This window comes from Taudactylus pleione, unplaced genomic scaffold (genome assembly GCF_031769625.1).
Source record: "Taudactylus pleione unplaced genomic scaffold, aTauple2 ptg000479l, whole genome shotgun sequence".
Lineage (NCBI taxonomy): Eukaryota > Metazoa > Chordata > Amphibia > Anura > Myobatrachidae > Taudactylus > Taudactylus pleione.
Genome location: NW_028284881.1, coordinates 2,713,668 through 2,819,903, shown reverse-complemented (window position 1 = coordinate 2,819,903; position 106,236 = coordinate 2,713,668). Strand labels below are relative to the sequence as shown.

The window sequence follows — 106,236 nt, the reverse complement described above, 5'->3', positions numbered from 1 at the left end:
CTTCCACATAACCAGCGGGTAGTGTACCAGTCTATATTACTAGTGTGAATATGCTGAAGTCACACGGCTCTGCTCCTTATTGCTAGCCAGCTCCAGTTTATTTCCTACCTTGTAGTGCTGGAACCTTGTAGTGTTTTAACCTTGTCCTGTGCGTTTTTGGTATCAAATTCCTGTCTTGGGAATAATCATTGCCTTCCACATTATAAGCAGAGACTGCTGGGAATTGTCTACCTAAGTAATGACATGTCAGAAGTAATACCTCACATAGGGCCTGATTCAGCAAGGATCGCAACTGCGATTACGCACGCTATCGGACGATTGTTGCGTTATGCGCATGCATCGCAGTGTGCGAAGTAGCCACTCCGATCGGGTCTGCAGACCCATCGCAGTGTGATTGACAGGAAGTACTGTTTGGGGGTGGTGACGGGGGTGGTCAGCGAAACGCAGGCGTGCCAGTGTGTTTGAACGCTATTGCAAGGGCCTGCATAAATTGTCCACTGCGATGCCTTACACAGCTCGAGTACACAGTGCGTGCAATGAGTTTAGCAATTCCTGAGCAAAGTCAGACCTTGTGCAAGTGTGCGTGAGGCTGCGATTGTATGCAATGTAACCGATGGTTTCGCAGTCTTGCTAAACATTACGGATGTGTGTAAGGTAAAGTGGGTGTCCTTATGTGGTGCTGCAACGGCATAGCGGTCGCAATGGATTAGCATAGCATCGCAGTGAGATTGCATGCGTAACCGCAGCCGCGATCCTTAGTAAATCAGGCCCATAGTGGGGTATTACAGCAGGGGCGTTTCTACAGATGAGGGGCCCTGTGTGCAGTCTCCAACATGGGTCCCCTCCTCTCCACCCAGCAGTGCACTAAGCTGTCCCCGGCCAGCGCCGGAGTTATAGACTCTGGGCACTAGAGTGTGCCTAGAGTCTATAGTGTATGCATAGGCCACCGGGAAAATGGGCGCGGTGGCCATTTTCCTTGTACTGCGCATTCGCAAACGATGGGAAAATGGCAGGCAAAGCTATTTTCCAGTCGTTTTACAGCGCTGGCCCCCCGCGCCGACGTGGGACTCCGGAGAGGTAAGTAATATTATGTGTACAGGGGGTGTGGGGTGGGGCAGGGCCCCCCAGGACCCAGAGGCCCGTGTTCCCCGCACACCCTGCACCCATTATAGATAAGCCCCTGTATTACACATATTCTGTAAAAAAGCATATATTTAATTAAGCCCTTCACATATTATAATAATCACATATTAAACTTAAACAAAAAAAAACATTAAGGAAAGGAATAATGGGCCTGATTCAGACCCGTTCGCTAAGCTGCGAACGCACACTATGGGCGATTATCACACATTTGCTCATGTGTGTGTCAAAGTACACATGCACAAACCAGTCACTGCGGCCGGGAATCGTGCCCTCTTAGTACACAGACTGGCCGCTACTTTGAGTGACAGATAGCGCCGTTTGTGGGTGGTAACAAGGGAAGGTGCTTGTGAACGGGGGAGTGGTGCTGCGAATGCAGGCATGTCTGGCCGTCAAAACTAAGTTTTATGGGTGTGCATAATTAGCAATGAAGTGTCATTGTACACGTCACCTGGTTGTATTTCAGTCTGCAGTGATCGCAGTGCTTGCGGCGGGGTATGGTCTACCTCAAGCGTTGCGTGCAACTCCGATGCCTCTCGATGTCACCGATTAATCACACACTTCCTGGAGATGACGTGTGGTATGAAAGAAAAGTGAGCGTCTTTTATACTCCGGCGTGCACTCACTGCCATCGCTCTCTGAGGCATAGAGGGCGTCCTTACACCAGACAGTGCGATCGCGGCATTTGCATACCCGGCACCTTTTAGCTGCGTGAGAGCGCATTTTAGCATCCGGGTCTGAATGAGCTCGAATGTTCAATAATGAAATAGATGGTCTAAAAATGTTTTCATTTTGCAGACATATTAATATGGATATGGTGACCTAATTGAGATGTTAACCAGACTATTTTTATTTTGATTATTATAGAGTAAGCCAGCTTGCCAATAATTAATTCAAAAACTCATTGCATAATAGAATATATTAAACCTTTATGTTTACTGTGGATTCTGAAACATCAGTGCGACACCGCCAAGCTAAGCTTTCCCTGACACATTGCATCTGATGCAACCTTATCAGAAACACCCACCGTAGGCTGCTGGACTCAGAAGACTGTGTAGGCCCCTCCGCTTCCTCCCCAGTATCCTTGTCCGTCCCCAGCCACAGTAAAGTGGCAATCACCCAGTCACAGCTGCAACCAGACCTAGGCTCTTAGGTGTATATGTGGGTGTGGGTTTTTAGAAGTGGAGTTGTTGCCCATAGCAACCAATCAGATTCTAGCTATTATCTTCTAGAAGGTGTTCAATCGAACGGCTTCAGTGGGTGTGTAGCCCCTATATGTCTGAACGATATCTGCATATATATCGGTCATAGGCACCAGAACAGGAGGGGCAAGGGGGCAGCTTGCTCCCCCAAGCATTTGAGGATCCAGTGGAGCAGCAGCCGCAAACAGTCAGGGGCGGTTTATTATAGCAATAGGTTGCACAGCCCCTTCACTGAACAGAGGAGGGGGAGATGTAATGTGCAGTTCTTAAGTTAAAGAGAGGAGGGGGGCCCATGTGCAGTCTCTGTCCGGGGCCCCCTCATCTCTACCTGGTGGCCGGCAACGCACTGAGCAAAGCAGTAGTCTTTGGGTTCTAGTCTCTGGGCACCCGGTGGAGTGGCAGCCATTTTCCCAGGGATTTCCCTACGGCACATGTGCAAAACGTCGGGAAAGTGGCCGTGGTGGTGAATTGGCCATTTTCCAGGTGAATTGTACAGCGATGCTACCAGGGCCGGTGCAAGATTTCTTGGCACCCTAGGCATTTCATCAGCCTTACGCCCCCACCCCACCCTTGATAGCTACACAAGCCCTTATACAGTGCCCCCAGTAGTAGACCCCCACCTATGCAGTGCCCCTTATATAGTGCCCCCAGTAGTAACCCTCCCTATGCAGTGCCCCCAGTAGTAGTCCCCCACCTATGCAGTGCCCCTTATATAGTGCACCCAGTAGTAACCCTCCCTATGCAGTGGCCCCAGTAGTAATCCCCCCCCCAGAAGTGCCCGTAGTAGTAGTAGTCCCCCTCCCTCCCCCCCGGCCAGACACACACAAACGAAAAAACCCTCCACTTACCTTAATCCCCGCTCCAGCATCTGCTCCTCCATCCTGCGTCCTCTCGGTCTGGCCCGCTCTGCATGATGAGAGAGACGCAGTGGCCAGCGCTCCTAGAAGCAGGGGCTAAAAGGGTAGCCGCGCTCACTATTCAGTGATGACCGCACCGGGTGTCACCCAGTGCAGGAAAGCCACTGGAGTAAGAGTTTTTTTTTTTGGGGGGGGGGGGCACTGCATAAGACATTACTATATTTTCATCTTTACAATTATAGAGATGAAAATATTGTAATGTCTTATGTTATAATTATCTACTAGCAACCATTCGGATAATCTAATGTGAAAACATAATTGGTTAGAATAGACCATGTGGCTTAACAATAGGTCACGTGATTGAGATAACTTGGTGACATGCTACTTTCTTATCGGCGATTACTTAGTAACCATATAAACAAAATCGAAGCTGAACTGGGATTGGTTACCCACGACCATGTGACTGGACTAGAGGTTTATGATCTTGTATTCAACTGCTATACAATTAGAGTGATCAGGTATGTCAAAGTTTTCTTTCTGGGTAAAATTAATTAAATAGGATTGCCTTCTTGCTATTTATTGTTCTTAATATTATTAGAGTGAGAAACGGATGTTCTTTTAATGTATATTCTAAGTATTAGTATTAACGATTGAAACGCAGATTGCGATTCCCCAATGAAGGTGTATAAGAAGGGATCTCTCTGGGACTTTGACACATGCTTCTGAAGAAGCTGGAGGAGTATGCTCCAGCAAAACGCGTTAAGTGAATTTTATCTTAATCTCTCTGCACTTGTGGATGAGACTCCTGTACAATGACTTGTCGATGACCCTTTTCTTGATAGGCAGCCACCCCCTGATCCCCTAATACTTCTTGGAGACAAGTTAAGTCTCTTAAATCCACTCTCCAGCTCACAGATGTTTGGCGTCTTTTGAACCCCACAGATGACTTGCTTTTTTTTCTGGAGTACATCATTCCTGCTCACATATAGATCCTATTTTAATCAATGATTCGTTGGTTGCCCAGGTCCAAAAGGCAGATATTCATAATATATTGGTCTCAGACCATGCCCCGGGAAACGACCACATATTAGCCTATTTAAATTAAAACAATCTAAGGCGAATGGTGGTATTAATTCCCCAAATGTACAATGGTATTCTCAGGCTGCCACCTTACGTTACCTTAAAGATTGGTTGCATATTCAGGAAAATTACACTAATATATCCTTGGAGAGAGAGTTTTTGACAGAGGGAGACCTGGTCTCCTTTCTGCATCTTCATGACCAGGAAGTCCTGAATCATATTAGAGAGAATCCACGGCTTTGGCCTGCCAGGAAACTATGGCGCACACTACGTCAGAGACATAATTTAAATTCACATAAATCTTTATAACCTTCCTTTTATGTTGAACCCGGACTTCCAGGAAGGCCAGGCTGTATATCCTTTTAATTTGTGGAGGTAACCACTGTTGGCTGTCTGGTTAATGTAACTGATAGGAGGCCTCTCACGTTCCAGGAGTGGCGTATCCTGTAGCATTTGTTTTGACCCAACATTATGTAAGCTTGATTATTCTGCATTTTTCTCCAGCTGATTGAAAGAACCCAGTGTATACTCTGCTTCAGAGGCAGCAAGCAAATTGGGGGGTGATTTCCATGGCCTATAAGCATCTACAGGTCCTTCTTGATCACTCCATGTCCTGTGGGGGGGAGGGGGTCTTGCCACCTGGATCTCACAACTTCTGGGTTTGCAGACACTAGATCCTGTCAGTTGCTTTCATCTTCTATGTACACAGAAATGTTTCTTAAGACATTACATAGAGAATATTTGTCACTACATAGATTTCTTATTGGGCTTTCGGCCAATCATAACTGCTTCAAGTGTGGTCTGCCTGAGGCTGATCTGCTCCATCGTCTGTGGTCCTGTCCATAAAATCGCAGATTTGGGTTACAAATCCGCAATTATGCCCAAGAACATTTAGTAAATTATCTGCCCCTGACTCCAGAATGGGCATTGTTTGATATTCTCCCAAGTACTCAAGAGGAAGCAGACGATTGTTGGTGGCAGTTAGCGCAGCTGCTCGCAAATCGATTTTACAAGTATTGATATATCCCGAGCCTCCAACTATGGGCCGTATTCAGTCCGGAGCGAAAAGCAGTTTTCGCGTGTTTTTTTGCGAAAATTTTCCTGTTTTTTTTCTCTTTATTTAATTCCATTCCGTTTTCGCCTATGCGAAAAGTCAAGGCACTGAAATAGGCGATACTATATATATATATAAAATTATATTTTGGGGTGCAGTTGTTGTGAAACCACCCAAAACCCTTGATAACCCCCCCCCCCCCCCCCCAATGGATAATTCACCCAAATAAAGAATTTTAAAAATTCCAGGGACACCCCAAAAAATGCCTTTGAAATTTGGGGCGAAAATTACAACAGTGGGGGGATAACTTCAAAAACTAGCAAAATAAGCTTCTGGGGGTGCTCTAAGGAGGGGCCAAGTGTTTTTGGGATTGCAGGTGCTTGTATGACGGAGGAATTTTACTTTTCAAAAACTTCACTTGAGACATTAAAATATGCTAGTACCCATTTTTAAGTACTCCAAATTTGACATGACTTATTTTCACCAAAAAATACGGTTTAATGCCATTCTTCACCACTTTTGCAAGGACGCTAATATCAAGGATTTTAAACAACTTCAGTACCCCCAAAAAGTTTTAGAAGGGCTATTGGAACACTTCTACATTGATCCCCAATGTTAGTGCATCTTTTTTGGAGGGTAAGGCTGATTCCCCAAGTCTGACAGCACTTTCCGCCTGTTCTGCATTCGCCGCTTGTCTTTTTCGCCTGTTTAGGAATTGAATACGGTGGAAAGTGGTGATGCGCACGATAAGTTTTCGCATCCAAAACACGCAATGTAGGTGAAAGGTTGGGCAGGCGGAAACGTTTTGTGAATGCAAAACTAATTGAATACGGCCCTATGTCTCTTTAAAAAAAAAAAAAAAAGATCTTATATCTTTTACGCATGGAGTGGGTGGCGGTTACACTAGAAAAGGAAGCCAAAACTGAGAGGTTATTTTAAATGTGGGAGAGCTTCTTAGCAACTCTGTCATCTGCCATACAATCACAGATTCACAATTGTATGTGTAATACCTCATATGGTATCTTATGCGTATGGTGGAGGGTGATCCCCCTGTCTCTGTGGGTTGCCAAGGGGGAAGGGGGGGAGCACGTTTGATTTGATATGTTTAATATTGTTTCATTATCATTGTGTCCCATGATATTACAAGCTATTGTGAGAATCTTATTCTATGTATTTAATTGTATATGTATAATTTATTTGATGCTGATCTATTTGTATAAGACCCAGGGCCGGCCCTAGCCCAAATTTTTTGGTAAGCGAGTATATTTTTTGGCACCCCCAGGCATATTGTTAGGCGTGCCCAAACAAATTAAGGGGCCATGGTCTCATGGAAAGAGCCATAGCCATGACACACACCCCTTTCTCATCACTCTGGGAACAGTCCTTTCTATCCCATATACACCTTAATGCAGTCCCCACAGTAGTGCCCTTTATACAGTACCCCCAGAATGCAATGCCCCCCAGTAGTGGTCCCTCTTATGCAGGCCCCAAGTAGTGCCCCTTATACATTGCCCCCAGTAGTGATCCCCCCTATGCAGTGGCCCTAGTAGTTGTCCCCCCCCTTTGCAGTACACCCTTGTGCGCCCCAGGAGTGGTCCCCCCCCAATAATGCCCCTTATATAGTGCCCCCAGTAGTAGTCCTCCTATACAGTGCCCACTGTAGTGGTCCCCCCTATGCCCCAGGAGAGGTCCCCCTTATGCAGGACTCCAGTAGTGCCCCCAGTAGTGATCCCCCTATGCAGTGCCCCCAGTAGTAGTACCCCCCTTGTAGTGCCCCTAGTAGTAGTCCCCCCCTTGTTGTGTCCCCAGTGGAGGTTCCCCCCCATGCAGTTACCCATTGCGGGAGTGAGCTCTAGTCTGGCTCCTGCAGTGGGCACAGCCAATGAGAGTCTGATAGACTCTCATTGGCTGCTAATAAAAACAATCACACAGCTGCCGGCGGTTGTTTGTTTGTCACTGTGTAGTGCTGACTGAACTCCGTCCGGTCAGCGCTATACGCGTGGTGCAGCTGTGTCACAGAGGCACAGTCTGGCCATGGGCCCGCATGGTCGCAGCTGAGGTGCCCTCCACTATGTGGCGCCCTACTCAGCTGCGTACCATGCGTATGGGTAGAACCGGCCCTGATAAGACAATAATGGAGATGTTCTATTTTTCTCAAAATGTGATACACTATTGTGTTCCAAATATTGTGTTTGAACTAGGGATGAGCGGGTTCGGTTCCCTGAGAACCGAACCCACCCGAACTTCGGGGATCCGGGGCGATCCAAGCCAAAGCTCGGATCTCCCTGTCTGCCCCGAATCCCTCTCCCGAGGCAAAACCTCGAGATCTGCTGTCGGATCTCGAGGTTTTGCCTCGAGCGGCCATTTTAAAAAAAATGCCTTTGCCTTTAATGGGCAAAGTGCTGATTGGCTGACAGAGCCGTCTGTCACGGCTCTCAGCCAATCAGCATTATGGTGCTCATTTGCATGTAGCACGGACTCGTGAGATCCGTGCTACATGCATCTGTGTGATTGACAGTGACACAGAGCACAGATGGGTCAGTGAGACCCGTCTGTGCTGCTGTGTATTTTAATGACACAGATGCACGCACGGACCAGGAGATCCGTGCTACTTGCATCTGTGTCATTGACACAGAGCACTAACGGGTCCGTGAGACCCGTCTGTGCTGCTGTGGTAAAAAAAAAAAAAAAAAAAAACCTGTGTAAAAAGAGAAAAAAATGGCGTGCCCCCCCCCAAAAAAAGAGCAACCAGCCCCGGGCATTAGTGACCCAGTGCTGGGTGTGCTTAAATACAGGGGACAAACGACATAGGGGTCCCCTGTACTTAAACACAACCGGCACTGGGCTAGTCAGAACCAGAGCTGGTTGCCAAAATACGGGGGACAAACGACGTAGGGGTCCCCCGTATTCTGCGCAACCAGCTCTGGGCTCTGATCCGGTCCTGGTTCTGGAAATACAGGGGAAAAAAATGAGTAGGGTTCCCCTGTATGTTCCAGAACCAGCACTGGACTTTTTCTAGCGGGGGGCTGATGCCACAGCCAGGGGAGCCCTTTCACCGGGCCCCCCAGCCGCAGCATCAGCCCTGACCGCTAGTCAGCCCAGGCCGGGGATCCCTGGAGACCCCCCCAATAAAGGGGTCACCCTCTCCAGGGCTCCCCAGGCCCATGCTGATAGCCCGGGGCTATCCCCGCCACCCCTGGTGGCGGTGGGTGGCGGGTTGATTGTGTGGTGTGGTGTAAATAAAGAATATCAAACATTGTCTTTACAAGTAGAACTGCAAGTCCCAGCAAGCCTGCCCCGCATGCTGGTACTTGGAGAACCACAAGTACCAGCATGCAGGGCATTAAGGGCCCACTAGTACCTGTAGTTCACCTGTAAAAAAATGTTTAAAAAAAACACAGGACACACACACCGTGACAGTATAAGTTTATTAAACATACATACACACACACACACACATGTACACATACTCACCTATGTAACCCTGTAGCATCGGTCCACTTGTCCGGTAAAGTATCCATAGGGGACCTGTGAAAAAAAACATACTCACCATCTCCTATGCGAGGTTCTGTCCTCTTCGTTCCAAAGTAGGCATCCCCGGACTTGGCAAAAAAAAAAAAACGAAAACGCGATCCACGAACTTAGTACCGTTCTATAGAACGGTACTTCCCGAATGAGAGCTTAGCGGCGGGGTATCACCATGGAAACCCCGCTGCTAAGCGTTCATTGGCTGAGAGAGGCCATCTCCCGTCTCTCTCAGCCAATGAACGGCTCCCTCCATTGTAGTCAATGCTGGGAGCCGCAAGGTTATTAAAGTTTACCCTGCGGTTCCACCATTGACTACAATGGAGGGAGCCGTTCATTGGCTGAGAGACGGGAGATGACCTCTCTCAGCCAATGAACGCTTAGCAGCGGGGTTTCCATGGTGATACCCCGCCGCTAAGCTCTCATTCGGGAAGTACCGTTCTATAGAACGGTACTAAGTTCGTGGATCGCGTTTTCGTTTTTTTTTTTGCCAAGTCCGGGGATGCCTACTTTGGAACGAAGAGGACAGAACCTCGCATAGGAGATGGTGAGTATGTTTTTTTTCACAGGTCCCCTAGGGATACTTTACCGGACAAGTGGACCGATGCTACAGGTTACATAGGTGAGTATGTGTACATGTGTGTGTGTGTGTGTGTGTGTGTGTGTGTGTATGTATGTATGTTTAATAAACTTATACTGTCACGGTGTGTGTGTCCTGTGTTTTTTTAAACATTTTTTTTACAGGTGAACTACAGGTACTAGTGGGCCCTTAATGCCCTGCATGCTGGTACTTGTGGTTCTCCAAGTACCAGCATGCGGGGCAGGCTAGCTGGGACTTGCAGTTCTACTTGTAAAGACAATGTTTGATATTCTTTATTTACACCACACCACACAATCAACCCGCCACCCACCACCACCAGGGGTGGCGGGGATAGCCCCGGGCTATCAGCCTGGGCCTGGGGTGCCCTGGAGAGGGTGACCCCTTTATTGGGGGGGTCCCCAGCTCTCCAGGGATCCCCGGCCTGGGCTGACTAGCGGTCAGGGTTGATGCTGCGGCTGGGGGGCCCGGTGAAAGGGCTCCCCTGGCTGTGGCATCAGCCCCCCGCTAGAAAAAGTCCAGTGCTGGTTCTGGAACATACAGGGGAACCCTACTCATTTTTTGTCCCCTATATTTCCAGAACCAGGACCGGATCAGAGCCCAGAGCTGGTTGCGCAGAATACAGGGGACCCCTACGTCGTTTGTCCCCCGTATTTTGGCAACCAGCGCTGGTTCTGACTAGCCCGGTGCTGGTTGTGCTTAAGTACAGGGGACCCCTACGTCGTTTGTCCCCTGTATTTAAGCACACCCAGCACTGGGTTACTAATGCCCGGGGCTGGTTGCTCTTTTTTGGGGGGGTGCACGCCATTTTTTTCTTTTTTTACACAGGTTTTTTTTTTTTTTTTTTACCACAGCAGCACAGACGGGTCTCACGGACCTGTCATTGCTCTGTGCCAATCACACAGATGCATGTAGCACGGATCTCCCGGGTTCGTGCTACATGCAAATGGGCACCATAACGCTGATTGGCTTCCTGTCTGCCACTGCAGTGCCACTCCTAGATGGGCCACGTGTTTGTGCCACCCCCTTGTGTCGCTTAGCATAGTCATCCAGCTTCCTCGGTACAACCTTTTGGCCTAAAAACAATATTGTGAGGTGTGAGGTGTTCAGAATAGAGTGGAAATGAGTGGAAATTAATGTTATTGGGGTTATTAATAGCGTAGGAACAAAAAAAGGCCCATTTATGTGATTTTAGCGTTTTTTTTTATTTTTTAAGAAAAAATCCAGATCCAAAACACAAAACCCAGAACCCAAAACACGGAAGGGTGGTTTTGGCAAAACCAATCCAGATCCAAAACACGAAGAAAGATCCAGATCCAAAACCAAAACACAAAACACGAAAAGTGTCCGGTGCACACCCCTAGTTTGAACGCATGTTGTTTTAATAAAAATATTAAAACAAAAAAAGGAAAAAGTGCATGTAGTTTACAGCACAATAAATAAATCCAATTGAATAATTCCACTGCCACTAAAATCCAGGTCATTGCCGTGTCAACCTAAGTCGCTGCTCTTAGAAAAAAATCCACGGTAGACTGATCCAGCATTCCTTCTAGGGTCTCGAGTAGGGTTTTACAAGGGAAAGATCTGGGTAAGGCTCAGTGGAAACGAGCATCTTGGGTCATCCGACCTGGGACCCGTTCACAACAAAGGGAGAGCCACATTCCCGGCAGAGGTAAGCCCCAGCAATATCCCGGGTCGAGCCTGTGGTGTAAATGGGGTTCAAGCCGCTTTGACAGCTTGAAACCCCTGTTGGTCCTGGGATTTTGATGGAAAAGTGGTATTACTTATCCAATTTGATACATCTTATCTGGCCACACACAAAACCTTCAATAGATCATGCTGGCAGCAATAGCCTTGGAAGCAAATTGACCACAGAACAGCATTTAGAGGATGTCAAATATTTATTGCTTTATTTTTTGCTGGTAAACATTAAACCCATGCACAGACAATAAAGGCCATCAGCAAATCGAATTATTATATTATATAAAACCAAAGAATTACTGCTGTTGGGCGATAACGCAATTTGCATAGATAATATGGGGGAAATGTACTAAACGTCGGCTATACAAACCAACAATTTCTGTCGATTTTGTGGTAGGATTTAAGGTGGCAATTTGTTTATTAAAGGCAATATACAGTCATGTAAAACTGCCGTGTAATAAATAAGCCCAAGTGTATTTTGCTGCAGTCATTGAGAAGCACTGCAAAACCATTTGATAAGGAGGTGGCAAAAACACAAATGGGCACTCTTGGGGAATGAGAAACAATCATAGAATCAGAATAAACTTCTTGAACCAATAAGGGGGGGGGGGGGCTCTATCAATACTTATTAAAAGGATCTAAAACTTTGATTAATAAACTGAACCCATTTCCCCTTTTTAAAATCCCATTTTAGTGCCAATTTTCAATGAATTTAAACATATCTGCAATGTTTTGAAGTATTTAACAACTGGTTGGGCAGGTATAAACTATTTTAATCACCTATATCAATTTTGTCTACAAAGTTTGTATTGATTAAAAAATAAAATAGAAAGGATACCCTGGAACAGATTTATTGCCTTTCCAGAAATTAGCACCCATGCCACCATTACCCGGTCTCTTAAAATACTGAATGTAGAAAGAAAAAAAAAAAAAAAACACACTTTTTCTACTATTAAATGAATGCGTGTGTGTATGTATATATGTATATATGTATATATATATATATATATATATATATATATATATATATATATATATATATATATATATACACACATACACACACATATATATATATATACATACATACATACATACGCATATATACACACACAATTTTATATACACATACATAGACAAATACATGTATTGACCAATTTATTGTCTCTTCGAACACTTATCGTTTTCGAACACTAAATCCCTGTTTATAACTCATGCAAAGCTCGAAGGGGACATGGACATAACATTTCAAAGAGCCTGAGCACCGTGGACTAACACAGCTTTATATTACAAGTTACTATTTTTACATTGTGCCTGGCAGTAAGCAATACATGCTTACAGAACAAATAGACAGATTACAGGGCAAATTTAAGTAAAATACAAGTTATTGTGAGACAAAGCAAACATTCTGCGATGTGCTTCTGAATTTAAAGGTTTTCAGGACCTGTAGTAAAAACAATTTTGTCGGTATTAAGACAGGCTGTTTGTACACCAGCTTGCTGTGTACATCAGTATCTTTTTACAAAACAGATCATTGTATGGAACTAGCATTTCAATTGTAGATTCAAAATGAACCATGTAAAAGACCAGTGTAGTAGGATAGTTTAATTGGATCTAAAAGCCAGATGTACTGGAATCCAAGCTCTGCCCCCCATCGGCCTGTTTAGCAGAGGCATATTTGCCAATATACAAATTAAATAGGGTTAATAGCTAAAAAGAAACAAGTTATCCATGTGATGCATTTTATTTTTAGACCATTTTAACAATAAAAGCAATGGCACTTTTTACTTGAGAAGTATGGCAGCACAAAAAGTCCATTACTATTCCAACTTAGCTTTGCAACAGTCAATAAGAAGGTTCTGTGTAACAAAACATTGATATATATCCCCATATACATACACACACACACATATATATATATATATATATATATATATATATATATATATATTCATACATACATACACAGATCTAGATACACACACTTTGTTAGTGCCAGCAGAAAAACGTGGGGATAGCAACATCACAACCTGCAGTGCTACTTCCTGCCATTGTACAGTGCTACTTCCTGCCATTGTACAGTGCTACTTCCTGCCATTGTACAGTGCTACTTCCTGCCATTGTACAGGAGCTTATATAAATGAAGCAGTTACAAATGGCAACAACGTAACCCCTGGGATGATACATCAATGTAGCATTGGGTCTGTTAAATAAATTAAAGGGTGAATTGATTATCATTATACAGAGCAATTTTCATCTATGGGTTTAAAATGCCTTTATATGGTTGCTACAAGGCTCATAAAATGCCTACAGAAGTTGGGTAAAAACACTTAAAATAAAGAGGCTGCATTTGCTGCCAACAAATAATAATAGATTACATCACAGAAATGTATTTCCCTTTGACTCTTCATTTCTTTAGGTCTGGAACCAGCTATAGCTTTTTTGTTGTTGAAATGAACAGTGCAGAAAATCTCCGGTAATTTCTGCTCTTCACTGTAGCGACACCCTGGACATTCGCCAAGATGGAGATTCCCTGATAGCCATGGACGCAAGTGATGGCCAGTCATGGATTGCTTCAGCACAGAAACTCAGGTGGAGTGTAGAATCATGGCTCACAGAGCAATGCAAGGTAACAGCACAAGCTTTCCACTCATGGACAAGTTCATCATTTATGTTCCTCCACCACTCTTACTGTTCTTATTGACAGCCCGTCTGGCTTGCTCTGGCAGGCTTGATGGATCAGACAAGATGGATGTTGTCGTGCTCAGATAGCGGAGTGTGCTCAGCACCACTAAGGGGAAAATGGTTTGGATAAATGAAATGAATGTGTCAGCAATACGAGCAGTTTGTATAAAATGCAAACTATGGGGGGAATGCAATTAGCAGTGATCATGCAGTAACTTTTCATGCGCTAAGTTTTGACACCCTTCGCGTGTGAATTATGCTTATCGCGTCTATGTGCGCACCTGTTTTTCACACAATTCAATCACAAAAGTCATGTAGCGACAATCGCCTGAAAATTCTTCCTGCTTTTACCGGCGATAAGTATTACTGATAATGGGGAAGTCTGCCTGTAACCCAACAAACGCAAAGTGATATAGGATAACAAAATAGAAGTGTATTAGTGGCCCTAATAACAGTATTTGGGGGTCTTTAAATTGTGTCAATTGGCTGTTTGCATTTTTCTAGAACTGTCTAATAATGATAGATAGCAAGTGTTTTATTGCAAAATAAATGTTCTATTTAAATTGGGGGTGCATAAAAGTGCCTATAAGTATATATTTGTCTCATTTAAAGACACTTTAAAAAAAAAAACCTTCAAAATACACCTAAAACACCCACCTGCAATCTTAAAAACACCTGTCCCATTCATACGGCACCCCCATATACCTGTCCCATGTCAATTAACCCATTTTCCTTCACTTTTCACAATTTCACCCCAATAATTACATTACTGTGCAAATTAAGCTATTTAAAAAATTATTGTTGCCTAATTAGTCAGTAAGGAGGGTATCCTAGTGGTTCTGAACATTTTTAGTAAAAAATAGGGGTTTTGCACAACCTTCACCTACTCAGGAGGTGGTGAAAACTTTGCCGCAAATGGTATGGAAAATTGGCACCCACAAAAAGGTCGCAGCTAATAGGATAGGCCAAGTACAAATTGATACGATAAGACTTTTTCACGAAAAAGTGGCTTATTGCATCTAACTGAATTACCCCCTATAGAAACAGTAAAGCAACTAATACAAGTGTATATCTCATTTGTACATGTGCAGAAATATTGGCTTGTGTGTGTACGCGTGTGTCTGTGTAAGTACTTACTAGGCCTCAGAGTGGGGAGAGAGCAGTGCTGATCTAGCCATTCTAGAGTGGTTCTGTATAACTCATCGATGCTGCTTGTTGATACCATGTCATTGAAAGAGTCAAACAATGGTTTAATGATGATGCTGAACTGAGTTTACAAATTAAGTTAAGGAATTAAAAGAAAAAAAAAAAAGGGGAAAAAAAAAAAAAAAGTTGAACAAGTCACTTGGAGATTGAATACAACTTATTTTGGTACTGGGAGAAATATTGTACTTGTACCAGAGAGCAAAGAGAATGATTGAATTCTGGGCTGACTCAGCAAAGGAGAGAACGCATGCACTTGGCCGATGTTTTTGCACTGCGCATGCATCGCACTGCTCATGCGCCAACTAGTCAGTGCGATCAAGTTATGGTACGCAGACTGCATTCAGCGTGTACGCAGACCAATCCGATATTGATTGACAGGTAGTGCCATTTGTGGGTGGTGGTCAGGCGAATGCAGGTGTTACAAAGCCGTTATAGGGGCATACATAATTAAAGCACTGAGGCGGCATACGCAGCCATACCGTAAGCTGTACACAGGAAGCTGCCAAAATCCTGCGGCAGGTCAGGTCAACCACTATTATGCTACGGGTCCGATGGTTCTCGATGTTTAGGCTATCTTGCGTGCTGATCAGGCTGTGAGTAAAGGGAGATGGGCGGCTTAATATGGGGCAGGGCGTCTGCAGTCTCTGTGCGTGTGCATTGATTAGCATATTCTCGCAGCGGACAGGTGCGTGCGTCTGCATCCGAGCATTCCTTGCTGAATCAGGCCCTCTGCGTTATATGCAACAGGGCTGTGTGTATGAAGACACAGTTGTACACAAAAGTATAAGCACCCCCCTGGTCAAATTGCATGCATCAATGGGAAGTTAACACAGGGAACTAACTAACAATACATATTCTACATAATTAATATTTGCTGAAGTTACTAAATCAAGATAAATGAGGAATCATTTAAAAAGAGCATCTTGAGCACTGTTAAGCATGGAGTGGAATCATTCAGCAACAATACAGTGCAAGGAAAAGTAGAACCGGCTATAAGAAACGTTTACGCTGTGAGGCCTTACTAAGTACTGACTAATGCAGTGCCCAGCTTTTGGATGTCACTTTCAGGGTTTTTTATTTTTTTTTTATTTTCAAGCTGTTAAATTTATCAGACAGCAATTGCTCATAAAAACGTGCAAAAATATACCATGTTTAGGTCTATACCCTGCAGAGATTGTGGACACTTTGTTTCACTTAGAAATTCAGTGAAACATTCAATTCAACCGGGGGTATACTACAACGTGTGTTATACGTGTGTGTCCTATACCAGTGTTTTCCAACTTGGGGCACACTACGCAAGATTTTTAAATCACCAAGGCACACCATACGGCGATGTGGCGTGCGCAACCTATGAAAAAACATACATAATAGCTCCAACATAAAAAACAAAACAAAAACCAACACACACATTGGCCTCCACAAGAACACACCCTACATTGGCCTCCACAGGAATAAACACGCTGCATTGGCCTCCACAGGAATAAAACACACTGCATTGGCCTCCACAGGAATAAATACCTTTTTGAACTCCAGGGTCTTGTCCTGATTGGACTGAAGACCCGTGGTGAAAAACCAGCTAGGTGGCCTCCACCGGAAGGAGAGGGCGTACCCCTGAGAAACTACTTCTTTTACAAAGTGTCTGAGGTGGTCAGACACCAACACTGGGCAAGTTGAAGAAGTCGGCCTCCCACAGTCAGGCTGAAGGCTTGTCGTCAGACTTGGGAGCAAGACGTCTGGTACTCCAGGCCTGCTTCTTCGGCTTCGTAGGTTTCTTGGCACCTGCCCGCCTCGGAAAGGCCTGTACCCTGGACTTACCCTGAGTTCTATAAGGCCGAAAGGACAAAGAACCCGACCCTGATGGGACCGTAGCCAATGGCAGACACGCAGACTTAGCTGCCACCAGAGTAGCCACAATTTTGTCCAGATCAGGGCCAAAGAGGACTTGTCCATTAAAGGGCAAACCTTCCAAACCCTTCTTGGAATCTGCATCCGCTTTCCAAGAACGCAACCACAAGGTGCGGCAACCTGCCACTGCTGCCTAGGAGATCCTGGAAGCAAGGAGACCTATATCAAAGGCTGCCTCATTAATGTATGCGGCTGAGTCTCTGAGATTACCCACTAACTCCACCTGGTCAGGTGACGAGTCAGTGTCCAGAGACACCTCCAAGCTATCAGCCCAGCGCTCCATGGCCCTGGCCACCCAGCACACGGCCATAGCAGGTCTGGACGCCCCCCAGCAAGAGAATAAATGGATTTTAGACACATTTCAACCTTGCGATCCATAGGATCCTTTAAAGGAGGACATGGAGAGCATGGGCAATGTAGCACTCTTCACTAGACGTGTGACATGAGAATCTACTTGTGGAGGAGGAGTTTTCCACTTTGAGAAATAATTATCCGCAAAAGGGCTTTTGAGGCTGGTAACGCTTACCTGGATACTTCCACGCCTCCTCAAGATGATTCACTAGCTGACCAGATAGGGGAAATACAGTGGCATCACCCTTAATATCCTTAAAGAAGGCATATTTTGATTTGGCCACGGGGGGGATCGTCATCCTCGATAACCAATACTGTACGGAGTGCACGTATAAGGCCCGGTATATAGACCTTAGACTTAGACTCCGTATCTTTTGTACGGAAAGGCTCCTGGTCAGAAAGGTCAAAAATGTCACTGTCATCAGACGACACATCGTCCTGATCATACTGATCAGTCTGAGACTGCAAAGGTTGCTTATGCGGCCGCAATGATGATTCCCCCTGTAACACGTCCGACAGGTGTTGCACGGTAGCGGACAAGGAACTAACCCACGCAGGCTCTTGTGTGACCTGATGGGGCGACAGAGGGAGACTCTGAGGTACCACTAACTGTCTGGGGAACCCCTGTATGGGAGACGACACTAATGACTGCTGTGAAAACCCCATCTGGGGAAACGCAGGGGGCGTCGCTAGCTGGCCCACCAGGGTTGTAAGTGCCTTAGCAAAACAAGCCCAGGGAGATTCCTGCACAGGCGCAGAGACAGCAATAGGACGTAGGAGTAGAAAACACACCTTACATAACCCCTCAGAGTGCCCATTACCCTCCACCAACAGTACATGACATATGGTACATTTTGGATGTAGGGGAAATTCACGTTCACGGTCAGACATGATGAATGACACGGAACTGTATGTGACACACCTCACAGACAATACTTGTATAGTGAGGTAATAAACACCCTGCAACACGGCACCGCAAGGGCTTTATCAGAGAAGAACAGGGATAGGTAAAATGGCTACCTATATAGTCAGAAATAAAGTACAGTCAGCAGCGCTAGCATGAAGTCAGAATAAACCCTGCACTACAGCGCTGAGCTCAACTACACAGACTGGTAGGAAACAGCGCCGAATACTCTGACCTTGCACCGGAGGAGAGGTATGCACCACGATGCCAGCATTTTCAGCATCCAGCAGCGCTTGCCACACTTGAAAAAGATGGCCGCCGAGGAGCAGAGAGGAGGCGGGTCCGGGGGAGGAGCAGCTACACACACATGGCTCAGACCGCTGTGGAGAGGCCGTGTGCAGCGGGGGAGGTGCACTCCCCTGGCCTGTATTTAACCCCCAGGACGCTGGGCGTGTCCGCACCGCCGTGGGCCGCTGTCTCAGGGGGTAGTGGAAGCGCAGGTTAGCACCTGGCTCCACGCTACAGCCAGTCCCCAGGGAGCCCCCTGCCTGAGGACTTAGGACTGTGTTCCCTGCCACTTACCTTGTTCCCCGTACATCCGGCCACAGTCCAGGTAACTGGGGTCACCGCTAGCTGTGACCCCAGTTATCTACCAGAATCCCCGGATCGGTACGGGCGTTCTGGTACCAGCGGGGTGGAGGAGTGACAACATGGATGTCAGTACTGACTGTTCATGTTGTACACTCAAATATGCAGCCACAGCTTCAGGGGCCTTAACAGACCCCCCGCTGTACAGGTGCATCTGACTCCAAGCCGGGCACCGACGAAAACTGAGTGCCTGAGGCTCGTGAGCGGGGTATAGGAGAGGGACCCCAGTGCATCCTGGGAGGCTGAAAACTTTAACTCTGTGGTGCCCAATGCCTGATGTCATCACCTATACCCCAAGGTATCCTGTGGATACCCTATGGACCCTGAAGTAGAAAACCCACATACAAAGGCCCCCACAGGAATAAAACCGACATACATTGAGCCCCCACAGGAATAAAACCCACATACATTGAGCCCCCCCACAGGAATAAAACGCACATATATTGTTCCCCACAGAAACAAAAAAAAAAACCACATTGCTCCGGACAGGAAAAACAATCACACTGGCTGGCCACACAGAAAAAATAAAAACCACATTGCTCCCCACAAAAAAATAAAAACCATTGGCTGACCCCAAAAGAAAAAAAACACTTTGTTCCCCCCACCCCAAAAAAACACAAAAACAACAACAACAAATCAGTGTATCCGACATAAATAATAAATTAAAATTTTTCTGCCCCTACCTGTGCCTCATTGGCTGGGGGTACACACAGAGCTGTCAGCAGCGGGCTGGCAACAGGGCATGTGTTACCTGTGATGTCACGCCACCGCCTCTAAATAGACCACGGCCCAGGAGCACCTGAGCCTCCCAGAATAGCTCAGCGTTACCCGGTCCGTAGTACAGTAAATATGATTGGCAGCTCTGACCCCGCGACACACTTGACAACCACTCTGTTAAAAAGCACTGTCCTATACTAAAATTGGATTGAATGTTATGCTATTCAATTACCATTTTGCAAACCACATATCACACCTGAATTACCCGATTACCTCCAGACAGGTGCTCCCAGCTGTATCAATCAACAGCAGCATTGATGGAGTCAGCCATCATTCCTTGGGTGGCAGTAAAGCATTTAATAACTGGATGAGAGCCTTTTATTTTGCATAAGTGAAATATAAGTGTTATTTAGAATGTGTACTTAGAAGCTGAAGTACTTGACAAAGCAGATCACAAAATAAAATTATAAAAATCAAACTACTTGATTCAAAAAGGATACGATCCAGAATCTCCAGTTTTGAATTGTTCTGGTTTTCACATACTTGTCGAAAAGTTCCTGCATGTGACTGACCCTTTGAGGCGTTATTGGTACCCCTGTGGCTGGAAGTTGCTGTTGACAAGAACTGAAAATAACAGCATGTTAATTTCATTACCAGCTTTCCTGCTGCAGAACGGCTGAACAATCAGGTGTTACACACAAGGCATAATTCATCGTTTCTCTCTACTGGAGAAGTTGTAGCCTCATTTATGGGAGAGAGACCTGGATAATACGTACTTGATAGCAATGTTCAACTCTTCCACCTCTTCCCTGAGTCGCTTCATTTCTTCCAATACATGAGCCCTTTCTTGTTGCAGTTTCGCAATATGCTCCACTGTCTTCTGTAGTGTGATGGCATGGCTGATCTGATTCAGGAGACATTAAATACATAAGTTGCTAAACCATCCCTCGAACATTACTGTATATTGCATCCAATGGATAGCTGCACTGACTCCTGTGTGTCAGACTGTAGAGGTCATGTGCTGTTCAGTATACAACCGCGACACTGCAAACATCCTGGCCGCAGGTAATGTGTTGGAGACTATCATCACCACATTGAGAACACAATCTATGAATAATATACATATGCCTTACCAATATTACCACTAGTCACGTATGCCTTACCACTAGTAACATCTAGTGATACAGCACAACATTCTAGAATATTGGAGAGACCAGTTGATTTAGTTACCGGTTTGGTGCTTGAGGATACAAAACTGTTCAGTGTGCTGAAGGCAATTTTTATATTAAACCTCCTCTTCTGTTCTGCAGAAATATGCTTCAATCTCTGATTCTGCAAAATAAGGACATTGTGTTAATGTACACCTTTTATCTCCAATGGGCAAATTGCTTTTTTGCTCCGTTAAGGGAATAAACAATAGAAATTATTATTATTACAATACAGTTTACAGCAGGGTGCCAGATTCCACATTATTAAGTTTCTATACCAATAACAGTATTTTGATGGGTGCTCCTCCCTTTGGACCACCACCATCCAGTGTATTAAGCATGGTTCAGGCATGGCTGTCCCATACCACGAATGGGCACTTGCTTAGTCCAGTATGAATTGTAAACCTCAGCCAAGCCTCAGCTTATTCCCCATGACCACCAATCATAGTATTCTTTGTGGAGTATACTGTATATGTATTTCATCATTGCCCTGCTCTCAAGCAGTAGATATCTGACACAGCAGCTCACTGAAAGCCTTAGAGCTGATGTGTTGGACCTCACTGTTATGTATTGCAAGTGACAAGTAATGACAAAAATAAATCAGCTATGGTCACAGTTCTATGTTAGTGCAGGACTCCTGCCAACAATATTATATGGTAGAATTGGAGTAATGGGACCCTCCTCCCAAAAAATAATTACAAGTCGAGTCTCCCATATCCAAAATGCTTGGGACCAGGGGTATTTTGGATATCAGAATATTCCGTATTTTGGAATATTTGCAAACATCAGGAAACATTAGAGCATTTACAATCATAATGGATAAAATGGCAACTAATTTGCATATATGTCATGATTGTAAATGATCTAACCTTTGCACTATTTGATATATAGGATTAAATTACGCTGATTAGCATATAGTAAGATTAATTTACGAAAATAAAACAAATATATCTCATATATATATATATATATATATATATATCTCCCTAATGCTATTTGTTTATGTTATAATGTGCTGTTAAAGGAGGCTATGATTCACTAACAAACCAGCCAGTGACTCAGGGGAGGGTCGGAGGCTGCCTGGGCCCCGTAGTAACCGCGTAGTCTGCACCTACTGTAGCTACGCCGCTTGTTTGAGAGATCCCCCCATATATAGCAAAATAGTTGGCATAGGAATATGAAAGAGGTGTGGATTGTCCAAAATTGGGCAACATAAAAATTTGGTAGAACATGAAATTGGCTGTACTATGTAAGAATTTGGTATATGTTGATACTGTTTAATTTAATCCATGTATTTTGTATTTTGAGGCAGCAGCTTTCTACAAGAACAACTCCGCTAAATTGATGCCAATTCAGATTCTCTAAGGAGTAAATGTATATCTCAATGCTAAGATTTCCCATCATGGTTACATATTAGAATGCTGCATGCAATACACAGAAGTATTTGTTACGGTTTACTGAATAATCAACACAAACATTCAATATTGAGAGACAAGTAATTCATATGAGTTAGTGGTTATTGTTCTTTCCTTGTAATGCTCAGGCTGACATTGTACCTTGGTAACACAACTATGAGTATCCACTGTGGTTTTTCCTGAGGTACGTGGGGGGCTGAGGCTGTGTTCAGATGCACACGGCGATCCCTGCCTTGAATTCTGGCAATCCCGGCCTTAAACACATAATATATACAATGACAATGTTGAAACACCAAGAAATATATTCAGGGGTGTATATATAATCATGTGCAGGTGAATACATATTATAACAAATTAGGATAACTAAAACATTTAAAAAAGTAGTGTGTTATCAAAAATAGTTTGGAAACGCAAGTAAAATTTACATGAACAAGTACCTCTTTAAAATAAATGTATATCTAAGAAAAATACCCATGTGAACCAGTTCTGATATCATAAGTATTCATTAGGAAAACATGTTATACAGAATAAAGGCATCACTTATCGCAGGTCTGGCCAACCTACGGCTCTCCAGCTGTTGTGAAACTACAAGTCCCAGCAAGCTTTACCAGCTGCTCGGTGGGAGAGTATGCTGAGACTTGTAGTTTCAAAACAGCTGGAGAGCCACAGGTTGGCCAGGCCTGATTTTGCAAAATTACTCCAGATATTAGAAGTCATCTGGAGTAGGTCTTCTGAATAAAAGCAATGCCCACAGTTGTCATCTGTCACTGAATTCCTGGCTTACAATGTTTGTGTTATTCATTCGAAATCCCCCCCCCCACCCACCCACCCACAAGCTATGGAGTGCATTATGACAGATACACCAATGAGCCAAAAAAACATTATGGGGACCTGCCTTATATGCTGTTACTGCTACATGTGCCTCCAAAACAGGACTGACCCGCCAAGGCATGGACTCTACAAGACTTCATGTAATTGCAAGGTGGTGCCGCTGCTGATCGGACTTGTTGTTCTAACACATACCACAGATCTGGCAAATTTGGAGGCCAGAACACCTTGACCTCATCATGTTCCTGACTATTCTTAAACAATTTGTGCAGTATCGCAGGTGCATTATATCGCTGAAAGAGGCCATCTCCATTGGAGAATACTCTTGGCATGAAAGTAAGTACAAGGATGTTTATGTAGGTGGTATGCATCAAATTCACATCCATGTAAATGACCAGACCCAGGGTTTATCAGCAGAACATTTCTCAAAGCATCTCTCTCCCTCCACCAGCTTGTTTTCTTCCCACAATGTATTCTGGTGCCATCTCTACTTACATAATCAATGCACACCTACCAGACTGTCTACAAAAGATGAGATTGATCGAATCAGGCAATCTTCTTCCATTGATCCAAGGTCCTGGATTTTCAAATGCCCACTGTAGGAGTAGGTTAGAATGGGCACTCTAACTGACCTACAGACCCATACATAACAGGGTTCGATGTACTGTGAATCGTGCAACAATAAATCCTGTCACCATCATTGCATTTTGTGCCCTTTTGTTGGATCATACCAGATGGGACAGTCTTCATTGACCTCTCGCATTGATGATTTTTGACCGTCCAACACCCTGTTGGCAGTTTTGGGTTTTTTCCTCCTCATGCTACCGTCAGAATCTCACCAAGGCTGACCTTGAGCACACCCATAAGTTTTGCTGTTCCGGATATGCTCGGACACAGTAGTCTGGCCATAACGATTTGGCACTGATCAAAGTCACTCATGTCTTTACACCTGCCAATATCTTCTAATATTCAACAGATCGACTACAAGCACCTAATATGTCACCTTACAGTTTAATACAGAGGTTCCCAATTCCCTGCCATTACAGTCCAGGTTTTAGGGATATCCATGCTTGAGTCCAGATGGTTAAATCAAATTGACTGAGGTACTAATTAAGTCACCTGTACTCTATCATGGATATCCTTAAAACGTGGTCTGTAATGGCAGAGTATGGGCACCTCTGGACTAATATAGATCTCATCTTGAATTGCGCTGTTTGTAAGAGAGAGTCCACAGCATTCACTTCATATGGGAGTGGTCATAATGTTTTGGCTCATGGGTGTATAATAAAAAATGTCCTGCTCGTCTATTGTGTTAGCCTTTCCTTTACTTCTACATTACTGCTGTTGATTGGGAAAACGAAACAAACAATATACGGATTTAGGTTAAATTTCATTGCCCAGCAATGTGAAATATGTTGGCACTAGATTATAATATCAAAGTGTGAGTCACAAATCAATATGTAAAAATTTCAGGATCAATTGACAAATGAAGATACTGTATCTTGAGCCAATATGAGCTCTTTGTATTTTAATGCAAACCACAGCATACTAAATCACTCAGAACAAAGCTGGTCTGAGAACTTACACAGATCTTTGTGAATTTGATAAAAAAATATCTATTATATTAGACAATCATGCAGTGCCACCTAGTTTTCAGGATTTGCCACAATAGCCAATAGAGCACACATTATGAATTGCATACAAAAATGTATAGATTTGCCAATTATTTCTCAAGTGCTGTAGAAGAACAGTAAAACCAGTGAACAATGGACAAACCATAAAACACAGGAATAACTAATATGCTGCAATGAAATACATCAAAGCATGGTGTATTCTCCCTCTGAGCTCACAGGATGAAGGAGAAGGCACAGTACTGCAATTCTGTGAGGGGGTCATTTCTCTCTTCACCAAATTCTCTTCTGCTGGGTTAGGATAGATTCGCGACACAGCAGACTGGGACTTCTGGCTGCCCTGAGATTGCTGAGCTGTTCCAACAAGGATACTGCCATGAAACTCTCCAGAGGTCTGTTAGAGAAGGAAAACTAATAATCAATGGAATGCACAGAAATCGGTCAACTGTCAATGATTGGATATACTTTATATATGGTCATGTAAACTGGATTGGTTGACATTGAGAGAGGTACACATACAATGATGTGATGACAGCAATAGTTACCAAGTTCTACAAAAAAATAAAAATAAATTGTAGAGACTCTACATGACCTGTAGTATTGAAACCTACAAAGCTTTATATCGAGAAATTACAAGGTAATGAATTGGATCATCTGAATTCAAAAGTAAAATTTGATCAGCTTCTTACTCCTGCAAGTCCAGCTGGTGCAATGACAACGTTGGGTTGAGTAATTCTTGGTGCCAGCATAGTATTTGTCTTACGTGAGGCAGGAGCTACGATCACAGCTTGAGTCTGACCTGAAAAGGGTGCTGAAACAGATAATCGGGTGCCCTGTCAGAAACATGTTTAAAGAATATAAACAAATACATATAAAAAAACAACAACATAGGCTGCAATTACTCTACATTTCAAGGTGCATCGTGACAAAAACAAAAAAGACCCATAAAATTACACACCCTAAAAATGTAAACATGAAGGCTGTATGGAATGCACATATAGAGTCCTTCAAAATCCATCTATAACTTTTTCCAAGTTATGGGAACCTTGCACTTCCCCTTTTCAACCATTATTTATTTGTTTATTCTCTCTACATTAGACTTCAATGTGAGCCCATTTGGATCGGTCCTTTACCCTTGCCAGATTCCTTATTCTTTTCCGTCTGACTCTCCCTTTACTCCTTGTAGATTGTCACTCTGCTTCCACTTACTTCAATCTTGCTTGACGTGACAATGATTTTCTATATAGTGCTACCAATTTACCTGGCACTGTACAGATAAAGTCATGCATACAAGTCCCTCCCCAACAGACAAGCACACAGTAGCACCATTTCTCTTTTGCTGGTATGGTTATCAGACTTATTAAGTTTGGTGTCTTTCCATTTATACATGCATGCCTGCCTAATGTTTCGCGTTTGATCCACTCTTTAAAAAGCCTTAAAAAAAAAAAAAAAAAAAAAAAAAAAAAAGTATGGTAGCAGATTTCTTATAGAAGCTATACAGGGTGCTCAGAGATCATTCCACACTTACTACATAAATTTAACTGCTGTACTAATCGGGATAAAATGAATGGCAGATGTGGTAATTGGGCAGGTGTTAGCGTGATTACTAACCACTTAAGTCACAGATACCAACCTCATTAGAAACACTGACATTTTACCCAGAGGTCTATCACCTAATGCTACAGCGATTAACAGCACTGGGTGGAGAAACACACAAGGCATGCCTGATGGCTAGAACCCAGCAATACAATACATGTACAGAGGTGTCCTCATACATCAAGCTTAAATACGCCACGCTGTGACTTGCCTGGTGTGAGTTAGCTACAAGGTCCTGTTCTTCTCTGCTAGTATTGGGCATCTTTTTTTGCCACAAACGTGTCGAAGTTACAATGCAATGAGACTAGGACGCACAAGCAGACTGTGCTGATTAATTTGATATGTGACACTTGTATGTTTGTGTGTCTGTATATGAAGCACAACGGAACTTGAAATGAAAAAAGCTGCGGCCGCTACATTGTAGCACTTCGTATACAGATTCACAGACTCAGTCGCACACATATATACAATAATACACGCATATCAAATTAATCAGCAGTCTCATGGTGCGTCCTAGACACAACGCTATTTATACGCATTTTCAGCAAAAAAACTAAATAAATACATTTTTAAAAACGCCCGGCGCTAGCAGAGATTCATGAGACCTGACGCGCCGAGAGGGGCTTGTTGGCGTGACAGCAGCAAACATGTGTAAGGACACATCTGTAGCATTTCTAAGACTTGGTTTCATAGGTCAGTGCTGCATACAGTAGCATATAAAATGATTTCAGCACCATTTACCTACTTATTTTACAAATTGATAGAATACACAATGCTTCCCATATAGGATGAGGATTTATCTGGAATTCTTTACCAGAACGAAAACACATAAGATAAAGCAACCTCCCATTCAGTTATATATGCATGAGGGGAGAGCCTGTAATTGTGAAAATGAAAATAAAGATAAACAAAGAAATAGAAACCCAATGTAAACCTTTCATTTCTATAAAACAAAAGGAACAAACTGCATTAGAATTATTAACAGCAACACACTGCAGTTGTAAAAGCCTCAATTCTATGCTAGAATACAATTACCTGTGCAGTGTAATCAGCCGCCGATAATTATTCTATATAGACACATCATCATTGTCTCATGCAGAAATGACAGCTCTCTTTTTATGATGAACCAATTAAAATTTTAGTAAACAACGGAGACTTCAGTGATTGAAAACTTTCTAGAGTATTCTAAAACACACACACAGTGTGACCTCGGACATTTTTCGCCATCAAACTGACTACCCCCCTTAGTCTCACTGGACATTTATTTATAATCAACCTAATTTTTCAGGTCTAACTCCAGGTGGCAATTGATGTTCAAAAATCACACCACCTCAACATTAATTTCAGTCATCATTATAGAGTTGTGGAGATCCCAAAATTATTTTTTGTTTCTTTAATGGGCATGATCCAATTGATTTAAGAGAAAAGAAAAGAGAACGTTGTACACAGCTAAATACAATGTTCATCAGTCATGACTGTGGGAAAAAAAAAAAAAACACACACACACAGAAAAGTATATAACTAACTCTCAAAACACTGCAGGTTTAAAAAAAACACAAAAAAACCAAAGAACAAAACACAAAAACATAAAGGAAAGCAAAACCTGGAAAATTATGGAATTAATAACGGAATATAAGAACAAAATACACAAAAATATATGTAAAGACACCTAAAAGGAATATTTCCCTTCTGGATAACACTTCAAACATTTTAAATAAGCTTCAAGTAACAATTTGCCGCGGCGCTGAACCAGTACATTTAAGCACTTTGCATGCAATACCGGAACCGAGAATCTGCCACGGATATCACACTCACTAGATTTGATTATAGAAATTGTATATTTCAAAAGTTCACTGCTCTCACTCATTTAATTAGGCAGAAATATAAATTGCCCATTAAGCAGCTTCTGTGCATACTATAGTAGGCATTATCAAGTTTACAACTCTTTTTTTAAATCATCAAAAAGAATTACTAGTATTGTAAACATTATTGTTTGCGCTTATCACAAACTATACATAACTGTTCACAGTCATATAAGCTACCAGACATCAAACTGTTGGAAATCAGCACAGCCCTTGCAAAACAATGACGGTTATGCTTTTAACAGTGTTTTAGTGTTTAAATTGTGCAGTTATATGGACAACATTTATCCACTTTGATTATGTTACAAAGCTGGAGCTATTTTACATTGCAACATAAGTGCAGATTCCAGAAATCTCTTCTTGCGTGTTAACAATAAAAGCTTACCAGGTGTAAAAAGCAAAGACAGTGTCTCTGGCTGGGGACCAGGCACAATTTTTTTAGGCTGTTTTTTCTGCTTGGCTCCAGAGAGTGCAAAGTATGTCCGGGGCCGAGGGGTATTTTGTTGAGTGACCCCAGCAGTTTGCAGTGAAATGTTGCAAGGCACTTGTTGCTGCGTAGTGAGAATGAGGTTCTGGCTCTGGCTGAAGGTAGTTGCAGAAGGATTATGGGTAAGGGTGGCAGAGGCTGTGTGTGTGATAACAGAGGCATTACAAATTGGGAATTTATCAGTGTCCATGCTAACAAAGGAAGTTTGGGGTGCCAGTCTGGCATTTGGAGGCACGGGTGGTGGAACAGAAGGTGTTTGGAAGATCGTCACTGGAGGGGGGAGAATGGTGCCAAAACCATGCTGGCTGGTTATAGAAGTTTCTGAGTTAAACTTGACTGGCCCATGAGCAGCAGAGATGCTGCCCACACTGGAAGCTCTCTCTCTCCTCACTTCTGGTACTCGAGGGAGGATGGAGGGAGGACCTGGGGACGGGATCAACTCTTCATCAAGATTCACAGGTGCAAGGTTGCTTGTTGGCAAAACAGAAGGCTGGAAAAAAAAGAAACCAGTGATGTGGGTGAGGCAGCAACATTGAGCACATGCGTTCTACTCAGAGCTATATGGCAATATCGTATGAGCTAAAAGATTTGGCAAAATACATATTATATCTATATGCAAGGCTGATGAAACCCAGAGCCGTGTGATGCTTCAAAGGTGGGTGTAACTGGTCCTCATGGTCACACCCCCATTCTGCTGCTATTTGAACACGGCAAATAAAAATTTTTTTTTAGCTACTGGAAAACACAGCACGTAACTGCCTGCTGAGGTATTTGGCTGCTGAAGCCAGAATAAAACTAAGCAGTCCTCATTTAAATAAATATATCAGTTTACTAACAGAAAAGCCACAATAAAAAAGCATTACTACCCATTTGGTATACATACTAAAACACACCACACAGAAATGCTTTCCTACATATATAAAATAAATTGACAAATATCTCTACATTTATTATCACATGGTTAGAGACCATCTCTAACTAAAACATATATTGGTAGGCAGTCTTTATCCTCTAACCAGATTCATTGGTTGTGGCCCCAGACTTTCACGCTGACGGTTTGTGTTTTATGTATTAGTCAATTCTCAATCATCAGTGTGCTGGGTGATTCCTCATTCATGGACAATGAGCCACACTTTCACAAAACCAGAAATTATCAAGCTTGAAGACCCATAAAACCAGAAATGATCAAGCTTGAAGACCCATAAAACCAGAAATTATCAAACTTGAAGACCCATAAAACATTGTATCTTACCGCCAATGTTTGATTACAGGAACGCAAAGCAGGGTCAGCCAATGGGACGGCAGATACAGTAGAGGCAGAACTAAATAAAGTAGATGACAAACTTTTTGAAGAGAATATATCTGTAAAAAAAAATAAAAAAAAAAATGTAAAATGATTTAGTGCTGCATACAGGATTAGAAGAGAGCGTCCCATCTATATTACGTTGTGAATTACATTTCAAGCATTAAAGATAATTTACGCAAAACATATCCGAATTACAAAGGTTAATTCCCCTCAAAACTAAAAATATATTGTTGGCTACAGTTCAAATACCTAAATATCAAGTACAAAGCCATACATCGGTTATATACAGTTCTCAGACTGAATGCCTGTAACAGTGACTGGTTGCTCCGCTGCAACAGATCTTGCCAAGCTAAACAGATGTCAATACCCCTCGAAATGGGAACGTTAGGGGAGAGGCATTAACCCCGGCTTGACTGCTTTTTAATTTTTTTTTTTTATATTGAAGCATTGTATGCATGGAATACTGCTTTTTACTACACAGATAGTAAAGATTTTGAATGGTAGAAAGTGGATTTGGATTTATATAATTTCAGTTTAGACAATGCTGTTAATTTAATAGTTAAGAAAAAAGACCACATATAAGATATTAACCATGAACACTTTCCCTTGCTCTTTCTTTCAGAAAGGTAGAAGACCTAAAAGTCAATATAAATAATACATTAAGCACTTACAGTTGTTGGGGTACAATATTTAGCATCATCACCTCCCGATACTTATAATGTTACAATAAAACACTATCATTCTGCTATCACACAAACCACTACTGTGATACTCAAGTCCATTTTTAGTGAAGAATAGATGCACTAGTCATTGGTAAACAAACAGGTTTTATATTTAGGCATAGTCCTGATTTCACTTTATAGAAACCTATGTAACAAGCCGCTCAGCCTCATTTCTGCTACCTGTCCACAACTTGTACTTTTTGCAACTATCTTTCTGCATTTTTTTTATACCTAGAACTAAAAAACAAATGTGGTGATATAGAACATTAAAGACTCTTCTTGTGATGCAGAATCGTTTAAGGCTTGAGTGCGACTAGCAATGTTGAGTGGAAAACCATAGCAGTCACCAGATTAATGGTGCGTACAGACGGGACAATCGACAACTATATCGTTGCTCGATCTCCCGGGTGGGCTGGACGATCGATCATCCAGCACACCAGCAATACACCGACTATAAGGACCCACGATCAATAATCAGGGGTACCTATAGTAACCTGGTCGATATCGACCAGGTTGGGCTGCGTGCACGGGCGATGGTCGATATCGACCATACGTTCCCACGCATTTCAGGTTGTTTGTGGGCGAAAAATGCACGACATTAACGCTAACGATATGATCGATATCGTTAATATCGGCCATTTTAATCGGACCGTGTGTACACACCATTAGGCCTCATTACATTCCACCGAGTAAATCGCTCCTAATTTTATATCGGATTGCCATACAACTAGTATAGTTAATTACACACAGACAATACCCCAGACATTTGTATTGTCCTTACTCACAGGACTACTCACCTGGAAAGGATTCAAAAGTGTCCATTAAATCCAGGTTGGGCTGCAGAGGAAAAAGCTCTGGTTGGATCATATCTGCATTCCCGACATGTGCTGTAATAAGCAGGACAGACATTCAGGTGTTCAAAAGGGACGTTATATTAAAAGATTGATTTATTCTAAAAACCATCATCATCAATTCCTCTCCCTCATCATAGAAAGGTTATTACTTGGGAACATCTCAAAAGTATTAACATTTTTCCATATTTTCCTATTCTTGATCATTTTTCATTGGTGTGTATGCCTTATTGTATATTTAGATTTGCTATAGATTGTAAGCTAGCGAGCAGGGCCCTCTTACCTCTGTGTCTGTCTGTTATTACCCTGTCTTCTTTTTTACTGTTGTTTCCAATTGTAAAATGCAAAGAAATATGCTGGCACTATATAAGTAACTTATAATAAATTTGCTGGTTCTTTACTACAAAAAAAAATAAATAAAAAATCAAAAGAAAAAGCCCATTTGAGCGTTAGGAAAATCAGCAGCATGTAGCAGGGTATGTTGCCCCGGCAGAGGATGGCACCATAGTAATCTAACCACATGCAGTAAACTATAAAAACTACACTTCATATACCCAAACCAACCACTCCCCAGCCAGCTGAGACTGGAGAATATTAAAGTCGGATGATGGGCTCATTGTGTCAGATCTTAGAGGAGACCCAACATATAAGTGAGATAAAAGAGATGGTGCATAGTGCTTAAAATGGTGGCAAATAGGAATCATATTGATCAAAAGTATCACAATTTCCAATAACAATTTAATTTAAAAAATAAATAAATAAATTAATAAGTAGAATTACAACAATTTGAAAAGGCAATTTAACTCTATGTTCTGCTTTCTCCACTTTGAAGAGTTAATGTGTATGGGATGACTGGAGAATTGGCAGTTAGCATAGATACAACACACAGGGTGGTTCCACAGCTCAGCTCAGAGGCGGATTTGCCACAAGGCAACATAAGCAGCCGCCTAGGGCCCGGTGGTTCCAAAGGGCCCCGTGGCCGGGCCCCACAAAAGTAGATGGCAGGAATCCATACCTTCATAAACATTTCCTGGAGAAGCACAGTGCGCACCACGTGATGTCATGATGTCACCAACCCCGCACTCCCACAGTGATTGCAATGCATTGGAGGGAGAGGGAGGGAAGAGAGGGGAGTGGCTGCCCAGCTTCAGCCGGGCCCAGCCAGCCCCACTGGAGGGACCAGCACACACCTGCCGCCAGAGCCGAATTTTGGGGGGCATAGGGGTGAGTACCCCCGGGCCCCCCCTCACAGAGGGCTCCTCTGCCCAGAGCTGCACCGACCAAACTCTGTCAGGATCTCTCACTGCAGCAGTGCCAGCGCAGGACTCTGGGTCAGTTGATGGGCAGCGCTGCTGAAGGGAACAAATGTCCCCCTTATACACCGCTTCCTTGGCCCCCACAGCTCAGCCATCCTACTCTTCCTCACAGATCATAGTAGTCATAGGCACCACCCGCCCTGCGGCAGGGGCAGAGTAGGAGGAAGTGGAAGTCAGAGGAGGCGGGACTAGTCAGGAGAGCAGGAGGTCCCAGCCCTGCTGCTGAGGGGAGCCAGTAAGAGAACAGAGGCTGCCTACACATGGTGACAATCCCCACCAGCGCACTGCCAGGCTGAGGAGCAGACAGGTGAGCACACATACATAGTAGACATCCCGCTGGAGGGGGAGGCGCAGGTTGGTTGATGTTTCCAGCACCCACCTGCTATAGTCCGCACAGGGGGGGGGGGGGGGGGGGAGGGGGGTGTTGTGTATCTTCTCGTGCTATGTGACTGTATAATAAATGAATAAGCTTGTATCAGTAAGTGCGGATTTCAGTAAGTGTGTGTGTCAGTAAGGGGTATCGATCAGTAAGTGGTGCCTGTCAGTAAGTTGTATCTGTGTCAGTAAGTGTGATTGTCTCAGTAAGTTGTATCTGTGTAGGTAAATGTGTCTGTTAGAAAGTGGTGTCTGTGTCAGTAAGGTGTGTCAGTAATTGTGTCTGTGTCTGAATCAGTGTCAGTAAGGGGTCTGTGTTAGAATTGGAATCTGTCAGTAAGGGGTGTCCATGTCAGTAAGGCAGTGTGTGTGTGTGTGTGTGTGTGTGTGTGTATGCGTGCGTGCAGCTAGTGTGTGGGGGCAGTGTGTGTTGACTATGGGGAAGTGTTTGTGTGCGGCTATGGGGAAGTGTGTGTGTGTTGCTATGAGGACTGTGGGCCTGATTCAGACCCGGATGCTAAGGCGCGATCGCTCGCTGCCAAAAGGGGCCGGATATGCAACTATCGCGATCACACTGTGTGGCGTACGGATGCCCTCTAAGTCTTAGAGAGCGACGACAGTGAGCGAATGCAGGTGTATAAAGATGCACCCACTTTCCTTTCTTAACACACGTCATCTCCTGTAAGGGTATGATTAATCGGTAACATCGAACCTACCCCGCCGCAAAACCTGCGATCACTGCAGGCTGAAATACAACCAAATGACGTGTACAATGACGCATATTTGCTAAATATGCACACCCATAAAATGCTGTTTAGACGCCCAGACACGCCTGCGTTTGCACCACCACTCCCCGTTCACAAGCACCTTCCCCTGTTATCACCCACAAAAGGCACTGTCTGTCACTCAAGGTAGCGCTCAGTCTTTGTGCTACGAGCACACAATTCCCGATCGCAGTGACTGGCTCGCGCACGCGCACTGCATATGCAAATGGATGACAATCGGCCATAGCGAGCGATCGCAGCTTAGCGTCTGGATCTGAATCAGGCCCTGAGTGTGTATGTGTGGTTATGGGGCAGTGTGTGTGCGCACAGTTATGGGGGCAATGTGTGTGTAAAATTGAGTGCAGTTTAGGAAGTGGGGCCCCAATCTGATATCTTGCTTAGGGCCCCATGAGGTCTAAATCCGGCTCTGGCTCAGCTGTACTGGGAGCCTCAGTAATCTGCCTGTATGGAGACTCTTCCAGTCAGTACAGATCATTTCTATTATTATACCATAGCAGCAGATGTTGATGTATTATATCACTACAACAAATTCAACCTTACAAAAAAGGGTCTGAAAACGCATTTAAAAACTTAATATCTCACCGATATATGTTTGTCTTATTTATCTTTTTAAAATGTGCCTTAATTTCCTTTAGCCACATACATCGCTTAATGCGAGAAGGAACCGACCAATATCCCTGCATACATCCTTCTATCTAGACCATAGGTTCTCAAACTCTGTCCTCATGACCCAAACAGTGCATGTTTTCCATGTCTCCACACTGAATCAAGTGAAATAATTAGCTCCACCTTTTAAAATGTGTCAGTGAGTAATAATTACACCTGTGCACCTGCTGGGTGACCTGCAAAACGTGAACTGTGTGGGGGTCCTGAGGACAGAGTTTGAGAACCACTGATCTAGACTCCTGAAAATCCACTAACTACAAATGTATGTACGTTTGGATACAAATGATAAAATACCTCTGGCCTTTAAACAAATATAGCACTGTACAATAAATTATTTTCTTTAAGTCCATTGGGGGACACTGGGAATACTTTGGGGTAGAGTGTGGACACTTTAAATCTAAATACTTCTCAGTGCTCCTCCCCCTCTATACCCCATGCCTGCTAGGATCACATCAGTTCTGTTTATCATACAAAAGAGCATACAGAGGAACAAGGAATGAGGAGGAAAATCTACTTGCAAAACATCAAAATGTACATAAACAAAAAGGAACTATAGGGCTGTGGGCAGATGCCCCCTAGCAGGGCTGGCTCCAGGGGTCAGAGCACCCTGTGCTGGCCCATCATACGGTGTCCTCTCATCGTGCGCGGCGAAGCCGCGTGCGCCCAAATTTGGGGGCATGGCCTAATTACCATAGGACACACCCCCTATGTGACGTTATTTGGAGGCGTGCCCGCATGGCATGCCTCCAAATAACGTCAGGCTGGGGGTAAAGCCCAGCAATCCGTCACTGGCTGGGCTTCCCCCAGCCCTCTCCCGTCAGTGAATGGAGGCCGCGCGCATGCGCTCGGCATCCATTCACACTCCGGGGGTCCGGCACCGCCGCACCCGTGGGCCACTTCGGCCCGCGGATGGAGCAGCGGGACAGTACTGTCCCGCTGAAATCGGGATGCTGGGGAAGGGTGCCGCCCTTGTGCGACCGCACTGGTCGAACACCCCTAGAGCCGGCCCTGCCCCCTAGCTACTTAGGATTTATTTGTACTTGAGTTAAATCCTTTAAATCCATCTTTTCTTAGTCCTCCAATTGGAGGACATTTATAACACTTTGGGGATGAAGCGACAACTGCCTAGGATAAACATTCTGATGACTAAGGAAAACTGCTTCTAACATGTCTATCCCCAAAAATGAACACTGCCATAATGATGGGAAAATATCCCTCCAGCCATCAATAGTAAAATCTGGCAGATCTTTCTCATGGCCACAAGACTACTGGTGCCCCCCGATTGAGGTACGCCACTGCAATGGCATTGTCGGACTACTATTAATGCCTTTCCGCAAAAGATGCACGTCACTAAAAGCAAGCCTGTAGCATTTTGATTTCTGGTTATTGACAATCCAAAAAAATGGTATGCTAGAATCTGCAGTCCGGTACATGAGTTTGGTGCAAAGATGGGTAACTGGTCTAGATTAAATGATTGGCCAGATAGGGAATGATTATCACCGTCCTGCATCATAAAAGAACTGCCATCACAGCCAAACACAAGTGCCCTGAACTCGTAAATCTTGTTCTGAAACGCAGTGGAGAAGAGACTGATGTCCCTTCAATTTGGGGATGTGTAAATAGGCATTTGTGCTATCCATAGACATCATGAACTCTCCATTCTCCATGTTATTAATGACAGGCCTCAGATATTACATGAAACTGTTCCCTGAGCTGTGTTCAATTACTTCAAATCACAATAGGATAGAAAGACCCATCTGGTTTCTACACCAGAAAGAGATTAGCGTAAAACACTAAACTAATACATCCATGAAGAACTGGATAGACAATCCCAAACGAGAGTAAAGACTGAATAATTTCCAGGTAAGCAAAACGCTTTGCCCAGCAGAACTTTAACCAGCTAGTGATGCCTCTAACCCAATCATCTGTAGTGGAATAGAACCACTGCTCCTGGAAAGCTGGTATATCAACACAAGAGAGCCTTGTCAGGACTGTTACCCATCATGCCGACTGTTTGTCAGACTTCTGGAAAGCGAAGTGTTGCCCAAACCGATTTGCCTCTCTGCTGACCCCCTCATAGGATGGGGGACTGACATCACTAGGACTAACCCCTCGAGCTACCTGAGTAGCGAAACAAAAATCTGCAACACCTAGGTCTAGGGGCATTAACCTGCAAGAGAACTGCCGACCTGCGTGACCTGTAAAACAGTCATAACCAGAAAGTTTACCTGGATGCTTCACCATACGCCTTACCCAAGAAACACTGCAAACCTATGGAATTCCTGACTGATATATCCTTGCGCTTAAATGTACTATTGAGACAGTGTATACAATATTGTACGTTCTCCCACTCTTGCTGCTAATCCCACTTGCCAGTACCAGCTGGCTTAAATTAACCACAGACTCCACATAAACAAAAGAAATGGATTGTGCTACTCATTGGGTTTTATGCAAATAAAATGCTATAGTAAATCAGTATCACTTGACTTCACTACATTTTTATCAACACGGCTTCTCTCAAATAAAAATAATATATTTTTAATGTACATAGACACTTGTTATAATTGAACTATGAGATTACCATCATCTAAAAGCTCGAAGGCAAGCGATTGCGGAGTGAAAGACCCGGTGGAATTGGTACTTCTACACCACAGCGGCCGCTGGGATACATGCGTTGTGGTTTCCCCTAACGCTGAAAGAAAAACATTGAGCAACGGTGTGCTGCCCCTACCATCCACAAGCCTGCGCATGGTAAGACGAGTACGGTGTACATAAGGATTGACATAACACACCGCAACAAAAATACTGTGATCTGATCCCCTGCATACAGACTGACTAAAGAAACAAAGTATTTATTTCAATCTGCCGGTGAGCACCTTATACATTGTATATCACAATTACACAGGATACTTTATTTAACCCCACTGATCAGTGAGAAGGCAGACTTGGACTTATATGGGTAACCATTATCTGAAAATATATCGCAGCCACAAGTGGTATTATTTCAAGTTTTTTATATATATACATTTTTGTATGTACACATATAATTTATGTGTGTTTTAGTCCTGTCAAGTGTCTATGTATATAAGATATGTTATTTTTATTTGAGAGAAACCTTGTTGATATTATTTCAAGTCAAGTGATACTGATTTACTATAGCATTTTATTTGCATAAAACCCACTGACTAGCACAATCCATTTCTTTTATGTGGAGTACAAATCTGAATTTCCTACTTCACCCCCCTCATGGGATGAAGTATCAGATCCTGACTAATCCAAGAGATATACACAACAATCCAAAGAAATGGAGAAAGAAATGTCCTGTAATGGCGCACAAGGAAAAATAATGGATTCTAAATAAAAGACAACTTTTATTGTAGTTTATTAAAACCTTGTTTAGTGAAATATTAATATTGGATAGATTTAAGAATGTTGAGAGAAAGTTAGAAAAGTGAAATAAAATTGACATTGACATACTGGATGCTGCAATCCAACAAATAAAGTAATTATATATTATTCTGAGTATCTATGACTCTTATTTATTGTGATGTATATAAATCCTTTTACTTAACAGTGCGTTGGAATTAGATACAAGGTCTATATGTCCCTTTGAGTGTCCATATTGAATTAAATGGAGGGGCAATGAGTATTCTTATCCAGACAATAGGATATTGATATCTTAATAATTGGACCAATATTTAGTAGTTTTTATTATGTTAGATTTAAAATATATAATATATTCAGTATTGGTATATTATTTGTTTCATGTAACAAGTAGGTGTTTTGACCATAATGATCGAATATCGAACTAACAACATATTGGCTGCACATGTGAAGTTATACATGATTATGGCATAGGACACACAATATAGTATTGGAAATAAATGTTTCAACATGGTGTAACATTTAGACATAATGTATCCTGCTGTTAATTGATGACACAGTATGGATGTGTATATATGGAAATCTTGCAGCCAGAAAAACTTGAAATGTGCTTCTCCCTTTTAAAATGAATAATCTGTAGATCAGGAGTCAGGGAACATTTTTACCTTTTACCCTAAAATATATTTAGATACGCTGACGTTACCCCCTTGATTTGAAAGGAAGGAAATAATATAGTAGTGCCCCCATATAATGCCCCTGTAGTAGTGCCCCCCTAGTTATGCTCCTATAGTAGTGCCCCTATTATAATGCCCCTGTAGTTCCGCTTGTACAAATAACCCCACTTACCTTAATCCCCGCTCCTGCATCCGCCGCCGTACTGTCCGCCCGGCTGCTGCTCGGACCTATGGAAGAGACGTCATGACATCTCTCCCATAGTGCGCATGGAGAGAGCCGGAAGCTGGAGTTCAGAAGAGAACTCCAGCCTCTGGCTAACGCGGCACTGCAGGGAAGGAGCCGGGCACCCGCTGGTAATAACATCTCAGCGGGCGTCCGGCTTAGAGCCTCCCTGTGGCACAGCTGGGCATGCATATGAATCATTCTATATTATAGAATGATTCATATGCATGCCCTGCTGTCCGTCCATTACCCCCAGGAATTTAATTTTTACCCCATGTGGGGTAATTTACCCCTGTTCCCCGACCACTGCTGCAGATCAATAAGACTATTCAACCTAGAGAAAGATTATCCATTTAATGTGACCAGGTCAAAACACCTACTTGTTACATGAAACCAATACTGAATATATTCTATATTTTAAAATCGAACATAATAAGAACTACTGAATATTTGGGCAATTATTAAGATATCAATATCTATTGTCTGGATAAGAATACTCATTGCCCATTCCATTTAATTGTATCTGGACACTCAAAAGGGACATGCAAGAGAGGAACTACGGTAACAAGTAATTCAGAAGCGGGCGCTGCAGAGGATAGCTTTTCTGAAGCAGCTGTATGAGAGACAGGCTAGTCAACCTCAAAATATAGAAATAGATACAAGGTATGTAGATACAGCACTAGATATATAATAATGTATGATATAGAAAGTATTGTGGAACGGATTGTGATTTGGTGAAAATGCACATTTATTAAAACACAGCTGATATAAACATCATGCGGCAATTGTAAAATAATATGGAATCAAATTCTGAGTTAATCTCTATAGCATAATATGTAACACAGATAAGTTGTGCTCTATAATATTAAGCATCTGGGAAGTGCACTGTTTAATCAACATACACCTTTTCCTAGTTAAAGCCTCATTTGCATGGCAAGTGATAGGACTGCAGCACATGAATGTAGTAGATGATGTCACAGTCTCGTATAATTACCACTGCGGTCCAACTATCCGGGGTTATTAGCAGAGACAGTCCTGGAAGGTGGTAGCCCCTTAGTGTGGATGAGCCTGGTGGACGAGCTTGCTGTGTTCAAAAAGAATGTTAGTTCACTGCAGATGAAGCATAATAGCCAGAGGAGTTTTGGAGGCTTGGTCCAGGTATGTAAAGATATCAAAAGTCCCAGTGCAGATGAAGAACTTCAGTACAGAAAGGTTCTGACGCGTTTCCCTATGTGTCCCACAGCTTTATCAAAGGGTAATGGTCTGTACTGTTGTAGGGGTTTATATACCCTATCTAAATTGGCTGCTAATCACAAACACCTGTAATGCACAATCCGTTCCATTTAATATCAGTAAATATCCTAATATATTTAATTCAGATGGCTCATAAACTTATCTATAGAAGACAGACCCATCTAGTGTTACTTAAAATATATTAATTGTCATTATTTGACTAAACAAGCAAATGATTTACCTTGCTGTTCTGATATGGAACAGCTTTCTCATCAGAAGTAAACATTAGGTCACGTGACCGGGTGATGGCTCACGTGGAGCTTAGCTGGAAATAGAACAATCCCATTTCACTGCGTCATCAATGATCGGTCACGTGACCCGCCTTATCAGTAGCACATTTTGTCACGTGACCGCACACTTGGTCACATGACCACATCTGTCAAAGTTGCAGAGGGAGTTTATTTAACTCCAGTCCACATGCAGACTATCCACTACCTGTGAGTTAACGCTATCTCGTTCTCACAATGTACATTTCAGAAGGATGAAGAGTCTGGATACAGCGGCAATCTGAATCAGTCCCAACCCACGGACATCCAACATGACATGATCATATGGGTCCAACTGGGTTCCCAGACCGCCCACACACCTAAGCATCAGATAACAATGGTCATGTGACAGCAAACTTCATTGTTAATGGCAATATTAGTTGTTAATAAACTTAGCTAGTTGTTTTCATGATATCTAAACCATTATGACATATACATAATAAAAATTTGTAGCACCTGATAAATACACAGAGTGCAATAAAAGTAAATACACATTCTTCAAAATATATATTGATAATATTGTTATTTAATTAGCATCTTGTGGATGCAGTCTATTTAATTATAAGTGAGAAGTGCCCATCACAAGCTTTTCTCATCTTGCAATCTTGTTATTCATGATAGGTTATTATGATATGTATTCCTAAGAGAGTAGAATTTTCAAGCAATTCTTATAACACCTTAGTTTGGTATTCCAACAATATACAAAAAAATCACCAAGGTGACAAGCCAATAAGATGAAAACATTGGATATAATTAACCATACATATCAATATGTTTGTCAGGATATAGGTAGAAACGAATAACATGATCATGAAAAATAATATAAATATATTCTATCCAACATCAGGTTGGATTGAGGTTATCCACTTTTTAACTAGGGGAAAATATCTCGTAATAAAAACCAGGAGGTTTTGGTCGGAACGTGTATAAAGTTTGCTAGTGGATAGTCGGCAAGGACCAGCGATGCACGTGCACGCTGGGTCCTTGCCGACCCAGACTATCTCTCCAACATGCCGGTCAACCTGACGACAGTCGTCAGGTTTGGCATGTTAGGAGATAGGAAGCCGGACGTGCAGCAGCGGCAGCACCGAAAATTACGTTCAGTGAACGTCTTTCAGTGCCGCTCAGCACCCGGCGACTTGAAGGTCTGAACGCTAGTCGTTCCCACCTTCAAAGTCTATAAATGGATGGGCCCCTTTAAATATTAGCTAATGATGAGATAGGACATGGTAGACAAGAGATGATCTAGAAGGAGGAACCTAGTAACTGGACACTGACTCAAAGGGACATATAGACCTTATATCTAATTTCAATGCACTGTTAATTAAAAGGATTTATATACATCACAATAAATAAGAGTCATAGATACTCAGAATAATATAGAATTACTTTATTTGTTGGATTGTAGCATCCAGTGCGTCAACATCAATTTTATTATTTCACTTTTCTAACCTCTCACCATTCTTAAATCTATCCAATATTAATATTTCTCTAAACAAGGTTTTAATAAACTACAATAAAAGTTATATTTTATTTAGAATCCATTATTTTTCCTTGTGCGCCATTACAGGACATTTTTCTCCTTTTCTTTGGATTGTTGTGTATAGGATCCTCCATATTGTCCGTGGCAGCACCCCCATTGAGTGATTTTTGTTCTATATATTAATTGAGGTTCAATCTAATAGTGCAGTGGTCCTTATTTCCCCCTTCCCCTCAATTCGATACCTAATTCCAAAAGATACCAGAAGCCACAAAGTAGCCGAGACATTCAAATATACTTGCAGAGAGTCATCAATAAGCCCCAGCACAGACAAGGCCTCTCTAACCCAAGCCAGTTCCTCCAGAATCCAAAGTCTCCTGACCAAACAAACTTGGGGATTACAAATTGACCTGTAAACCTTCTCAGAGCAGCTGGAGGATAGCTACCCTAGGATGCGACAGACCCATATTCTCCAGTGCGCAGTGCTTGTAGTGATTGCTGCAGGCAGCTGCTACATTGGAAACCCCAGCAGTGACCATGCTCCCTGGAGTCTACAGCACCTGGAGTAGGGGGACGAATAGAGACCACGAGCACTGTGTGGGACTTCTACTCATTAAGCTCTCCGCCCAGTGCAGTATGAAAGGCCAAAAATAAAGTTAAAGTAAAAAATAAAACTAAAGACTGCTCCGCAGCCCAGAGAAGCATACGGACTGCCAAGGCACTAAGTAAATGAACATGCTGCTGGCAGGCATGGGTTACAGAAGTATCCCCAATTGGAGGGCTAAGAGACTTACCAATTTCTTTTGGGTTGTGCTGATGTGAATAAATAGTAGAAAATAAAGTGTCGCTGAACTCCGCCATAAGCATCTCCATGTCCACGAAAGGCTCTTCCTCCTCCTCCATCGGCACCGGGGTCTCCCTGCCGTCCATACTGGTATACCAGGGGATAACATCATCATCCTGCAAGACAACCAGAAATAGGACATCATATTTATATTCTACAGCGTTTGTGCTTACTACACAGTGCCTGTAAAATATATAGGGATGTTCCTGGCATGGAGACATTGTACTGTAAAACAGTCTGGGCTCACAATCCCGTGCACTGGTTACATACATTACATTCATCATGAATGGAGGTACGGATCATCAGCAAATCAGATTACATCATTTATACTCCCTAATGCTGGGCATACACGCTACAATTATCTGTCAGATATCTGTCCAATCTGGCTGGTTGGAATGAAAACCTGGTAATGTATGGGAGAAAACAATAGAAATTTGCTCCCAAACACTAGAAAAGGGACCAGATTTTCCTTCCCACCAGACAGATTGGACAGATATCTGACAGATAATTGTAGAGTGTATGCCCAGAATAACATGTAAATGGTGATAATCACTGCACTCTGTATAAGCTGATGAGTTTAATTAGTTAATAAAAAACTAAATAAAACTATTAGACATGAAACATTTGGAGGCTTTATTATATTAATAAATGTAATAATGTATAATAAATATATACGACATAAAACAAAATGTACACATGTATTGCTTTATTAATATATACTCTACAACCAAAAAAGATGCGGCACATGGAGGGTTAATGATAATTGAGACTTTCGGGTTGGGTATGAAATACCGACGGCTTAAAAGCCATTGCTTCAAATCCCGACCCTGGAAGCCCGACAGATCAAAATCCCGACGTCGGCTGGTAAGTATATTTAACCCTCCCCTCTCCCCCCTAACCCTGCCTTGTAAGTGCCGAACCCTAAGACTCTGGGGGTGGTGTCTAACCCCCACCCCCCTCCCATAAACTAACCCTCCCGGGGGGGGGTGTGTGCCTAACTCTAACCCCTCCCCTTTCCGCTAGCCTGAACCTAAACCCCCCCCACGGCTAACAGTTCACGACGCCTGGCTTACCTACATTAGGTATGTCGGGCGTCGGGATTTCGGTGTGGGGCTAGTAATAGGCTTCGGTATTTAGACACCTATCTTCAGTCCCATGCCAGTCTTTCAGTGTCGGGATTCTGGCAATCGGCATTTCGACCGCCGGCATCCTGACTACATCCCGAATATTCCGTATATAAACTCTGCCCAGTGTAACCCCCACTGCATAGGAGCGAGATGCATCGACCTGACATCACATCCGTATTTCTGAATCCTGTAAATGACACTTCGTAGGCAGTCAGCCACTAGCAAGCGGAACCTGTGTACTCTTCCAGCGTTTCAAGGAGCAGATAATCCAGTATGAATTGCCTCCCATGCTGGTTCAACTGAGCTCGTTTTACAACTGGACCTGGAAATTTCAGGCAAGTTATTACTTGGAACTTTCTACAGCTCTTTGGAGGGTTGCTGGGCATACACTGGCAGACCGACAAACATATTATCTGGCTTTCTGACACCCATCAGATATCATGGGCATACACTCTAAAGCTGGCCACACACATGGCGATTTTTTTTACCCGATTTCGACGAATCAGGACAAATCGTGTAAAATATGGCCACATCGTGACGTTCTACTCCTGATCACGATCCCGATGTGCGTCCCCACTCGTCGCACCTCGCATCTTCATATCTGGCGTGCTGTAGGCCAGATTTGCCAATCTGGGACACGATTTGATCCAAATCGTGAGGTTTTTTTACGCACGATATATCTCACGATTCATCGTACTTTGGGGAATTTGACTGAGAGGACCCTGTACACGCCCAATCGCCATCTTCTGTAGCATTGTGGCTACAAGAAGGAAGCAAGAGAGCCTGCACAGTGAAGTGTGGATTACAGCAGTTTGGTGAGTATTGGTAATGTATTTTAATGCAACCTCACTGACCACCCATGTGTGCCAGCCACTTCTAAATGCATGGCCCAGCCACCGCCCGCCGGAATGAGGCGGGCGGTGGCTGTGCCATACATTTACCTTCCACTGCCCACCAATGTGTGCCACCCACCTACCCACCAATGTGTGCCACCCATTTATAAATGCATGGCTCAGCCACCACCCGCCGGAATGAGGCGGGCGGTGGCTGGGCCATGCATTTACCTCCCACTGCCCACCAATGTGTGCCTCCCATTTATAAATGCATGGCCCAGCCACCGCCCGCCGGAATGAGTCCAAAACTTCCGGGGCTGGCAGCGGCGACGTGTACCACCCAACACTCTTGTACTATGACCTTATAAGTTTTATAAGTGAACAAGAGCCACAACGCCAGTCAGTGGTCCTGATGGCCGAGCGAGAAGGAGACCAGGAGGCTGCAGAAGTGATTGCGCCATCTCAGGATTTGTTGGTAAGTAGAGACACAGTTCATAAGTTTTTTTTGTTGCTCAATCACAGTTGTCCACTGTAGTCATTTATCTCACCGCACCTGGTCCGTTGAAATAGGCCATATACTCCTCCCTCACTTCTTTAGCACATGCTGTTGATGTTGTTGCATTTGTCGGTGCAGACACTGATGTAAATTGGGCAATCTCCTCCGGAGGTCCTACATCTTCTGGTCTAGCTGGGACTGGTCCTCGTTGTGTAGTTTTCCTTCACAGAAAGTTATGTAGCACACAGCAAGCCAACACGACCCAATCTATCTTCTCCACACGTAGAATTATGGTGGTGTGGAAAATGCGGAACCGGTTGCTAAGTATTCCAAATGCATTTTCCACAATGGGCCGTGCCCGGGATAGACGATAGTTGTAGATCCTCTTCTCTCTGGTCAGGCCCCTCTGTGCAAATGGCTTCATCACATGTTCATGTAATGCAAAAGCCTCATCTGCGACGAAAACTTAATTTAGGCCGTGCTTTACCTCGTCCATTGAGGGAAAGTGGAGGCTTTTGTTGGTGAGTTTCTGGTAGAAAGCAGTCTGTTTGAAGGACCCACCATCCGAAGCACGGCCATTCTTGCCGATATCCACAAACAAAATTCATAGTAGGCATTCACCACTGCCATGAGAAAGATGCTGAAGAAGCCTTTATAGTTGTAGTAATATGATCCAGTGTTGGCAGGTGGGTTGATGCAGATGTGTTTTCCATCGATGGCTCCTCCGCAGTTAGGGAAATTCCAATGTTGTTCAAATTCTTCAGCAATGCTCTTCCACGGTGTTTGGAAACTACAAAAATAGAAAAATAATTTTTTAGATAAACATAACTTTAATAATTTTATTTTTATTTTTTTCCTAAATAGACTCCCACCCAAGATCCTGATTTGTCCATGACGCCGGACCTAACTTTGATCGGGGACATCGAAGAAGCAAACACACACACAGGAGGAGTTGTTCCTACAAAAAGCGGAAAGCATCCTTCAAAAAGCCCCTCATGCTATTGATGACTTTACTGCTCATATATATAGCCAGATGAGAAAAATGGATGCGGTAACTTCCAAAAATTTCCATAGGCTCGTCTATGAGCTTCTCATTCAATCCCTCAGCAGTAATTTGCACCACTCCACCTATATTACTGACCCTATGCTTTATTCCCCTGCTCCAAATGCCTATGTCAGGCACCCCCCTGCCCGGTTGGAGATGACTCCCCCAACCACAAGAAGCACCGTTTACAATGCTATGCTGGAATCGGAGGAGGATTTGCCGCAGGATTGATAAAATTTGGTGATAATGCTGTTTTGTACTGTTTATACACGTTTATGTAATATATTTACAATTACATACTGTTGTGTTCTTGCCACACAAATATTCATGCACAGTTTTGTTAATGCAGCCTTATTGGCTGTCACAGTTCTATAAAGAGTTAAATTGAACAAAAAAAAACACTTTTTTTTCTTTGACAAGAAACAAATGTCTAGTGTGTTTTTTTTCTTACCTTGCAATACTGGAACTGCAGCACTTTAACGATGGCTTTGCAGGTCTCCGAAATGATGACGCCCAATGACTGAGGTGAGATGAATGTCCCAAACTTCAGGTCTTCATATGACCTCCCTGTAGCCAGGTACCTCAGGGTAGCCACCAGCCTCTCTTCAGCAGGAATTGCCGCAACCTTGTATCTTGCCTCCGGATGTGGGGGGTCACCATAGTCAACAATTCTTGGAAGGTGGAGTCATCGATGCGTAGGTAGTTGCGATAGTCCGGGTTATTGTCCTTGATCTCCATCAGCAGGGACATGTGAGAGCTGGTATCCCTTTGCTAAAGCCACTCTTTGGTCCAGCATGTTCTTCTCCTTCGCTGGGCCCTCTCCTGGATCAACTGGACCCCAGCTTGGGCGACCAACACTTTATACTGATAGGGATGCATCAGCACAGAATTCAGGAACAGGATAGAATGCACACACTTGCAGGTAGATAACACACTTTGTAAAAGGTAAAAGCCAAATATAAAGCAGAGCACAGTAGCAATGTACAGGTTTCAGCTAGTATAAACCAAGCCTCACTAGTATCAGAGCAGAATGTGAACAGGGTTAAAATGGTGGCTGCTTTTTATACACCCTGGCTAGCCCCTCCCTTTGTTATTATTTAAATTTCCCACCAATCATGAAGAGCATCTTCTCTTGTTTTGGGAAAGTCAAGATGAAACTCACGATTCGTACGATCCGTTGGATTGTGAGATTGGAAGTGAAATTTGCAGGTTTTTGGACCAAATCGTGCTCACGACTGCCGGGGAGCTCCCGTGGAGAGTTCACAGCAAATCGTACACGATGTCGGATCGTGAGCACATCGCTATGTCTGGCCAGCTTAAGATAGGGGTAGCCAACCCTGGTCCTCGAGAGCTACCAACAGTGCATGTTTTCCAGGTCTCCTCACAGAATCACAAGTGAAATAATTAGCTCCACCTGTAGATCTTATGAAATGTGTTAGTGAATAATGAATACACCTGTGCACCTGCTAGGTGGTCTGGAAAACGTGAGGACCAAGGTTGGCTATCCCTGCTCTAAGATATGTCACAGTGTGCAGCACATGATATCTGGGTTCCTCCTCTGGGAGGAGACACTTCCCCATTCTTTCCCTGTGACTTACTGTAACTTACAAAAACTTTGCATTGGACAAAAATGCTGGACGATCGATATTTTCATGTCAGTCGTGCACATACTCAGTACATTTATCAGGGCGATCCGCCGATATTAGGTATTAGTGTAATGTATGCCCATTATAATTAATACCACAAATGTTTCATTTTTCAACAGTTTTAACAGCCTACATACTTTATACGAGTCCTAGTAACCTGGTTTAACCACGTTTGGCTAGTCCACTAAACTGTTGCCATGGACACAACTAACATTTATTACCACCAGTTCAATTATATGTTTGTGGTAAAATTACTTAATACCAGTGTCTACAGGTATTTTATATATCTGCAAATTTTATGTTTTATGTCATATATTGTATGCTTATTATGCATTATTAATGTTTTTATTTAAATAGGAGACTCTGAATTTCTCAAACAGCAGACAGATTTATTTATGCTATATTAACTTATTCAATTCATCAGCTTATACCAAACCCAGCGATTGTCATTTGTATTTTGTCGTTTTATGTCATTTCAGGGTATAACAATAACCCCAATATCGCTTGCAGCAGCTTTTAAAGTACATGATTTGTTCCAATTAAGCGCTTAGAGTAATTGTGGTATTGTAATTCCACTACTCTCATCAATTACTCCAACTAAACTGAAACCAAAGACAAAATAAATAAACAGAATAAAATGTAATACTCAAATCTAAAAAAACTATAACTTAATAGAAAGTTATTGGGGCAATAGTCTTATTGGTTACCCAATCTATTACCTGATGAAAAGGTTGTATAGACATCATGGTATTCTCAATATCTCTTCTTTACTGTAAAGTGCTGAAGCCGATGATGGTACTTTATAAATAAGAGACTATAGCCATCAGCGGGGCACAAGTTGAACACCACATTTAATTCTGCAGCCCACAGAACCTGCCAGCTATTCAGCTAAACTCAACAGACTTGAAAACAGACAGTTTTGGCGTCTGCCTTAAAAAGGAGGATTGTTGTGGCAATATGTTCCTGGCTCTGTGCATAGTCAGGCATCAGTACATCCTTCCCACATTCTGCTACAACCAGCTTGTTTTCATGGAGTATTACAGGAAAGGAACTCACTTTAACCAGACTGGAGAGATCTTCATCTTTGTGCTTCTGTAACTGTTGAAAGAGATTCACAAATGTTATCAAATGGTTTCAATCCCTTCAGCATCTTCCATGGCTTGGAAACTTTCTTGGCACCAAAACAGCTAACTTATTGTGAAGAACGGACTACAATTTCTGCCAGGGCACCCAGGTAATTAATGGAAGCACTGTCAGACGCATTCAGAGTTCATTATCTTTTAACATGCTTTACTGGCATCCATTATTAATGCCACCACCATAATAGTCCTAATGATCCTATTCTTTTGGGCAAGTCATTAGAACATTGCTGGCAAATTCAAATTGACAAATACCGAACAATAAAATATCCTGATCTTAAGTTGGAAATGGACACAAGGATAATATTTCAAAGCAATCATCACTATGCAATTGAGCTACACGTATTATATCCAACTTATTCAGGCAACGTGAGATAAAACAAGTTATTGCTGTTCATATTTTAGATTTGAGACAGAAAAAAAGACAAATCACATTTGTGCAAATGTAGGATTATTGTAGAATTGTTATACTGTACTTCACATTTCAGCTTCAATACATCCAGGAGTAGATTATTGCCAAGGCAACACAGGCAGCTGCCTAGGGCAAGGGTGTTCCATAGGGGGCACATCAGCCACCCAAATGACAAAATGTTTTTTCTTTCTTATTAAGAAAAAGGAACTGAGTGCCTGGACTGTGAGTGCTTGCTCAGAGAGTTATGCTGGGCCAACACTTCATCAAAAGGTTACTGGCAGCGCAGGCTGCAAGCCCAACAGCTCTGCTGAAAATCACAGTATAGTTGGGACAGAGCTTCCTGCACATGATTGATTGTATGCTCATCCAATCACAGGGGTTACAGGAACACGTGCTAAGCTCCTCCAAGCAGGGCACAGTAGTCAGCACAATGTCCTATGATCCCTCCTACTCAGCAGCATGGGACACAGGAGGAGATGCATCAAACCTTCAAAAGAAAGATAAAGTGGAGAAAATGCTGATAACAACCAATCAGCTTCTAATTGTCATTTTATAGACTGTGCTAGATAATTGATAGCTAGTAGCCAATTGGTATCATTCTCAAAGGTTTGATGCATCCCCCCTTGAGGCTGGGAGACACTGACAGAGCTGTGCAGGAATGGAACGCACTATGCAGCAGTAAGCTAGAAACATGCAGCACACAGATTAGAATATATATAGAATATATATATATATATATATATATATATATATATATATATATATATATATAGAATATATATATATATATATATATATATATACACACACCATAATATATATATTACACATACACACAGTACCAGTCAAAACGTTGGACACACCTTCTCATTCCATAGTTTTTGTTTATTTATTAATACTGAAGACATCAAAACTATTAAAGAACACATATGGAATTATGTTGTAAACAAAAAAGTGTTAAACAAATCAAAATATGTTTTATATTTTAGATTCCTCAAAGTAGCCCCCTTTTCTTGAATGACAGCTTTGCACACTCTTGGCATTCTCTCAATCAGCTTCTTGAGGTAGTCTCCTGGAATGGTTTTGACTTAACAGGTGTGCCTTGTCAAGAGTCAATCTATAGAATTATTTGCCTTCTTAAATCTCAACATCAACTGTTCAGAGGAGACTGCGTGAATCAGGCCTTCATGGTCGTATTGCTGCGAAGAAGCCACTATTGAGGATGAACAAGAAGAAGAAGAAGAGAATTGTTTGGGCCAAGAAACACAAGGAATGGACATTACACCAGTGGATACCTGTACTTTGGTCCAATGAGTCCAAATTTTAGATTTTTGGTTCCAACCGCCGTGTGTTTGTGAGACGCAGAGAAGGTGAGCGGATGGTTTCTGCATGTGTGGTTCCCTCTGTGAAGCATGAAGGAGGAGGTGTAATGGTGTGGGGGTGCTTTGCGGGTGACACTGTTGGTAATTTATTCAAAATTCAAGGCACACTTATCCAGCATGGCTACCACAGCATTTTGCAGCGCCATGCCATTCCATGTGGTTTGCGCTTACTGGGACCATCATTTGTTTTTCAACAAGACAATGACCCCAAACACACCTCCAGGCTATGTAAGGGCTACTTGACCAAGAAGGAAAGTGATGGAGTGCTGCGTCAGATGACCTGGCCTCCACAATCACCCGACCTAAACCCAATTGAGCTGGTTTGGGATGAGTTGGAACTCCTTCAAAACTGTTGGAAAACCATTCCAGGAGACTACCTCATGAAGCTGATTGCGAGAATGCCAAGAGAGTGCAAAGGTGTCATCCAAGCAAATGAGGGCTACTTTGAGGAATCTACGATATAAAACATATTTTGATTTGTTTAACACTTTATTGTTTACAACATAATTTCATATGTGTTCTTTCATAGTTTTGATGTCTTCAGTATTAAGCTATGTTGAAAATATTTAAATAAACAAAAACCCCATTGAATGAGGTGTGTCCAAACTTTGACTGGTAGTGTGTGTGAGTGTGAGCGTGAGTGTTATAGATATATATACATATTATATATACACACACATACATACATCTTGCCATCCTTATTTACAGATCATATGTTCTTGAATTAATTAGTGACAGCTGAATTCTAAAAAAAAAAAAAAAAAAAAAGAAAAGGATGTATAGCAGTTGCAGGATGATGCTTGGACTAATGCCATTGATATGACCTATGTATAGTGCTCAGTGGGGGCGATTCAATTATTGTGTGGGCCGCGATAATTAATGAGCGCCCAGTTTTGCAGTTCAATTGTTCTGGGCGCTCATAAGTATAAACCGGCTAAACCCGTCTAATGTTCTTGATATAGGGCACCCTAACCACAGGTTTCTTGCACATTTTTGCTTGTACCCTCCTGGGGGTGCAAGCAGAAATGCCGGTGCCTATCGTACTCAGACAGAGCAACAATTGAATTGCTCCGTCGGGCACCTTAAAAAAATATCTGCCGGCTAAACAATTGAATCGCTCTCATTGTCTATCAGATGTGTGATATCAGTATGAGCTGTATGTATCAGACGCGAGATGTCACTGACTTGTGTATAGTCATCCGTGTGTATAGGGTAAATAGAGTGGTACAAATGGATTGGATGAGGGAGGGCCCAAACTAGTATTTTGCCTAGAGTCCCATGGAGTCTTAATCTGGCTCTAAATACTTCCATTCAGGTAGTTTAAATATTCATTCTCGCTATTAAATAACCCAGAGGAAAAACAGTATTTCAGGTTTTTGCAATAAAGTAAAAAAGCGAAGCACTCACATATTTCCACTGATACAGATGTGTCCACCTATAATTAAATTGTGCCATATAGACTGCTTACCGTGCCACGGACTGTGTGACTTAGCCGTGCCATATCACTAACACTTCTCCGAAGTACACTATAAGCATACTAAGAAGCAAAACGGAGGACAAAGTATAGAATCTAGGATAAAAAGACAAATGACAAAAGGCAGGTCCCACACCAGTGACACGCACTATGCGTCGTCGTGCTTAATCTGTGACTTTTTACCAATGCCTTTGCTATAAAAATACTACATAGATTTATATTTCTTAATTACAAGGGAATATATGAAGCAAAATAAGAAAGGTCAAAATTAAAGACAACCTTACCCTTTTTTTAAAATATGTTCTCCACTTGTGGTATTCTCGCACCACTATCTCTATTCTCCTCTTCCAATATTTTCCTTCTGTGGCAATGGCCTACAGAGCAAGAGAGAATAGTTACACTGGTGAAACACGCAGATCACCAAAATGGTCAATTCCTAAAAATGGGCACCATTAGCCGTGTTTCGTATAGTGATTTATAAATAAATAAAAGTATATTCTGTTTTTGAACATTTGCAAAAACATCATCTTAAACAGTTTCTGTGGTCAATTCAGTTAGCAGACGCAATGCTGGCGATGAGGGGGTGCGATTGCCTTTGCCATATACGGTACCCTGATATAGCAGCAATATTACAGATTTGTGTGCGCACCTCTGTGAACGAAGAAAATCTGCGATATGGAATCCCGTTCCAGAACTCTATTCACATCTAATTGAAACCACCTCTAAAAATTATCTTAACCCAGAGGTTCCCAAATGAGGTCCTCAAGGTTCCCCAACAGTTCAGGTTTTAGAGAGATCTATGGTTGAGCACATCTTAATTAGTACCTTAGTCAATTTGATTTAACCATCTGTGCGCAACCATAGACATCTCTAAAACATGAACTGTTGGGGAGCCTTGAGGGGCGCGTTTGGGAACCACTGCCATAGCCTAAGATTATTTTGGCGAATGTTCAAAAGCTTTATGCCTTACATCAGCTAAGAATTAGCAGACAAGCTATCGAATTACAGCATACCAGATTAGTTCCCTTGCAGCTGACCACTTTATGGAATGAGAGGCAATTTAAATTTAAATTTTATAATGGATACATTTTTAATAATATTCAAAACAATGGTAAAAAGAGAAAAAAAAAAAAATAACCCTCTGAACTTGTATTGATCTTTAGTGAACCTTTATCATTTATTAGGAAACCGTGACATCACTGAGGCCCTCCATAAAACAGTGCATCAGCATCAACATATAAATTACCAAGTCTAAAGCTGGGTACACACTTAGTGATGTGTACCCAGACGACATGTCAGCCCGACAAATTGTACCGCAGGTACACATTGAGCGATTTACAGTAATGAAGGATGGAAGGATCCATCGTTCTGTCCTTCATAACCTTCAACAGCGCTGCGTGTGATATCATCTAGTTGGCGTGTAGCACGGAAGAAAGGACTATATCGTATGCGACCACGCGAGCACGCAGATAGTCCGTACACACATATCGTGCAGACATCATCCTAGTGTGTACCCAGTATAACGCAAAACCCCCAACATTGCAACATTTCAAATGCAATAATTTCCTCCAGTAGCTGTTGGACCTGAGACTTAACAGCTCTGGAAAATCAGCTCAATACGCCTTCAATGAACCTCCCTTGTTTGCACAAATATGCAGAAAGGAATGAGTGTTGGGGGTAATCTGGAGGTGAAATGGTCCAATACTTTAAACTCTCCTCCCTCCTGAAGCACCAGGCAGTATCCGATACTGAAAAAAGGATTTTACCTCATGGGCATAAAAATATTCTTTCCCTACTGAAAGAAATAAAAAAAAGATTGAGAGGGAATACTGATGCCCAGGAACAATCATTTGTAAGGAATTTACCAGATCTGCCAGAACAAAAAGGGCAGAGAAATAATCGAAAGTCAGGATGATCCCAAAGGACATCAAGCTCCCCCTGTAACTTCTCCTCAATAGTACTTTTCCATAACTTTTCCTGCAGCACCCAAAGCTGATCGCTGATTGAAAAAGCAATAACTGACTATTCCTCCCTTTGTAGGTTTTGTAATAGGAGTTCTGCATCTACTTAAGAGTGGGCAGTAGCAGATAATTACCTGGTGAGCCAAGCTTCCCCCATCCTAGCAAACCTACACTATTAATAAAGACAGGTACTAAACACTGATGAAAAAATATTTTACTGCAGGAACGACACAGGAAACACCCTACCTTCTTGGTGGGGACAGAAAAATGTGCAACACTTAGTTTATGTATTATTACCTTTGTTTTTGTGACAGAAACGTTACAGATCTGAACGAATTTTGTCCCCTTTACCGATTCAGAGTCTAGTGCTAGAATGTGGTGTTACTTCTACTGAGGTTCATAATTTTCCTCCATGGTTGCAAACAAAATATGTATTTTATAATTTAGCATATTTATCACACCACTGTTCATTCCAAGTTGCTCATCTAGGATCAACATATTCCCTACATTTAGGCAACCACTCCTCCCTCTGATTTTATCCTACAGTTAAGTCTCAGTATTCCAGAGGCAAAGACTGTCTCCCATCATAAAGCCCCCATACCCCTCACACTGCCTTCTAATCCCTTCACACCCATGTGACAGATTTTTAATAATCAACTATAAAACATTTAGACCACCTGGGTGGATATTGGGGCAAAGCTCCTAAACTAGCTTCTCATCTATATGGTGGCTCATTAAATTGCACAGGCTTCCTCAGCTCTCCTCTTTCCGGATGCGAAGATTCTCTATGAAAATTTGGGTAATTTAATTGACCACCCTTTGGGAGAATGCACATTTTACTCTGGTCTTATTCACAGCCCACTTCCATTACTGGATCCGAGCAGGTCGTCGCTACACCATGTACTTCACTTCCATTACTGGATCTGAGCAGGCCGTCGCTACACATTATACTTCACTTCCATAACTGGATCCGAGCAGGTCGTCGCTACACCATGTACTTCACTTCCATTACTGGATCAGAGCAGGGCGTCGCTACACCATGTACTTCACTTCCATTACCGGATCAAAGCAGGCGTCGCTACACCATGTACTTCACTTCCATTATCGGATCAAAGCAGGCCGTCGCTATGTGGTGTACTTCACTTCCAGAATGTCCTGTGCTCATTTAACATTTATTCAAATTAGGATTTTACCTTGCATCCTGACCTTTGGAGATGTGTCCTTTTTAAGTAATTGTGCTACTGCTCAACCACTCACAAGTGGAGGAGAGAAGTGTAGTAGCAATAAGATCAATTTCTACCCTGATTAACGAAGCTGCCTAATAAATATATTATAGATGGTTCTACACCCCAGATAGGCTGTGCAGGTTGTTTTCCCCCTCGGACTGTAGATATTAGAGGAACTACATATACGGGGATCGGTCCATCGTATATGTTGGGCATCCACAACTCTTCTTCCTGCCCTTCTAAATTCCAATTTGGAATCGCCTATCTGTGACAATCTCTGGCTTCTCTAACTGTGCTGCTTACACACAATCTCTGGAGGAACTCTAAAAAAAACTTTTTATCACTCATATCTTATCTGCTGTTAAATCTTCTATTGCTAAAGATTGAAAGAACCCCGTACATCTCTTAAAAGTGCATCTGCCACATTGTAGTCATGGAGAAATATATACTTTCACATTACATTATACCATTACTAACACAACATCCCGTCCATCACAATCATCCCATTCACTACAGCACATCAAATCTCCTCTGTACCAGATGCAAGAACTTCATTCACAGCGACCCATCAATTTCATATTTGTGTACTAACCTTCCTCCCCTTAGCCCACAGTAGCTAAAGGTTATCAACTGTTAACATCTTTATATGATAATTATTTGTATGCTAGGACACAGTTCACACCATGCTGTGTGAACTGTAAAATGTGGCCTCTTCCAGTTTTCTTTTGCATAATAAAATAAAGATGGAAAAAAGTAAAAATAAAGCCACAAAACACACTTCTTATAAAGACTATTTGTCACATTGCATTGTGTTTCAGGTACCCTAATGTCACACCCCATACCTCTGGTCTTCTATGCTCATCAAAATCAATTGATGCATCCAATGGTGTCACAAAATGGCACACTGGGTTTTGTCGCTTCTCAAGATCTGCAAAACAAGTTTTAAAAAAATACAATAAGAAAAACCCCTAATAATAATCATACTGCAAGCAGGCACATCTAAATGGTATCATGGCATTAACTGTCCAGAAAACATCCGTAGGGGGCATTCAAGTAGTAAAGATATATGGAAGTGATGGCTCTGTACATGACTTGTAATTACTGTAACCCAACATCACAGATCGCCTGCGCACCTTTATAGGGTACGAAAAAATAGACTGCAAGATGAGTGGTCATGAGATGCTGCAGAAAAAGTTGGAACACCAACACATTGCGGTCATTGCCACTAAATGAAGACTCCCTTTAGACCTCCAAACTGAACACAAAAGTTTATTTATACAAAGGGGTGAGAACTATGAACTGCACAGCTACATGTAAATAGTTCCTATCAAAATTAGACACAGACATTAATTTTAGGCATTCGATAATAGTCCAAAATATCACATATGACCGGACCTGCAGACAATATCTGACCGATTAGTTTACACTGCATCAACATTGAGGTTACCTCCAGTGCTCAAAAGTATTAAAGCTCTGCAGAATACAAGAGGACAGTGTACAAGGTTATGTCTATACCTGTAAGTAACATGGTTTTTCATCACCCATGTGTACAAGGCTTTGAACATGTAGAAGCTACATGTGAACTTATTTTAAAAGTGACTACACTTTTTCCCTTTAGAAAAAAAAATCCAAATATAAATTGAAAAGAGCCAAACCTGTGGTTAGGTTGTGCAATTACAGACTGTACAATGCTAGCACTGCCAGAGACACGGCTTATTGCAACATCTCTGTGGATCCTGGATCAGCGTGGGATCCCAGCTGTACTTACACTGCATATACCACGCACGCCAAATGGCATTATTCAGACGGATTTTGTCTCGCCACTGAAGCTTTAAGCCCTTAAAGTTCTTCCATTTCGGAGAAACCAGCTTGCCACTAAAAAGAGAAAACAACAATAATTGGATTACTTTTGACTTTAGAGTTTTTTTATTTGAATGTAAAATAGAGTTTGCACAGATTCAGGTACTAAGGAAGTGGTCATAATGACCAATTCCAAGTGACATTATATTTCCTAGTAAATCCAGTAGTGTTCATCAAGGACAGTTAACTACACAAAGGTAGATTTGAGTACCAAGATTCCCTGATATGTATAGTAATAAATAATGGGTATTGAAACTCTGACCTTGGCTCTCAGCCTAGAATCTAGTTCTCAGAACTGAGCGCTCAGACAGCCTCTGGGGCCACACTGTGCCAGATAACCAGCATAATTCATAACAGTTTCATGTTACAGTAACCCCCAACAGGATCTTCAGAAAGGGGAGATTCCCCAAGCATCTATAAATATACAGATGTAGTGTGGGAAAGAACATTGAGCACTGTGCTTCCAAATGCGAACTCTCCACAACTGACAGAAACAGTGTTCTTATACATTATTCAGGGTAAATATCCTTGCTTTAAATATTGATTAAATGCTCTGTATCACCTCCGTCAGAATGCTATAGGAATTCAGATATTTAAAAATAATAATAAATCAAATAAAAAAATAATAATGTTTATATACATATTTTATATGATAAATAAAATACACACTACATACACACAAATTAATTAAATTTATATATATATATATATATATATATATATATATATATACACACACACACACATAATATATATTGTAATACAGATAAACACATTATGTATAGTAATGCATTGCTTACAGATTGTTACTATGGTACACAAGTGATGTTAATATGTAGAAACTCCTGTAAATACCTGTATAAAGTTCTTATGTTTACATTTTTTTATTTATTTTTTAAATAAAAGAGTGTGAGATACGTGTTAATTGGATGTTCTTGACCTAATTAAACCAGGAAAAAAAGAAAAACAATTTCAGAGCAGTTGTTGGGGAAAAAAAAAAATCACCAGTTAAGTGCTCTTCAAACCTTTTACACAACACTATGATGCAACATTACATAATCCCTGCATGAAGCATGCATGGCACTGACAAAAACCTTTCACATATTTCAATTGCTAAAAAAGTAAATAGATTTTCAGAGTAATCAATTTTCCTGCTTCCTCCACCTTCAAAATTAGAAGTAAAAATAAAATTAAACAAAGTGGAGTACTATACAAACATTCTAACAGTCTAAACAGACTATAAAGCGGCTTGAGTCCTTTTGGAGAAAAGTACTATATAAATAAAATTAAATGCAGAAATATAAGATTTAAAAACGTACCATCTACAAATACCGCTGTAGATAATAAAAACTAAATATCGCAAAGGTAGCTCAGCGAAACTCAACTGCCCTGGAGAAGTAAGGGTTAACTTCCTGCTTCACTGTGCCAGTCTCATAGCACAATAAGCCTAGGGCGCCCATTTATCAAAGGGAATTTGAGGTAAATTCCCCGAAAACACCTGTTTTCGGGGGTTTACCTCAAATACTAAGTATCCCCCGGATGTATGAAGGAGGGACAGCAGCAGGTATCTGATACCTGCTGCGATCCCTCCATTGCCGCTGGCAGCCGCCTCCCCCATAGGTTTCTATGGGGGATGCGATGCTGCCAAATGTATCAATATCGGGAATGCGAAGCATTCCTGATATTGGCACCAGCAGCTAATGCCATCTGAAGAAAGCGTTAGCCGCTGTAGCCTATGGGGACATTACCGCATGTCAGCCGGTGGAGGGATCTCCCAGATCCCTCCGCCGGCAATGGGCGCTGCTCATGTGCAGTCCTTTCAGAGCCCGTCACCCTGCATGTGCCGGATCATACATTCGGCCGCTATGATCGCATTTTGCAATGCGATCATGGGCGGTACTACATGCCCTGATCGCATTGCAAAATGCGATCATTAATAAATGGGCCCCTAGTTGTGGTCAGAGACTTGCACATACACAGTGGAACTTAAAGTCCAGATAAGGGATTTTCAGATCCACTTAATAAAAACAAACATAAAAATAAAAAACAGCTAAAAATAAAAATGCTGTAAAACAAGAAGGTACACAATAAAGTTTCTTAAAATAACAATCATAATAATACTACTACAATACAGCATTTGGTACTAGTTAACTACAGTATATGGGCTTGTCTTGACACCATTGGCTCAATCCTGGGGTGATTTGGTTCTATTGAACCAAGTGTTACATGAGGGTGGAGTAACAGGCTGAGCGGGAATCCATTAATGATTAATTGCACTCATTTCCACTACCTAACAGTTTCAGATGAGACTCTTAATCTGGGCACAGAGGGCCTGATTCAGAGCCGCACGTAAGCGGCCACTCGTTCGCTATGACCGATGTTCGCACAACTGCGCATGCGTATGGGTCATAATGCGCATGCGCAAACCAGTCATTGCAGTCGGAAATCGTGCGCTCGCAAAACAGCGAGGGGCTGCTAATTTGATTGACAGAATGTACCGTTTGTGGGTGGTAACAGGGGAAGGTGCTTGAAAATGGGGGAGTGAAAATCCGAACGCAGGCGTGCCAAACGGTCAAAAGGGCGTTTAATGGGAGTGCATAATTAGTAAAGGAGCGTCATTGACCACATCACTTGGTTGTCTTTTAGCCTGAATATGCTCGCAGTGATAGCGGTAGGAAAAACCTACCACAAGCACTGCGAGCAGTTCAGATGCCTTTCGATGTACCCGATTAATCTAATAAATACCGGAGATGATGTGTGATGCGAACGGCAGAGGGGCGTCTTTACAAAATAGCGAGCGCATTTTTTGTTCGCTCGCTCAGACATAGAGGCATCAACAAACCGCAATGATGTGACTTTTCCCAACTGTCGATGGTATACTGGCAGTCATACAAGCCAACTTTTTACACAGCCTCCATGGAGATGGAGGGGATGTTGTACCATAAATTGTCTCATCACCAGGGTCAGACTGGCCATTGGGCACTTTTGGCAAATGCCAGACATTTGACTGATCACAGGCGTACATGGCAGAACAACCTCCCAGGCGGCGCCATGCTCAGCCAGGAGTCTCTACTACTGAAATGCGCGGCCGCATCATGATGCGGCTGGCAGCCAAGCCCCATGGCAATGGGGGCATTGGGAATCTGGGCGGGCAGACAGACACTATTCAGACAGCTCCTGTGAGCTGGCAATGTGCAGGGCTGCCCAGCAGTATTGCCTTGGTTAAGTTATGTGCAGCCACTTCGTTACATAGTGACATCATTACGCGGCCGAGTGATGACGTCATGACATGGCAGAGTACGAGATGCGTGGCAGGGGTGGGGCCAGAGAGTAATCTGGGAGGAATGGCTGGACGGCATTTTGACAGGTCATTTGAGCTGCCTGCAGGACTGCCAGGCGGCACCATGCTGAGGACATGGTGGAGTCACTAGAGTGTCGCGTGCGGCTGCGGTGACGTCATGACGTGGCCGGCCAAGGGATGAAAAGCGCGGCAGGGGCAGACCAGAAGCTGACTAGTTTGACTGGATGCCATCTTTGGACACCTCATGATCTGCTGACAGACGCCATTTTGCAGACGCCAGGGTATTACTGCGAGTGGCATAATGTATTATAAGGGGCATTATTGCGTATTATAATGTATAAGGGACATTACTGTGTAGCATAATGTATAAGGGACACTACTACTGCATGGCATAATGTATAAGGGCACTACTACATACTGTGTAGCATAACGTGAATGGGATGTGGGTCGCATGAAGTGAATGGGTTCTACTGTGTGGTGTAATGTGAATAAGGGACACTACTGCGTGGCATAACGTGAAAAAGGGACACAACTGTGTGACGTAACGTGACTATGAGGCACTACTGTGTGATGTAATGTGAAAAATGAACACTACTGTGACAGAATGGGAAAAAGGGACACTGGCGGAACGGGAAAAAGGGATAATACTGTGTTTGACGTAACGTGACTATGGGGCACTACTGTGTGATGTGACATGAAAAAGGAACACTACTGTGTGACAGAACGGGAAAAAGTAACACTGGCAGAACGTGAAAAAGAGGCACTACTGTGTGACGTAATGTGAATAAGGGACATTACTGTGCGGTGTGATGAAGGTGCACTACTGTGCGGTGTAATTTCTTCAGATTGTAAACTCTCAAACTCTCTACCCTCTTGTGCTTCCCCTTCTCTACTTTCATCTACTTCTTACTCCTCATTAGGGCACCAAACAAAGGCTGCTTTGCTCTGTTGCTTAACTGGATGTTATGGTTGCTAATGTAGCAATGTATATTATCCATGTTCCTTGTCCTGTATTGTATTGTACTGTACGTAACTGGTCAACTTATTTGTTTATGTACTTTGTAAGGCGTTGTGGAACACTTGTGGCGCCATATATATAAATGATAATTAATTTGTTCTACTCCTTACTCCTAATAAGGGCATCTAACACTTGATTGCTGACTCCCTGCTGCTTATTTTGAGCGTAATGATAACTAATGCAACATATTCTTGTCCTGTATTGTTTTGTACTGTATGTCACTGGTTTCTTTTTCTCTTATTAGTTTATGTGCTTTGTAAGGCGCTGCAGAACACGGGATTTATTCGGCATCCCGGCGTGTGCGGGACGCACACTGTCTGAATACCAGCGTCGAAATCCCGACAGGCGGGATCCCGGCACCAGTATCCTGACGGTAAGTATCGGGGTGTTTGGGGGAGGTTAGGGTTAGGCATTATGGGGAGGGTTAGGCACCGGGGAGGTTAGGTTTAGGCACTAGGGAGGAAGGTTAGGTTTAGGCACCGGGGAGGGAGGGTTAGGGTAGGGGTTAGAAAAATATTCACTGCTGTTCTCTGTGGGTGTCGGGATTCTGGCTGTCGGGATGCCGCTGTTGGTATTCTGACCAGCGGTATCCCGACAGCCGGGATTTCAAACCCAACCCACGGAACACTTGTGGTGCCATATAAATAGAGGAGAATAATAATGTGACTAAAAAGGCACTACTGTGGGGCATAATTTGAATCGGGGGTACTATTATGTGGTTACGCCCCTTCCCAGCGAGACCACACCTGGATGCGCTCTCCCTGCTTCTCCTGTGGATGGCGGCACAAATGCTCTTTTGTCAAAAGTTACGGCTCTGCTTTGGTGTGCAAAGATGTGTCCTCTGCATTCAGCACCCCTGCCCTAAAAAATTCTTGCAGTGATCACTATCTAATCTTCTACAATTGCTAAACTAGGGATTGGTCAATTGGGAAAATGCCCTCCCTTTTCTTTGTGCATGACCTACACCAGTGAAGTGCCAGCTTTACCTTAGGCTGTGTACACACCTATAGATATATCTGTCTAGTGGGAAGAAAAATCTAATCCATTTTCCAGCATCTGGGACCTTTCTATTGCTATTTGCTCCCATACATTACCAGATTTTCCATCCCACCACACGGATTGGACAGAATATATGAGAGAGAGAGAGAGAGAGAGAGAGAGAGAGAGAGAGAGAGAGAGAGAGAGAGAGAGAGAGAGAGAGAGAGAGAGAGAGAGATATTTATATATATATATATATATATATATACACATATACATACACACACGACTTTGTAAGGTGTGGCACTCCACGCAATAAACAATGGTGTTTATTGCGTGGAGTGCCACACCTTACAAAGTCGTATATCTCATCAGTTCAGTGGGGGCAACCAGCTAAGTAATCATACTATTTTGAGTGCCGGACCTTTGGAATGTATGTATGTATATATATATATATACATACATATATATATATATATATATATATATATATGTGTGTACATAGCTTAACAGAACCGACGCAATACCAAATGTCTGACTATGGCACATGTTTGAATCCCCTGCAGTATGTGCTCTGTTGTATGTATTTTAATACAGAGAATGATGTGTACTTGTATGTTGTTCTAATATTAATTATATTTGTAAGAGCATAGACTAAGAAGTGGGAGGGGCCAGGAATAGTAAGGGGAGGTGTCTATGCCAGGAGCAAGATGCTGATGCGAGGTGTGGGAGGGGCCAGGAATAGTAAGGGGAGGTGTCTATGCCGGGAGCAAGATGCTGATGCGAGGTGGGCCTGTGTGCTCTTTAAATGCCAGGGCCTATTTTTAGTTCCAGTCCTGCCCTGGTCATCACACACCCGCTGTACAATGCTGCAACTCATGGCAATGTGCAGCTGTGGGCAGGGCCATGCTGACAATTCATGCCATGGAGTCCTGGACTGCCCACTTCTGGTCTGGTCTGCACTCTCGGGAGTCTAGGAGAACTCTCCAAAAGTTCAGAGACTCCCAGGTATTGCAGGAGCAATATACAAACTCAAAAGAAAATGGAGTTCACATTTCAAGTTGCATCTAGAATTCTAGAAAATGAGTAAGTATTAAATTTTGTGCTAGTTTTTTTAAATATTTGTATTGAAGCACAAAAACACACCACATTGGAAATAAAGGAAAAAATATATATAAAACACAGGCAGGTAATAGGTATTTGAAGGCCCCATAGCAAAAGTTTGTAAGAGCCACTATGTACCACCCAATGGTGAAAAATGTATATAACACTTGTAACTTTGACAAGGAAGATGGGCCCCCCTCAGCTCTGGGTCCCATAGCAGCTGTAACCCTTGCACCTATGGTATGCCCAGGAACACAGGTCTTAATGAAACAAAATTGGTCAAGATTATCAGGAAACCACTCGGCAAATATAACAGCATAACATACACCTATAATTTCATGGACTCCGAGGATAGCAACAGAACTTTCCCAAGTGAGGAAAAATCTAACATGCATCTATTTGTGCAATTGCTTCTATCCAGTCCATCTTAAATATTTTTTTTAGTTTTGCACAAAACAATGGGAATGGGTGGGGGAATTCTGGGCCAAGAGGGCACTATTTATAAACAGTTAAAATTACCAAGAAAGAGGTTTGGGGTTTTTTTTGGCTTTTTTTTTTTTTTTTTTAGCACTTAGAAGTTCTGTAACTTCAGGAAGGATTCCAAGCACAGCCCACTCCAGAGTCAGAGAAAAATGAGTCACTAAATGGTCTATGGTGAATCGCCAGATCTGGTACAAGAACGTTTTAATAACCGTCAGCCCAAAAGAAACACTAAGCTACATCAGCTTTGGGGAGCCTACATTTTGGGCAGGAATGATAAGTTAAACCAATTTGGAAAGGACATGGCGACAAGTAGCCCCTATGGTAAATAGTAAGATACATGTCACCATAAGTCATTGCGGGAAAATGTTGCACGAGTCCACCAGGGAGCGTAGTAGGATATCAGGTGAAAGGGAGGGGAAGTGGGTCGTCCATTATGAGACCCCACTTAGAGGGGGGATAGTCATAAGAATAGGCAAAGTGTTGGCGTAGTGAAGAGTAATGTAATGAAATAGCTGGTGTTTTGGGACTGGTAATAGAAGCAACTTATCAAGGAAGTTATCACAGTCAGCTGGTGAGAATTGCATTGTTGTGCCGTGTAATGCGTTTCTTCTGTTTCTTATTTTTATGTTCTTATTAACAAACATTCAGTAAAAATACACAGGCTTGTCACAGTCCTCTAATGAACCAACAAACAGTGTGAGGAAATGCATTAGGCACTGTAGCCATTCAATGCTGCTGCTATTACTGACCACCTGCTGACAGCCTTCATCACTGTATTAAACAGGGGGGCCGTGCGGAGATTCTACAGGTGCCACTTATTCTTGGGTCCTGGCTTCACTGCAGGACGTCTTGACAGTGAATTAATAAGCTGCGGTTAATGTAGGATAGCAGCACGGACAGGTAATACCGAGAATATTGCTGAAATCCTTATTGTCAATTGGCATTCAAGCCTGCATATAACTTGGATATTCTAAAGCTAGATACACATCGAACCATCGCATTGAAAGCAGATTGTAGATCGACCCAACTCCATATCGAACGTCCTGACCACAGTGCCGATCACGCGAGTACACACCCATACAAATTTTATTTGTGATGTTCGATCCCCCTCCATCCAAACTATCGAAAGAAAATTATTGTACCAGCGTACACACTCTCATGATTCAGGCTACAGTCATGGCAGAAGTAAACAGAATTAGCATAATGGGCATAAAAAAGGCGTGACTACAGAACATAAACATACAGGAAGAGAACAGGAGTAATCACATCGCCATTTTCACCTCTAGCGCTGCGGAGAGAATACCCTTGGTTGTTTTAATCCCCGTCATGAGTTTGAGGAGAAGAAAGGCTCGCTCTTGTATTGTTACTGCTATGGTGACAACAATACAAGCTATATAAAAAAAAAAGGGAGGAGCAAGACTAGAAGTTGCTGGACCAAGGATTGGCTACGGAGATGAGATACCTCTTTTCTCATATGCTATCAGTACAGGAATTTCCTGTATATGGATGATCCTACCTTCCAGGAGCTTCTCATACTGGTCTCCCCGCACAAAGAGGACACCTATATTAGGCAGCCTATTCCTGCTGAGCAGAGACTGGTGGCTACTTTACTCCATCTGGCGACTGGGCAGACACTGGCAGATCTGAGGTACAGCACTGCTATATCCTCGCAAGCCCTGGGAGAGATCATAACAGAGACCTGTACACGAGATGCGATCGGCCGAGGCCGACAGTTGCGGAGCTTTGTAAATCATTTGTCAGCTAATGCTCGTGCATCGGGACAGTGTACACACCTATACAATCCAACGACTGGTCACCAGAGAACAGTCCGACGATTGTAAAGGTGTGTACCCAGCTTAACTGGAGAATACCAATTCAGCCATATATCTGTTACAAAACTAGCATGCTGTTTTCAGTTGCTACATTTTATTGTGACTTATGTAAGACGTTATTAAGGAGTCATTCAGCACAACAGCTGTGGAGGAACTCCCCATGGCTGGTTACTAACTCACAACAGCAGCTGAAAAACCACTCTTACTGTGCAGTTGCTATCTAAAGGTCTGCATGACAGATAAAAGGGTGTCCCTATTTCTCTACCAGATCTTATTTGAGACGTTTTATTCACCAGCATATTGTGCTTTATTGGTGTACTTGCACTATAATTGAGCAAAGACATCCCTGTATTTTCATATTAGCACTCTTCGGAGTTTGTATGTATCTATCTTGACTTATTATATGTGCAATATTCTAATGTGTTGATTTTAATACATGTACAGAATAAAAAAAAAATATATATATATTTTTACATTTATGCTAGACTCCTGCATATCATGATTCCCACATTGCAGATACAGATCAGCGCGATCCTTCTGGTTTTGCATTTATGCCCCAGGTGCTCATTATTTGATATGTTTGGGTGTGATCTTCTCTCTTTAAGCCAGTGAGCCAGTACCTAAACCCATGGAAAAAGCATCATTTGTATTTAAAATCTGTGTGATACCTGGAGCCATATGATGCAGAGGAATGCTCATATATTTGAGAGTCAGTGTAGGGACTGACCAGAAGGGGAGACGCTGACGTGGTTGGTCAACTTGACAAACAATTGCAATATTTTGGAACATTCCTTGCATTTAAATTAAATACAATTTGGAACGTGTTTCGGTGATTGCTGATTATGTATGATTTCTTAATTTAAATGGTGTGGTCACATACCACAGACAATTAAGTCCTGGTGATTAAAGGGGGTGTATATATAGCTATATCTATCTATCCTCATGTCCTTTGTTCTACCTTCTGATCTCTTCCCAGGGTACCTTCAGTACTCCCCCACTCCACCAGGCGCTACGCTTTAATGGGCAGGACCCTCAAAGCACTTGTTCTCACCATGCAATATCCATGTCTCCAGTATGCTTCCACTTACAGTGAGCAGCTCTCATCCTGTGTCGGAATCCCGGCTTCAGAATCCCGACGGCAAGAATCAGGGGTTAGGGGGAGCTTAGGTTTAGGCACTGGGGGGGAGGTAAGGTTCAGGCTCGGGGGAGGGAGGGCTAGGGGGTAAGTGTTAGCATTAGGTACTTACCGGGGATTCTGACCGGCGGCATACCGACCGCCGGGATCCCATACCCTACCCCACTGGTGCTATTCTTACTGTCATTCATTTGTATAGTGTTCACAATTGGTATTTTAACAGCTGTGTTGATGGTTTAAATATTTTATATTGCTTGTGTTCTACTGTAATTTGCCTGTTTGACGACATGGACACTTTATGGTGCCATATAATAAACAATAAAACTAAACTCAAATTTTACAATTCCGAGCGAGTGTCAGGGTTATCGATCTGTCAATCAGTATTTACCATACAAATTAACTCTTATTTAAACACTGAATCAAACTAAATGTGTACACACTCAAAGGAACACATAACCATTGACCTTTATCCAACTTGGACAGACATCTAGTAAGCCTGACTCCACCTTCTCTTAACATTCCTCTTGCAGCTTCCAATAAAAGCTAGTGATCCAATGCAACCCTCTATACCCACTGCAGTAAGGAATCTAGATCTCAGACTGCACATTAACCTTTATTAACCTATGAACCATCACTATTTTAGCTAGGGACACAATATAGAATTGTTGTATTGCAGAAAAGTACCTGCAGGACCATCTCCTCAGTACTTTTTGTTTGTGTGATACATTTTTAATAATTCCTTAGTCTTAATGAAAATCTCAGCATGGCATCAAGCAAGAGGTTAGTAAATTACTTGTCACACAATAGCGATTATTTTGTAAAACTTTCACCAATCTGTAAATACAATTAAAATAAAAAAAAACAAATGAACACTACATACACCTGTTGGGCCTCACCAAATCACATTGATTGGCTGCCACTAAACTGCTCCCTACTGATCCTGCTCCCCGACCCTCCCAATTCTACCCCTGTGGAACAACCCAGATGTCCCTCTCGGCATCTCCCATTCCTATTCCCAGTCATGGAAGTCAGCAGGCACTCGTTTCACATTTGACCTTACTGTCTGAGGCCATATGTGCCAACTGCCATGATCTCTCTGGGAATTTTTTTTGTTTAATTATGTCCAGCTTAAGGTGCCCACACACTGGGCGATTTTAGGCACAACTTTGCACGAAACCGACGCATCGGAACGATACATCAATTAAATGTGCAAATCGAGCAGCTTCCAGAAATGAGAACGATCTGATGCGCGGACCCGTGGGTTGTTTGATGTATCTTCAGGTCTTACTAAGAGCAGGTAAGATCTGGTAATCTCTTTAACGATGCAGTGGAGATAGTTAAGGATGCACAATAGGTCGCACAGTTTAGCAAGATATCGTCTGTCCAGGAGTGCCGGAGAGTTTTCACGGGAAATCGTTAAAGACATCGCATCTTTTGCGAGTTGTCCAGTGTGTGGGCACTTCAGACATTTATTGAGCTCCTTACCATCGGACGGGCTTCTTTGTAATCTTGCAGACTTTGGGGTAAATTTACTGAAGTGAGAGTTTTTAGAAGAGAGTTTTAAAAGTGATGTTGCCCACAGCAACCAATCAGATTCTAACTATTTTCTTCTAGGAGGTGCTAGTTAAATGTTAAGTAGAATCTAATTGGTTGCTATGGGAAACATCACTTTTAAAACTCTCTTCTAAAAACTCTCACTTCAGTAAATTTACCCCTTTGAGTCATTCTGTGTCAACTTCCCGCATAGAAGAGGGATGATCTCCTCCCTTTATAGTCTCCTTTTAAACTTTACCATGGCTGCTCAGGACAGACACGAGCTTCAGTGGTAAAAGAACCTTAGCCCCCTCCTGATAAGGATTCTTGGACAATAATTCGAGAGGGGGTTGCATCTTGCTCCATCTCAACTCTGATAAAAGAAAATGCTTACAAATTATTACCGCTGCTACTACACTCCTCATAGGCTCGTGGCTGTGCTATACTCTTTCACACTACTTTGTTGGCAGAACTGTGGTCAGACAGGCTTGTTTTCTTCATATTTGGTGGACTAAGGTTTCCAAATTTTGGGATAAGGTTCTAGACCTCCTGGCCTCATTAATGCCCTGTCATGGACCTTTCTTCTATGCCACCCACTACAAGACGCTGATAAACACTCTGCAATACTAACTTACAGCACAATCTTGGAAACAAGTTGATGCCCCCCCACGTTTCAACTCTTAAAACCTTTACCTAGTTCACCGCACGCATGGAGAAAAAAAAATAAATCACTTATCTTCAAGACAAAGACATTACTTTCACACAGGTTTGGGCTCAGCGGCTCCTCTCTCGAGATACCCAACAGCGTCCCCACGACTTGCATTGAGATTAGGCCCACACCCAATCTACTATGCATCTCTTCACCTTCTCTCCATCAGTGCTAATTTCACACTCCTGCTTACTCGTCCCCTGTGCGTTTTAATTCACTATACTCCTGGGCGTCCTGATGGCAACTACCCCTGGTAATACTTTTAGTACATTTGTTTCTCTATATGATGCTGGAAAATTCCGGTTATATGGCTTTATGCTGTGATTGTATGTTTTCTTCTTGAGTCCTGTTAAATAGACATATTATATAAAAAAAAAAAAAAAAACATACACCCAACTATAATGCATGCAAAGCATATAGTCCAAGCAATACTGTGGATGAAAACTGCCTATTATTGTCTCCAGCTGCATCAATGGGATCCTCCGACCTACTCTTGAAATCTAATAATTTACTTGTGTAATATTCCTCACGCCCAAAGATCTAGGTGCTGGAGGCAAACCTGTCTTTACCCAGTCCAGCTGTGACAAAAAGTGTCCTATTTGGAAAAAATAGTATTCATTTTTTTCCCAGCAATGGGAATGTTAAACCTGGTAAAAAAAAAAAAAAAAGGTCAAAATAAAGCTACTGTTCCCATGATGCAGCCAGTGTGGGCTCTTTATACCCCGAGACAAGATTATAAACATCCCAGTCAGGTCACATGATGCACACACACACACATATGCATTATATATATATATGCATTTATATATATTATATATATATATATATATATATATATATATTTATAGCTTTCTAATATTTGACAACTTAAAAGGAAAAGCTATAGTAATACAAGTTGTAAATAATAATAATAATAAATAATGTGCTGTTCTGCTACAAGGGGAAGTAGCAGTCTAATTTTAGGAACAGGCACAACTAGGATTCCCTTCCAAACTCATAACTGTGCACCCAACTCTCCCCAAGGATCATGTTCTTCAAACCTCCTGTTCAATTCCAAAAATATACAAGAGGTATAATCACAAAAGTCCCTAGATGAATAACTGTGCATATAATTCACTGTCAGACAATATGGTTCACACAGAATTATAAAATCAACTCATTACACATACTAGACCCTATACTATAAGTTTTGTGTAATCAGTGTTTATTGCCAGTCAAATACACAGAAGCAATAAAAGAATGAACAAATAGGCCTGCAATCATATTGTCAGTGATTTTTTCAACATAAGAAAAAAAACAAGAAGAGGAACAAATACGCACCAACAGGGCGGGACGGGGGATACTATACGTTTTGTATGGAAAACAAAATGTAACTAAACTCTTTTAAAAACAGTTGTATTCTAAAAAGGGCTCATCCTGTGCAGCAACAAGTATAACTGTATAGAGGGTATTCTATTCTACATATCAAAGTATCATGTGTTCAGCACTAATAACTGACCTTGAATGCGGATTTATACTTTACACTTGTAACGCATGAGAAAACATTACAAGGACGTAATCGCATACACCAGCACATTACATCTGACAGAAGACAGATAAGCACTCCTAATACTTGTAATGTCCTTTAGCCCTGTGCGGTTTTAATGGGCAAGTAGAATCCCTGTCATTAGGATAGTAACTTATTTGAAATAATTATTTTCTAGGGATCTCCTTACAAATAATTGTTCATGACAATTATTAACAGCAGCAAAAAGTCTGTCCCACCAACAATTTTAATTCCACATTTGCATGGAATTTGTCTTATCCTGAGATACATTGTGTTTAGTTTACTAGCCCTAGTCTTCATCCAAACCTAGCCCTAGTCTTCATCCAAACCTTCCTAACCGTCGGGGTAGGTGCATGATCCTAACCGTCCCTTCAAAGTGCCTAACCCGAACAGACCAAAAAAAAAAATCTGGTGTCGGCCATTTTTGTGTCAACCTTTTGTCCCTGTCAAACATCTGGTGTCTACCTAGACATTGTCTAGCTAATTACTGTCTATCTACACTCCGAAACCCCTCCAGCAGTCTCTGCAGCCATATCAGTAGTTGCCCTTTCCCTACAGAGAGATGTTGCAAAGTGAAGAATGGGTTATAGTGGTACAGGTTAAACAGGTTGGGATAGAATGCAAAAGAGGCAAGCTATGGAAAGCGAAGCTTCTTGGAGCTTTATACATATCGCAGTTTCATAGAAACCCATCGTGACTGTAGATATCGGCTGCAGCTTTTTAATACATAACCAATAATACGTAAATCCTCAAAAAAAAAAAAAAAAAAAAAAAAAAAAACAACAACATTCTCTACAATGTTTAATAATTATACTCCATAGTCATTAAGGTTTATTTACTACCACTATTTGCACTGAAACACAGCAACCAATGAGCATGAAGCTCTTACCTGTCTAGTGCAAAAAAAATAAAAAATTATATATTTTTTTTTTTATTATTTTTTTCACATATACACACGCACACTCAGAGGTTTGGCACTCCAAAACACAATGTCTGACACCTCAATCAGTCAAATGTATAGTAGGCAGAATGGTGGCACTCGCGGATTTATCAAAAGAAGGACAAGAGCCCAATGTGCAAATTCAATGTTTTGGATATTATATCTTCATCAGGATTACAGTACATAGCAAAATACCTTTATACGTTTCATACACCACGGTGTATTGGTTGTCATTATAGGAATGGGTTCAACTTCAAACCAAGTTGTAATATGAGTTTTGTTGTCTAATACACAGGTTCTCAAACTCGGTCCTCAGGACTCCAAACAGTGCATATTTTCCAGGTCTCCACACTGAATCAAGTGAAATAATTAGCTCCACCTGAGGACCTTTTAAAATGTCAATGAGTAATGACTACACATGTGCACCTGCTGAGTGACCTGCAAAACATGAACTGTGTGGGGGTCCTGAGGACTGAGTTTCAGAACCACTGCTCTAATACATTGGTATTATATGTGATGCTCCACTTATCCTTGTGGACTTAGCCCAAGTGTATTTTTTGTATTTCTTGCAGTCTTTTAATCTTATATGTATTGTGTCGGTGACGGTTTAAATTTACTCATCACCTTAGCAACGGGTCCCAGCTGCCTGCGTCACTTCCACTGAGAGGTGCGAGTTGTGGACGTCAGATGACTTCCGGGTCTGAGGAGCACAGACCCTGTGGTGTATGAAATGTATAAAGGGAATCGGTATGATTTACCGCTGGACCCCTGCCCGACAGCGGCATCCCGGGAGAGGAGGAAATCCCGATCGTCGAAGGTAAGTATTCACTAACCTATTTCTAACCCCCTAACCCCCCCTCTAAGTGCCTAACCCTAACCCCTCCTTCCCCGCCGCCTAAACCTAACCCTCCCTCCCCCTCTAGCCTAAACCTAACCTCCCGGGGGGGGTGCCTAACCCTAAGTCCCCCGGGAGCCCTAAACCTAACCCCCCCCTCCCCCCCGCGGCTGCCCGCACTCGGCATCCCTTCGATCTATATTTAGACGCCTGTCATTGAACCCTCGCCAGGATAAAGCAGTCGGGAAGCCGGCTGTCGGGATTAGGTCCGCCAGCTTCCCGACTGCATACCGTATAAAAGGTAAGAAATCCGTATTTCTGACGAAGGTGTAATAACTGCAACATTGAATTTGCACTTTGGGATCTTTTCCTTCCTTTGATAAATCCGCAAGTGCCGCCATTCTGCCTGATATCTATATACAGTATATACTGTCAAAGCCGGATGATTGGCTGAGACCAAATCTTAAATTAATATCGGGCGATGCCATTTTGTGTCGCCCCTGACGACGCCACCTTGCGTCGTCAGCATGAAACCATTGTGTGCGATGCTATATGCAATTATTAGCGTCGTGCGTCTGCATTGCTACCGCATATTGTTGAAAGTCCTACCATACCCTATACGCACATTAAATAAAACAAAATATATAAGACGCACAGCGCACAGTTGCGCTGTTTATCAAACCACTCTACACAAACTCACCACGCATATTAGAGACTTTACGCAATATTCTCACACTTACACATACCAAAACTTATAAAAAGGTTCCTCCACATTAAAAGCTTAATATTATGGGTTTTATTAGCAAATACTTATGTTGTGAGATGTAATGTATACGATATTTAAGGTACATAAGCTAGTAGACATATCATGTTTGGTACCATTCTAAAATCACTATTTATTTGCAGATTTCCAGTTCGACCCGCAAGGAAATCGCATCATGCGTTCGCAAGATATGAACTATATGAAATTAGTTGTTAGAATGTTAAGCTGTATGAAGTGGTTTTTTTACTAGTTTAAACCAGTTCTTCGGTGGGAAAACCACACAAAGCAACATCTGAGGAACTGGGACATACCCCTAGTGATGCTACATGAACTGTCCAATAACCCGCATCGTACCAGAATGTCCAGGAGCAAGACCCAATGGAAACCTGTTAACTAGTTTCTTTGTTCTGTGAGGGTATATAAGCCTGCTCACTGGTTATAGTATAAAGCCATTCTTGGATGACCACAGGCTTCTGGACTGATGACTGTATTCTTGGACCAATGCGCACGCGTATGTATTGGGCTGTATCTTATTTTCTGTATTTAATTGTCTTTGCGCTAGATCAAAGCATGTACCTTTCTTTTTGAATGCAATAAGAATTTTTGTGCTTTGGAACCACAACTATTGTCTGGACAGTGATTATTTCTCTCTAGCAATTTAAGGATATTCATAATACATACACACATACATATACACATGAGGGCGAGTCAAAACTGATCCAGACTCAGGCTGTAGAATTTAATAAACTTTCAGAAAAGACAAATACATTATTTTTCAACATAATATCCCTGCTTTTCAATACACTTTGTCCATCTGTCAACAAGCTTTTGTATTCCCTCATTAAAAAATGTTTTAGGCTGAGCTGCGTTCCACAAATGCACCGCTGTCTTCACCACTTCATCACATGTGAATCTTCGTCCTCTTAGGCTGATTTGCAACTAAATTCACTGTCATTCGTCTATCCAACAGAATCCGTTCACTCGCATGCTCAGTGTTCTTCTCATCAGTCGTGTACATGGACAGGCGTCCGGCTCCTTCTTCATGGCTGACACTTGTGTGACCTTCTTTGAACTTCTCTATCCATTCATACACAATTCTTTGCGTCAAAACACTTTCTCCATACTGTGCACAAAGTCTTCCATAAATATCGGCACCAGACACCCTCAGACCACAAAAAAATAATCACTGTACGCTGCTCTTTCGTGCAAATCACAAGTGGTGCAGCCATTTTTTTTTGCACTGCAGTCACAAATGAACTGACTTAACACATTCAAACCTGCACAGCAGTGACTGGGGAGACAGCGACCTAATACAGAAAGCATTGATAAGACAGTGCGGCCAACAGAAGTTTTCATATAACTGGAGTGTGAATAATTTATGACTCGTATAGAGCGCGCTTTCTCCAAATAGGACTCAAGGCAGTTAACAGCTAGAAATAACATGAAACCGAGGTTTACATTTTCAAAACGGTATAGAATTAAGAATGTAACATAACATGAAGAACATTTTGGGTCATCAGTTGTAGGATTATTCATACTACCCACAAAGAATCCAGGTGAGGCAGCCATTTCAGGCACACACACAGGATCACACTTGGCAGAATAGGCAATGCCTGGAATCGATGACATGTAATGGGAGAGAGAAAAGGACCAGGTAAGACCATCAGACCCATGTATTTTTCATTCCACACAGAGCACCAGGAGAGGCAGCCATGTGGGGTGCACTACATTGGTAACAGTATGCGAATGAGCAATATATGGAGAGAAGACAAGCAAGGATAAATAGTAAGCTAACAGGATATCTCCTGCATCACCACTTCATAATGACAGCAAGTGTCACTGGCACACTTACCTACTCTCCCGGAACCTGGGGGAGGCCACTCATGGAAGTGAAGTGGGTAGAATGGGGGGAGATGAAAATGGGAATCGCTGAACCGTATGGAAGGGGTGGGGCTAATATGCAAAAATGCATCATTTAGCCCAACCCCTTCTCCACAGACCTGCAAATTGTGGCCTTTTGTCGTGATGGGGCAGGGCCTAATGACACCAGAGCCCCGCCCCCTAAACAGCAAGCTGCATCTCCTCTCTGGACTTCTCCCAGAGAGGAGATGAGAAAAGTAGGGAAATATTGTCAATAGTTACTGTGCTTTAGTGCAATTTGTTTGACCTAAATATAATGTTAGCAAATAAATAATGTTTTCTGTTTCAGAAAGAGACCAGATGTAATAATATAAGGAAACTAAATGAATAATAAACGCAGTAAATATCCACACACACACACACATACTGGATACTCCATGCCAAGGTAATGTTTTACTGCAGGGTCAAGTCTTGTAGATAGATTTTACACAATTGTTAACCTTAGCTTAAGTTTTAGAAGTTGAGCTCACGGGACATCTAAGTTCATCGCTTAATTATTTATCCTTCAGCTATTGCACTGGAATTATGTTCAGTGGTGGAAAATGGAATGAGAAGATACCTGGTGCCATGATTTCAGGTAATACAGAAAAATGTGACTGGTTCTTCCCAAGTAACAGAACATGCTTTGAATATTAGTAGAACCAAGATTGCCAAACTGAAGTACTAAGCAAGTCCGATTCATAATTTCTGCCATCACATTACCGGACTTGGCACAAATTACCTGCAACGCAACACGTAACCATCTACAACTTTACAAGGGAAGGTTTACATTTTGTACAGGCTATAAAAGGTTGAGCAAAACGGTCTCCATATAGATTCCAGTGTGTCCAGTTCGTTATATAGACTTCAATGTCCAATGTATTTGCCCTTGTCTGTATCTCCACTACTCACACCAGATCCCCCACTACCAAATGCCATCATGGCTACCTCCTAGTGATCTTCATAGCTATTGTGGGTTAATAGCACTAGATACCACCCTCTCCTAGTGGGCTCCGATAAACTGTGCAGGGACCCCTCTAGAGGAAAAAAAAACACTTGACAGAAGGCAAAATGCAGCATTGTCAACCAACAACTGGATTCTACTTACTGAGCAAAGCAAGTGAGAGAGATAGAGCATTATATAGAGCATTAGTTCCAGTGTTTACATGAGGAATCCCAATCTGTTTAACATGTGCAGATGTGCCCTTACACATCTTTGTTACAGTAACACCAAAAAGCCCCTCTGTGCACCAGGTCCCGTGAGATTCTGCTAGTGGCGGGCATCTTTTTATTTCTTTAACAAAAATGTATGCAATACGAAGCGACTATTGCGCACCAGCAGTGTGTGCCTATTTTGTTGAAATGCAACACTTCTATATCTGTGCACGACAGAGTATCTGAATCTGTATACGAAGAGATACAATGTAGCGGCAGCAGCTTTTTTCATTCCAAGTTCCGTTGAGATTCATGTACAGATTCAGGTACATACAGATATTAATTTGCTATGTGACACTTGTATAAGCACTGTCTGCTGGTGCGTCCTAGTCACGCAATTTTGGCAAAAAAAAAAGACGCCTGATGCTAGTAGAGTTGCACGGGACCCGGCAGCTCACTCACACCAGGCAAGACGCGCTGTGTGGCGTATTGAGGCTAGATGTATGAGGACACATATATACCTCTATAACCCAGTCTTCCCTTTGAAGTATCTCTCTGTAGGGAACGGACAACTACTGATATGGCTGCATGGAGTCTGATGGAGCACTTTTGCATTTTACCACTCAAGCTCATTCTAGAGGAGAGAGTGTCACTTGAGATACTGTAAATTGTATTACATAACATTTTATTTATGCCAGAGCAGGGGTGGCCAACCAGTCAGAGGCAAAGGGCGGTATTCAATTCGTTGCACACCCGTGGAAAAGTTTTGCCTGCTGGACTTTTCGCCGACATCGCGTGTTTTGGACGTGGAAACTTATCGTGCGTGTTCCCGCTTTCCGCCGTATTCAATTCCAAAACAGGCAAAAACGACAACAGGCGGAAAGTACTGTCAGACATGGGGAAATTAGCCTTGGGGGTGTGGAGTAGCGTTCACAAGGCCACGCCCCATTTTGTACGCATGCCTTTGGTATGACATTCGAAGGAGCATGACGTTGTGTCACACCCCTGTTTTAAGTCACGCTGGCGGTGAGCCCAGCACATTGAAAAATAAAATACACAATTTACATAAAGTGTCCAATATAATTTTTTCACTGTTGAAGTGAAAGAAAAAGCCAGAGCAATATAGAAAACATTGAAATAGCCACGTTCACATAAAATACACAGAAACAAGCCAGATCCACATAAAATACACATCCAAATAACACATATTGAAATACAGAACCACATAAAATACATTGAGAAAGACTTGCCCATTATGCTGTACCCCCTGTAGTTGTGCCCCATATACAGTGCCCCACTGTAGTTGTGCCCATTAAGCAATGCCCCCAGTAGTTGTGGCCCTTATGCACTGCCCCCAGTAGTTGGGGCCGTTATGCACTGCCCCCAGTAGTTGGGGCCGTTATGCACTGCCCCCAGTAGTTGGGGCCGTTATGCAATGCCCCCAGTAGTTGGGGCCGTTATGCAATGCCCCCAGTAGTTGGGGCCGTTATGCACTGCCCCCAGTAGTTGGGGCCGTTATGCACTGCCCCCAGTAGTTGGGGCCGTTATGCACTGCCCCCAGTAGTTGGGGCCGTTATGCACTGCCCCCAGTAGTTGGGGCCGTTATGCACTGCCCCCAGTAGTTGGGGCCGTTATGCACTGCCCCCAGTAGTTGGGGCCGTTATGCACTGCCCCCAGTAGTTGGGGCCGTTATGCACTGCCCCCAGTAGTTGGGGCCGTTATGCACTGCCCCCAGTAGTTGGGGCCGTTATGCACTGCCCCCAGTAGTTGGGGCCGTTATGCACTGCCCCCAGTAGTTGGGGCCGTTATGCACTGCCCCCAGTAGTTGGGGCCGTTATGCACTGCCCCCAGTAGTTGGGGCCGTTATGCACTGCCCCCAGTAGTTGGGGCCGTTATGCACTGCCCCCAGTAGTTGGGGCCGTTATGCACTGCCCCCAGTAGTTGGGGCCGTTATGCACTGCCCCCAGTAGTTGGGGCCGTTATGCACTGCCCCCAGTAGTTGGGGCCGTTATGCAATGCCCCCAGTAGTTGGGGCCGTTATGCAATGCCCCCAGTAGTTGGGGCCGTTATGCAATGCCCCCAGTAGTTGGGGCCGTTATGCAATGCCCCCAGTAGTTGGGGCCCTTATGCAATGCCCCCAGTAGTTGGGGCCCTTATGCAATGCCCCCAGTAGTTGGGGCCCTTATGCACTGCCCCCAGTAGTTGTGGCCCTTATGCACTGCCCCCAGTAGTTGTGGCCCTTATGCACTGCCCCCAGTAGTTGGGGCCGTTATGCACTGCCCCCAGTAGTTGGGGCCGTTATGCACTGCCCCCAGTAGTTGGGGCCGTTATGCACTGCCCCCAGTAGTTGGGGCCGTTATGCAATGCCCCCAGTAGTTGGGGCCGTTATGCAATGCCCCCAGTAGTTGGGGCCGTTATGCAATGCCCCCAGTAGTTGGGGCCGTTATGCAATGCCCCCAGTAGTTGGGGCCGTTATGCAATGCCCCCAGTAGTTGGGGCCGTTATGCAATGCCCCCAGTAGTTGGGGCCGTTATGCAATGCCCCCAGTAGTTGGGGCCGTTATGCAATGCCCCCAGTAGTTGGGGCCGTTATGCAATGCCCCCAGTAGTTGGGGCCGTTATGCAATGCCCCCAGTAGTTGGGGCCGTTATGCAATGCCCCCAGTAGTTGGGGCCGTTATGCAATGCCCCCAGTAGTTGGGGCCGTTATGCAATGCCCCCAGTAGTTGGGGCCGTTATGCAATGCCCCCAGTAGTTGGGGCCGTTATGCAATGCCCCCAGTAGTTGGGGCCGTTATGCAATGCCCCCAGTAGTTGGGGCCGTTATGCAATGCCCCCAGTAGTTGGGGCCGTTATGCAATGCCCCCAGTAGTTGGGGCCGTTATGCAATGCCCCCAGTAGTTGGGGCCGTTATGCAATGCCCCCAGTAGTTGGGGCCGTTATGCAATGCCCCCAGTAGTTGGGGCCGTTATGCAATGCCCCCAGTAGTTGGGGCCGTTATGCAATGCCCCCAGTAGTTGGGGCCGTTATGCAATGCCCCCAGTAGTTGGGGCCGTTATGCAATGCCCCCAGTAGTTGGGGCCGTTATGCAATGCCCCCAGTAGTTGGGGCCGTTATGCAATGCCCCCAGTAGTTGGGGCCGTTATGCAATGCCCCCAGTAGTTGGGGCCGTTATGCAATGCCCCCAGTAGTTGGGGCCGTTATGCAATGCCCCCAGTAGTTGGGGCCGTTATGCAATGCCCCCAGTAGTTGGGGCCGTTATGCAATGCCCCCAGTAGTTGGGGCCGTTATGCAATGCCCCCAGTAGTTGGGGCCGTTATGCAATGCCCCCAGTAGTTGGGGCCGTTATGCAATGCCCCCAGTAGTTGGGGCCGTTATGCAATGCCCCCAGTAGTTGGGGCCGTTATGCAATGCCCCCAGTAGTTGGGGCCGTTATGCAATGCCCCCAGTAGTTGGGGCCGTTATGCAATGCCCCCAGTAGTTGGGGCCGTTATGCAATGCCCCCAGTAGTTGGGGCCGTTATGCAATGCCCCCAGTAGTTGGGGCCGTTATGCAATGCCCCCAGTAGTTGGGGCCGTTATGCAATGCCCCCAGTAGTTGGGGCCGTTATGCAATGCCCCCAGTAGTTGGGGCCGTTATGCAATGCCCCCAGTAGTTGGGGCCGTTATGCAATGCCCCCAGTAGTTGGGGCCGTTATGCAATGCCCCCAGTAGTTGGGGCCGTTATGCAATGCCCCCAGTAGTTGGGGCCGTTATGCAATGCCCCCAGTAGTTGGGGCCGTTATGCAATGCCCCCAGTAGTTGGGGCCGTTATGCAATGCCCCCAGTAGTTGGGGCCGTTATGCAATGCCCCCAGTAGTTGGGGCCGTTATGCAATGCCCCCAGTAGTTGGGGCCGTTATGCAATGCCCCCAGTAGTTGGGGCCGTTATGCAATGCCCCCAGTAGTTGGGGCCGTTATGCAATGCCCCCAGTAGTTGGGGCCGTTATGCAATGCCCCCAGTAGTTGGGGCCGTTATGCAATGCCCCCAGTAGTTGGGGCCGTTATGCAATGCCCCCAGTAGTTGGGGCCGTTATGCAATGCCCCCAGTAGTTGGGGCCGTTATGCAATGCCCCCAGTAGTTGGGGCCGTTATGCAATGCCCCCAGTAGTTGGGGCCGTTATGCAATGCCCCCAGTAGTTGGGGCCGTTATGCAATGCCCCCAGTAGTTGGGGCCGTTATGCAATGCCCCCAGTAGTTGGGGCCGTTATGCAATGCCCCCAGTAGTTGGGGCCGTTATGCAATGCCCCCAGTAGTTGGGGCCGTTATGCAATGCCCCCAGTAGTTGGGGCCGTTATGCAATGCCCCCAGTAGTTGGGGCCGTTATGCAATGCCCCCAGTAGTTGGGGCCGTTATGCAATGCCCCCAGTAGTTGGGGCCGTTATGCAATGCCCCCAGTAGTTGGGGCCGTTATGCAATGCCCCCAGTAGTTGGGGCCGTTATGCAATGCCCCCAGTAGTTGGGGCCGTTATGCAATGCCCCCAGTAGTTGGGGCCGTTATGCAATGCCCCCAGTAGTTGGGGCCGTTATGCAATGCCCCCAGTAGTTGGGGCCGTTATGCAATGCCCCCAGTAGTTGGGGCCGTTATGCAATGCCCCCAGTAGTTGGGGCCGTTATGCAATGCCCCCAGTAGTTGGGGCCGTTATGCAATGCCCCCAGTAGTTGGGGCCGTTATGCAATGCCCCCAGTAGTTGGGGCCGTTATGCAATGCCCCCAGTAGTTGGGGCCGTTATGCAATGCCCCCAGTAGTTGGGGCCGTTATGCAATGCCCCCAGTAGTTGGGGCCGTTATGCAATGCCCCCAGTAGTTGGGGCCGTTATGCAATGCCCCCAGTAGCTGTGCCCCTTCTGCAATGCCCATTATGCACTGTCCCCTGTAGCTGTGCCCATTATGCAGTGCCCCCAGTAGCTGTGCCCCTTCTGCAATGCCCATTATGCACTGTCCCCTGTAGCTGTGCCCATTATGCAGTGCCCCCTGTAGCTGTGCCCATTATGCAGTGCCCCCAGTACTTGTGCCCATTAAGCAATGCCCCCAGAAGTTGGGGCCGTTATGCAATGCCCCCTGTAGCTGTGCCCTTTCCGCAATGCCCCCTGTAGTTGTGCCCATTAAGCAATGGCCCCAGTAGTTGTGCCTCTTATACAATTCCCCCAGTAGTTTTGGCTTTTATGCAATGGGGCATTGTAGCTGTGCCCATTAAGCAGTGCCCCAGTAGTTGTACCCCTTCTGCAATGCCCCCTGTAGTTGTGCACATTAAGCAATGCTCTCTGTAGTTGTGCCCCCAGTACTAGCTACCCCTTTCAGCCCACACCAATATGAAGAATCTTACCTGTCTTCATGCTGTTCACTGCTCCACGCCGTCAGGGCTCCGGAATCCCGCCGTCAATTCCGGTGCCGCTGCCTGCTGGATCTAACTGGATCCAGCAGGCGCGTGGGCTCCTCACATCGCGGTTGATGTCACCCAGGCACTGCATTACTGGGAACGCTGGCCTCTGAAGCAATCAGAGGCTTCTTTAGTCTCTGATCGCTTCAGAGACCAGTGTTCTCAGTACCACTGGGGGCATGCCGAGCAAGGAGCCGTAAGGGAGACACAAAAGAGACGCATGCGACTTGAGAGCCATGGGTTGGTCACCCCTGCCCTAGAGGACTGGTTTTAATAAGTCTCAATTTTTCTAAACCAACAAACCTCTCCAAGCTGTAATTTAAAAGTCACAAGTTAATATTCTTTATTTTTAAATTTTATACACTCCACAGAACTCCAAGTATACATGAATGGCTAATTAATTTTAAGCTTATGTCAAGACCAACTCATTACTGGTTATAATTGTGCTGAATGTCTAGTGAACACTTCATAACAAGCGCTGATGACTGTTCAAGTGGCCTTACAGTGTGAACGCTATATAACAATTAGTTATCACTCATCACTCCAAAACACTGCCAAGATTTCAGTCCCTGCACTAACCATACAACCCAGAGAGATACCACACCACAATTTCTCTATGGGTAACTAGCTGGGTTTTATATTAATATATATGTGGGCATGATATGACAATACTTTGGAGAAGACTACAAAAGGTTAATATTCACATTTATTTTTTATTTGAAAAAAAATATTGCTAGAGATAAAAGACAAAAAAAAAAATACAAGATGTTTATTTCATTAGCATTCACAGCTCGCAAGACATTACATTCTAAAAGTGCTAAACCTGTTTTTCATGGAAACAAAGGAAGAGGGGGTGGAAGACTTTAAGCAGGACATACTGTATATGGGGACTGCAAAGGTCTTTAAGTTTGTGTCCAGTTAGCACAAAGTTTTTGAAGAAATATAATGCAAGCATAGCATGAGTCTTGTAGTTTTACTACATGCATTTTTATTTTCTAACATTAGCAGCAAAGAATGTACAGCCAGCCTTTCCCTTTTGTAGCCTACAGCCAAGCACGTCTAAGATGGAATCAACTGCTGGGAGGCAGAGGTTATAATATATATATATATATATATATATATATATATATATATATATATAATCTCAATATCATAGACAAGAAATCTTACAGTTTCACATGTCCCATTAAGGCTGCTTAGACATAATCTGAAAATTCACAAAACCTATTGATTTTCTGCCAAAAAAAAGCAATGAAATTACGATCATTAAGGCTGACGCCTTAATGGACATGTTCCTTGCGCAATACAGATATGGTATGCCATCACACCCTGTGGTTAACTGCAGATTCAGAACTCTCACAGAATGAGATTGCTGTCACTCACAAAATGGTGGAGCTGCTAATTCACAGAATTGTGTGCTCATTGGAATACACACATGCAGTCTATGCAACTGAGGTCAAAGCAGAAAATAGAGCTGTGCAGATGGGATAAAAGTGGTGTGGATGGGGGGAGGAGACACAGCAGCATGGATAGGTGAGACACAAAGGCGTGTAGAGGAGGGAAGGTTATGCAGTACAGAAGGGGGGTAGCCAGTAATGCAGATGGGTGGAAAACAGTGGTGCGGATGGGGGGAAATGGAGTGGCATGGTTTGGGGGACAGCGACGTGGATGGGGGTAGAGAGTGGAATGGACAAAGCAGTGCACATGGGTAAAGACAGATTGGTGCAGATAAGGGAATACAGACTAGCATAAATAGGAGAACACACAACAGTAGGGATTGGGGAAAACAAATTAGTGTGGTTGGGTAGGAAGACAGTAGTGTGGGTGGGGGGAGGAGACAGAGTTGCACAGTTGGGGGGGACAGAGTGGTGCAAATGGAGGAAGAAAGAGTGCCACAGAGCAAAGGAAGACAGTGGCGTGGCTTAGGGGAAGGCAGTGGTGCAGAAGGAAACAGTGGCACGGATGCAGGGTGGTGCAGATGGAGAAAGACATGTTGGTGCGGATGAGAGAACACGGACTACCATAGTTCGGAGACCACACAGCAGTAGGGATTGGGAAAGACAGATTGGTGTGGATGGGGAGGAAGACAGTGGTGCGGGTGGTTGGGGGAGACAGAGTAGCACGGTTGGGGGACCAGAATAGTGCAGATGGCGGAAGAAAGAGTGCCACAGATGAGAGAAAGACAGCAACATGGCTGTGGAGAAGGCACGAATGCAGGGCGGTGCGGCTGGGGAAAAACATTGGTGCGGATGAGGGAACACAGACTATCACAGTTGGGAGACCACACAGCAGTAGGGATTGGGGAATATATAGCAGCATGGAGGCATATAGGGGAAGAAAGTGTACATGCATAGACAGAGTATGATATTTTTAAAAATAAGGGAGCTAAATGTGTATTCTAAATGAGAAATGTATGCAGTGAGAAGGATGTTGGAAGCCAGTGAGATTGTTTTGGTGATCAAATGGGAAGATTGTGGGCACTGAGTGGGATGTGGGAGCCACATAACTGCTTTGACTTCAGTTGCATAGACTGCATGTGTGTATTCCAATGAGCACACAATTCTGTGAATTAGCAGCTCCACATTTTGTGAGTGACAGCAATCTCATTCTGTGAGAGTGCTGAATCTGCAGTTAACCACAGGGTGTTATGGCATACCATATCTGTATTGCGCAAGGAACATGTCCATTAAGGCGTCAGCCTTAATTATTGTAATTTCATTGCTTTTTGAAGTTTGAGTGGCAGAAAATCAATAGGTTTTGTGAATTTTCAGATCATGTCTAAGCAGCCTTAATCGGACATGTGAAACCATAAGGTTTTTTGTCTATGGAATTTCATAGCTTTTCTAAAATGTATTAACTATCAGGGTTTGGATGAGCAAACCGGGCCACCTGCAGAGAAGGGCAACAAAATGGTATACTAACGCAGGTGGAAGAGGGGACAGCACACACAAGGTTGGTTTGTGAGGTGCAGAGTGCGAGACGGCTGTAGGCGTGTGGGGTAGCGGCAGCAGCGGTGGTGCAGAGCAGTGGCAGCAGTGCATTTCAAAGGGGGCATCAGTGGGCAACAGAGGGCTCACTGGTAGTGCGTATGCACCGGAGAAAATAAAATCAATAAGTCACAGATGCAGCAGTGAGATCTACACATCTTGGTTAAAAATTGAATGTGTATAAAAATAAATAAATAAATAAAGCGTAGCCGCGCCCCCCCAGGAAACAACCAGCACCGGGCTATGGAGCCCCAGTACTGGTTGTGCTAAATACAGGGGACAAACAACAAAGGGTCCCCCGTGTTAAGCACAACCAGCACCAGGCATTTCAGAACCAGTCCTGGTGTCCAAAATATGGAGGACAAATGACGTAGGGATCCCACGTATTTAGTGCAACCAGCACCGGGCGCTGTGCCGGTCCTGGTTCTGGGAATACAGGGGGGAAAAAATGTGTAAGCCCCCCTGTATTTCCCGGAGCCAGCACTGGACCCTTTCTAGCAGGGGGGTGATGCCACAGCCAGGGGAGCCCTTTCGCAGGGCCCCTCAGCCGAAGCATCACCCGACTGCTTGTCAACCCAGGCCAGGGATCCCTGGGGAGTTGCGGACCCCCCCATTAAAGGGGTCCCACCTCTCCGGGGCACCCCAAGCCCAGGCTGATAGCCCAGGGCTATCCCCAGTGTAATAGTTATTACACCTGCTGGAGGCTCCTAGTGCGGCTGCGCAACAAGTTGAAAAGTCCTCTCTCTACAATGGCGCATTCTTGAGGTAATAGTATAAAAACTAACTTTCTAATTTACCTGAACCCCAAAACCACGTACCCTGGCACAATAGCTACCTAATAAAACAAACCCAAAGTCTAAATTCCACCCCTACCCTGAGTTATGCCATCCCAAAAATCCACCATAGACTATAGCAGAAAAGGGTTCCTAATTGAGAAAGTCAGAATAAGTGACAGTTGGAGCTTTAGATTACTCCCATGTCCTAATTTTTTAGGTTTTTGCCCTGAAATTTGGCATGCAGCACCATGCGACAGTTCTACCCGCCCCTACCAAATTTCAACTCAGTCCTCCTATAGCTTTTGAGGTGTAGCCCCTTAAACACCCTGCCCCCCCCCCTTCGGAATTCTCTATGGCGATATCCATTTCTTTAGATGCAGCCTTAATATAAGGACACGGCTGTGCATATATATATATATATATATATATATATATATATATATATACCCCCCAAATGTCCCTTCACAAGATCTATTGGTGTTATTCACTTTTTCTCCTTACACCACAGCGCTGCTTGCCAGAGAGGTGTTTTGCTTCAGGGGTTGCATCCGCAGGTTTGATTGTCTTGTCACATATTACGTGACCCATGCTGATGAAAAGGTCTATGGACCTTGAAACGTCGATATAATGTGTCACTGAAACTATTCAATACACGTTTTTGTACCATCATCAATGGGAGTGCCGCCTTGTTCTTGCAAAGGGACGTTTGGGGACTACATGTGTTTAGGAAGGCACCCCTCCGTTGGTCTAATTATCCAGAGTGCCAGGCTTCCATGGAAAGTGTGTGTGTGTATATAAATATATATATATATATATATATATATATATATATATATATATATATATACACATACACACACATACATACATACATACATACATACACACACACACAGTGCCTTGCAAAAGTATTCACCCCCCCCATGGCTTTTTACGTGTTTTGTTACATTACATATTGTAATTTATTTTTTTATCTGAATTTATGTGATGGATCTGCACAAATTTGGTGAAATGAAATGAGAAAAAAATATAGAAAAAAGAATCTTTATAAATAAAATTCAGAAAACTGGCATGTGCATATGTAATCACCCCCTTTGCTCTGAAGCCCCTCAAAAGTTCTGGTGCAACAAATTACCTTCAGGAGTCATAATTAGTGATATGAAGTCCACCTGTGTGAAATCTAAGTGTCACATGATCTGTCAGTAAAAACACACCTTTTCTGAAAGGCCCCAGAGGCTGCAACACCACTAAGCAAGAGGCATCACACCATGAAGACCAAGGAGCTCTCCAAACAAGTCAGGGACAAAGTTGTTGAGAAGTACAATTCTGGGTTGGGTTATAAAAAAATATCCAAATCTTTTATGATCCCCAGAGCACCATCAAATTCATCATCATCAAATGGAAAGAACATGGTACCACAATAAACCTGCCAAGAGAGAGCCGCCCACCAAAACTCACAGACCGGGCAAGGAGGGCATTAATCATAGAGGCAGCACAGAGACCAAAGGTAACCCTGAAGGAGCTGCAGTGTTCCACAGCAGAGACTGGTGTATCTGTGCATGTGACCACAATAAGCCGTACACTCCATAGAGCTGGGCTTTATGGAAGAGTGGACAGAAAAAAGCCAATACTGATAAAAAATAAGACAACACGATTTGAGTTTGCCAAAAGGCATGTGGGCGACTCCCCAAATGTATGGAGGAAGGTGCTCTGGTCAGAGGAGACTAAAATTTAACTTTTCGGCCACCAAGGAAAATGCGATGTCTGGTGCAAACCCACCACATCCCATCACCCCAAGAACACCATTGCCCACAGTGAAACATGGTGGTGGCAGCATCATGCTGTGGGGATGTTTTTCAACAGCAGGGACTGGGAAACTGATTTGAGTCGAGGGAAAGATGGATGGTGCTAAATACAGGGATATTCTTGAGCAAAACCTGGTTCAGTCTGCCTGTGATTTGAGACTGGGATGGAGGTTCACCTTCCAGCAGGACAATGACCCGAAGCATACTGCTAAAGCAACACTAGAGTGGTTTAAGGGGAAACATTTAAATGTGTTGGAATGGCCTAGTCAAAGCCCTGATCTCAATCCAATTGAGAATCTGTGGTCAGACTTGAAGATTGCTGTTCACAAGGAGCTCCCGAAGCTATTAAATTCAGCGTGCTGTTATGTCAGAGAATGCTCGTGTTCGTGCCTTAAACATGGTGTTTAGTCACGAGAACAGGCATTCTCTGACATAAGTGCCCGGCGTAATGCTGCGCTAAGAGCAGAAAACAGCAACTCGCTAGCAGTTTTGATGGATTTCTTCTCGCACCCCAGGAGGTCGTTGCGAGAAGAAAACCTTCAGTCGGGCTTAACAGCGCGCTGAATTGAATAGCTCTCGGAGCTCCTTCCCAGCGCTATTCAATTCACGTTGAATTGAATTCTGCCCAATATGTTGTACATTTAGAAGTGCCCAAGATTTCTTACAGCAGAGCGTATTTGCCATATCCATGTAATGAGCTCTCAATGGGCTCTATTTATTAACATTATTTTTACTAAAATAAAGTGAAAAAGGGTGTTTTCACACCCTTTTCACATTATTTTAGTTTCACCTGTAGTTATTACAGGGCAATTGGAGTAGAATTAGTAAAATTCTACCAACCCCCAGTATCACTTATTTTTAGTAAAGCAGATCGCATTTCCCATAATTGTAATGGGAAATGTGATCTGTGTGCAAGTTACTAAAAATAAATTGTAAAAAAATACCGGGGGAAGCCCTGTGATAATAACGCCACCTGGAGGTGGCGTTATCCAGGGTCTCCCCCGGTTACCGGGCTCCCACTCTGCTCTAACGGAGAGAGCAGAGGCGGGAGCCGGTACCAGTAATCAGCTATGTGGTCTAAGTAGACCGCAAGCTGATTACTGTAAAAAAAAAGAAAAAAAAAATTAAACATTTTTTTTTTTCCTTACCTGAATCCAGGGACCGGTTATCGGGCCTCCGGTGATGGCTCCTCTCCGGTCAGCTGGTCTCCCACAGTGCACTGGGGCCCGGTCATCAGGTGATCGGGTCCCAGTGCAGTATGGGAGATCACCTGATCGGGAAGCCCGGAGAAGATCACCGGAGGCCAGGAGGATGCAGGTAAGTGTAATGAAGGGAGAAGGGGGGTCGCGGGCGGGGGGGGAGGGGGGTTCGCGGGGGTCCGCGATCGCGGGGGGCGGGGCTTAGTGCCGGGGGCGGGGCTTAGCGTCGGTGGGGGGGGTAGTAGCGACGGTGGGTCGGCGCATGCGCGGGCTCTTAGTCGCGTATTTTTTCCGAAAATACCGCGACTAGAGTGCGGATGGGATCCGCAGGGACAGAGCTTTATCGCAAGCTCTGTCCCTGCAAGGGATTTATAGTAAATCCCTGTGATATTGCCTGAATTCGCAATGCGAATTCACTCGGTAATATCACACTACAATCCGCATTCAATATGCGGATTGTAGTAAATAGAGCCCAATGACTTTCACGAGATAAATCTGAACAATGCACTGCTATATCACACAACTCTAATGTGTATCTAAAGCAAATGAACTACCCTACCTTACACCTGCCAAATGTGTCTGCCCTTGTGTTACTAAGAAACCTGGATATCTTACAACTGAAAGGGTAAATAACTACAAGGACATAAACTAGATAAAAATTAACCGCTGTGAACACATAAGAGAAAATATCAGGAATCTTTCAGGACAGATACAGACTATGGGGCAATTAAATTACCAGCACGTTGATGAATTTCAGGATAAGTGCCTAGAGCTATTCAATTGCCCGCATCAGGTCCTGCACTTAAGTCGGAAGAAGCAGCTTACCGTGACTAGTACCCGGGCAGGCCTGACGACAGGGGGGTACAACGGGTACGCCCAGGGTCGGATTAAGGTCTGTCGGGCCTCTGGGCAACAAACATGTGGGGGCCCCTATTAAATGTGATGAACTGGGGGTATGCGCAATGGGGACCCCAGTAGTGTCAGTGCCCACAGTGCGCTGGTCACCGGGAAAATGATCACGGTGGCCATTTTCCCTGTACTGCGCAAACGACAGGAAAACGAAAAGCAGCGGCCATTTTCCAGTAGTTTTTACAGCGCTGGACCCCCGCGCTGATGCGGGACTCCGGAGAGGCAAGTCATTCTATGGGTGCAGGGTGTGCGGTGCGGGGCCAGTGTTCCCCGCACCCATTATAGATACGCCCCAGAGCACTCGGCTCCTGTCACTGAGGGGGAGTTGTCTGCACCTTGGTGACATCCGGGTGCGGCCCACTCCCCCCCCCCCCCCCCCCCTTGTGACGCCACTGCCTCCCTGCAGCATGACCATGCCCTCTTTTCATCTGCGCCGGGTGACACTGCGAGTAGGGATGCCACAGAAATTTGGATCTAATTTTAACAAAGAATGCAGCTAAATTACAGATTTTAAGTTTTGAAAGTTCTCCTTATTCAGCAATCCCATACATTATTGATCATTCGGGATGTAGTTAGCATCCCGATGCACACAATGCTGGCAGTTAAAAACCCGGCACCAGAATCCCGACAGCAGTCAGTATCGCGGCTCTAGAATCCAGACGGCTGCGATCCCAACGGTAAGTATTAAGGTTAGGCACTAGGGGGAGGGTTAGGCTGGAGGAAGGGAGGGTTAAGGTCAGGCAGCAGGGTTCGGGTCATTAGGGTTAGGCTGCGGAAAAGGTGGACTAGGGGTAGGGTTAGGATATTTACCTGCATACGTAGGGATTACGCTGCCAGGATTCTGATCACCGGCATTGTGTGCGTTCAATACTGCAATTCAATTGCTTTTGGGTACCCATTAATTATCGCATTTGTCGTGCCCAATCAGACCGGGTTTAGCCACATAAAACAGATCAAGCCGTCTAAAGTCCAGGTTAGGGCGCACAAACCACGGACTTTTCCCACATTTCGGCTTACCTTCTCAGGAAGTGACAAGCAGAAATGTCGACTTTTCGCACCCATAAGGAGCAACAATTGCTCCGCCGGGCGACCAGCACAGACAGCTGCCGGCGCTAACAATTGAGTCGCCCCCTAAGGGACAATTTAATTATGTCCCGCGTTTTAGCTTCGATAGGCATAATTTTTTTTCACTGCATATGGTGGCAATAAGCATATTTATTGGAAAATGTATCAAGAAAGTCATGTAGGGACACGGGCTCCAACAAGAGCCAGTGCCTGGGAAGGGAAAAATGGAAAGTGATAGCTTGCGCCATCACTTCCAGGGTTCAGACTCAGCTGGCTAAATGTGCGGTATGATGACTGCAAATGTGCATGTACAAGCCTTAGATACCAGGCGCTTTTCCTCCCCATGTAAAGACGACTAGATGAGCCATCAGCAACAGAGCAGGATGGACCCTAGGTCTTCAGCACAGAGGGCAGCAGAGAACATTGAAACTTTGGTTCCTGCCCATTTATACTCTGGCCTCCACTCCTTCCCCTTCTCCAAATAAGTGTCTAAAATCCATGGGTATTTCAACAGAGGCACCTGCAATAGAGGTTAGTTACTTAAGTAATTAATTGGCGTGAAGAGTGGACAAGCTGATAAACTGATTTTTGTATATTCACATTTAATTACAGAATGGTTTGGTTGATGCATTGCACTTTCAATAGCATGGAGCCAAAGAATTTTACTGTCACTGAAAAACATCACACTCACTAGAGAGATGACTTAGTTCTTGTTTCTCACTCCCGAGTCCTCTCAATTCTTAATGTTGGAAAAGGAGTCTGACTTCTGTCATTGCTGTTATCAGTGGACTTCTCTATCCAAGAATAAGACCTTCCGGCATATACATATTGGGCTGACTGTGACCTTAATTAACAGTGGGAAGGAGACTTCTTCAGGAATGTAAAGGGCCGGATTCAATTACATACGGTAATTTAACGTGCCTGGAAAAGGGTGGTAGCCTCGGGCTCAAACGCCCGGGGCTATTAAATTACAGGCCCTTTTCCTCTTGCGGTAAATTACCAACTAACGCGCGTTAAGCCACAGAATCCGGGATATGTTCCTAGAGCTATGGGTTAACACAATCACGACACCCATGATCAGGACATTTAATGTGGATTTCTGTTCGAGCCACCTCAGACTCGAACAGAAATCCGTGTTTACTGTAGCCTGCAGGGTTATAATTGAATAGGCCCGGCAGATCAATTAGCCCGCGGTAATTAACCGCAGCTAATTGAAATCAGGCCTAAAGACTGTACGATCCCCTATGATATTCAATGCCTGTAAGGAATTACTTCAAGGGAGGAGAGAATCATTCTCTAAAGGGTCAATTCAATTAGAAGCGAGTTGGGTCCGGTGAGATGTTTTCTCAGCAAAGTCACACTGTGAATTCCATTGGCAATTCAATTCCAAACTCGCATTGCATTTACTGAGGAAATTTGTGTTTTTTTGTGCGCAGCCCCCTAAGCAGGTGAAAAGATAGGGAAAATCTTTATTTTAAAAAGTAAACATGTGCAGAACCTCTGGGACACTCGTCCCAACGAATAATCATGCACTTGGAGAGGTTTAAATAGCATACGTTTGCCAATAAAGACAGGAGAGCTTCTCTAAAAAGTTCAATAATGGGTTAAATGATGAGGGACAGGTACGTGAGGGTGTAAATGATGTGGGACAGGTACGTGAGGGTGTAAATGATGTGGGACAGGTATATGTGGAGGTGTAAATGATTTGGGACAGGTATATGTGGAGGTGTAAATGATTTGGGTCAGGTATGTGAAAGTGTAAATGATGTGAGACAAGTACGTGGAGGGGTAAATGATGTGGGACAGGTATGTGGAGGTGTAATTGATGAGGGACAGTGTGGAGGTGTAATTGATGAGGGACAGTGTGGAGGTGTAAATGATGAGGGACAGGTACAGTATGTGGAGGTGTAAATGATGAGGGACCGGTATGTGGTGGTGTAAATGATGAGGGACAGGTATGTGGAGGTGTAAATGATGAGGGACAGGTATGTGGAGGTGTAAATGATGAGGGACAGGTATGTGGAGGTGTAAATGATGAGGGACAATGTGGAGGTGTAAATGATGAGGGACAGTGTGGAGGTGTAAATGATGAGGGACAGTGTGGAGGTGTAAATGATGAGGGACAGTGTGGAGGTGTAAATGATGAGGGACAGTGTGGAGGTGTAAATGGTGAGGGACAGTGTGGAGGTGTAAATGGTGAGGGACAGTGTGGAGGTGTAAATGGTGAGGGACAGTGTGGAGGTGTAAATGGTGAGGGACAGTGTGGAGGTGTAAATGGTGAGGGACAGTGTGGAGGTGTAAATGGTGAGGGACAGTGTGGAGGTGTAAATGGTGAGGGACAGTGTGGAGGTGTAAATGGTGAGGGACAGTGTGGAGGTGTAAATGGTGAGGGACAGTGTGGAGGTGTAAATGGTGAGGGACAGTGTGGAGGTGTAAATGGTGAGGGACAGTGTGGAGGTGTAAATGGTGAGGGACAGTGTGGAGGTGTAAATGGTGAGGGACAGTGTGGAGGTGTAAATGGTGAGGGACAGTGTGGAGGTGTAAATGGTGAGGGACAGTGTGGAGGTGTAAATGGTGAGGGACAGTGTGGAGGTGTAAATGGTGAGGGACAGTGTGGAGGTGTAAATGGTGAGGGACAGTGTGGAGGTGTAAATGGTGAGGGACAGCTATGTGGAGGTGTATTGATGGGAGAGGGGTTTTAGAACTTGCAGACGGAAGCTAAAAAGTTTTTTTATCCAAAAAAGCTTGTACCCTGTATTAGAACACTGAAAATCACTTTACAGACATTATTCTGTACCCAAAAAGACTGGAAAGACTTTAATTTGACGAAAAACACTTACTTCCTATTATTTTTCCACCATTAATAAAAAGTATAAAAATCAGTCATTTGACACCTTTTAAGAACCTCCTGTAGTTTCCTAATAGCCTTCTATATGGTCCTGTTATCTCAGGGCCCAGGATGCATTTCTCCCAATTATCTTTTTGTAGAAATGTTGCACCACCTTTTCACGAGTCCCGTGAAATGGCATTTCTAATTGAATATCACATTTCTTGGGTGCGCACATTCGCACAATGTATGAGAGTTTCATGACACAAACTTGCTTCTGAATGAACTGACCCCTAAAGATGAAGTACAGCAGGAGCAGCAATCCTATGGTTTGGAGAGGGGAATATAATCCTATACACACAAACACATTTGTGTTCCAGTCAGGAGGTCACAACACATTATACACTGACTCAGCAAACACCAATAAGCCATGTGTTACAACCTGATAATGCTGACTCCGTGTCATGTGACAGACACAAAGCACCTGTTTACAGTGCATATATAGTATAAGACACGCTAGTTAACTTATTTACTATCAGGGACTAGCAATATAACAGAATGCAAATCAGTAGTTTACATGCAAAGTGTGGTAAGAGAGCAGCATAACCTATATTTTATATATTATTTTGTATAAAGACATTATGTCTCAACTTGTTTTCATGTTCTTACTTACTTTTGAGCTCCTAAACACCAGATACCAATAAATGGGAGTACAATGTAGAAGGATTTAAAAAGATTTAAAAACAAAACTATCTCACCTTTGAAAATATTTAAAATAGATATGCACCTTACCATTCCCCAACACTGTTCCTTACACGACCTCTCTCTGCCCTTGTCCGGGGTCACCTCACATTAATCCCACAATCTCAGGGGGCATGGCATGGCACACTAGGCAGTGAGCAAGGATGATCAGGACGCACGGCTACATAACGCATAACTATTTGCATAGTTCTTTAGGGTTGCCAATACTTACAAACATAAAACAGAACTCATACACCGTAATAAGTAACTACACATGTAGAAGTCGGGAGACTTTCATGGGGGTTTGTACTACAGATTGCAGATGGGCTGATTTGTAAACAGAGTGCTATGGAGCATTACACAACTACAAGCTTGCTTAAACACAAGAATAGGACTGATCACAATTGACTGTGTATAGTAAACACTTAAGCTGGGTACACATTATATACAATGTATCATATGATATATTGTTCCAACGCAGATTGAAACTATAGACTGCACTCGTTATATAGTGCGTACACCGTTTCCATCATTCAATTGTATTGTTCCATTGCGGTTTTGTACAGCAGATGAGACGATACAATGAATGATGCAGTACTGTTACATGCATCGACATATTGCACACCGGATTGCGCAGTGTACAGCGCGCGGAATGTATCGTTACATCACATTGCACCATCGTATGGTGTGTGCCAGCTTTACACACAAAACAATGCATCATTAAAACTCTGGTTTTCCCAGGTGCCCAGCAGGTTATATATTGAGGATTTCCAATTACACTGGTTCAATAATTATTCTACCTGTTGCCACAGGAAAACTTGAGATCTGGATATGAGAAAACTTAAACTAGACCACATTATTGAAAAGAAGTGTCAAGGATTCATAATGGTGACATCTTCATTACAGCTGCTAATGCACAAAAGGGTCTATAGGAAATATAGAATTAAAAAAGTAAAGTGTAATTTTACAATACGAGAACATTTTGAGATTGCGCTTGGCGATATCCTGTTACCTGGCTAATATCCAGAAAGACAACATTTTATGCAGAAAATTAAATGTATTATAGTAATGATGCATGTATCCTTATATAAAAAGGAGAGGTCAGCAGTAAAGCTTTCTACACACTTGTACGATCAAACTTCAGATCCTATTCTTTAATGATTACACATTAGACGATATTTTGGACTACCCTATGGATCGTTCCTATATATCAGTGTTGGCTAACCTTGACACTCCAGCTGTTATGGAACTACATAACCCAGCATGCACTGCTACAGTTTTGCTATTAGGGCATGCTAAAACTGTGGCAGGGCATGCTGGGATATATAGTTCCACAACAGCTGGAGTGTCAAGGTTAGCCAACACTGCTATATATTGTCAATATCATCTAATGTGCACCCACTATGTTGGGCCACGCGCGCTCCCGTTTGGTCGCCAGTCGCATAGTCAGGTCGGCCCTACATGCAGCTCAATCTGAAAATGCGACTGACGACCCCATGGAGCGGGATGCGGCAGGGGCCGACATATGGGGCAGTCGGGCACCGGATCTAATGTGTACCGGCTGCCCGATATGTCAGCCTGTCTGATCGCTGAGTACACATCGTATAATGTGTAGTATACACAACTTTATGATTAGTGCAGATTTATGCAATCTGACAATCGAACTTGCAATCCTCTATCCTCATCTTTCCATACTGTAAGCTGAAACGTTTGTGACTCCGTACACACATCAGGCTACGCTGCTGGAGGAGCATCAGCAGAAGAATTGGACAGAACAATCTTTAGCAAGTACACACTTCCAGCATTGTCTGACACTGCACCATCACATCTGATGAATATTAGGACGCCCATAAACCAGATCTTCAGACACAATCAGTTTTTTTACAATAAAACATGATCGTAGGTGCGTACACACTCTTAAAATATCTCACGAACACGTTGGGAATCGGAGGATAGGCGTATACCCAGCTTTAGACTACAATTCCCAACCAGTGTTGTCCGTGATGAGTCATGATGTCCTTTATGTGCACAAGTCAGTGGCAAACGCAGGATTTCCAGAGGGGGGTTTCCAAATGCTTAATTTTAGAGCAGAATTAGTACTTAACCAGCTTTAATAAGCATCATACAAAGTGTACTGTGTGTAATAATTCCAGCATACAGAGGACCAGTGATCACAGTAAGCCATTAGATGAGTCAGTAGGGCCATCCTGCCTGAGCTGAACTTATTTATTTTAGATGTGGGCACCATTCCAGACTATTGGAGCAAGTCCGGGAGCCTAGAGGAGCAGCAGAAGAACCTAGCACTGCCCTGGACATATATGTACATATTGGGCTCTATAGCAGTGCATCTCTAACAGTGCATGTTTTCCAGATCTTCTAGTTGGTGCACAGGTTATTTATTACTGGTTGATACATGTTAAAAGACCCACAGGTGGTGCTAATTATTTTGTGATACTTAGAAGAACATGCAGCACTAGTAACAATCTATTATATTACTATTTTTATTGTGGTCAAGGTGCGGGCTGGGGAGGGGGGTTTCCAGGCAGACGGAAACTTCCCTGCGTTTGCCTATGCAAGTCACAGGAATTTGAGAGTAACCGGAAAACTGCTGAATTGGAGACAATATTAGCTTTATTTTAATTACAAATTACACTAATTAGCGGCATTCATATATTTATAATAATTTAAAACATTGGGAACCACTGAAATAAGCGGTATAGAAAGACATCCCTTCTTAAAGGGACTTTTAAAACTTATTATGACAAACAATAGAGAACACCTATACCCTGGATCTTGCAGAAATAAGCACAGATTAAAAAAATGTAAATGACTTTCACTGCAAAAGGGTTGTTCACTCCAGGTGGGACAGCAATAGTTCTATTGTCATGGATGTATTAATACTGAGCCACCAACCAAAAAATCATCCAGCCAATGTGGCTGACAAGGTGTATAGAACAACAATCGATCAACTGAGTACAACAATGTAATGTACAAATTTCATACCAGAACCAGACATATTGCAATTCATACAGGAGGGGTCTGTAAAGACTTCTACTTGGCGTCAGTAATGACTGACAATAGGGTGCACGCAGGTACATCATTCTTTAATAGCAAGCAATGGTGGAGCATGAAGAACAGCCAGGAACAATTCACTGGGTAAAGGTTAGCTTTCTTTATATGGTCCAGGGGAATTGAGGGATAACAATAAACCACCATTTTTGTCTCCAAAAACACATCTAAGGCTCCAGGAGAGAAAAGTTCATGTTACTCTGATAAATGATTGGCACTGATATATGTAACTACCTGTCCAAAATGTCACAACCATGACTAGCTGCAAATGACATATCAAGAACTAATGTAAAGGAACAAGCCAATGAGCAATGACAAAGTTTCAGGGATCGGCAAACAAAGATAATAAACTCAGACTCATATTACCAGTCTTCAATGTAGGCCAAGTTTCAGTTCCGATAGGCCCTTCGGCAGTAATATCAACACTTCAAAAACTTTATTCACTTGCAAAAATTAAGCTGAAGTATAACATAATCAAGCTACAAGTTCAAGTTTTGGATTGGAAAAGGCTTTGAAGACTAATATATGGTACATGGGGTTTCAATCTGTGTCCAGCTTAACATATGTGTTTAGTGTATGTTCTCATTACCAATAATAGAAGCACTAATACATGTGTTATTCTGCCATCTCTTATTCTAAAAGCATATAAGTGATAACATGTGTTTCATTTATTAAATAACTCACATACTTCAGTCGTTTCTGGAAAGATCACCCTTTGGCTCCTGATTACATTGGGAATGCCAAGTACTTAAAACAGACAGAAGAATATGGAAAAGTTTTTAGGCTGAATGAAAACACTGTACTTCTGCGTAGCTTGCTTTCTGAAAGGGCATGACCTCGAAGCTGGAAGGGAGAGGTGGCAGAAAGGCCACAAGGGGCAAAGCCGTGCACGGCCTCACTCCCCTGGGGGAAGGATTTCTAAAGTCACCAATATGGGAAAACCTATTTAATAGGAGAGCCGAAGTGACAGATCACTAATCCCAAGAGGCACGCCTGGCACACGCTGCTTGTTTGTGCTAAATCCAGAGAAAGAAACACGCTGGAGACAGCTGTGACAGGCGCTGCAAACTGAACATAGAATTAGAGGTTTCATAAGACCTGCTTTACATTTACTTGTTTATCCCAATACATTAGGGTGGAAACTTCAGAGACCATTACTATATTTAGCAAGGACAAGCTGGACATCCAAAGATTCAGTAGTACAATAAAGCATACCAGAAATGTATTCCGTAATCTCTCAAATAGTAGTTTAATTTGGAATTGTAATCCCCCAATGTATAAAAGCTTTGATCCAGTAAAAAGAACACAATACACTATAGCAGAGGTTCCCAAACACGGTCCTCAAGGCCCCCCAACAGTTCAGGTTTTAGAGATCTCCATGCTTGACCACAGGTGACTTAATTAGTACCTCAGCCAATTTGATTTAATCACCTGTGCTCAACCATTGATATCTCTAAAACCTGAACTGTTGGGGAGCATTGAGGAACCTCTGGACTATAGTATACTCTTTATATATAGTCTTAGGGGTCTCCCTATTTACAAGTCACCAATGCCGGCCTCCTGCGGGGTAGCTCCTCAGACAATGCATGGGTAAAGCCTACCAAACATCATTGCAGCGATATACATACCGCAACAACCCTTCCATCACTATCGACATCCCAGGACGGTGATAACAGGGAGTGATACAGGAACAAAAATAATTTAATTACAACAAACCATTTTTCCAATTCCATTTGCTGTAAAATTTGGTTCTATTTTTCTCCCTGTTTTAACATTTTGGAGGAATCTGCACTGGAACCCCCAGTATGGGCTGCATGTGTGACATGGGACAGGCATGTGCAGAACAACAACTGGCTGGAGAAATAGTCAGTGCTTACCTCTGCCAGGCACACCAGGTAACCAAGCACAGCTCACATGTACTGGCAACATTTCAAAGCTAAATAGTTGCGATAGAAGGTTTTCTATTGTTGAGATAAAGATATGCGGTGATAGAAATTCACTTCTATTGACGCTTTTTGTTAAATAGACCCCTTAATATGGTTTATGACTGTGCCATTCTGAATGATGGGCTTAAGCCATCAGTGTCTCTGACTAAACTGCAATGCAATACATTACATGGCAATCAAGGGGAGCATACTAGCATACTAGAAGCAGTAGTAACTTCAGACAGCTCCGGCATTAAGAGATATATTTTCCCCATACTACATATTTAACAGTGCGGTGCAGCTTGTTATAGAGAACTTAGCATTTGTCACAGACAACAGTTCAGGGAGCCAATTCTTCATAGTAATAGAAGCCAGAATAACAATGCTTTTCTCTCAGTCCCTGTGTGTTGCATGAAGATAAGAGCCCACAATTTTCAGCATGGATGACCAACTATATGGCACAAATGCACTTATTCTGTGTATATACACTATCCTTATTCTGAGCTTTAACCGTTAATATTTATTCTATTATAATAAAATTCAATAAGCATGTTGTATAGAATAGTGGTGTACCATGTACCAGTTATATTACCCCTGACTCCAGTTCTTTGCTAACAGTGGGCCTGATTCAGACCTGGTCGCAAGCGCTGAGCGCTCGCAACCGGGTCGATGGTGGCCCAGAGCGTATGCGCACGACGGAGCCGGCTCCGTCGTGCGCATGCGCGAGACCCGGATAGCGACGGGCAATCCGTCGCTCCGGGTCTCGCACCAAAGGGGGTGTGCTGTCGATGTTGAGTGACAGCACGACCTTTGGTGGGCGGGCGGGGGGGTTGGTTGCCCAGATGGAGGCGTTCCCATGAGAACGCCTACCGTTTGGGGGCGGCCCCACTGACATCACAAGTGATGTCAGTGGGAGAGCTTTCGGCTCTGTTTGAGCCAAAAGCTCTCTGGGGCTTGCGGCCACGAGACCCTACCACAAGGGTCTCGTCGCAAGCCCGATGGTCTTGACCATCGCGACCATCATCCTGGCCGCTCCATAAAAAAAAAAAAGACACCCTGATTCAGAGTGAGGGCGTACGGCTCTGAATCAGGGCCAGTGTTCAGCCTGCAAGCATAGGTAGAATAAAAGTGAGGACACGGTTGTGTACAAAACATCACAGCATTAGACTACAATTGTTAATTAGTTTTTTGTGATGGGTATAGTAGATAAAAGTTCTAACAGTAGACTTACATTTGTTCTATGTATTATGTAAATGTATGAATCTGCACCACTTCCACTGAGAGACTGTTTCATGGATCTAGCACTCTTTCTGCACAGAAGTGTTTCCTTAATGCTGTCCATATCAACAGGTTTCAATAAAAAGAGGTTTCTTATACAAGCAGAGTCAAATACATCAATATTGTTTGCACAGAAGAAAAAAAGCTGTCGGTATCAAGTCGCTAATTTTGTTAACCCTATATTCTACAATTTATTAGAATATATAGTTCTAGACTCAGGGCCAGATTAATGGGGGGGGGGGGGGCGACAGGGGCGATCGTCCCTGGGCACCCACACGTTAAGGGCCCCCAACCCCATCGGGGTTAAAGTGGACCGGAGGAGACGGAACCAGTTCCGCCTCCTCCGGCCAACCTAACCCCGGCGCCACAGGGAGGCTCCATTTACCAGGCGCCCGCTGTATTTAGCGGGCGCCCGGCTCCCTCCCAGCAGCCGGAGGCTTCAGCTCACGTGAGCTCCAGCTTCCGGCTCACGCAGAGCACTATGGCAGAGACGTCATGATGTCTCTGCCATAGTGCAGAGGAGCAGCCGAGCGGACTGCAGTGGACGCGGTGCTTAGCTTAAGATAAGTATGAACTTTTTTTTTAGTGCAAGTGGCCTACTGGGGGCATTACTGGTGGGGGGCATTACTACAGGGGACATTACTCAGGGGGGGAGCATTACACCTGGGGCATTACTCATGGAGGGGGGAGGCATTACTACTGGGGGCATTACTCGGAGGGAGAGGCATTACTACTGGAGGCATTACTATTGGGGGCATTACCAGTGAGGGAGCATTAGTATTGGGGGCACTAATAGAGGGGCATTACTACTGGGGGCATTTCTACAGAGGGCTCTACTAATGGGGGAATGACTACTGGGGCATTACTATTGGGGGCACAACTACATGGGTATTACTACTAGGGGATTTATACAGGGGGCATTACTACTAGGGCATTACTATTGGGCACACGCCCAATTACTACTGGGGGCATTACTATTTGGGGCACAACTACAGGGGTATTACTACTGGGGGCACTACTAATGGGAGTATTGCATAGGGGGCACTACTACTGGGTGCACTGCATACAGGGCACTACCACTGTGGGCACTGACACTACTGGGGGCTCTGCATAAGGTCCCCATTGCGCATACCCCCAGTTTGTCACATTTAATAGGGGCCCCCACATACCTTAATCTGGCCCTGTCTAGACTGTTGTTCTAATGGTAAGATAAATGCTTAGTGTCTTAATTTTTCAGATGGTCAGGTGTGCATTAGAGTAACTTCTAATTTCCCATACAGTTTTGTTTTACCATGTGAAACAGAGAAAATAAACAGGATTTTTATGAAGCCCTGAGTTACAGCATTCCTTCCTATACAGCATGAGTTAAGAGGAAGTTGCAACACATTATGGTTGTTAGAGACTGGAATTATACAAAAAAAAAACCCTAAGAACATATTATGATTTATTTCTTGGCAAAGCAGACAGGGAAGTGAGGAAACAGAGTAGGAATGCCTCTGAATGTTAAGGTGGCCATACACGGTGAGATTCGAAAGTTGATCAGTTGTACGATTTCCCTTGAAAATTCTTCCCTTCAGATACAGGACGATTTGTATTTAAAATGCAACTATTTCACATAAGACCATAGGACTTGATCAATCACATCACATAATGTGTGTCAAATCCTACACGAACAGTTTAGATCTCTCTGCAAAACCATCTGATCTGCGAATAAACTAGATGACAGTGGGGACGTGCATCGGGGTCGCAGAAGACTCAAAATACAACTTTTTTCAAATGATTGGTCTGTCCAACCTGTAGAAACTGCCCAAATCGTGTGATGAATCATCCAGTGTATGGCCAGCATTACATGCACAATTGTAGATGTGTGAAGGCTCATTTTCAACCAGATCATCTTTAAACAGCCACACATACATACATGGAGGGAACACAGGCCCTGATTCAGAGCCGGACGCTCTGAATCAGGTCTGTCCTTCTGAATTTTTAGAGCGGCCTCCTGGCCGCTAGTATAGCTGTGGGTGACCACCCACAGCTATAGCGAGCGGCCAGGAAGATGGTCGCGATGGTCAACACCATCGTGACCATCGGGCTTGCGACGAAACCCTTGTGGTAGGGTGTAGATGCCGCAAGCCCTGGAGTGCTTTTGGCTCTATCAGAGCCAAAAGCACTCCCACTGACATGACTTGTGATGTCAGTGGGGCCAGCCCCAAACGGTAGGCGTACCCATGGGAACGCCTCCCTCTGGCCAGCCACGCCCCCGGCACGCCCACCAAATGGGGTGTGCTGTCACTCAACATCGACAGCATGCCCCCTTTGTAGTGAGACCCGGAGCGACGGTTTGCCCGTCGCTATCCAGGTCTCGCGCATGCACACGACGGAGCCGCCTCCATCGTGCGCATGCGCACTGGGCCAACTTCGACCCGCTTGCGAGCGCTCAGTGCTCGCAAGCGGGTCTGAATCAGGCCCACAGGCCTCCCATGCCACCAACTACACTGATCACAGGTCTAAAGGTGCATACACACATAACGATTTTGTAACCAACGATTTTCTGCCAGATTTTCCCTTGAAAAAGTGAACAATTTTTTTTAAGTGTAATGAACGATTTTTAAAACGATGAACGAAAAATGTTCCTTCCCTTAATGAAAATCGTTATGTTGGACAGTCTGAAATTTGACGATGAACTACAAACTACAAATGAGAGCGCGCTTGAACGATTATCGTTTATCGTTATAACTCAGAAACTGATCGATTTTTTTGAACAATAACGACGTCATTAACGACAAATCGTTCAAAAAATCGTTACGTGTGTATGTACTTTAACAGATAATTATTTACTTTAGGTTGCTGAACAAATACAAGATAGCAATGATCACATGTCTCTGACATATATACAATGTCAAAATAAATATTACCAATCCCACACGGATAAGATGTTACTATTCTACAAAGTGGTTACAATAATACCAGAAAAACATTTGAGTGGCTCCCTTTAACAGATGTCAGTACAAAATAAACCTTGACAATATCAATAGGGGGAGTTAAAGAAAATAGGAGACACTAGAAGGGGGGGAGTATTCAATTAGCCGTGGGGTTTACCCCGGGACTTATTGCCAGCCAAAATCACAGTAAAAGCTATTCAATAAAAATAGCCTGTTTCCCGCGCCGAAAAATTGGGACTCACCGCCGGAATCACACTGATTCTACGTAAACGGTGGAATCAGTGGGTTTCCCCCAATTTGGTGGGTTTTACGCGGATTTTACCCCACACCTCCATAAGCTGCGAGGTAAAGTCCGAATGCCGGGACTTGCGCGCGGGGTCTCGCACACGAGAAATCCCCGCTAATTTAATAGGTCTGCCGCAGCTAACTGAATACACCCCTATTACTCCTATCTCTACCACAGCTCTGGTTTGTTTAGTCAGATGCATAAATGTATAACCGAGGATCAGCATCAAATGGGAAGCGACCTAAATGATCTGTTAGTGGATGTGTAATAACAATTTCTAACTCTGTAAGCTTTGAACAAAAGAGACTCGCTGCATGCCCTGTTCACACAAAGCCCTACAAACAACAACAACCTGATAGAGGCTAGAAATAAAATGAATACCTACAGATATGTCCATCATCTATCCTCCCTGCGTTATGAGTCGCGTTACACTGGGTACGCGAGAGCCGCTGGGTCTTGTGAGACTCAGCCGTGCAGTGAGTCTTTGCAGCAAATGCGTTTTGTGCACAAAGGGAATAAGATGCACAAGCAGACTTTGCTGCTTAAAATGATATACGGTATGTGTATGATATGTGTGCGGAACATGGTGTGGAAAACGGCCGCTGACGCTGTAACGTAGCATTTCGTATGCAGATACAGCTGCAGTCGCACACAAAATATACACATGCTGCATATTATTTTAATCAGCAAAATCTGCTTGGGTCTCATTTGCATTACGAATAAGATGCATTTGCGGCGAAAAAGGATGCACGATAAGACGCTCGGCATGAGCAAACTCGCACGGGACTAGGAGCGACTAGAAGGGCTGTTTAACATGACTGCAGCAACAATGACAAAGGACACATCTGTACTAATGGGGGAGATAGTCTATGTACAGGAGAAATATGATGTGGTTACTAAAAGCCTCAGTAAACAAGGCCTTCCTGCTCGTTATCATGGCATGTTCGTGTTGTTGCCACTACTGCAAGTTATTACACTGCGTATTGTCAACATATAAATAAGTGTGTGTTATTAACCATGTGTAATTTAAATAGAACTATATAAGTATAATATGCCACAACATCTAGTAACAGGAGGAACAGGCTATTGTCTGAGCTGGCAGCACATGTGAGCACGGTGCCTGTGAGCAGCTGTACGTGTCTGTGTGGCCAGGACTTCGCCAGTGCCCCGCTGCCCCCCTCCTGCCGCCGCCGGTACCTGTAAGCCAGTGTCATGCACTCCAGCAGCTTGGTGAGGGACGCGTCTATGGACAGATGGCATGTGCTGGTCTTGCCGAAGCTGTAGGTCTGGCAGGCCTGCTCGTTCACCGTGTCGAAGTCGTAGCCTTTCTTGGGCGGGTGCTCGCTGTGCGGGGAAGACACCATGAAGTGGCCGCTGTGGATGATCTGCGCCTCGGCGCTGTCCGACTTCTTAAGCAGCAGGTTGGGCTCGTCCGTGTCTGAGTCATCGTCCGGCTCCTGTTTGACCATGACACCGGCGTGTGCCAGGCGGCTCGGGAACGCTTTGGCCGCCATCATCATCATCCTTCCGGCTGCCAGCACCGGCTCATTCCCGTCTACACAGCCGGGGCTTCTCTGCACTACTGCTGCGGACGAGGCCGGGTTCGGAGGGGTCTCACTGACGTCACACACGTCCCGCTCAATGAAAGCAGGCAATACTCTGCAATCAGAGAAAGAGGGCGGAGCTCCGCCAGTGATTGGCTGCCAAGCTGACCGGCCCCGACAACGCCCACTCAGTGACGTTGCCAGGAGGGCTCGTGGGTGCGCTGCGTATATTGGGCGTGTGTGGCCGCGTAATAAGGGGGATGCTTCCACTTTCTTTGTTCTATTATTCTATATGGAAACTGCTTGTAGTCTCTCATTCACAGACTCTCTCAGTGTCTCTCTCTCAGTCTCTCTCTCTGGCGCTACTTACCGCCAGTCACCGCATCCCTACTGATCGCATATGCAATTAGTACCGCGAAGAACAGCTCTTCCGATAAGAGCTGTCCTTTGCGACCCGCTCTTCACCGTGGACTTCCGAGTTTATGACCCGGGAGTCCATCTGCGCAGGCGCAGACTGACACTTCGCCCGTGGGACATGCTGGGAGGGATCCGATCGTATCCCTCTTACCAGCGCGATGCAGTAGAAGCCCATAGGCTTCTATAGGGTAATGCCAGAAAAAGCTGGCGTTACCCTCCGCATCGGAGAGCCGGCAGCCAGGTGATGGTACATACAGAAAATGTGGTAAAACCCAGAAAACGGTGGTTTTACTGCAGTTTTCCTTTAGTACATCCTGGTATCTGTCTCCTCTCTCTCCTCCCCCCATTCTCCCCTTGTGGGAACTGAATGGTAATACCTACTGTGATAGGATCATTGGTAAAGTGGTCTGTGCCAGGTACATTTGTCCCAGATTCCTG

At 43.7% G+C, this 106,236-nt stretch overlaps 1 protein-coding gene across 1 annotated transcript; it reads right to left on the bottom strand.

The window, feature by feature from the left end:
* Window positions 1-11,338: 11,338 nt before the first annotated feature.
* Window positions 11,339-105,490, bottom strand: MLXIP (MLX interacting protein). Its single transcript, XM_088449163.1, has 17 exons — window positions 105,035-105,490; window positions 57,295-57,401; window positions 56,369-56,454; window positions 52,624-52,713; window positions 48,989-49,030; window positions 42,736-42,901; window positions 31,426-31,515; window positions 29,853-29,962; window positions 28,499-29,090; window positions 25,345-25,466; window positions 24,875-25,049; window positions 22,338-22,450; window positions 20,804-20,905; window positions 20,350-20,477; window positions 20,074-20,197; window positions 14,980-15,109; window positions 11,339-13,948 (listed from the first exon to the last, which is right to left on the bottom strand). Exons 1-17 carry the CDS (start codon window positions 105,358-105,360, stop codon window positions 13,827-13,829), a joined length of 2,625 nt encoding a protein of 874 aa, XP_088305289.1. The 5' UTR covers window positions 105,361-105,490; the 3' UTR covers window positions 11,339-13,826.
* Window positions 105,491-106,236: the final 746 nt, after the last annotated feature.

What these genes read in the sequence shown, in the direction of transcription:
- MLXIP (XM_088449163.1), bottom strand. Translation starts at nt 105,360, where the DNA reads ATGATGATGATGGCGGCCAAAGCGTTCCCGAGCCGCCTGGCACACGCC. An exon ending in CCTGTAATCAAACATTGGCG is followed by an intron (nt 29,091 to 29,852) that starts GTAAGATACAAT and finishes TTTTTTTTCCAG; the next exon opens with CCTTCTGTTTTGCCAACAAG. An exon ending in TGTGCCTTCTCCTTCATCCT is followed by an intron (nt 22,451 to 24,874) that starts GTGAGCTCAGAG and finishes TATGTGTTTAAG; the next exon opens with GCCGGGATTGCCAGAATTCA.